At 43.2% G+C, this 144,179-nt stretch overlaps 1 long non-coding RNA gene across 1 annotated transcript; it reads left to right on the top strand.

Moving 5' to 3' along the window:
- The first annotated feature begins 74,902 nt into the window (after positions 1–74,902).
- LOC147709542 (uncharacterized) lies at positions 74,903–124,125 on the top strand. Its single transcript, XR_015296704.1, has 3 exons — positions 74,903–74,959; positions 85,118–85,177; positions 123,822–124,125. It is a non-coding gene; the product is annotated as an uncharacterized LOC147709542 (long non-coding RNA).
- Positions 124,126–144,179: the final 20,054 nt, after the last annotated feature.

Below are 144,179 nucleotides of genomic sequence, written 5' to 3'. Positions count from 1 at the left end.
TATGGTTTCTTAGCCATACAATGGTTTAAAAGGAATAAAACATATATACATTCATATATACATTAGGCTAAAATACTCAACTGGTGCTTCTAACTACGCCTGCCCCAGTGTACCTGACCTAAGTCTAATACTTGGGAGGGGAGTAAGTAAGTAGCTTTAAGTTAAGTTGGTTTTGCCAAGGTTTGCTTCAAGAATTCTCTCTCAAGGGTTTAGTCAACACCATACCTCTGGAATAGAATGATGGAGGTCTGGTATCTCCCTCAGGGCTCGATATCCCAGTCACCCGCAAGGGTAGACCAGAAACGCAGGAGCTGGATTTCTCGCAGGAGAAAGGCAGCGTCTCTTCTCAGTGCGTCGAGGAGGAGAAGGAGGGGGGACAGCGTCCGCGGGAAGCTTGCATCTGCTGGGCTCTTGCAGGGGGACGGCTGTTCAGCTCCTAGGTTCACCACACCATCGTTCGCTAGTTAGCAGCGATAGCAGTAGCGATAGCAGCTATGATATCTTCAGCATAACAGCAGCTTCAGGCGATGGGCAACAGGGGACTTGCTTAAGGCCACGTTGGTAGTATTTATACCTGAAAGGTGTCTTGTTTGACGTAAGTTTGCTGGACATAAGACGTCAAAAAAGATGTCACTAGGAAGTGATCGTCTATCAGTGCTCATTAGAGTTCTATTACTAATCAAAACACAGCAAGCGGGGATTTCCAGGTTTGCTGAGTTTTTATCTTGTTGAAGAACTCGGAGTGTTAATCTAGGAATCTCAGATAGTGACTTCTGCTCTGTCATTGCACTAATTGGTTGCAAAGGAAGTGGCAGAGAAAGCTATTCTGGAATGTGGCTCTGTTCGTGTGAGGCCAGAGACGAGTTTCTGAATATTGCACTTTGAACGGTTATGCCAATATAGGGAATACATGGATTTATAGCCGAATAGGGGCATAAGGTCACAGTATCGATCAGGGTCCTAGATTAGAACGCTACAGTTCCAGTAACCCCTCAGGTCAAAGGCCATATACAGCTGATTGCCTCATGGACATGTATTATATGTCTGTGAGAATCCTGTAGAAGTGTTTATTCATATTGATTATCTAGTGTAAGGGGCAAACACTTGGAAATCAGTTCCTTTAGGCTGCAGGCATGCCTCTGTGCAAGCCTTACAGTGCCATGCTGAGGCCCTGCCATGGGAACTGGCACCTGGGCACACGCAAGGATCAGCCCTGGGCGAGAGGCTGAAGGGCACAAGAGAAATAATATAGTTGCCACAGCCCTGACATCTATCCAACCAGCTTGAGACCATGAAGGTTCAGTGGAGGGATCAGAATTGAGAGGCCAGTGGTGTGAGAGGCATAGGCCTCTCTCGAGAACCCTTCCTGGATGACCATCGAGGGAAGACGGAAAGGTTAGTCTCCAAGGCAATAAGGAAAAGAAGGGGGATTGGATGGCTTGGACTGAAGAGATAACCTCAAAAGGTATACCTTCAGGTGTTTTATGAAGTTAAAATAGTCTTTAAAAAGCTACTTTCTCGTGGTATGAAATTCCGATTGGTTTTATGTAGCTTTAAATTGAAAACCTATTTTTTCAGCTCTATTCTTTAAATTGTTATGTTGTCTTAACATTTTTTCTTTTGAGTAAAAGTCTCTAGAAAATTGGTATATCGTGGATTGTACACTTGAGGAACAGGTAATCAAACTGAAGTTCTTCTTAAACTATATTTTTTAAACTTGGTTATTAATCAAACTCTTACATTAGGCCTAGTAAGTAATCCTCTTTGCACCTTCTCCTCTGGTTCTACATTTCCAATTACTTTATTAGTTAAAGTCTTTATGATCAACACTATCTTGCACCTGGATCATATCCTGCACTTTTCTCTGTCATCTAAGGTGGGATTAGGGGCGCAGTGGAGAGGATGGACCCATTCAAGTTAGAAGGTGGACCTCAATTCTCCTTCAGTCACTCCGATTTTATCCCTCTACAGAATCTTTCAAATGTTTTCTGATACCTTTCTCTAGTCTCCCTTTTCCGTAGGATCGATTTGCTTGCAGGGTAGAAGGTGGAAGTTATCTCTCCTTTTGTCGGTTCCATCTCATCTCGAGGACTGTCAGAAAAAAAGTGCTAAAATAGGGGAGAGCTGGCCTACATTCTCTTGACTCCACCCCAATTCCTGTTGGCACAGAGTGGGAAATTCCTTTTGGATCGGTCTTCCCAGCCGGTGATTGGCCTCAATGTGCCCTACCTATTGTTTGGGTCACCATCCTCTAAATAAAAGTGCCCCTCCTTTCCTCTTTGTAAGAAATTGGGGTATCCATTGATAAATAAACCTGTGCTTGGCACAAAGCAGTCTGGCTTAACTTAAAGGCAATATGCAAAGTATTTCTGAAAACACAACAAAAGAAAAATCCCAAACCAAATAAGAAAAATAGACAGTATTTTAATAATTAAAATGAAACCAAAATGACAAAAATCCATATCATAGACAGGGAGATATGACATTTTAAAGAGTGCAGTAAAAATAGCACAAAAAAGCATAAAGAGCCAATTTTTGAGCCTTTATCAAGGTAGACAGGGTCAAAGTCAAAATTAAGGAAGGCCAGAGAAGGTCATCTGCCAGATATAAGGACCAAAGTTCATCTCTTTGGAAAATGTACCTTTGCAGTTAGGAAGTTTTATGGAGAAAGTACTTGTGGGCTGGGTGTCTGCTTGGCAAGCTGCAAGCTGGATCCAAAGTACTGCTCTTCAACGGCGGCTTGGTGAAGCGAGGGTCCTTGGTGTTCTGACGGGAAGTTTGAGGCTCTTGATGTCAATGCCCAGAAAGGTAAGAGTGGGTGAAACACGCTACGTTCAGCTGAGATGGCCATTGACAATGATGGCATCGATCCTGGTGAAGACCTCCACGTTCAGATTTAGTAATTTTTCTGGAACTCAGGTCAGCATTCAGCGATGCAAACCAGCAATTTGAATCCCACTGGCGATTTGACTCAGTGGCTGCAGCGCTACAGTCGTCCTGTTCTAGCCTCTGGTTCGTTTGTGAAAAAGTTTTAAGTGTCCAGTTTTTGGACAGGATGAGTACTCTCTAGCGGTGCTCAGACAGAATATCGAGTTGGAAATGTCGACTTTCACAAATATCGAGTTGGAAATATCCTGATTCAGAAATATTAAAAGCAAGAATACCGCGGTCAAGATTATAGACAGCTTCATTGGTTGCCTGTAGCAAAACGGATAGAATTCAAGGCTCTGATGGTAGCTTTTAGGGCCATGAGAGGCATTTGTCCCAGCTACATTAGGAAACGTATTCACCCCTATCAACAAAAACGCTCTTTAAGATCGAACTCCCAGAATCCTCCGTGCGTACCTCAATTTGCAAAGTCCTGCATTGGAGGTAGAACCTTTACGGTGGTGATGACCAGATTATGGAACTCCCTTCCGGATAGTCTTAGCCTAATCCAATCAGAATTGGAGTTCAAGAAAGCACTAAAGACCTTGCTCTTTAGCCAGTGCTAGACCCCTCACATCCTATCTCTCTTGCTTGACTGCATCAGCACTGGGACACCTCTGTTTAAAGTAGCTGTTGTGCTTTATAAAATGCCCTATTTTAATCATATTAAGAATATCGAATTTAAGGTAAGAAATATCGTTTTTAAAAATATAGAAGTCATTAAAATTGTTCGCAAGAATAAACGGTACCATTACGATGGCGGGCGGACAAAGTCCGCCCTTCACCGTAACGGAATGCGGGACCGTCTGCCAGGGGTGCAGCGGTCCCGCACCTGCAATTAGGATGCCACAGCCACTGTGACGGTGGCATCCCCCATTCCCAGCATTGTGGCGGGCGGTGCTGACAGCACTCATATGCACCCCCCAACATCATGGGAGCCCGCTACGGGCCCCCAACAGCGAAGACCACAAGCCTTACCATGGTGGCAACGCCACCATGGGAAGGCTCTTCTCCGCCGGCATCGTAATATGAAGGGAGGTGTCTTGCACCGCCACCATATTATTCAGGTTTTCCGCCCGGTTGACGAGTCGACCGGCGGAAATGCGCCGGATGGTTTTTCTGTCCAACGCCAACCCCCCAGCCATCCTAATGTGGCGGGGGGATCGCCCCCGCCGGGCCGGCCCGGTGGGGGCAATGCGCTTGCCATCCTAGTGGGCCCCATAGTTGTTTAAAATATTGATTTTTAAATTAGTGCTATGTATTTTAGTTTATATTTAAATATATGTGATGTACGTTTTTCAGCATAAGTATTATGTTTTTAATATCTGTGTTACATTTTTAGTAGTTATGAATTTTATTTTAAATAAATGTTGCATTTTTAGTTCCGTAGCAGGTTGTGGTTTATAGGAGAAAAGGGTGGGAAGCTATTTAATTATAATAAATTAATGATTATTTTTCATTTATTTAATTTAGATTTTATAGTATTAATTGTACAAATAATTTATTTGCAATTAATTAATAATTGGCTGCTAATTAATATTAATGAATTAATTGTCATTAATTATGGTAATTGTAAAACAAAAATTAGGCGTGGGTTTATTGGTCCCATGCATGAGCTGACTTCAAGTGACCGGTTTGCCCTAGGAGTGGTGGATGTTTTCTTGAAGTGGTTGAGTGTAAAATTTTTTAAGGAAATCACTACAGAAATTACCATCAGGTTTTTGGGTAGTTTGTTTCAGGAAGAAGGTGTTCCATCCGTCCTCATCACTGACAGTGGCACACAATTGGTTTCCAGGGAGATACACAACATTTTGAGAGGTTGTGGGGTTTTACATACCCGTATCACCTATACAACCCACACAGGAATACCATTAATGAGAGGGTGAACAGGCTGGGTAAAGGAGTGATACAGATGGCGTGTGCTTTGATGGTGTGTAGGTTAGTAAATCATATGGTTTAGGCCACAGGTACTCATAGTACGGCCCGCGGGCCAACAGCGGCCCGGCAAGCCTTCCCTGGCGGCCCGCGGACCTTGCACATATCGTACCGGTGTTTTAATTTTTTTTTTTTAAAGAGTGTCTGCCAACACAAGTTGCAGCAGCGCGACTTGGAGACTGCTGCTCTGTGGGGGCTGGCAGGGCGATTCCTGCCATACAGAGTGGAGCTGCAGGGGCCTAAGAGGTGAACAACACAGCCTCATTAACATATTAATGGTCTTTTAAAGACCTGTTAATGCGCTCGGTGAGGCTGTGTGTGTGTGCTCCGAAGCTGTCTCCACCCGGGCGATGGAACTTCACCACAATCTAATTTGCAGCTCATCTTTTTTTGTTAATCTTATACGGTGTATCACAAAAAGTACATCCTCCCGCTTATGGAGAAATATAAATTCACACGATGTCGCATTGCCTTATACTTCCTTCAAATGTTGTCTGAATATTATGTGTGTTATTGCCTTGCGTCCTACCTTTGTTTGCCATTAATGAGCAGGAGATCTCTTAATGATATTATTCATCAGTTGTATAGATTGCCCCAAGACATCTAATGCTACCATGCGCCCGACAAACATTAAAACATATTACCTGCAGGAGCGTTGTGAACCCCCGCTTTTGCAGTTACACTGGGAGTGGGATTTTTGGGGGGTTTCTTCTGCCTGAAACTCAGCAGACAAATGCTCATAAATAACGCAAGCAGGAGTAAGGAAACAAGAAAGATGAGTAAATGCAAGAAGGAAGGAATATTGAAAGGTGGATGAATAAATGGATGAATGACTGGGTAGATGTATGGGTGAAAGGTTGAGTGAATTGATAGGTGGATGGATATGTGAAAGAATGGCAGATGGATGGATGAATGAGTGACTAGATAGGTAAATGGATAGGTGGACGGACAGGTGAAAGGAGGGGAGAGTAAAGGGTTGGATGGGTGAATGTATAGGTGAGTTAATGGATAAGTGAATGAACAGGTGGAAGGATGGCAGAGTAAAGGGGTGGATGAATAGATGGATGGACAGGTGAAAGATGAGAGAATGAAGGGATTAATATGTGGATGGACATGAGATGGGATGGCATAGCAAGGTGGCGGATGAGTTGGTGAAACAATGAGTGACTAGATGGCAGAGTGGAGGGATGGGTGGATAGAAAAGTAGATGGATGGATGGGTGGATGGAAGAGTGGATAGATGAATGAATGAAAGATGGATGGCAGAGTGGATGGATGGATAGATGGACAGACAGAAGGATGGATGAGTATGTAGATGGATTAGTGGCAGAGTGGATGAATGAATGGAATGGCTAAAGATGGAATGATGGATTATGAGAAACTGGGTTGTTGGTTAAATGTGGGTGGCCCTGTTCGAGTAGGCGGATAAAGTTATCATGGAGCATTACGAATTTTAAAATGCTTATCTTTACTCATATTTAACCATGTGAAGTTTAGGAGGGTGCCATGTGCTTTACTGCAGAGTCCCTTGCACTTGAGTCTACTGCATTCAAGACCGTATTAGCTTTGATTCAAGAATAGTTTCTGCCTAATACTAATACACTGGTAATAAATGTAAATTCTTCTTACTGCAGGCAAATTATGGAACAAATCAAGGAGTGCGGAATCCCTGAAATTGAGACAAAGTGAGGGAGGGAAAGGTAGACTGGGTGAGGGAGGGAAAGAGAGTGACAGTGAGGGAGTGAGGGAGGGAAGGAAAGGGAGTGACAGAGTGAGGGAGCGAGAGAGGGAAAGTGAGACAGAGTGAGGGACTGAGAGAGGGAAAGGGAGGGAGGGAAAGGGGGTGAGGGAGTGAAAGAGGAAAAGGGAGACAGAGTGAGGGAGTGAGAGAGGGAAAGGGAGACAGAGTGAGGGAGTGAGAAAGGGAAAGGGAGACAGAGTGAGGGAGTGAGAGAGGGAAAAGGAGACAGAGTGAGGGAGTGAGAGAGGGATAGGGAGGGAGGGAAAGGGGGTGAGGGAGTGGAAGAGGGAAAGGGAGACAGAGTGAGGGAGTGAGAGAGGGAAAGGGAGACAGAGTGAGAGAGGGAGAGGGAGGGAAAGGGAGTGACAGAGTGAGGGAGTGAGAGAGGGAAAGGGAGACAGAGTGAGGGAGTGAGAGAGGGAAAGGGAGACAGAGTGAGGGAGTGAGAGAGGGAGGGAAAGGAAGGGAGGGAAAGGGGGTGAGGGAGTGAGAGAGGGAAAGGGAGGGAGGGAAAGATAGTGACAGAGTGAGAGAGGGAAAGGGAGACAGAGTGAGGGAGTGAGAGAGGGAAAGGGAGACAGAGTGAGGGAGTGAGAGAGGGTAAGGGAGACAGAGGGAGGGAGACAGAGGGAGGGGGACAGAGTAAGGGAGAGTGAGAGAGGGAGGGAGTGGGAGGGAGGGAGAGAGAGAAAGAGAGCTAGAGAGAGAGGTGGGTATGCCGGTTCTGGTGGCTCAGTGGATGAAGGTGTCCACTGCAGGGACCAGTGATCAACCTCATGGTCAGTTTTTTTTGGTTGGTCTAGCCCCGCCCCCTCCCCCACTGGCCCCGCCCCCACTGTTGCGGCCCTCAGACACAAACCACACTATAAATTTGACCCCCGAGAGAAAGTTTGTGAGTACCCATGGTTTAGGCGTACCACACTCCTGGCCATCCTCCTGATCTTAAATGTCCCTTTAAACGTATGTGAGTTTGGCCTCCTGGATCTAATTTTGTTCCAGTTGTGCATGAAAGATTGGGTGGAAAAAGGTAGCGAGTGAAGAATCCTGCAAAGGGGGAAAGTTTCTTGTTCTCCAAAGTAGTCCATAACATATTTGTGTGGGGAATTTAGTGAAAGTCAAAGTAGGGACAGTTGGAAGAGGTCTTTTACATTTTTTAAAACCTTTCAAAGTTAAAAAAGTGTTCAGGTATGGTGTGGAACTGGACAATGGTCAGAAAATGAACTTTAGATGTGTAGTGTTGTTTCAGAAAAAGAGTGTGACAGGTGAAGAAATGCTGTCAAGAAATGATGGGTATGTGTTAGGGAATAAAATAGGTGAGTCAGATTTTACAACCAGCGATGAGGTCCGTCAAGTATAGGGGTGTGGGTCTGGGAACTCTACATCGGAGTGCTCCACCATGATTCAGGGAGGGGATATTTTCAGGCGCGGTAGAAGTGTCAGAAACGGCAGGGCACCAGCCTAACTTGAAGACTTTGAGCTGTAATTATTTATTTATTTATTTTGTGTTTTGTTTTTCTTTGCCGTTCGCATTTGCTTCAGAAGTCATTTTGTCATTTAGTAGAAAGGAGAAAGGTCTGTTGTAAATTAATTGATGTTTATTAGTTGTTCTCTATGTCTTTTATGTCTATTGTGTTTGGAACCCCCGTTCTTCTAGGTTCCTTGTAAGTGTTTAAACAGGAACGTTCATCGACAAGCTCCCTAATCAATAAAAGAGATTACCTTTCTTGATCCCAAAGGATCCTGTCTTCCTTTACAAGAATATCCTAAGTATTTTACCTTGTTATAACATACTCGTGATTTTTTTGCACTTAAATGTAAGTTGGATTTTGGCATTTAATTTAAGACCTTTGTTAGATGTACTAAATGCTCCTTCCACATGGGACGGAATCTAATAATATCATCTAGGTATGGCAATGAATACTCTTGATGGTTTTCATGTGCTAGATTCATCAGACATTGAAAAGTAGCAGTGGCTCCATGAAGTCCGAAGGAAAGTACCGTGGAAAAGGCAGTTTTTTCTCTATCTTCTTTTTTTTAGTAAGACAGGACAATAGCCTTTGGTAAGGTCTATAGTAGTTATATATTTGGCATCTCCTAGCCTCTCGTTAAGTATGTCAACCCTGGGAAGTGGATAAACATCCAACTTAGAGATGTTATTAATGGCACAAAAGTCTACACAGAAACATATACTCCCATTGGGTTTGGGAACTAAAACTGTGGGAGAAGACCAGTTACTCCGGAAAGTTTCTATAACACCCAATTTTAATATTTGTTCTATATCACTATGAATAGCGTTGCGCTTTGTAACAGGGATTCAGCAAGGTTTTAATTGTTCTACTTTCCCTTCTGGTGTCAGAATAGTGTGTCAGATTAGCCTTTATTGGTACTTCAGAAAATATAGCAGAGAAAGGATGGAATATTTATTTAAATTCCTCCCTTTGTTCTTTGGACAACTCTTCATTTATAGGTAGCTGATCTAGAGTAGAACTAGTGTTATTTTCAGGTTTGATGATGAATACAGGTTTTGGCAGAGACCATAATTATTTTTTTCAGAAGATTTATGAGAAAGGTTTGTTCTTTATGGGTTCCAATCTTTAATGTATATGAGACCTTTTCAAATCTTCAGTGATCTAAAAGGGGCCTTTTTATTCTGATGTCATTTCATGGGCTGAGTTAGGTAATACTACTAAAACCTAGTCGCCTTGGTCATATATCCTCCATTTCTTCCTCTTATCATAAATTTGTATTTGTTTCCTTTGGCTTTTCTCTAAGTTTGTATACGCCAATTCTCTGAGCTTTCCTATAAGAGCTTTCAACTGCTGGCTATGTTCTAAAATATTACCTGCTTTAGGTTTCATATCTTTTTCCCAATCCTCTCATGTAATCTCAAGGAGGGTGCGATTGTTGGGCAATATAGCAGCTCAAAAGAGGAGCATCCTAGGCTGCTCTGCACTTGACTCCTCAGTACAAAAAGTGCTAGGGGAAGCATTTGGTCCCAGTTTTTCCCTTCCCCTGATTGATGGGTGTAAGCAATGTGTGATACCGCTCCACTATACCATCTATTTGAGGGTGGTATACTGACGTTTTGATATGTCTAAAATCTAATTGTTTGCATCTCTGAGTCATTAATCGTGATACAAAGGGAGTACCTTGGTCTGTTAGAATTCTTTCATTTGGGAGCCCAACCCGAGACAAAAATTCTATCAATTATCTGGGCTACGTATAGGAAATGCCTCTGGATATCGGGTAGCGTAGTCTACTAACACAAGGGCATATTGATGCCCTTTTGCGGACCTGCTAATAGATGGGAACAAGCATAAAACATGAATTGATCTTGGAAATCTTTAGGAACTAGCAATTGAGATGGGTCTGTGGTCCCTGCTATTCTATATAGGAGTCAGTTTCTTATTTGAAAATGAGGGTAGGTATGGGTATCGTTCTGTCATGCCTTATCCCAAATAGATTAAACAAAGGTATAGTTTATCTGTGTAAAATGAAAGTTGCAATCTATCATCCAAGGTTTGGAAATTAGGAAGGCATTTTGTGGAGTCGGGGTTTCAACTTCTACCAGATCTTTTGAATGAGTTCAGTTATACTCTACTCACAATTTTCTTTGCTTGAAAGTAAATGCAGACAAATACATTCATTTCTATATTTTTTTAACTAGCTAAGATACTCTTGAACATATAAAATTCAATTATAAAAACAATTTCAGTTCAGTTCAAGAAGTCTTTATTCGATTAATTCATCATAAAAGACATAAATACAAAATACACAATAACATATATAAAATCAGTATTAAATCAACGACATCGAATTAACTTCATGCAGAAATATACAAAAGTTTAAAAAGTGTTACAGATACCGGTTACCACAGTAAATACAAGATAAAACAATCTCTGCTAATTTTGTTTAATAAACCTGTTTCTGATAACCCAGGCCCAGCCAAGGAACTTGGCAACCCCCACAACAATGAGCGGATCCAAATTAGTTTTTAACAATCTCAGGGCCTCAGCAGACGAGCGAGTGCCTAGTTGACTACAAACTGGTTTGAGCCACTTAGATCTGGGGGCAGAGTATAAGGGGCACACAAACAAAAAGTGAGATATACTTTCCCCAGAACCTTGACAGTTTGCACAAAGCCCCAGACTAGCTTTTCCCCACTTGTTGGTGAAGTCCCCAATAGGGAGTGTGCCACATCTAAATTGAAAGAAAAGTTTTCGGTCCAGAGGTTTGGTAATGATTTCCCAGAATTTTTCTAACCTGGGTAGATCTTTGTGTTCCAAAAATAATCCTGAAAGACTACTTGGGCTTGTTTTTGAGAAAGTATTGAGCAACACCCAGTCCCAATAACATTTTTTGAGCTCATTTTTAGATGGAAATGTGGCTGACTCAGGCGACAACCACAACTCAGTGAGGCCCATAGATAGAAGAGTAGCCTTGAGGTCTCTGAACCATCCGATTTTTAAGGCTCCCGGAAAGTTTTTTATCTCCAGACAGGCTTCAGCATAGTGGTGTAGATCTGGGGTTGTCCACAAGCGTCGCCAGAATGAGATCGGTCGTTATTTAGCACAATCGACCACCGAGTAACACCCCAGGTCGAATAGAAGGGGGATTAAAGGAGTCGATTGTGGCAGACCAATTGCCATCCTTAGGAACTTGTTTTGGGCATGTTTCAGGGAATCCAAGTTGCTTCCACCCCATAGCTCTGCGCCATATAGCACCGCTGATAAAACCTTTCCACCATAGATCTTCATCAGCGGTGACATAGGCTTCGTAAATGAGCTTTTATGTTCCTTGATCAAGGCTCCACCCAACTGTTGGTGTTTCAGGGTCAGGAGCTCGATCTGGTGGGACCAGTTTAGTGTGTCGCTAAATGAAACACCCAAATAGGTAAAATGCTTGGTCTGCTCTAAGGGGGAATTCCCCATTGTGACCCTAGCCTTAACCTGTTTGTGCCCTCTCATGACCATAAATTTGGTCTTGGCAACGTTCACCTCCAGCTCATGCTCACTACAGAAACTCTCAAACCTCGACAGTGCTAGCTGTAATCCCTGTCTGGTTCTCGAGATCAGGAGAGTGTCGTCAGCGAACATGAGCAGAGGGATTTTCATGCCAGCCAAACTAGGAGCATCTGTGGGACAGCCCTCAAAGTACTTGGTGACTCTATTTATGTATAGGGAGAACAGGGTTGGTGCCAAAACACATCCCTGTCTGACACCTTTCAACACAGGAAAGTTCTTAGTCACCTCACCAGGTTTGCCCCATCTTACAAAGGCATAGGTCTCAGCGTGAAGGTTAACTATGATACGAACCAAAGAGGGAGGCATACCCATTTCCAGAAGGCAGTTCCAGAGCCCAACCCTCGGAACAAGATCACACGCAGACCGAAGGTCTACGAAAGCCGCAAAGAGGTTACCTTTGCCCAGAGTGACCGTCTTCCAGTGTAATAACATAAACCGAAAAGCCTGATCCAGGGTACTTACATGGGGTCTAAACCCTGCTTGGAGAGGGGTAAGTATATTGTATTCCTCAATCCAAGCCTGGACCCTGGAAAGGACAAGTCGAGACACTATCTTTTGAACAGCATCAATAAGGCTGATCGGCCGGTAGTTAGAGGGAACCGACCGATCACCCTTCTTGAAGATGGGCAAAATCTCGGCACCCGCCCAAGAAACAGGCACCTTTGCTCCCCTGGCCAGCGTATTTGCCAAGTGCAGTAGATAGGGTACCCATAGGTCTTGATCCTGTTGAAAAATGTCCGCAGGAATACAATCCGGGCCGGGCGCTTTGCCCCTGGGGATGGTGTTCAGGACGTTTTCAACCTCTTTGGCTGAAAACACAAGGGTATCAAAGGACAGCGGCCAACCAATGGGTGCTTCCCCTTCCCTGAGGCACCTGAACTGATCCTCGAAATGGGACACCCATTTTTGTTGGTCGACAGAAGCAGGGCTAGGACGATCATCCAGGGACTTACCCCATTTAAGGAGGTGCCAAAAGTGCGTGAGATTCCTAGAGCCACAGGCCTCAACAAGGAGAGCCCAGCGCTCTTCATCCCAGGCGGCTTTAGCCCGCCTCTTAGCTATATTGTAGGCCTTCCTGGAAGATTTAATTAGGGCTGGGTTCCTAGATTTTAGAGCTTTGAACAGGTTTGAATGGGATGTGCCACACTCATCATCAAACCAGTTCGCGGGCTTCCTCGGCTTTCCTGTGCCCTTTTTTGCAACTATTTTAATAAATAAAGTCTTTAGGGATGTGAACAAACTGGCATGGATGTCGGTAATTTTGAGAGATATTTGGTTCGAATCGACACATTGCTCAAATAATCTTAGGGAGTCAGAAACCAGAGATCTTATTTTAGTACGTGCATTCACGTCCACAGCAACCTTTGGCCACCGAACCCTCCTCATATCATTTGTTATTACCAAGGCCTCTTGTACGGCATTGGAGGGGTGCACAGAGGGCCCGGCAAAACTGAAGTCCTTCAGTTCTGCTAGGAGAGGTTCGTGATCGCTTTCGGGCCGAGGTCTAATTAACATGTCCGAGACTAGGGGCCACATCGTTACATCGACTAAAATGTAGTCGATACGACTACTATGTCTTCCATTAAAGAATGTTGGGTTGCCCAATCTGTCCGATCTAGTACGACCGTTCAGGGCACGCAGTCCCCAATTCAGACATAGGCCTTTGATGAAAGTGGCACTTTGGGACCATTTAGTAATCAGAGATAGCTCTAGTTGTGGAATTCCCCATGTCATGTCCTCGGCCTCAGTCAACATCCCATCCTCCCCGCTTAGAGGTTCGAAACAAATATTAAAATCTCCCATAACCACCACATGACCCCCTTGCTGTGAGGAGCCAAGGAATTCATCTAAGAGTGTTAGAGTAGATGATACACGACCACCCGGTGTTCCTCTGGCATAAACATTAAGCAACAGAATAACCAACCCACTATTGAGCTTCAAGCTAACAATGAGGATATCAGGACAGTCGATATAAATTTCTTTAACAGAGACTCCTAATGATTGGCGCACACAGACAGTAAGACCCCCCATAGCCCTGCCTCTTTGTCCTCTAACTGCGGGTTTGTTAAAACTCAGAAAACCTGGGAGAAAAACCGGAAGAGTTGACCATGTCTCCTGAAAGGACCCGACGTCACCTTGTCTGATGAAATCAGCCCAGTCAGGTATACATATGCAGGAATCTATACCCGCCACATTCCAGCAACCCAGCGTGGTACCCTTAAGAGGGACTTGTACACCCGGGACAGTAACATCTACGAGAGAGGATTCACCGGAATGTAGGGAACTTACTACAGATGGGGAAACCTCGACAGGAACCCCTTCAATTGGCATTCTACATACCCCAACCTGTGTTGCCTGTACTGAAAGTGAGCCTGTAGCAGAAGCAACAATAGAGGGCAGAGTGTCATGAGGCGAAGGAGAAGTGACCCACTCGGTTGGGTGAACAGGGTTACCATCCTCACAACACACGACTGGAACTTTGTCACTTACAGCATTGCGTGGGAGGATACACGGGACCACTCCCACATATGAATTAGACTGGGCGTTGATACTTTTCTCACTTGTTTGTCAATCAATATACGACAGCCCTGAAAGAGGGTCGTATAAGTTTCTCAGTGGGATGTTCCACAGATCTTTAGGATGGGGGGGCCTGTTAAAATTAGAAAAGGTTGGAAATAAGCTGGGGGGCTGCAGTGCCTGTGTAAAAACTGGTGTAGGGGGGATCAAGGGGTACGGGGGATTATTAGAAAAAGGCATTCCCAAGGATGAAGGAGGACCAAATGGCTGGATATATGGCTTAGCCCAGCCCGGCGTTTGAGGAGGACAGTTGTAGGTGGATTGGATGTACGAGCGATAAAGTGCTTCGGGGTTGAAAAGGGGAACATGGAAGCTTGATGTGAAGTTGGACCATTTGGGGGGGATTTTGGATTTGATAGTACCACCAGGCTGACTTTTGAGTGGGTTAGTCAAGGTTTCGGGGTAGAAATAACCTAAATTCCTTGTGGAAATCCCACCCTCATTGTTCCCCACATACCAGTCAGTGAGGTGGGATACAACCCTATGGTCTCTAAAATTGATAATGACAATGTCCCCCTCAATGTCCTTAGGGCGCACCCCAACCCACTGACATCTTCTAACCGTGACGATATCCCCATTAAGGTTCGGAGGAAGGGGTCTGTTTGTTTTTAGCCAGAAGATGACTTTATTTTTTAAACTATCGTCATTTTCCCTGTCCCCTTCCTGTAATGGTGGCACACCTGTCATGACAATAACAAAATTTAAAGAATCGGGCGGCAAGTCTACATTTCTTTTTGAAGGTAAAAGTTTCTTCTGTTTACAGTTTACATCAGCAGATTTGCCCATCCCATTCTTTTTCGCTGGTACTGCCCCCTTGGCCAGTGGTTTGGTAGTTGCCACACCTGGGGTAGCTGCCACGGGGGGTTGTATTGCTGAGGATTTCGCAACCACTGACGGTGCTTTGTTTGATGTGGAAACAGATTTGGTGGTATTAGAAGTAAGTGTTTTGGTGGTAGTGGAGGAAGAATGACTAGTGGCTTTGGTTAATACACCTGCAGCATGAGAAGAGCTTGCAGGGTTACTGGGGGGGCCTTTGATCTTATCTAAGCCTGAGGTATGAGACGATTCAAAGGACGCCACAAGGCGATCCAATTTTTCGCCCATAACCCTTACACGTTCTAGCAGAGGGAGCATGTAAGATTTAATAAGTTTCCCCATGATGTCAAGAGTCGCTTCACTAAACCCTAGGGAAACTAACTCAGGTGTTACTAAGTCAGGGGCTGCATGCTCACCAGCGACAGTGGAGCGGGGCTCTACTGTAGGGGGTGGGCTCAACACACTATTTGTGATGGGTTTTGGTGGAGGTGGGATGTGGCGACTACGTCCTTTCCTTTTTACCCCCCCCCTTTCGCCTCTTCTTCCTTGGAGGGGAGTGAACCACCCCTAGAGCTGCGTTGGACGAACGTCCTGGCGTTGGGCCATTCGCCTCTGGAATGGTCTCTCCAGGGACTATACAACCCAGAGACAAGTTGGACAGCATAGGGGATGGATCTACTTCCCTGCTGTGTAACTCAGGGATATTTATTTCTATTATACTAGAGTGATTAATAGGGGGACAGACCAACTGACCTCCGCAAGTAGCACTACTACAAGGCGGGGAGATAGCAGGGAACCTAAATATGCTAGGGGTGAGATTGAGATCAGTCGTGTCAGCATCAATAACGCTCAAACCTTGGGCGGGGAGATCCTTGGTAATATTGAGGACTGGCAGTGGAATACTCTTTAACTGCTCAATTGAGCGTCTACGCTCAGCTCTCCTTTCGGCCAGAAGTAGGTCCATATCGACCTCCTTGGCAGATTTCTTGAAGAATTTATCAAGGGGACCCAAGACAGAGACACTAACACCTGGAGGAGCAGAATGGCTCATGTTAACAAAGGACAAAACAGAATATGGGGATTGGATTAACGGCTCAAAAACAGTGCTAACAGTCCCAAATGTCAAAGAACACAGTCACTGCTTACTGCGAGTAAGGTGAAAATATCCTGGCCCAGCCCGGCCTCCTGCGGCCCCGGACGGCCACAGACGGTCCCGCCCTTGTCCCGGGCTTAGCCCGGCGCCCGCCCGCGCGCGTCCCGCGATGCGCGTCTACGCGTGTAGTTGTATAGCCGATGGCCTTTGGGGGCGTGGCCAGCCGGGAAGAGTCACCAGGTGCGGCGTGTCAAGAGCCGCTTCGAATCCTGGGACTCGCAGTCCCGCTGCTGCGCCGGTAATGGAGTCTCCGCCCTTCCAGACCCCTGCAGCCTCCTTGGACAGATGAAGAACAACTCCTGGAAACTTCAGCCTCTTCTGAACGTCGAGCGGCACCCGCAAAGCGGGAGCCGCGAGTCGCAGTTTTGGCCACCCGGGGCGGGGGGCGCGGCCAGCCGGGAAGAGTCACCAGGTGCGGCGTGTCAAGAGCCGCTTCGAATCCTGGGACTCGCAGTCCCGCTGCTGCGCCGGTAATGGAGTCTCCGCCCTTCCAGACCCCTGCAGCCTCCTTGGACAGATGAAGAACAACTCCTGGAAACTTCAGCCTCTTCTGAACGTCGAGCGGCACCCGCAAAGCGGGAGCCGCGAGTCGCAGTTTTGGCCACCCGGGGCGGGGGGCGCGGCCAGCCGGGAAGAGTCACCAGGTGCGGCGTGTCAAGAGCCGCTTCGAATCCTGGGACTCGCAGTCCGGCTGCTGCGCCGGTAATGGAGTCTCTGCCCTTCCAGACCCCTGCAGCCTCCTTGGACAGATGAAGAACAACTCCTGGAAACTTCAGCCTCTTCTGAACGTCGAGCGGCACCCGCAAAGCGGGAGCCGCGAGTCGCAGTTTTGGCCACCCGGGGCGGGGGGCGCGGCCAGCCGGGAAGAGTCACCAGGTGCGGCGTGTCAAGAGCCGCTTCGAATCCTGGGACTCGCAGTCCCGCTGCTGCGCCGGTAATGGAGTCTCCGCCCTTCCAGACCCCTGCAGCCTCCTTGGACAGATGAAGAACAACTCCTGGAAACTTCAGCCTCTTCTGAACGTCGAGCGGCACCCAATTTCATCAGAGATAACAATTTTTATATAATAGTTATTTCAACGCTTATGATTAAATTAAGCATTCGAGGACAAGGCAATGCCATACACATAGTCTATCCCTGCGCCCTTAATCCAATAACTGTAAACATGTGCAACACTAACTCATTATTTCTAGTCACTTGAGTGCTTTCCTGTGTTTAACAATAGCCCATAAAAATGTTGCCAATACCAACCAGACAGGAGGGCTATCAAGCTGTTGCGGATGGATAATTGCTTGTTTATACTGTCTGAAATTCATAGAGCACAGAAATGAAATCAATAAAGATATTGTTTGTTGAGATAAAATGAACAAAAAAGAAGTAGATGGTGAGCTGATTGTTAGATAAGAATTAACATCACATCGTACTATGTGTGCCCTATATTACAGAGTTACAGTGGGTTTATTTTTGTGTGCCTCCCATCTGATGGCACCTGCGTTCTCTAGGAAGATGGGCTTAGGTTTAGTTTTAGGGAAGGTAGCACAAGCTAGCAGGGAGTCAAACAGTTCACTCAAGCCAATGCTTGCCAGTGTGGATCCCATATAACTTATCCATGGTATTGCTTTGGCATGATCCAGTTTGAGGCACTCCTTTAATACTGCCTGGTTTAGAGTCAGGCCCTCACTCTTCCAAACAGAAAGCCACAGTAACAGGGGGCTATTTTAATTGTGTCACTAATATAAGATAGTCCCAATTCATTATGAGATTAAAAGAATTAGAACAATTTTGAGGCAAGAAAAGTAGCCTGTCAGCCAAGGCATCTTATTTACCTTGTAGAGAATCTATTTTTGCTGTACCCCACACTGCCGCCCCATAAGTGGCTGCCGCATTGGCTCTTGAGGAATAAATATGTAACATTTCAGGAAACAGTTTAATCCCCACTTTCTTTGTGAAGGTAAAGATGGCTGCAATGTCTCTCGCTCCAGATTCAGGGCTCTATTACTCACCATATATTTCCAAGAAGAATTACCATTGATTAAGACCCCAAGATAGGGAAAGGAATCAACAATCTCTACTCTGTGCTGGGCAAGATAAAAAGCGGGACACTTTTTTGACGGCGAGCCTGCGATTAATTTTAACTGGTTTAAACGCAGGTCCAGGTAGGGCATGAACCTAGCAAAATTCTTAAATGAGGCTTTGCAGTGTGGTAGGAGTACGTGAAAAAAGCACTGCATCATTTGTATAGAGGAGAATGGGGAGTTAGGCCCCTTCGATATATGGAAAATCCTTTGTACAATTTCCCAGGGCATTCTCTAACTTATTAGTCTGCAAGAAGAACAAAAATGGGGCAAATGGGGCAATTACACATCCTTGCCTCACTCGACGCTTAAGGCCAAATGGCTTAGTGCATTCCCCAGCTCTGCCACACCTACCACTTGCTGTGACCCCTACATAAAGCTGCCTGATAAAATTGATAATCGCAATGTCAAATGCCATGGATATCATGATTTCCCATAGCTTACTATAAGCCAAGCATTTGAATGTGACTGATAGACCCATGAACGCTAACTACAATTGACCCTTTTTGCGATTGTATATTTTGCAACCAACATATTTAGAAATTGGTCAATGGTGCCTTTGCCTTTTTCTGAAGCCATATTGAACCTTAGAAAGACATTGTTTCTCCTCTAACCAGTCCTCCAATCTGGCTCTGCTGAGAGCAGCACTGAATGCTGCGGCTAGACTGGTACAGGAACCAAAAGAAATAAGTCACATCTCTCCAACCTTGAAAGCCCTGAATTGGTTGCCTTACGACACCTTAAAGTGGCCTGCATGACACACAAAGCAATTCACAACAATACACCCAGTTACTTGGCTCTAAAGCTGGAAAGGTCTGGAGGTTGCAGACAACTACGAAGTGCGAGCACTTTCCTTCTGAAAACTCAATCCTTCATAAGAAGAGTACTAGTTGTAGACCTTTCTCTGGGGTTGCACCAAAGAATTGGAACTCCTTACCTCCAGTAGTGCGTGGAATCACTTCCCTTACCACATTAAAAAAGACGTAAAAATACTACTAATGAAAACATTCATGTCCTAAGTTTTAATTCTAGGATGTCACCGAGTCCTCTTTATGATCCGAATACCATTGCCTATCTCAGGTGGAATGGACAAGACCATTTTATGTAAGACTAATATCACAGCCCTTATTGCTCTATAACTGTGTAGTGTAAATCTTAGCTGGCTGTGGGTCCCCCTAAGTTCATCTATACACTTTATATCCATTGTGAATCAATTGAGGTTATAATATTTATGTTCGCTATTCGCTAGCACAGTCACCTAATAATAATAATAATAATAATAATAAGGGAGCTTATAAAGCTGCTGGCCACGCACACCGACGTGTCCCCGCACTGTAGTGAGTGAAAAATTCCAGAGCCCCCCAATGTTCAATAACTATCTATTGTACTGTCTACTGTACAACGTCGTGCAGATTCACGGTGCTCTATGTTTGTTATTCATATATTTTATATTTCTTTTGTACGAATTGACACATTTGAAACTGTGTATACCACCTTAACCATTTATGTTCTTATACTGTAAAGCGCTCTGATACCCTCGTGGGTCACGTTTGCGCTGTATAAAACTTTATAAATAAATAAATAAAATAATTTAGGAATAGGTGACCCATTAGCTTGGTAATGATATCGGCCTATTATTTTTAGGATCTCTCCTATCTCCTTTTTGTAGATGGATATAATGGTTGAATGTGTCCAAGAATTGAGGGGACCCTCCTTTAAAAGGGCATTTAACACATTTATCAAACGTGGAACCCAAAGATCTGTTGGACTCAGGAAGAGATCAGCAGCTTTTAAGAAGCCCGAGAGATCTCATGCATTCAAACTTTAAAGGGGTGGAATTTGCCTTCACTGTTAAAGGACTGTTAGAGGTATTGTTCTCTAGAGAGTTCTGAAACATCTTTTCGGAGTGGTTACGCAGCCTAGCTCCTCAATATGGAAGGCAACAGGTGGCCCTGTATCTTCTTGGAGAAAGGGTGCATTAACCCATTTCTAGAAGCCTCTATAATCTTTGGCCTCTGAAGCACGCCACAAATCCAACCAAGCCTCCTCGCTTAGGGATTTTAGTCTATTCTTTCTAGTTGCCCGATAGCTAGCCCTTAAACTCAATATCAGATGTACATCTCTGGGGATCGAATGCACTGCTTTATGAAGATTTGATAAAGCTTTGATAAATAAAGAGTCAAACCAACACTGGGAGGGGGATGGTTTCGTTGGGAAGGACCTTTTCAGATGAAGTTGACCTCATCCAGTAGTGGAATAAAGTGCGTTTTAGCCCAACAAGGATCCAGCCTTTGGTCTAGACAAACCAGGATCTTAGGTTGTTTATGACCTCGAATCAAAGGGAAAACAGTCTCCTTGTCCACTTTAAGCCACTTCAGGATGTAACCATTGTTCCTTGATAGGTGAGGTGTAGTAATAATGTCTGGATGGATCTTCTGACTACCTTCCCATATTAATATGCAGGCCAGGACAGCATGATCACTCAGTCCCAACAACGTTGACTGGGTCTTATTCCCTCTCCCACTAAGGGTGGTTGTTACAATTATAAAATCTAGGGTGGACTCCGATTAGAAATCCCTACTGTTGCCTCCAATGCACCTGTTAAGGGGTTTAATTTGTTAACAATCCTAAGAATCCACATTACTTTGAGCCTATTTAAGCCATTTCCATTGGTGTCGTATTTAAAGTGGATCATGCTGTCGCCAACACAGTGTTACCACAGACTGGAATCAACCACTGATGACATGGCCCGTCAAAGGAGGTATTATAGAAATTGATTACAAATATATCAGAGTAGGTATTTCCCTCACATATCAAGACATGAAAGTAGAGAGAGGTATCTAAGTAGTTCACAATATTTTTCTTAATAGTATTAGCTTAGAGAAATAAAATGCCATCTCTAGCTTGACCTGAGGTAGGCAGTTGGGCTGGGGTTTGAGGTAGGCAGTTGGGCTGGGGTTTGATAAGAACGACAGCCGTCCAGGAAGACTGGGCCCACCTCCCACATCTCTTGGAGGCATAAAATATTGTATTTATTTACCCTCCTCAGCCACTCAGGATTATCTTTTTTGTTCTTGAGTCCTGCAAAATTCCAGGTAGCCAACATTAGCTGTCAGCTCTCTGCTCCCGCTTTCCCTCATTGAATCAGGTTCAGGCACGTCAATATCCATCCTTGGGGTAGAGTTTCTGGTTCGTCAATCACAATCCTCCAGGCTCTCCAACGGGGTATATCTATTACTAAGGGATCTCATCGCCAATCATCTGTACATTGCTTAGGGGGTGAGAAAGAATAGGAAGTCTAACTTTTCCTCCCCCTGTTGCTGTAGTAAAGAGGTGCTTATAGAAATGAGATAATGGTAAGGCAAGAATCTGAGAGGTTAGCGATGATGCAAATGGGAATTGTTTTAACATATGCCCCACTATAGCTGGACTGTCTAGGTTCACCAGAATGCAATCCCCCATTATGTTCTTGTAGTAGGGCCCCCCCACCAACCTCTCCTCACCATTAGGTTCTGCATGTGTAATTGGGGAAACCCTTTTGTAGTCTTAGCGTTGTTCCGTTGACTCCACCTGACTTTGTCTCAACTGAGATTTTTCTTGTTTTACCAAAAGTTGTAGTAATTACCTACTGGGCCACTGGATATGTTTTTTGTATCTCCATGTACGCATCTGATATTAACGAATTTCCCTTGTATAATTTGCAATGGGAGGACTAAGTCACCTTGTACTACTGACTACTTGCAACTGGAATCCAACAGAGTAGTTTTCCACTTTTTATTAATTTGTACACTTTAAAAAAAAACAAGGGCCAATCTCTGGGTAAAATAAATGGAGGTTGGCAAGTAATTGACTCCCATGGGTTTTTTTGTGATCTGTTTGTTTTTACAAAAGCGGGCTACATGCCCCAGTCGCCACACTCAAAGCATTGTTGAGCAGAAGGGATCTGCAGCTCTGGTTTTGATGGATATGCTGTTTTTGCTTTGTTAGTAGTTTTCTGAGGTTTCCTTTCATTATGAGCATTCATCTGTTGAGGAAGAGTCCTTGTATTCTTTTCAAAATGTCTTTGATGAAAGCGAGGTTGAACTCATGAAAAAGTGTTAGTCATTTCTGCCCATTAGCATAACCACTTTTGTATATGATGGGGTAAGGATTCTAAAACTGTTCTAAACCTATTTTATCCATAATGTCTTCCTTGGTATGTTCTTCTGGTTTTAATAATTTCTCAGCAGCTGTTTTCAATTTAAAGTATAGGGTTTTGGTGTCTCACCTGGTTTTCCCCTCTCTCATCTAAACCTCAAACGATAAACTTCTTCATCCAGTCCGGCTGTTTCCAGTATCACCTTTTTTACTTCCTCATGTGTGAATTCTCTGAGAGGATGTTCTGTTTGATAGGCAGCTTGAGTCTCACCTGTTAGTAAAGAAGCAAAATGAAAAGGCCATCGTTTTACAGGCCAAGCACTAGCCCTAGCAGTTCTTTCAAAATTTACCAGGAAGGCATCAAGATCTTCTCCTGGTAGTAGTTTTTGCAAAGTTATCATAGGAGTGGCGGTTATAGGAGCCCTATTGTTCACCAATCCAGACGATTCTTGCAGTTGTTCCAGTGCCAGTTTATTAAGATTTTCTGTTTGAGTCTTTTAGGCATCTCAAAATATTTCTCTATCAGCCTTAGCTGAAGACATGTGGCGTGCTAGGGCCCATTCTAATTTATGTTGTCCTTGTACTAAATGTTGTATTAGTGCATCCATTGTGTATCAATGGAGGTGGACTGTCAACTTTCTCCACCACTTGTCGCAGTTACTGAGAATATAAGGTCAAGAAACAACTTCTTTAAGAAAATAAACTCATGTGCTTTATTTAATTCTCTTGCTGAAATAGTGTTTTGATGTCGAAATTAATATCCTTTTTCTTCTTCCTTTCTTTAGGAACTTTGGTGTTCCAGTCCGCCGGGACTCTCGACAGAAAGGAGAGTTCAGTGTTGTATCACAATGGGATACTTGTGTCTTGGGCAAGTCCATTTGCTATGCCTTGGTCCCGGAAGGATTCTGGTGAACCACTGGTGGCATCATGTTTAACCGACACAGTAAACCACCTCTCCGCATCCTGTCTTTATGTCGCCTACATTGCACAGCTAACACGGTGATGCCCTGCTGGCAGCTCATCCATACAATGCACTCTCCCAATTAGTACGAGTGCGGCGGTAGATGCAAAATTGGCGACAAGGGTATCCTGACTCATGTGGTACTGGGGTGGTGGCCGTGCACACGATCCTTCATGCGCGGTGCTCGTGCTGCCTACAAACCAGGCCGTCTGCCAGAGGCACGTTGTGGAGGCTGCGGACTCTCCTGGTGACATCCAGTACTGCAGGCCTACGCTACAGACACCCAAGCTCAGGCATGGGAGCTGTTGGTGTCACCAGTACCACCAGTGGGCCCTACAAACTGTGAGTGGCTTTTCATAAGGCAGCAGGCAGTCCCATAGAACTCCTCCACATAATCCACACCCACTTCAGAGTTGGACAACATCAAGACCCTATCAGGGTGGGCATCATGGCCCACATCCCAGCAGTTGAACTATTTGTAGTGGAGAGAGCCCACTCTGCACAGGCCCCTAGATGGAAGGAGTGGGTGGAGCGAGTGATCGTATTTTTTGAGGCGACTAAGCTGGACAATGCCCAAAAGCGCTCCATGCTGCTACATTTAGGAGGGAAAGACGTTCACAAGATAGCGACAACAGTAGCTGAGGCAACACCAAAGACCCATCTCACACTCATTGCGGCCCTGAATGCCCATTTTGAACTGATGGCAAACCAGGACTATGAAGGTTTGTTGTTCAGACAGGCACAGCAAAAGCCTGATGAGTCCTTGGAGGTATTCCACGCACGTCTAAAAGAGCTGGCGGGAACATGTGATTTTCAAGATGAGACCGAGGAGATAAGGGGCCAGATCATACAGGGGTGTGCGTCAGCGAAACTAAAGTAAAGAATACTGAAAGAATCGGGAATGTCACTAGAAGACATACTCACCCTGGGGAGAACCAAAAAACTATCAAAAGCAAGGGCAGCACACATGGAGACCGCTCTTCAAACTCCAATCAAGACAGAGTCGGTCAAGGCAGTCGCCAGCATCTGCCACTGAATCGATGATGCGCACAAGAAGCCCCACTGCCAATGAATCGATGGCTCGCACAAGAAGCCCCAGGATCAAGTTGTTTGGGTACTGAGGAGGGCCATCACACCAACCATCTGAATGCCCAGCAAGAGGGAAGAGATGTACGGCCTGCAGAAAGTTTAACCACTTTATGAAAGTGTGCCAATCCAGTAAGAGGCGGGCAGGAAGGTCTCTAGTCAACATGATTCCTAAGTCTTAGGAACAAGTCAGTGACATGGACGATGATAACCAAGAGGAACACACGGTACACTCAGTCTTCACTGTGGGGTCTGCAGCTCACACCCAGATGCGCCTTCCCTAATGCCAAGTCCTAGTGGCTGGGCGCCCATCAACAGCAATAATCGACACAGGAGCCACCATAAACATTATGTCCTGGGAAGCGTACAGAGAGATGCCATCTCCTCCAGTGTTGATGCCGGCCAAGGTAAAGGTGTTTGCGTATGGCCAAACAACCCCGCTAGCCATAAAAGGAAAATTCAAACCCACAATACCATATGACAAGCAAGAGATGGATGCTCTGGTGTATTTGACCGAAGAAGGAGAATGGCATGTTGCTGGGTTGCAAATCAGCCAAAGATTTAGGGATCATCATCTTCGCTTTTGGCATCCATCATGAGGGCATGAGCCAGATACTGGAGGAATTCACGTAAGTATTCAATGGCATCGTGTGCCTGCGTGACACACAAATACACCTGCACATTTATCCGCTGGTACAACCGGTTGCTCTTCGGCACAGGAGGGTCGCTTTTCATCTACAACCACTCATTGAAAAGGAGCTGTGCAAGTTGGAAGAAGCTGGAATCATCGAGAAGGTCAAAGGTCCAACACCCTGGGTGTCTCTGATAGTGGTCACAAGGAAGCCAAAACAGCTGGGGGAAGTCGGGATATGTGTGGATATGAGAAATTGAAATTGAAATTAAAATATTTATAAAGCGCACATCCACCAAGCGGTTTCTTGGCGCTAGGGACGCAGACCATAGGACAGTGGGAAGGACGAACTACTAGTGTGGGAAGGCTTGGGCAAAAAGAAATGTTTTCAGAGCTTTCTGAAACTCTGGATAATTGGGGGAGGACCTGAGGAATGGGGGAAGAGTATTCCAGAAGGTAGGCGCGAGCGTGGAGAATTTAACGCCTCCTGACCTCTTCTTCTTGAAACAAGGGACAACCAAAAGAGATTGTGAAGAAGAACGCAACTCTCTGCTAGGACGGTAGGCCTTGATCTCAGAGGAAATAAAGCCAGGGGCTGTCCCCGCCCTGGCCTGGAAGGAGATACAACCCATCTTAAACAGGTCACGTTCCCGGATAGGCAACCAGTGCAGAGCTTTGAGCAGCGCGGTGACATGATGAGACTTGGACAGGTTATAAGCAAGTCGGGCTGCCTGATTCTGCACCAGTTGAAGTCTCCGAAGGTTGTATAGCGGGGACACCGGTATACAAGACGTTGCCGTAGTCTAAACGGGAGATCACCATTGCAGACAGAATGAGTTTGAGGGCACAAAAGGAGAAAAAACGTGACACCTTTCGAATAGTGCGGAGAGTGAGAAAACACGAGGAAACAACTGAACTAATCTGAGAGTGCAAGGTGAGGTGAGCATTAAGTTTAATCCCTAAGGTTTTGACCGAAAAGGAGGGGGTGGGAGGGGAACCCAGGGGAGAATTAAGAACACTGCCATCAAGAGGGAAAGACACCTGATACCCACCATAGATGAACTGATCGGGGAACTCAGCGGAGTCAGCTGGTTCTCTAAGCTCGATCTCTGAGCTGGGTATCATCAGTTAGTCCATGATGAACTCTCCCGATACATAACAACATTCTCCACACATGTCGGAAAGCAGCGCTATAAGTGTTTGAGCTTTGGAATCTCAAGCGCTGCTGAAGTGTTGAAGAACACTATCCAAGAGCTCTATGCAAGTCTTCCAGGGATCGTGAATGTGAGCAATGATATTCTGGTCCATGCTAAGTCCGTAGTCGAACACAACACCCGACTCAGACAGATATACCAGAGAATTCAAAAATCGGAAATTACCTTGCGCAAAGAGAAGTGTGAATTTTTTCAAAGGAAGCTACAATTATTTGGGTACGTCTTCTCCGCGGTAAGATTTGCTCCGGATCCAGACAACGTTTGAGATATCAAAGAGGGCCCAGTTCCCACCAACATAACGGAAATGTGCAGTTTCCTAGGGATAGTGAACTACTATTCATCAAAGTAGGAGGATGAAGGCAAAAGGCTTGAGGGAAAGCTTACCTAATGCTGGTAAACTAAACACTAAGCATGCAGGGCCCGATTCACAATGGTAAACTCACACTTTTGTGTAAGTTTACTACGTTTCAGCATTTACAAAGATAAACTGTGACCAAAAGTCGACCTTTACTACTTTACAGTATTCACAAAGGTAAACTTAGACCAAAAGTCCAGCTTTACTAGTAGTGATCTACCTTTGTGAAGATTGAAAAGTAGTAAAGTTAGACCTTTCGTCTAAGTTTACCTTTGTGAATACTGAAAAGTAGTAAAGTTAGACTTTTGGTCTAAGTTTAACTTTGTAAATAATGAAAAGTAGTAGACTTACACAACAATGTAAGTTAACTTTTGTAATTTGGTCCTGCAATGTTTAATATTACAGCAAGAGTGACCTGATTGCTTTAACATAAGGTCCCTAAAAAGGTAAGTGTCAACTTTGTCCAAGCCTTAAAATATCTCTGACTTTATGCTTTTTAAATACAAATATGTGTTGCCCATGGGTGTTTGGCATCTCATGTTATGTCTCATCTTTTAAACTGTATTTTTATTTACAAATATTCTTTGTACAGGACCCTTCTTCTGACCCCTGTTTGCTCCTTGATATCTCAGACAGATCAGACCATTCTGTCTCGATCTGCCCCAAAAAGACCTTAAGACTGAAATGTAGATGAGGTCTGAGCACCTCTGACTCACAGAAGTTGACATTCTTGTGTCTGTGTATTTCTTTCTCCCTTTCCATGTATTTCCTGTATTTATCTATTCCTCCTACTCTCACTCTCATTCTCACTCTCTTTCTCTTTCTCTTTCTCTCTTTCTCTTTCTCACCCCATCTCCATTGCCCTCCCTCTCTCTCTCATCCTTCCCTCCCTCACTCAGCCCCCTCTCTCTGCTTCTACCTCGTTCTTACATCGTCTTGCAGCTGTTTTCTGCAGAAAATCTTATCAGGGTGGAGACAGGGAATATATATTTTTTATTTTGCTGGGAGTCGAGGTGTCAGCTCTCTTTTGTTGGCAAACAGCCTGAGTTCCCGTGAAGTGCATTTATAAATAATGATACTGCATATTCTGGTAGCCTGCCTCTTCTTTGGAAACCCATGTGATATGTCATCAGGACACAGTTAAGTGAAGCCCTTCTATTTATGAAATGTAAGCCTCTCAGCGCTATGCATACAGCTTTGGAGAAAGTGACTGAGAACACTGGGCCAACAGCTCATATGCGGCCCTTCTTCTTACAAAGTGGGCACCAGCGCCCTTCAGAGCATGTTTGCTCCAATCCAGTCTGTGGCATTGATTGTTGCACTCGTGGAGTATCTGCGCCCCTGTGAGGATGAGTTAGACATGAAGCCAAAGTTCAGAGGTCATTAGTTTCTAAGCCTCGTCACCTTATGTCAGATAGTGTTTGTAAAGTGAAAGGTGAACCTTGAGCCGGGCCTTCTGCTGCTGAGGTCTCTAAGCGGCGCCTGCTGAGTTTTGCTCGGTGTCTGACCAAAGGCATGGGACAAAGACTGGCTAATCTACTCGAATAACATTCAAAACTGCAGAATATGGGATCAAATCATTTCAAGGCTCTTGTCCACAGTTTGAAAATATGATTTTAGAATCTTAAATTGTTACTACTTCAGGCAGGGAGAGGGCCTGATCAGAGTCCAGTCAATCGTTGGAATCTAAACCGCTCAGAGATTGGTAACGATTAGATGTTACCACCTCAAAACCTCTAGACACACTAGAGGCACTACCTCTACTCCCCACAGAATCATTGGTAGGCTGGACAAATAAATGTCTATAGAAGAACCCGAAGGGTCTGAGTGAAATTCCCTGGTCATTCGGTGGGCAAGAGGTACCTCTGATCAAAGAGGTGGTGGCAAGATGTGGGTTTTTAAAATTTACTATTACACAGTCACCACTGATATTTTTATGTGATTTCCCTATCCAATTAGTTCTTGTGGTGGTTAGAATCTCATCAGACAGAGCTACTGGGAAACCACACTCTCGGTTAAGCCAACCCACGGTTTTATTCTTCAAAGATTCATGTGTTTCCAGATTGCTATGAGGCCCCGTCTCCCTGACTGGTGGGACATTGGTTAAAACTGCCACATATGGAGCACAGTCTGGGGGTAAGTCGGGCTGCGAATAACCATATCGCTAAGTCTTCTCTTTAATTAGCCCTGGCTTATCCACTGGGACTATAGTAGTAGGAGTATCTAAACACACTGGAGGCACAGGGTTGGATACAGCTACAGTAACTGGGCATGATCCCTCTTTGGGTATCTTAGGTGACTCCGTTATAGATCCATTAACCCTTGTACCTGCTTCTAGGCTAACAATTGACCCTGTCTGTGAACTCAGAAGGCCTCCCAAACTCTTTACCCCCCCCTGAAATAGTGTCAAGTTTGTCCATTAAAGGTTTAATAATTTTGTCAAACTTAGCATCAATAATGCTAATCAAGAGCTCTAACTGTTCGGGAGCTAGTTTAACCTGAGGATTATTAATAACTGATACTGAGTCATTAACAGCACTGTTAGATAATGGCTTGGGTCCTATTTTGTTATGTCCCCCCCCCTGTTTTGGTAGGATTATCCTACTAAAACTCCTCCCGGATCTTAATACCCTCTGGGCTCTTGGAGCCGGTGAGCCTGATACTAATGTATCATGAGGAGCCTCGGGCGTGACCAAGTTAGGCTCTGATTCTATAGGAGTAGCCGTGGTTGGAAGTACAGGAAACTCCAAGTTGCAAATAACGTCTACTAGAGAGGTAGACAAAGATGTGGGTGACTTGGGTGGACTGGGTACTGGAACAGAGAGACTCCCCCGACCCAATGATAGTCGGCGTTCTTTATTAATTTTGTCTACCACTTTTACCAGGTAATTGTCAAGAGTAGCAAAGGCAGGACGGGTGTTGACATTATTACCTTTAGACATAATTGACTCTCCCAGAATGCTTATAACAAATTATAAAAATCCGAAAAGCCTTAATAAGGAACAAAATAATATTCCCTTATATTGTTAAAATACTGTTAAAAGAAACGCAGTCCTGGGAACAAACAAACAGGAATGCAAGTGAAAAAACATATACAGTCCCAATATAAAAATGAATAGGTGGTGGGCTCAATTACCAGGTCCAATACGGGCTACCTCAAAGGACCCAGAGCCTGTCTCAGAACCAAAGTCCGTGGCCCAGCCCTGCCTCGTCCTGCCACGGACGGCCACAGACGGTCCCGCCCTTGTCCCGGGCTTCTCCTGGGCGCTCCCGCGCGTGACTCGCGATGCGAGAGGCGTTCCGTCTACTTAAGTGGCTCCGGGCGCGCTGGTGGCGTGAGTGCTGCGCACCTCCCTGGGGCAGCTGGGAAAGGTAGTTCGACGTGTGGTTGCTGCGGCCATTCCCCTTACGGCGTGGCAAGTAGCGGACAGCCGTTTCCCTCACGGCTGGCGGTCCGGTAAAATGTTTGGCCCCCAGCAGCTCAAGGCGCTCCATCTACTTAAGCGCCTCCAGGCGCGCTGGTGGCGTGAGTGCTGCGCGCCTCCCTGGGGCAGCTGGGAAGGGTAGTTCGGCGTGTGGTTGCTGTGGCCGTTCCCCTCACGGCGTGGCTAGTAGCGGACAAGCCGTTTCCCTCACGGCTGGCGGTCCGGTAAAATGTTTGGTCTGCTGAGTTTTGCTCATTGGTCTGGCCGAACGCATGGAACAAAGACTGACTAATCTCCTCGAATAACATTAAAAACCACAGACTATGGGGTAAAATAACTTCGACACTCTTGTCCATAGGCTGTAAATCTGTTTTGTGAATTTTGAATGGTTAACTGTGCTTTGGTGGGGCTGGCCATGGTTTAGCATAGCTGCTTGAATGAAAAGTTCTAGTTCCGAACATTTCCAGTAGCCCCTCAGCTCAAAGTCCATATTGAGCTGATTCCCTCAAGGACATGTATTAAATGACCATGAGATTTCTGTAAAAGTGTTTATTTGTATTGATCAAACACAAGGAGAGAATGGACAGAGTGCTAAAACTTTTCAGAAAATCATCCCCAGTCATAGATCTGGGTTGATTCCATCATCGTTCTCTAGCTCACTTTGCCACTCCAGTTCTGACCCATCCAGATGCAAATTAGTCTTGACCCTATTCCTCACGGGAACAGTCTAAGTCGAACTACCAAGCCAGGTTTTCCCAGGACCAGAAACAAGCATCCAGGGACAGGTTTCGGGGTAAGACCCTTCATCAACCAGGCTAGCTTGAATTCAGTGGCAAAGTAACCAGGGACAAATGTCTGGGCCTACCCTGCCAACTTAGGGCGAACAGACACTCCCCATCACAGATGTGGGTGGAATCCATCATACTTCTTTAGCTCACTTCGGCACCCCATTTTAGACTCAGCCATATACCAATCAGTTTTGACCCTGTTCCTCCTGGGAACAGTTCAGCCCGAATTGCCAAACCAGGTCTCAGGCTCACTGTGGCTCCCAACAGATGCGCTCAATCCAGCTCTTCTGTCTCCTTCCCTACGGTTCCAAACTCTGCACCTTTTCTTTCCGAGACACACAATTCCGGAAGGAATTCCAGTCTCTTCCACATTGCGTGATGCCCTGTTTGTATTCTGACACCACACCGGTCCTGCAATAGAAGAGGGTGCAGTCGGCTCTGGGGACATCAAATATATCTTCTATATCCCCAGGTTTGTGACACATCCCCATTCACAGATTTTCAGGATTGAGGAAAAGGAGAAATCGAGATTGGAAGTCTGAGCCCACTATATCTTTTACAGTCCAATGCCGAACTTCAAACGTAAAAGGTTGCAGTAAAAGGAACCGTCTAATGCCTATAAGATTACTTCCTCTGTTTTGACTTAACCACATTAGCAGGGCATGATCAGTGTATAGTAGGAATGCTTTGCCTTCTAGATAATAACAGAGTTTGTCAACCATCCACTTAATAGCTAAACGTTCTTTCTCTATAGTGGGATATGCAGTCTCCCAGGATAATAGCTTTCGACTGATATAGAGAATGTGTTTCTCTACCCCATCAACATCAATCGGGGATTAGGTACCCTCATTTGAGGCGTCTGTCTGTAATACAAAGGTTTTCTCAAAATTAGAAGAAATTAGAACTGGTGTAATGGCCTTTTTGAGAGTCTGGAACACTTGTACAGCTTCTGCTAAAGGGTGTTGAAATGTCACGTCAGGAGTTCAGTTTTTTAAAAGATTGGTTAAAAAAGTAGCTATTATAGCGACCTTGGTATATACCTTCCGGAATATTCTGCTAACTCCAAGAAAGCTCTGATTTTCTTTTTATTTGTAGGAAAAGGTACTTCAGTAATAGCTTAAATCTTTTCATATTGGGGTTCTATGACTCCATTTTCTAAGAGGTAACTGTTCTCTATGTCTTTTATGTCTATTGTGTTTGGAACCCCCGTTCATCTAGGTTCCTTGTGAGTATTTGAACAGGACCCAGGTAAGCCATGGCAAAGTATTTGCCTCGATTTTATTGGTCCCATGCATGAGTTGACTTCAAGTGACCGGTTTGCCCTAGGAGTGGTGGATGTTTTCTTGAAGTAGTTGAGTGTAACATTTTTTAAGGAAATCACTACAGAAATTACCATCGGGTTTTTGGGTAGTTTGTTTCAGGAAGAAGGTGTTACATCTGTCCTCATCACTGACAGTGGCACACAATTAGTTTCCAGGGAGATACACAACATTTTGAGAGGTTGTGGGGTTTTACATACCCGTACCACCTATACAACCCACAGAGGAATACCATTAATGAGAGGGTGAACAGGCTGGGTAAAGGAGTGATACAGATGGCGTGTGCTAATGGTTTGATGGTGTGTAGGTTAGTAAATCATATGGTTTAGGCGTACCGCACTCCTGGCCATCCTCCTGATCTTAAATGTCCCTTTAAACGTATGTGAGTTTGGCCTCCTGGATCCAATTTTGTTCCAGTTGTGCATGAAAGATTGGGTGGAAAAAGGTGGCGAGTGAAGAATCCTGTAAAGGGGGAAAGTTTCTTGTTCTCCAAAGTAGTCCATAACATATTTGTGTGGGGAATTTAGTGAAAGTCAAAGTAGGGACAGTTGGAAGAGGTCTTTTACATTTTTTAGAACCTTTCAAAGTTAAAAAAGTGTTCAGGTATGGTGGGTAACTGGACAATGGTCAGAGATTGAACTTTAGACGTGTAGCGTTGTTTCAGAAAAAGAGTGCGACAGGTGAAGAAATGCTGTCAAGAAATGATGGGTATGTGTTAGGGAATAAAATAGGTGAGTCAGATTTTACAACCAGCGATGAGGTCCGTCAAGTATAGGGGTGTGGGTCTGGGAATTCTACATCGGAGTGCTCCACCATGATTCAGGGAGGGGATATTCTCAGGTGCGGTAGAAGTGTCAGAAACGGCAGGGCACCAGCCTAACTTGAAGACTTTGAGCTGTAATTATTTATTTATTTATTTATTTATTTTGTGTTTTGTTTTTCTTTGCCTTTCGCATTTGTTTCAGAAGTCATTTTGTCATTTAGTAGAAAGGAGAACGGTCTGTTGTAAATTAATTGATGTTTATTAGTTGTTCTCTATGTCTTTTATGTCTATTGTGTTTGCAACCCCCGTTCTACTAGGTTCCTTGTAAGTGTTTAAACAGGAACGTTCATCAACAAGCTCCCTAATCAATAAAAGAGATTACCTTTCTTGATCCCAAAGTATCCTGTCTTCCTTTACAAGAGTATCCTAAGTATTTTACCTTGTTATAACATACTCGTGATTTTTTTGCACTTAAATGTAAGTTGGATTTTGGCATTTAATTTAAGACCTTTGTTAGATGTACTAAATGCTCCTTCCACATGGGACGGAATCTAATAATATCATCTAGGTATGGCAATGAATACACTTGATGGTTTTCATGTGCTAGATTCATCAGACATTGAAAAGTAGCAGTGGCTCCATGAAGTCCGAAGGAAAGTACTGTGGAAAAGGCAGTTTTTTCTCTATCTTCTTTTTTTTAATAGGACAGGACAATAGCCTTTGGTAAGGTCTATAGTCGTTATATATATTTGGCATCTCCTAGCCTCTTGTTAAGTTTGTCAACCCTGGGAAGTGGATAAACATCCAACTTAGAGATGGTAATAATGGCACAAAAGTCTATACAGAAACATATACTCCCATTGGGTTTGGGAACTAAAACTGTGGGAGAAGACCAGTTACTCCGGGAAGTTTCTATAACACCCATTTTTAATATTTGTTCAATATCACTATGGATAGCGTTGCGCTTTGTAACAGGGATTCGGCAAGGTTTTAATTGTTCTACTTTCCCTTCTGGTGTCAGAATAGTGTGTCAGATAAGCCTTTATTGGTACTTCATAGAATATAGCAGAGAAAGGATGGAATATTTATTTAAATTCCTCCCTTTGTTCTTTGGACAACTCTTCATTTATAGGTAGCTGATCTAGAGTAGAACTATTGTTATTTTCAGGTTTGATGATGAATACAGGTTTTGGCAGAGACCATAACTATTTTTTTCAGAAGATTTATGAGAAAGGTTTGTTCTTTATGGGTTCCAATCTTTAATGTATATGAGACCTTTTCAAATCTTCAGTGATCTAAAAGGGGCCTTTTTATTCTGATTTCATTTTATGGGCTGAGTTAGGTAATACTACTAAAACCTAGTCGCCTTGGTCGTATATCCTCCATTTCTTCCTCTTATTATAAATTTGTATTTGTTTCCTTTGGCTTTTCTCTAAGTTTGTATACGCCAATTCTCTAAGCTTTCCTATAAGAGCTTTCAACTGTTGGCTATGTTCTAAAATATTACCTGCTTTAGGTTTCATATCTTTTTCCCAATCCTCTCATGTAATCTCTAGGAGGGTGTGATTGTTTTGTCAATATAACAGCTCAAAAGAGGAGCATCCTAGGCTACTCTGCACTTGACTCCTCAGTACAAAAAGTGCTAGGGAAAGCATTTGGTCCCCGTTTTTCCCTTCCCCTGATCGATGGGTGTAAGCAACGTGTGATACCGCTCCACTATACCATCTATTTGAGGGTGGTATACTGAGGTTTTGATATGTCTAAAATCTAATTGTTTGCATCTCTGAGTCATTAATCATGATACAAAGGGAGTACCTTGGTCTGTTAGAATTCTTTCATTTGGGAGCCCAACCCGAGAGAAAAATTCAATTATCTGGGCTACGTATAGGAAATGCCTCTGGATATCGGGTAGCGTAGTCTACTAACACAAGGGCATATTGATGCCCTTTTGCAGACCTGCTAATAGATGGGAACAAGCATAAAACATGATTTGATCTGGGAAATCTTTGGGAACTAGCAATTGAGATGGGTCTGTGGTCCCTGCTATTCTATATAGGAGTCAGTTTCTTATTTGAAAATGAGGGTAGGTATGGGTATCGTTCTGTCATGCCTTATCCCAAATAGATTAAACAAAGGTATAGTTTATCTGTGTAAAATGAAAGTTGGAATCTATCATCCAAGGTTTGGAAATTAGGAAGGCATTTTGTGGAGTCGGGGTTTCAACTTCTACCAGATCTTTTGAATGAGTTCAGTTATACTTTACTCACAATTTTCTTTGCTTGAAAGTAAATGCAGACAAATACATTCATTTCTTAATTTTTTTAACTAGCTAAGATACTCTTGAACATATAAAATTCAATTATAAAAACAATTTCATCAGAGATAACAATTTTCATAGAACAGTTATTCCAACGCTTATGATTAAATTAAACATTCGAGTACAAGGCAATGACATACACATAGTCTATCCCTGCGCCCTTAATCCAATAACAGTAAACATGTGCAACAATAACTCATTATTTCTAGTCACTTGAGTGCTTTCCTGTGTTTAACAAAAGCCCATAAAAATGTTGCCAATACCAACCAGACACATAAGTGGCTGCCACATTGGCTCTTGAGGAATAAATATGTAACATTTCAGGAAACAGTTTAATCCCCACTTTCTTTGTGAAGGTAAAGATGGCTGCAACGTCTCTCGCTCCAGATTCAGGGCTCTATTACTCACCATATATTTCCAAGAAGAATTCCCATTGATTAAGACCCCAAGATAGGGAAAGGAATCAACCATCTCTACTCTGTGCTGGGCAAGATAAAAAGCTGGACACTTTTTTGACGGCGAGCCTGCGATTAATTTTAACTGGTTTACACGCAGGTCCAGGTAGGGCATGAACCTAGCAAAATCTTAAATGAGGCCTTGCAGTGTGGTAGGAGTACGTGAAATGAGCACTGCATCATTTGTATAGAGTAGAATGGGGAGTTGGGCCCCTTCGATATAGGGAAAATCCTTTGTACAATTTCCCAGGGCATTCTCTAACTTATTAGTCTGCAAGAAGAACAAAAATGGGGCAAATGGGGCAATTACACATCCTTGCCTCACTCGACGCTTAAGGCCAAATGGCTTAGTGCATTCCCCAGCTCTGCCACACCTACCACTTGCTGTGACCCTACATAAAGCTGCCTGATAAAATTGATATTCGCAATGTCAAATGCCATGGATATCATGATTTCCCATAGCTTACTATAAGCCACGCATTTGAATGTGACTGATAGACCCATGAACGCTAACTACAATTGACCCTTTTTGCGATTGTATATTTTGCAACCAACATATTTAGAAATTGGTCAATGGTGCCTTTGCCTTTTTCTGAAGCCATATTGAACCTTAGAAATACATTGTTTCTCCTCTAGCCAGTCCTCCAATCTGGCTCTGCTGAGAGCAGCACTGAATGCTGCGTCTAGACTGGTACAGGAACCAAAAGAAATAAGTCACATCTCTCCAACCTTGAAAGCTCTGAATTGGTTGCCTTATGACACCTTAAAGTGGCCTGCATGACACACAAAGCAATTCACAACAATACACCCAGTTACTTGGGTCTGGAGGTTGCAGACAACTACGAAGTGCGAGCACTTTCCTTCTGAAAACTCAATCCTTCATAAGAAGAGTACTAGTTGTAGAGCTTTCTCTGGGGTTGCACCAAAGAATTGGAACTCCTTACCTCCAGTAGTGCGTGGAATCACTTCCCTTACCACATTAAAAAAGACGTAAAAATACTACTAATGAAAACATTCATGCCCTAAGTTTTAATTCTAGGATGTCACCGAGTCCTCTTTATGATCCGAATACCATTGCCTATCTCAGGTGGAATGGACAAGACCATTTTATGTACGACTAATATCACAGCCCTTATTGCTCTATAACTGTGTAGTGTAAATCTTAGCTGGCTGTGGGTCCCCCTTAGTTCATCTATGCACTTCATATCCATTGTCAATCAATTGAGGTTATAATATGTATGTTCGCTATTCGCTAGCACAGTCACCTAATAATAATAATAATAATAATAAGGGAGCTTATAAAGCTGCTGGCCACGCACACCGGCGTGTCCCCGCACTGTAGTGAGTGAAAAAATCCAGAGCCCCCCAATGTTCAATAACTATCTATTGTACTGTCTACTGTACAACGTCATGCAGATTCACGGTGCTCTATGTTTGTTATTCATATATTTTATATTTCTTTTGTACGAATTGACACATTTGAAACTGTGTATACCACCTTAACCATTTATGTTCTTATACTGTAAAGCGCTCTGATACCCTCGTGGGTCACGTTTGCGCTGTATAAAACTTTATAAATAAATAAATAAAATATTTTAGGAATAGGTGACCCATTAGCTTGGTAATGATATCGGCCTATTATTTTTAGGATCTCTCCTATCTCCTTTTTGTAGATGGATATAATGGTTGAATGTGTCCAAGAATTGAGGGGACCCTCCTTTAAAAGGGCATTTAACACATTTATCAAACGTGGAACCCAAAGATCTGTTGGACTCAGGAAGAGATCAGCAGCTTTTAAGAAGCCCGAGAGATCTCATGCATTCAAACTTTAAAGGGGTGGAATTTGCCTTCACTGTTAAAGGACTGTTAGAGGTATTGTTCTCTAGAGAGTTCTGAAACATCTTTTCGGAGTGGTTACGCAGCCTAGCTCCTCAATATGGAAGGCAACAGGTGGCCCTGTATCTTCTTGGAGAAAGGGTGCATTAACCCATTTCTAGAAGCCTCTATAATCTTTGGCCTCTGAAGCACGCCACAAATCCAACCAAGCCTCCTCGCTTAGGGATTTTAGTCTATTCTTTCTAGTTGCCCGATAGCTAGCCCTTAAACTCAGTATCAGATGTACATCTCTGGGGATCGAATGCACTGCTTTATGAAGATTTGATAAAGCTTTGATAAATAAAGAGTCAAACCAACACTGGGAGGGGGATGGTTTCGTTGGGAAGGACCTTTTCAGATGAAGTTGACCTCATCCAGTAGTGGAATAAAGTGCATTTTAGCCCAACAAGTATCCAGGCTTTGGTCTAGACAAACCAGGATCTCAGGTTGTTTATGACCTCGAATCAAAGGGAAAACAGTCTCCTTGTCCACTTTAAGCCACTTCAGGATGTAACCATTGTTCCTTGATAGGTGAGGTGTAGTAATAATGTCTGGGTGGATCTTCTGACTACCTTCCCATATTAATATGCAGGCCAGGACAGCATGATCACTCAGTCCCAACAACGTTGACTGGGTCTTATTCCCTCTCCCACTAAGGGTGGTTTTTACAATTATAAAATCTAGGGTGGACTCCGATTAGAAATCCCTACTGTTGCCTCCAATGCACCTATTAAGGGTTTAATTTGTTAACAATCCTAAGAATCCACATTACTTTGAGCCTATTTAAGCCATTTCCATTGGTGTCGTATTTAAAGTGGATCATGCTGTCGCCAACACAGTGTTGCCACAGACTGGAATCAACCACTGATGACATGGCCCATCAAAGGAGGTATTATAGAAATTGATTACAAATATATCAGAGTAGGTATTTCCTTCACATATCAAGACATGAAAGTAGGGAGAGGTATCTAAGTAGTTCACAATATTATTCTTAATAGTATTAGCTTAGAGAAATAAAATGCCATCTCTAGCTTGACCTGAGGTAGGCAGTTGGGCTGGGGTTTGATAAGAACGACAGCCGTCCAGGAAGACTGGGCCCACCTCCCACATCTCTTGGAGGCATAAAATATTGTATTTATTTACCCTCCTCAGCCACTCAGGATTATCTTTTTTGTTCTTGAGTCCTGCTAAATTCCAGGTAGCCAACATTAGCTGTCAGCCCTCTGCTCCCGCTTTCCCTCATTGAATCAGGTTCAGGCACGTCAATATCCATCCTTGGGGTAGAGTTTCTGGTTCGTCAATCACAAGCCTCCAGGCTCTCCAACGGGGTATATCTATTACTAAGGGATCTCATCGCCAATCATCTGTACATTGCTTAGGGGGTGAGAAAGAATAGGAAGTCTAACTTTTCCTCCCCCTGTTCCTGTAGTAAAGAGGTGCTTATAGAAATGAGATAATGGTAAGGCAAGAATCTGAGAGGTTTTAACATATGCCCCACTATAGCTGGACTGTCTAGGTTGACCAAAATGCAATCCCCCATTATGTTCTTGTAGTAGGCCCCCCCACCAACCTCTCCTCACCATTAGGTTCTGCCTGTGTAATTGGGGAAACCCTTTTGTAGTCTTAGCGAGCCAGTGTGACGCCTTCGTCATGAGTTGTTCCGTTGACTCCACCTGACTTTGTCTCAACTGAGATTTTTATTGTTTTACCAAAAGTTGTAGTAATTACCTACTGGGCCACTGGATATGTTTTTTGTATCTCCATGTACGCATCTGATATTAACGAATTTCCCTTGTATAATTTGCAATGGGAGGACTAAGTCACCTTGTACTACTGACTGCTTGCAACTGGAATCCAACAGAGTAGTTTTCCACTTTTTATTAATTTGTACACTTTAAAAAAAAACAAGGGCCAATCTCTGGGTAAAATAAATGGAGGTTGGCAAGTAATTGACTCCCATGGGTTTTTTTGTGAGCTTTTTGTTTTTACAAAAGCGGGCTACATGCCCCAGTCGCCACACTCAAAGCATTGTTGAGCAGAAGGGATCTGCAGCTCTGGTTTTGATGGATATGCTGTTTTTGCTTCGTTAGTAGTTTTCTGAGGTTTCCTTTCATTATGAGCATTCATCTGTTGAGGAAGAGTCCTTGTATTCTTTTCAAAATGTCTTTGATGAAAGCGAGGTTGAACTCATGAAAAAGTGTTAGTCATTTCTGCCCATTAATATAACCACTTTTGTATATGATGGGGTAAGGATTCTAAAACTGTTCTAAACCTATTTTATCCATAATGTCTTCCTTGGTATGTTCTTCTGGTTTTAATAATTTCTCAGCAGCTGTTTTCAATTTAAAGTATAGGGTTTTTGGTGTCTCACCTGGTTTTCCCCTCTCTCATCTAAACCTCAAACGATAAGCTTCTTCATCCAGTCCGGCTGTTTCCAGTATCACCTTTTTTACTTCCTCATATGTGAATTCTCTGAGAGGATGTTCTGTTTGATAGGCAGCTTGAGTCTCACCTGTTAGTAAAGAAGCAAAATGAAAAGGCCATCGTTTTACAGGCCAAGCACTAGCCCTAGCAGTTCTTTCAAAATTTACCAGGAAGGCATCAAGATCTTCTCCTGGTAGTAGTTTTTGCAAAGTTATCATAGGAGTGGCGGTTATAGGAGCCCTATTGTTCACCAATCCAGACGATTCTTGCAGTTGTTCCAGTGCCAGTTTATTAAGATTTTCTGTTTGAGTCTTTTAGGCATCTCAAAATATTTCTCTATCAGCCTTAGCTGAAGACATGTGGCATTCTAGGGCCCATTCTAATTTATGTTGTCCTTGTACTAAATGTTGTATTAGTGCATCCATTGTGTATCAATGGAGGTGGACTGTCAACTTTCTCCACCACTTGTCGCAGTTACTGAGAATATAAGGTCAAGAAACAACTTCTTTAAGAAAATAAACTCATGTGCTTTATTTATTTCTCTTGCTGAAATAGTGTTTTGATGTCGAAATTAATATCCTTTTTCTTCTTCCTTTCTTTAGCAACTTTGGTGTTCCAGTCCGCCGGGACTCTCGACAGAAAGGAGAGTTCAGTGTTGTATCACAATGGGATACTTGTGTATTGGGCAAGTCCATTTGCTATGCCTTGGTCCCGGAAGGATTCTGGTGAACCACTGGTGGCATCATGTTTAACCGACACAGTAAACCACCTCTCTGCATCCTGTCTTTATGTCGCCTACATTCACAGCTAACGCGGTGATGCCCTGCTGGCAGCTCATCCATACAATGCGCTCTCCCAATTAGTACGAGTGCGGCGGTAGATGCAAAATTGGCGACAAGGGTATTCTGACTCATGTGGTACTGGGGTGGTGGCCGTGCACACGATCCTTCGTGCGCGGTGCTCGTGCTGCCTACACACCAGGCCGTCTGCCAGAGGCACGTTGTGGAGGCTGCAGACTCTCCTGGTGACATCCAGTACTGCAGGCCTACGCTACAGACACCCAAGCTCAGGCATGGGAGCTGTTGGTGTCACCAGTACCACCAGTGGGCCCTACAAACTGTGAGTGGCTTTTCATAAGGCAGCAGGCAGTCCCATAGAACTCCTCCACATAATCCACACCCACTTCAGAGTTGGACAACATCAAGACCCTATCAGGGTGGGCATCATGGCCCACATCCCAGCAGTTGAACTATTTGTAGTGGAGAGAGCCCACTCTTCACAGCCCCTAGATGGAAGGAGTGGGTGGAGCGAATGATCGTATTTTTTGAGGCGACTAAGCTGGACAACGCCCAAAAGCGCTCCATGCTGCTACATTTAGGAGGGAAAGACGTTCACAAGATAGCGACAACAGTAGCTGAGGCAACACCAAAGACCCATCTCACACTCATTGCGGCCCTAAATGCCCATTTTGAACTGATGGCAAACCAGGACTACGAAGGTTTGTTGTTCAGACAGGCACAGCAAAAGCCTGATGAGTCCTTGGAGGTATTCCACGCACGTCTAAAAGAGCTGGCGGGAACATGTGATTTTCAAGATGAGACCGAGGAGATAAGGGGCCAGATCATACACGGGTGTGCGTCAGCGAAACTAAAGTAAAGAATACTGAAAGAATCGGGAATGTCACTAGAAGACATACTCACCCTGAGGAGAACCAAAAAACTATCAAAAGCCAGGGCAGCACACATGGAGACGGCTCTTCAAACTCCAATCAAGACAGAGCCGGTCAACGCAGTCGCCAGCATCTGCCACTGAATCAATGATGCGCACAAGAAGCCCCACTGCCAATGAATCGATGGCTCGCACAAGAAGCCCCAGGGTCAAGTTGTTTGGGTACTGAGGAGGGCCATTACACCAACCATCCGAATGCCCAGCAAGAGGGAAGAGATGTACGGCCTGCAGAAAGTTTAACCACTTTATGAAAGTGTGCCAATCCAGTAAGAGGCGAGCAGGAAGGTCTCTAGTCAACATGATACCTAAGTCTTAGGAACAAGTCAGTGACATGGACGATGATAACCAAGAGGAACACACGGTACACTCAGTCTTCACTGTGGGGTCTGCAGCTCACACCCAGATGCGCCTTCCCTAATGCCAAGTCCTAGTGGCTGGGCGCCCATCAACAGCAATAATCGACACAGGAGCCACCATAAACATTATGTCCTGGGAAGCGTACAGAGAGATGCCATCTCCTCCAGTGTTGATGCCGGCCAAGGTAAAGGTGTTTGCGTATGGCCAAACAACACCGCTAGCCATAAAAGGAAACTTCAAACCCACAATACCATATGACAAGCAAGAGATGGATGCTCTGGTGTATTTGACCGAAGAAGGAGAATGGCATGTTGCTGGGTTGCAAATCAGCCAAAGATTTAGGGATCATCATCTTCGCTTTTGGCATCCATCATGAGGGCCAGATACTGGAGGAATTCACGTAAGTATTCAATGGCATTGGGTGCCTGCGTGACACACAAATACACCTGCACATTTATCCGCTGGTACAACCGGTTGCTCTTCGGCACAGGAGGGTCGCTTTTCATCTACAACCACTCATTGAAAAGGAGCTGTGCAAGTTGGAAGAAGCTGGAATCATCGAGAAGGTCAAAGGTCCAACACCCTGGGAGTCTCTGATAGTGGTCACAAGGAAGCCAAAACAGCTGGGGGAAGTCGGGATATGTGTGGATATGAGAAATTGAAATTGAAATTAAAATATTTATAAAGCGCACCAATCCACCAAGCGGTTTCTTGGCGCTAGGGACTCAGACCATAGGACAGTGGGAAGGACGAACTACTAGTGTGGGAAGGCTTGGGCAAAAAGAAATGTTTTCAGAGCTTTCTGAAACTCTGGATAATTGGGGGAGGGCCTGAGGAATGGGGGAAGAGTATTCCAGAAGGTAGGCGCGAGCGTGGAGAATTTAACGCCTCCTGACCTCTTCTTCTTGAAACAAGGGACAACCAAAAGAGATTGTGAAGAAGAACGCAACTCTCTGCTAGGACGGTAGGCCTTGATCTCAGAGGAAATAAAGCCAGGGGCTGTCCCCGCCCTGGCCTGGAAGGTGATACAACCCATCTTAAACAGGTCACGTTCCCGGATAGGCAACCAGTGCAGAGTTTTGAGCAGCAGGGTGACATGATGAGACTTGGACAAGTTATAAGCAAGTTGGGCTGCCTGGTTCTGCACCAGTTGAAGTCTCCGAAGGTTGTATGCGGTGACACCGGTATACAAGACGTTGCAGACAGAATGAGTTTGAGGGCACAAAAGGAGAAAAAACGTGACACCTTTCGAATAGTGCGGAGAGTGAGAAAACACGAGGAAACAACTGAACTAATCTGAGAGTGCAAGGTGAGGTGAGCATTAAGTTTAATCCCTAAGGTTTTGACCGAAAAGGAGGGGTGGGAGGGGAACCCAGGGGAGAATCAAGAACACTGCCATCAAGAGGGAAAGACACCTGATACCCACCATAGATGACCTGATCGGGGAACTCAGTGGAGCCAGCTGGTTCTCTAAGCTCGATCTCTGAGCTGGGTATCATCAGTTAGTCCATGATGAACTCTCCCGATACATAACAACATTCCCCACACATTTCGGAAAGCAGCGCTATAAGTGTTTGAGCTGTGTTGAAGAACACTATCCAAGAGCTCTATGCAAATCTTCCAGGGGTCGTGAATGTGCACAATGATATTCTGGTCCATGCCAAGTCCGTAGTCGAACACAACACCCGACTCAGACAGATATACCAGAGAATACAAGAATCGGAAGTTACCTTGCGCAAAGAGAAGTGTGAATTTCTTCAAAGGAAGCTACAATTATTTGGGTTCGTCTTCTCCACAGTAGGAGTTGCTCCGGATCCAGACAAAGTTCGAGATATCAAAGAGGGCCCAGTTCCCACCAACATAACGGAAATGTGCAGTTTCCTGGGGATGGTGAACTACTATTCATCAAAGTAGGAGGATGAAGGCAAAAGGCTTGAGGGAAAGCTAACCTAATGCTGGTAAACTAAACACTAAACATGCAGGGCCCGATTCACAATGGTAAACTCACTCTTTTGTGTAAGTTTACTACGTTTCGGCATTTACAAAGATGAACTGTGACCAAAAGTCGACCTTTACTACTTTACAGTATCACAAAGGTAAACTTAGACCAAAAGTCCAGCTTTACTAGTAGTAATCTACCTTTGTGAAGATTGAAAAGTAGTAAAGTTATACCTTTCGTCTAAGTTTACCTTTGTGAATACTGAAAAGTAGTAAAGTTAGACTTTTGGTCTAAGTTTAACTTTGTAAATAATGAAAAGTAGTAGACTTACACAGCAATGTAAGTTAACTTTTGTAATTTGGTCCTGCAATGTTTAATATTACAGCAAGAGTGACCTGATTGCTTTAACATAAGGTCCCTAAAAAGGTAAGTGTCAACTTTGTCCAAGCCTTAAAATATCTCTGACTTTATGCTTTTTAAATACAAATATGTGTTGCCCATGGGTGTTTAGCATCTCATGTTATGTCTCATCTTTTAAACTGTATTTTTATTTACAAATATTCTTTGTACAGGACCCTTCTTCTGACCCCTGTTTGCTCCTTGATATCTCAGACAGATCAGACCATTCTGTCTCGATCTGCCCCAAAAAGACCTTAAGACTGAAATGTAGATGAGGTCTGAGCACCTCTGACTCACAGAGGTTGACATTATTGTGTCTGTGTATTTCTTTCTCCCTTTCCATGTATTTCCTGTATTTATCTATTCCTCCTACTCTCATTCTCACTCTCTTTCTCTTTCTCTCTTTCTCTTTCTCACCCCATCTCCATTGCCCTCCCTCTCTCTCTCATCCTTCCCTCCCTCACTCAGCCCCCTCTCTCTGCTTCTACCTAGTTCTTACATCATCTTGCAGCTGTTTTCTGCAGGAAATCTTATCAGGGTGGAGACAGGGAATATGTTTTTTTTTATTTTGCTGGGAGTCGAGGTGTCAGCTCTCTTTTGTTGGCAAACAGCCTGAGTTCCCGAGAAGTGCATTTATAAATAATGATACTGCATATTCTGGCAGCCTGCCTCTTCTTTGGAAACCCAGGTGATATGTCATCAGGACATAGTTAAGTGAAGCCCTTCTATATATGAAATGTAAGCCTCTCAGCGCTATGCATACAGCTTTGGAGAAAGTGACTGAGAACACTGGGCCAACAGCTCATATGCGGCCCTTCTTCTTACAAGGTGGGCTCCAGGCCCTTCAGAGCATCTTTGCTCCAATCCAGTCTGTGGCATTGATTGTTGAACTCGTGGAGTATCTGTGCCCCTGTGAGGATGAGTTAGACACGAAGCCAAAGTTCAGAGGTCATTAGTTTCTAGGCCTCAGCACCTTATGTCAGATAGTGTTTGTAAAGTGAAAGGTGAACCTTGAGCAGGGCCTCCTGCTGCTGAGGTCTCTAAGCGGCGCCTGCTGAGTGTTGCTCAGTGTCTGACCGAAGGCATGGGACAAAGACTGACTAATCTACTTGGATAACATTCAAAACTGCAGAATATGGGATCAAATCATTTCGAGGCTCTGATCCACAGTTTGAAAATCTGATTTTAGAATCTTGAATTGTTAACTTTGCTTGTTAATGACCCTCTGCAAGAAGTCCATTCACTCGACTACTGTAAGAATAGCTTCAGGGCGGTTGTTGGTCTGTCTATGGTGTGGCCAGGGCCGGCTTTAGGCATGTGCAAGCTGTGCACCTGCACAGGGCCACCAAACCCCAGGGGCCACCACACCAATATATATCCTTAATATATTAATCCTCTGAGGATGGATACATATTTGCGTGGTGGCCGCTGGCCGGGATTTGGTGGCATCCGGCTCTGTTCCACTTCCAAACACCCTGACCCCCTCCCCTCGTTACTGGCCTGCAGGCTCCGCCCCGCCAGGACCCCCTCTTCCGGGCCCCCTACCTATGCTCCTTGCCCAGGGCAACCATGAGCCTAGAGCCGGCCCTGGTGTGGCACAGCTGCTTAAATGAAAAGTTCCAGTAAACCCTCAGGTCAAAGGGCATATGGAGCTGATTGCCTCGTGGACATGTATTATAAGACTGTGAGAATCCTGTAGAAGTGTTTATTGGTATTGATCATCTAGTGTGAGGGGCAATCACTTGAAAATCAGTTCCTTCAGTCTGCACCCATGCCTCTGTGCACGCCTTACAGTGCCATGCTGAGGGCCTGCCATGGGGACTGGCACCTGGGCACACGCAAGGATCAGCCCTGGGCGAGAGGCTGAAGGGGACGAGAGAAATAACACAGCTGCCGCAGCCCAGACATCTATCCAGCCAGCTTGAGACCATGAAGGTTGAGTGGAGGGATCAGAATAGAGAGGCCAGAGGGGAGAGAGCTATAGGCCTCTATGGAGAACCCTTCCTGGATGACCATCGAGGGAAGAAGAAAAGGTCAATAAGGATAAGAAGGGGGATTGGATGGCTTGGACTGAAGAGATAACCTCAAAAGGTATTCCTTCAGGTGTTTTATGAAGTTAAAATAGTCTTTAAAAAGCTACTTTCTCGTGGTATAAAATTCCGTTTGGTTTTATATAGCTTTAAATTGAAAACCTATTTTTTCAGCTCTATTCTTTAAATTGTTATGTTGTCTTAACATTTTTTCTTTTGAGTAAAAGTCTCAAGAATATTGGTATATCGTAGATTGTACACTTGAGGAACAGGTAATCAAACTGAAGTTCTTCTTAAAATATATATTTTAAACTTGGTTATTAATTAAACTCTTACATTAGGCCTAGTAAGTAATCCTCTTTGCACCTTCTCCTCTGGTTCTACATTTCCAATTACTTTATTAGTTAAAGTGTTTATGATCAACACTATCTTGCACCTGGATCATATCCTGCACTTTTCTTTGTCATATGAGATGGGATTCGGGGTGCTGTGGAGAGGATGGACCCATGCAAGTTAGAAGGTGGAACTCAATTCTCCTTCAGTCACTCCGATTGTATCCCTCTACATAATTTTTCGAACGTTTTCTGATACCCTTCTCTAGTCTCACTTTTCCGTAGGATCGATTTGCTTGCAAGGTAGAAGGTGGAAGTTATCTCTCCTTTTGTCGGTTCCATCTCATCTCGAGGACTGGCAGAGAAAAAGTGCTAATATAGGGGAGAGCTGGCCTACATTCTCTTGACTCCACCCCAATTCCTGTTGGCACAGAGCCAGAAATTCCTTTTGGATCGGTCTTCCCAGCCGCTGATTGGCCTCAATGTGCCCTACCTATTGTTGGGTCACCACCCTCTAAATAAATGTTATGTTATATGTTATATGCTGTTTTATACCGCGCTCAATTACTACCGGAGTATCCTGACGCGAATAGATCGCTGGGGAACCCATCCTGGCTTCCCCTGTGAGATGGTCCCTACTGGGTATCTCCAAGGTGAAACCAAGCATCCTCGGCGTATGTGGGGGGCCGTTGTGGAGATGAGGCAAGCTAATGCCCAGAGTTGCCGAGTGTGGTACCTGGTTAGAGTAGGCACCGAGGTGAGAATTATCAAGTCCGCTGACCCTGGTCCACGACCCTGCCGCGTCGGGAATTGAACCCTGGTCCCGGGCCGTCCTCTGCTCCCGGGTCTGCCGCCTCTAACCAGTGAGCCACACCACTCCACAAATGTGCCCCTCCTTTCCCCTTTGAAATAAATTGGGTTATCCATTGCTTCTGAAAACACAACAAAAGAAAAATCCCAAGCCAAATAAGAAAAATAGACAGTATTTTAATAATTAAAATGAAACCAAAATGACAAAAATCCAAATCGTAGAAAGGGAGATAAGACATTTTAAAGAGTGCAGTGAAAATAGCACAAAAAAAGCATAACGAGCCAATTTTTGAGCCTTTATCAAGGTAGACAGGGTCAAAGTCAAAATTAAGGAAGGCCAGAGAAGGTCATCTGCCAGATAGCAGGACCAAAGTTCATCTCTTTGGAAAATGTACCTTTGCAGTTAGGAAGTTTTATGGAGAAAGTACTTGTGGTCTGGGTGTCTGCAGGGGCAAGCTGCAAGCTGGATCCAAAGTACTGCTCGTCAACGGCTGCTTGGTGAAGCGAGGGTCCTTGGTGTTCTGACGGGAAGTTTGAGGCTCTTGATGTCAATGCCCAGAAAGGTCAGAGTGGGTGAAACACGCTACGTTCAGCTGAGATGGGCATTGACAATGATGGCATCGATCCTGGTGAAGTCCTCCACGTTCAGATTTAGTAATTTTTCTGGAACTCAGGTCAGCATTCAGCGATGCAAACCAGCAATTTGAATCCCACTGGCGATTTGACTCAGTGGCTGCAGCGCTATAGTCGTCCTGTTCTAGCCTCTGGTTCATTTGTGAAAAAGTTTTAAGTGTCCAGTTTTGGACTCTCTAGCGGTGCTCAGACAGAATATTGAGTTGGAAATGTCGACTTTCACAAATATCGAGTTGGAAATATCCTGATTCAGAAATATTAAAAGCAAGAATACCGCGGTCAAGAATATAGACAGCTTCATTGGTTGCCTGTAGCAAAACGGATAGAATTCAAGGCTCTGATGGTAGCTTTTAGGGCCATGAGAGGCATTTGTCCCAGCTACATTAGGAAACGTATTCACCCCTATCAACAAAAACGCTCTTTAAGATCGAGCTCCCAGAATGCTCTGAGCGTACCTCAATTTGCAAAGTCCTGCATCGGAGGTAGAACCTTTACGGTGGTGATGACCAGATTATGGAACTCTCTTCCGGATAGACTTAGCCTAATCCAATCTGAATTTGAGTTCAAGAAAGCACTAAAGACCTGGCTCTTTAGCCAGTGCTAGACCCCTCACATCCTATCTCTCTTGCTTGACTGCATCAGCACTGGGAGACCTCTGTTTAAAGTAGCTGTTGTGCTTTATAAAATGCCCTATTTTAATCATATTAAGAATATCGAATTTAAGGTAAGAAATATCGTTTTTAAAAATATAGAAGTCATTAATATTGTTCGCAAAAATAAACGGTACCATTACGATGGCGGGCGGACTTTGTCCGCCCTCCACCGTAACGGAATGCGGGACCGTCTGCCAGGGGTGCAGCGGTCCCGCACCTGCAATTAGGATGCCACAGCCACTGTGACGGTGGCATCCCCCATTCCCAGCATTGTGGCGGGCGGTGCTGACAGCACTCATATGCACCCCCCAACATCATGGAAGCCCGCTACGGGCCCCCAACAGCGAAGACCACAAGCCTTACCATGGTGGCAACGCCACCATGGGAAGGCTCTTCTCCGCCCGCATCGTAATATGAAGGGCGGTGTCTTGCACCGCCACCATATTATTCAGGTTTTCCGCCAAGTTGACGAGTCGACCGGCGGAAATGCGGCGGATGGTCTTTCTGTCCACCGTGAACCCCCCAGCCATCCTAATGTGGTGGGGGGATCGCCCCCGCCGGGCCGGCCCGGTGGGGGCAATGCGCTTGCCATCCTAATGGGCCCCATAGTTGTGTAAAATATTGATTTTTAAATTAGTGTTATGTATTTTAGTTTATATTTTAAATATATGTGATGTACGCTTTTCTGCATAAGTATTATGTTTTTAATATCTGTGTTACATTTTTAGTAGTTATGAATTTTATTTTAATTAAATGTTGCATTTTTAGTTCCGTAGCAGGTTGTGGGTTATAGGGGAAAAGGGTGGGAAGCTATTTAATTATAATAAATTAATGATTATTTTTAATTTATTTAATTTAGATTTTATAGTATTAATTGTACAAGTAATTTATTTGCAATTAATTAATAATTGGCTGCTAATTAATATTCATGAATTAATTGTCATTAATTATGGTAATTGTAAAACAAAAATTAGGCGTGGGTTGCTGGGTCTATAGGGGCAAAGGGTGGGAAGTAATTTATTTTTGATTAATTTATAATTAGTTGTTAATTTATATTAATTAATTAATTAATTGGAAATTTATTTTGGAAACTGTGTAATTAATTTTAGGTATGGGCTATGGGGTTTTTAGGGGTAAAGGGTGGAAAGTAATTTATTTTTAATTAATTCGTTATTAGTTGTTAATTCATAATAATTAATTGATCGAAAATTAATTATGGAAATTGTGTAATTAATTTTTGATGTGGGTTGTGGGATTTATAGGGGTTAAGGGTAGGAAGTCATTTATTTTTAATTAATTAATAATTAGTATATATTAACCAATCAATGGATAATTAATTATGGTAAATGTGTGATTTTTTTGTATGTGTGGATTGTGGGGTTTATGGGTTAAAGTGTGGAGAGTAATTTATGTTTAATAAATTAATAATTAGTTGTTAATTACTTTTAATTAATTATTTGTAAATTAAATGTGGAATTTGTGTAATTAACTATAGGTGCAGGTTGTTGGGTTTATAGGGGTAAAGGGTGGGAAGTAATTTATGTTTAATTAATTGAAAATGAATTGATAATTAATATAAATTAATTAATGGATATTTAATTAGGGTGTTTGTTTATATTTTTTTGTGTGGGGGGTTTTCTGTTATAGGGGAATAGTGTGGGGAGTACATACATATTTTTGGGGGACAATCAAGTTTATTGATTTTTTTAAACCACAAATTCAAGGCATCAAGATCAAGCAAAATATCATACTGTACATACACATGTGGAGCGACAAGGATCGGCGAATCAATTAGCAGGTTAAAATCATACAGAGGGTTAACCCAGACGACATTGACACATAGCCACTCCTCAAGATAGCAGGTTGAACCATTTGCACCCATCTCTTTTGGAAAAGTTCGGGGACGCCCCAGACTTTGAAGCGGGGCTCCTCCTGAGTCCCACACCAGTCCACCCCCCATCTCCACCTCCGAACAGTGGGGGGATAGGCCTGGGACCACAGTGCTTCTATATCTCGCTTCACCACTGTCACCACTGTCCAGAGGAAACCAGTGTTGGCCCGAGAGCCGTCCAGGCCCTCGAACACGCCTAGAATCAGGCGCAACGGGTCGTGGGGAATGGTCCACCCTAGGGTCTGTGAGAGCTCTAATTCCACATCCGCCCAGAATGGCCACACCATATGATAGAAATCCGCGGGGTCCTGGTTGCAATGTGCATAGGTTGGGGAGGGTGCAGTTGGGTTTTGTATAGGCGCTCAGTGATGAGATAAGCCCCATGTAAATAGTAAAGTTGGACTAAGCGCAGCTTTGATGAGGTTGTCAGAGTCTTAGGGGCCATGAGGGCGTGCCCCCAATCTGCTCCTCCAAGGGGCCCAGCCAACGCTCCCAATGGGCTCGCATTGTGTCTAAGGTTGCAGGGTATTGTACACGAGGGAACGGTATATCAGGGAGACTCCACGCCTACCCAGATTTCCCATAATCACCTGGCCTCAAGGGGACTAAAATCACGAAGGGAGGAGGGAGAGGATAGGTACACCCCCAGGGCAGTACTGAGCTGCAGATATTTGTAAAACTTGGAGGGTGTAAAGAGTAGCGCTGCTGCAGGTCTGCAAAAGTTCTGATATGGTCCCCCACCCAAACATCCCCAATAATCGAAATCCCTATGTGGTCCCACCGATGGAAGTCCCGGAGGGATGAGGTCTCCTGCAGACATGTGACATACCACAGGGGGGTCTGCCTGGTAAATGTCCGATACCACCTCGTGTGGCGCAAGGCAGTGCGCCAAGCCAGCAGGACCGACCGAGTGACCGGGGGCAGGTCTCGCGGCATGGAGGTTCCATACAAGTAAGCCTGAAGCCGCAGAAAGTCCATCGCCTGGACCAGCCACCCTTGAACCAGTCGTGGACCACAATAAGATTTGTGGCAAGGTAATAGAGATGACAGTTGGTGACTCCCATTACTCAGTCATAAGGAGGTATTCGGCAATGTGCCAGGGACATCCGCGATCTCTCGCCCCCCCACAAAAAATGGGTAAAAAACACAGTTGAACTTGCGAAACCAGGTCGCCGGAAGTTGAAAGGAAATATTCTGTAGAATGTACAAGAACCGGGGGAGGACCATCATTTTGAAAAGGGCACTTCTGCCAAGGTGGTCAAGGGGAGGCGATTGCCACTTCCTAAGGTCCGTCCTGGCCCTGGTGAGTAGGGGTGTAATGTTCAAGGCCCACTAGCTCCTATATCTCACACTGCCACAAAGTCCTGTATCTCCAGGCTTGGCATCAACGGTGCAGCACATCTTTCAGGTTGGGTGGCAGGCAAAAATGATTTATCCTTGGGTAGCAGGCCTCAGACACTCGCCCGCACTTCAATGCATCATACCCAACTCACTGCACCTTCTCAGGACACGCAGCCTGCTGTGTGTTTCAGTCAGAACAATGTGATGATTAAGGTTGTCTTTCTAGAAATTACGTTCATCCGCCATATTAGAGTCATGCATGAAGTCAGTCAGTCATACATTGGCCGGAACACACGTTTAGTAGATACAAAAAAACAGTCTCATTCATCCCAGAACATCCCAGAGTATGGTGATCTTAGAATAAATTGAAGAAGCAGGCTTCCCGTGTGTGACTGTGCTTCTAGAAATCACGTCTAGTCGCCATGTTGGAGTCAGTCAAGCCGGCAGGCAAGTACGGGTTGGTAAGCACTAATTAATTATTATTAGAGTCTCACTTTTCCATATTCTTGGGCAGCCTTACTTTTGTGCTGATGTTGGTGAAATATGGTATCCGCCACTCAGTGATCACAGATTGGGATTAGTACTGTCGGACTCCCCGCAGGCATGTCGCATAGTGTGCTCGTTGAGGCAGAGGGGCCAGGAAAAGTCAGATGGTCATTAGCACGCGCCGAGTGAGCCTGTTCTAAAACACTACATTGTACTATATTCTACTGTATGCCACTCAACTGTACCACATTCCACTCTATAACACTATACTCTATGAAAGTACACTTTACAATACTCTCCTACACTCTAGTGTACCACACTTCACTTAGTGACACTCCATTCCATGACAATGAACTTTATGATTACATTTGTTAAAATAAAAATTAAAAAAAGCATTGAAATTCAAATAAATAGGGCAAGATGGCAGCTGGCTGACCGCCGGGAGAGAGCCGCTACTGTGCCTCGCTCCTAGCCCAACGGCAATTCCGCGCAATGAAATGGAGCACCACAAGTAATAACTGATAGCGAAGGAACAATAGTCCACCTGGTAAACCACAGGTCCTCAGCTTGGTTTGGTATGTTATGGTGGTTGGAGCGCGGGACTCTTTCATTTTTTAAGAGCTCCACTACCTTAGCAGCAGTTGTTCAAGGGATACTGCTTACTGCCGGCAGGATGGCTCCCAAGCTAATTAAAGCAAAAGATGCAGCAAAAAATCTTTGGACCGGTCGTGTGGGCCGAGGTGCGGCTGGCCAGTGGCATGGGGGTGCAATCGGAAGAGCAGACGAGCCTGAAGGCAAATCTGAAAATGGATGCGGGACAGATGGACGTCGGAGAGGGGCTGCTGCAGATCGCTGTGCGAAGCAACCACTCATCATGGAGACTTTCCTGCAGGGACAGTACAAGGATCAGAGATGGAGGTGCCTGCTGTGTCTACACCTCAGAGTGTTTTACCTGAAGAGCGAGCTGCCGGTGACGACCCGCCTGACTCCATTGCAGTATTGGTGATAACCACAGCTGCGCAGGGTTACTCTGAGGATCAGCCTGATGTGCCAGCCTGAAGACAGTAGGTGCGTCAGGCAGAAGGTGGAGCAGCCTGGCTTGTCGAAGGGGGAGCGGACTCAGGCAATGAATGAGCAGCCCGGGAAGCTGATGGAAGACAGCACACTCGCTAGCACAGGTAAAGACAAACTTCCTGTGGATAGTGCACTAGCAAGTGGGACTTTGTTGAAAAGTACTGACTTACCAGGTGAAATGTTGGGAGGGAATAAGAACAAAGCTCAGCACAGCATTATATCTCCCACTAAAGGGGGGACAATGACACAGGGATCGATGGCTGTCCCCTGGCTGAAAAACATAATGGGCTCACCATTTTATGGGGGAAAGTTTTTTCCCTCATAGATGATTCTGAGCTTTCAACATCCACTCCAGGGCTAACAGAGGAAGGCTCAGAAGCTGAGGTATCATCGACAAGTTAAAACCATGACAAGCTAGCCACCCAAAATGAAGAAAAAGTTCAAAAGGGACAAGTTAGCGAATGAGCAGCAACAATGAAACTACCCGAAGATTGAAATGGGATTATTCCGCTACAAGTCAGGTATATAATGAAGGAAGATCGGATCAGGATGAAACTGTGGTCAACCCCACAGCTACACCGTGTAACCCTCCCTCCATGGACTTAATCTATGCCACCCTCAAGCAAATGGAGGGGGAAGCTCGTCAGGAAAACCGCAGGGCACACCAGGCCACAAAGAAACTGCAGGGATCTATCCGGAAGGTGACAAAAATGTGAATAGAGATGAGGGAAAGGGTGACACACGTTGAGGAAAGAAGCATGTCCTTATATAACAAAATGGGAAAAATTCAGGAATACAAGGTACAACAGAAAAAGCAATCAACTGATGTTATGTGGAAGCTCGAAGATTTCGAGAATAGGCAACAACAGAATAACCTCCAAATCCTTGGAATAGCAGAAAATAGCGAAGGAAGTGATGTTAGAACTTTTATGGTGGACTTGCTGATGGGTGCCTTCCCTGAGCTCTTGAACTGGAACTGGGGTGCCGAGGTTCAAAAGGCGCACCGTTTCCATCTCTATGCGAAGAAGAACAGAACGTCAGGGCAACTGGATCGACCTATGGCAATTTTAGTTTTCTTCTGAAACTTTCTCCTATGCCAGGCTATCACGGATGGGGCAAAACCAGATGCTGAGCGATTATTCGGTGGGCACACGTTCTTCGCCCGGCCTTACTTCTGTCATAGCACAGTGGGGAGGGGCCGGAGAATCCACCAGCTGATTTCACCTTTTAGGCTAACAGTGCCAAGGCCTATCTCCTGAATCTTGTGCGTCTCAAAGTTGTGACTTCTGAAATGAAGGCTCAAGACTACCTGAAGGAGTTACAAGAGTTAAGGGAACCAGAGTCAACAGGGAAATAGAGTGTGTCAGCAGGTTCAGTGACATTTTAGAACCTTAGATAAGTCAATAATGCAAAAAGGAAGGGGTTGAAGAAATGGTGCTGAAACTCTAAAAAATGTTTTGGTAATTCCTCATTTGCTTCTCTGTTGCAGCTTCTTGTTTGTTCATTGTTCCTTTGTAGCAGTTACCCCTGGAATTTTATAAAACTTTCTATCATACACTGAAATAAGACATGGTAAGAACATTTGAACAGCCGTATGGAGGAGGCTTTATACCTGAGTCCTGGTGCTAGGCAGCAATAGTTGTTTTTTTAAAGAAAGGGATATCTTCGCAGGAACCTGGATCATATAGACTGATCACCCTCATGAAGAGTGACTCCAAGATCTTCTCGAAGGTTTTGGCCTCTAGATTAAGCTCAAATATTAGTAGAGTGATTCACCCACGACAGCATGGGTTTATACCTGGCAAAGGAACCACAGAGCATGTGCGCAGAGTGGTAACACTTTTCGATGCCGCAGCTGTCTCAGGAGACCTTATGACACCGATAGTTTTAGATGCTGAGAAAGCGATTGATAGGGTCTCCTGGGCTACCTGTGGGGTACTCCTGAGAGGTATGGAATAGGTGATTTATTAAAGCAATTAAGGGCTTATATAGGAATCCAGTGGCCCGAATTTGAATACATGGAGGATATACAGAGACTATTCGGATTACAAGGGTTACCAGGCCAGGGTGTCCCTGTTCCCCGTTACTTTTCGCTTGATATATAGACCCACTTTTCCGAAGAATTGAAGTGAGTGAAAAAATTAAGCCAATGATATTTCAGGGCTGGAAACCAAAATTCCTGCATATGCGGACGACCTAGCTGTAGTCACACCCGACCCCCAGGCCGCAGTTATTGCAACCATAGAGGAAGTTGCAGCTTTTGAGGAAATTTCAGGGTATATCCTTAACCAGGCAAATTATTGAGGCAAATATTGTTCCGATAATAAGCAAGGGGGGAAACGATTTTGAAAAGTGGCACAATCTTCACCTTTCAATAGTAGGCAGGTGTAACTTAAGAAAGATGTTATTTTTAGCCAAAGTACTACATCTGTTTAGGACAATTCCCCTCGAGTTTACGGGCCGCTGGGTTAAAGAAATTAACCATTTGTTTAACAGGTTTATCTAGTGAAAAGGCAAGACAAGAAGATTGTTAAAATTCATGACAAATTAGCAAGGGAGGAAGGAGGATGGGGGTTCCCAATTTAAGACTGTACTGTTGGGCGTTAGCTTTGCAATATATGTGGGTGCTGCTTTGTCGACAAAAGGAAGAGCAGGCGGGAGGCGTGGCTTGCGCGCCGCTTTGGAATGGCAGTCTGCGCTTGAGCTCCGAGATGAGTGAGGGCCGTCTGAGGTTCATCTCCGTTTCCAGGGTTCCCACAATAACAGAAACGGAGCCTCATATATCTGAAGGTGCTGTGTGCCTGTGGAAAGGCCTTCCTGCACCCTGGAGCTGCTGGTGCCTGATATTTTGACTCTTCAAGGTGGCGCTCGGTGTTTCTAGGAGCGGCTGCCATTGTGTCTCGCCTCACACGCAGCTCCGAGTCTCCTCACAAACGGAGGTACCATGGTGACTATTTTATCCGGAATGCGTGCAATCAGGTGGTGGTGACAAATGATAACTTTTGCAAGCTGATAACGGTTTTTTTACGTTCTCCATGCTGTGTGGCTTTCAATTAAACTTTTTTTTTTAATGCATTTTATATTACTTTGCCTTTCTTCAGAGCGCCTACAGTGCCTTTCAATAACATTACCTGCTCTTTGAGACCCTATTTGCTGTCTTCTTAGTTTATGAAGGCGTATTCTTCATATCGGCAGGACCCTGACATTACGGTGTTGAGATTTCGATTTTTGTGCATGTAAGCCCGCCGCTATTTATGGTTTTGCGATACCTGCTGATTTTGCGCTCTCACATTTTTGCTCATTCTTGTTTTTCTCTCCTTGCCTACTGACTACACCAATATCCTCGTGCCTTCTGCCTTTCCTCAGTTCTCTGCAGTGGTTGTTTCTCCTACCATTGTTTTTAAAGCTCTATGGCGGCCAATATGGGCTTGTCGCAGACTGCTAAAGATACAAAAGAGTTGAAAGCTTCTCTTAAGAGACTCCAGCAAGTATCTCCTACACCTGATTTATCTCAAAAGGATGCTAACTCCACTTTGGAGGCTATTTTGACGCATCTCAATGATGTCCATGACATTGCGCAGTCTACTAAAACTAATACGGATTTACTACAGGTGGAGGTATCAGCCATCAGAAATGATTTTAAGGCTCTATCCATTCGTGTTTCTGCCACGGAGACACGTATTAGTGGTGCAGAGGATAGCATGCACAAGCAATCTAGAACTCTTTCACAATTAGAGCGCTCAATGGCGGCATTGCGGAGGGATCTTACTGAGCAGGAGGACCGTAATCGCAGATCCAACCTACGCATTTTTGGCCTTCCTGAAGAAGCCGAGAAAGGTGCTCCGTCTCTGATTGACTTCTTATACCAATGGTTGCCTTCTACTCTGCAAATTTCTTTTCAAAGAGACTTTGAGCTGGAACGCGCACATCGTGTCCCCACTTTTTGTTCTAAATCTGCTACGCAACCAAGGGCTATCATTTTTAAGCCGCTGCGTCATCAGCACACGGAACAAATTTTGGCTCATATGCGGAAGATTAAAGTTGTTTCTTGGGCAGGCCACCGTATTTCAATTTCTCAAGACTTTGCCAGAGACACAGTGATAAGGAGGAAAGGCTTTCTCAATCTTCGGAAGCGTTTATCTGAGATGCATATCCCATTTTCCTTCTCGGGCCCTTCCAAATTTCGCATTACCTTTAAAGGTCGCTCCAGAATCTTCAACGAACCTGCTGATCTGGCCTCTTTTTTGGATAATCAGATGGAACTACAGATGGAGCTTCAAATGGAGGCTTCGCTTCTTCCTGGTGCTTCTGGCACCTGATGTGATTCTTCTGCCTTACTTGGTTTTCTCTTGTTTCCGGGTCTATTGAGCTTACCTTTTTAGACCTGCGTGCTCCATGGTTGTTGGTTCGTCTATGGCTTTCTTTCGTGACTGGTGTTGTCAGTCAAGTTTTTTGATGGCGTTTTTCCTTCATTTTAGTGTTGTCTCCTTTTCATTTATATGATGGTGTCAGTTGGCGCATTAAGTTTTTCTAATTGTCGTCTCTTTCTCATCAGTGTAGTTGTGCCTTTTCGTTTCTTATCGGTTCTCCTTCACCTTGCTGTTGTTTTTTCGATTTGGTAGTGTTTTTCCTTCTTCCTTATGGGTTGTTCCTCTTGTCTTCGTTTCCTCCATCCTTATGGTTATGTTAGACATATCTCATTTCTATTTCCTTGTTCCACTTTGTAGTAATCGTCTGTTTTGGTTTTTTCTCTTCCCCCATCCGTGGTTCTTTATTGGGTTTTTTTTCCGTTTTTTTTGCGTAGTCTAGTTTCTCACCTGATTTGTACTTGGTTCTTCCATTTTGTGTGGTCGTTCTATTTGAATGTTTTTCGTCTTATTGACTTCAACGTGTTTTGTACTGTTTCGTGTTCTGGTACAAGGCTGGGTCATAGGTTTATTACTATCTACTATCGATAGTGGTGTCTAGCTGTGCCCACCATGTTACAGTTACTGTATTTTGCATTTATTTATATGCTTAATTAGTTATTGTTTTACTGCTTAGGATGCTTTACCATTATTACTTGCTTTTCTATATTAGGACTAAGGTAGTGGTTTTCATTTCTACTATTTTTCTAGCTTATTTAAGTATCATATATGACTGTATTATCTTTTCATTGTTCCTGCCTGTTTACTTTAGCTAACTATAACGAAGTTTATATACCTTATGCATGGTAATTAATTGCTTACAAGTGCCTTTGCATACTTATTATATATATAGTTTTGATATATATTTACATTGCTATTTTCACTGTTTGTTCTGCCTCGCAACTATTTAATATCTTCCTCTTTCGGTGCTAGTTCATTGCAAGCTGTGTACTTTTTTTGTCCTTTATGATATGATATTTTATTTTTATTGCACTTTTTGGCCTCCTGTTATCCTACTTTCTATTACTATACATTCTACATGTTCCTGCATTTTCGTATCAAATTATTATAACAAGGTTTCCATATTTAAGGACAGTTAATGAATTGTTTATCTTGCTTTTTTCCATAATCTTCTTCATTATAGTATAGTTCCTTGTATTCATCTAGCATGGTGCTTCATTAATTGTTCTATTATCCACTTTTTAGTGCATTTCTCTCTTTTATCTCATCAATTTCTTTATACTGCACCCTGTAATCTTCTTGTGAAGACTGTTTTTCTTCTACTTTTTCTGTCCTGTTATTTATAATGATGGTTTCACCTTTGTTCTATCTACTCTTCGTTTACTTTACTGATGTTTTTGGTGTTTCTTTCTTGTTTTTCTGTTCTTCTTGTGTCCATACTCATTTCTGTTCTATCCTTCTTCCTTGGATTTATACTTGTTCGTTCTTTCTATGGTTCTCTTTCTAATAGTACCCCTTCTTATCTCTCTATTGTTTTCTTGTTCTTTTATTTTACTCCGCTTCTTGCCATTTCTCCTTTCTTTATTATTCCTTTTTTAGAATCATGCCTTTTATTTTGGTTCTTGAACTTCTCTTCAGCTTTTCTTGTCTTTATTTTCTGTCATTTTTTCCTTCGAGTCACTTTTCTCTTTTCTTGTTGCTTATCTCTTAAATAGCTACATTGCTTTTTCTGATATGTGTCATGTTCTTTCTATCTTTCTTTTTTCTTCCTATTCTCCTATTTTCCTACCTTTCTTTTCTTACATGTTCATATATTCCTGTTTTTTACACTTCAGATTCATATTGTTATTCTATACAGTTATAGTTTCTTCATTAACTATGTAGTTATTTTTTAGGATATACATATTGATCGTCATGCATTCATCTACTGTTCATAATTTACCTCATGCTTTTATTTTTCTTATCAGTTGTTCTAATAGTATTCATTACTCTAGTAATGTCTCTTGCCATTACACTGCTAACTAAATGTGATTGTACGAATTTCTTAGTTATATTATGACTATTTACATTATTACGCGGCTTTGCGGTGCTACTTTTGATTGTTACCAGTTCCTCTTTTACTGCTATCAGTTTGCTATATTTTTTGGGGCTATTGTTATCAATTTTTTTTCCTCCTAGTACGGGTTCCTTACTCGCCTTTCCACGTTCTCCCTAGTATGATGCTGGTCTTTTTTAGGCCTCCCCTCCTGCTTCTTCTCTCCCTCCTTTCTTTCCTCTTTTCTTTTCTTCTTTCTTTCTCTCTATATTGGATTTCCCACATGGACGCTCCCTCAGTGTTTCTTATGTTTCATGATTGGTTCCTTGTATTTGTGAGGTTGGTTCTTTTTCTGTCATCAATGTCGTCTTTTTTCTGTTATTATGTATTCCCATGCCAGGTTTAAATGTATTATACTGTTTGAATCATCCGGTGAAGAGGTCGAAAATCTTAGATTATTGTAAATCTTCGTCTTCTGATCTGGTTCTCTTTCAAGAGACCAAGGTCACTAACAGAGAAGCGTTGTTTTTGTAGAAGGAATGGATTTCGGATGTTTGCTGTTCTGATGCCCTTGGTAAACGAAATGGGGTTATTACACTAGTTTCAAAGAATTCTGGTTTATCGATACTTTCTTCTGATCATGATTCTGAGGGTCGTTGGCTGTTATCTAAGCTGTCAGATGGACAGCATGATCTGTATGTGATGAATATCTATGCTCCTAACGTTGATGATCCGTCCTTTTGGAAATCGGTGACCAAAAAATTAAATGACACCCCGCACTCTGGCAATCTTATTGTGGGTGGAGATTTTAATTTACCGATGGACCCTCTTTTAGACAGGAACTCTGCATTTCAGTTTCGCCCTCCTAAATCTCACAAACAAATGCTTAACATGTGTTCCATTACTCATCTTCAAGATATTTGGCGTCTTCATAATCCCACTGGTAGTGATTTTTCTTTCGTCTCTTCACCTCACTCTTCCTTCTCTCGTATTGACTATCTCCTGGTTCATTCTTCTCTTGTTTCATCTTCTTCTTCTCCGCTTATACATCCTATTTTGATTTCTGATCACGCTGCGGTTACTTTTACGCTGTCATCCTTTGCACCTAAATCACGCGCTCGTTCATGGAGATTGAATACCGAAGTTTTGCTTGATCCTTCTCAGGTTGATGAATTTTCTAAAGCTATAGATACTTTTTTCCATGAGAACGAAGGCTCTGTCTCTTCCCCAATTGTTCTATGGGACTCCTTTAAATGCACTTTCCGTGGTCAAGTTATTAAATGTATGTCCAAACGAAATTCTGATATTAAAAAGGAACTTACAGATTTGTCATCTGAAATTAAAACTCTGGAAGCTTCCTTTAGGCAATCTAAGGATTCATCTTGTTTACATCAAATAAAACTACTAAAATACAAATATAATACCATTGTTACTAAAAGAGCCCACATTGGTGTACAAGCACAAAAATCCAAGAAGTTGCTGTTAAAAAATCGAGCTGGGAAAATTTTGGCTGCTACATTAAAATTTCAGGATTTCTCTTTTAAATCCTCACAAATCTCTTCTATTACTGACCACACGGGTTCTAAAAAATTCCAAACAGGGGAAATACTTGAAGTTTTTCTTGACTTTTATAATAAATTGTATACTCCTTCTAATCAATCTTCTTTTGACCAATGTCAAGATTTTTTAAAATCGGTTCCGATTCAGTCGGTCTCTGATGATGATCGTTCTTTTTTAAACAAGCCTATTTCCCCCGAGGAAATCGTGTCTGCGATTAAAGCTATTCGTTCTGGCAAGGCTCCAGGCCCTGATGGTTATCCAATTTTGTTTTATAAAACTTTTCTCCCTACGCTTGTCCCCAAATTACAATCTGTCTTTGACTCTTTTGTTAAGGATGGGTCTGTTTCTGGTACGGCTGCTGAAGCTACTATAGTAGTGATCCCGAAAGAGGGGAAAGACCATTCGGATCCCAAAAACTTCCGACCTATTTCTCTCCTTAACATGGAAGCAAAGATTTTTGCTAAAATCCTGGCCAAAAGATTAGAATCCTTTATCCCTCATCTTGTTCATCCTTCTCAAACTGGCTTTGTGAAAGGTCGTCTTGCGCGAGACAATATACGCACTTTCTGTCATATTCTCGGTGCTGCTAAACGGTCTCAACTTCCTGCCGCGGCCTTGGCCCTTGATGCGGAAAAGGCCTTCGACAAGGTCTCTTGGCCATTTCTTTGTGCTGTTTTATGCGCGCATAACCTTGGCGACTCTTTCATTAATATGGTAATGTCCTTATATTCTCAACCTAAAGCTAACATTCGAGTTAATGGCGCTACGTCGTCGTTTTTCAATCTTCGTCAGGGCACAAGACAGGGGTGTCCTTTATCCCCACTTTTATTTTTATTATCTATTGATCCTCTTCTTCGTTTGATTGAGTTACACCCTGATATTAAAGGTTTTTCTTTCGGACCTCACTGTATTAAAACTGCTGCATACGCAGATGATGTTCTTATTTTTTCAGATGATATCGCTTTGGCAATCCCTGCTATTTCTAATACCATTTCCCTATTCTCATCGGTTTCAGGTTATACCCTAAATAAAGATAAGACGGAAATGTTCCCTTTGAATGCCTATTGTTTCCCTTCTCATATGGGCTCAGCGGGCTTTAAGTGGCAGTCTACACACCTGAAATACTTAGGGATTTATTTCTGTTCTACTCTTTATGCCACCGCTGCCTATAATGAATACCAGACTCTCCTTAAAGTGCGTCGTCTTTTGGATACATGGTCTCCGAATTATATTTCATGGTGGGGTCGTCTCCAGACTCTCAAAATGATGATCACGCTGATTATTAATTTTGTTTCGTCCATGCTTCCGGTTAAATTATCAGATTCCTTTTTTCGCGAAATCGATGTTCTGACTTCTAAATTTTTGTGGAATGACAAACGTGCTCGACTTGCTTACAAATTTTTGCGTCGTCCTTGTGATATGGGAGGTTGTAATTTTCCTGATTGGGAAAAATACCAAACTGCCTTTTTGGCCTCTCAAGGTGCTTTATGGTTCTCTCCTCCATCTCTTCATGTTCCCTCTTGGTTGCTCATAGAACAGGCATTAGCATCCCCTTTGCCTATTTTTTTTTTTTATTTAAAATTATTTATACAGTGCACGTACACCAGCGGTTTCATGGCGCTAAACTGACAAAGAACTGGACATAGGGACGGAAGCTAAGTGGGGACAGGAGAGAAAAGTGGAATATTAGTTAAAAAATTTAGCGAAAAGATGTGCCTTGAGCTGTTTCCGGAACAGTAGGTACGAGGTTGAGGCTCTGAGCTCCAAAGGTAGTGAGTTCCAGAAGATCGGAGCAAGGGTCGCAAATTTAGAGCCTCTCCATTTCTTTCTCCGGAACCGTGGGACCGTAAGAAGGGATTGGGTAGAAGACCGCAGTTCCCTAGCGGGAACATAGGGAATAATCTCAGATGAGATGAAAGCCGGAGCCGTGCCCAGTCGTGCTTGAAAGGTGATAGAGGCAAGCTTGAACTGGACACGGGCACAGACAGGAAGCCAGTGTAGGGACTTTAGGAGGGGAGTGGTATGGTGAGATTTAGGAAGTTTGAACACTAGGCGCGCCGCCTGGTTTTGGATCTGCTGCAACCGCCGAAGACTATATGCAGGAATGCCTGCATATAGGGCGTTGCCGTAATCTAGGCGGGACACGACCATGGCAAGGGTAATCCGTTTTAGTGCACCAAATGAGAAAAAACGGGACACCTTGCGTATTGTACGCAGTGCCAGAAAAGAAGAGGAAACCACAGAGCTGACCTGGGAGTGAAGGGTGAGTTGGGAGTTGAGCTTAATGCCGAGAGTTTTGACTGAGGTAGAGGGGGCAGGTGGGGGACCAAGGGAGGGGGGCCAGAAGATGGGGGACCAGGGGCTGGATGAACCACCCGTCAACACCAGCTCAGTTTTGTCTGGGTTGAGTTTAAGATGATTGTGGTTCATCCAGTCACGGATGTGAATCATGATGGTTTGAAAGTTAAGAGCAGAGTCGGGGGAGGAAGAAAGTTTAAAGACAAGCTGGAGGTCGTCCGCATAATTAAATACGGCGACCTCCATTTGTTGCAGAGAAAAAATAGGAGGGGAAATGTATAGGTTAAATAAAAGGGGGGAAAGAGAGGAGCCTTGGGGGACCCCGCACTGAACGTTGCGGAAGTCCGCAGTGAAGTCACCCAGGTGGACAGCCTGGGTGCGGTCCCTCAGGAAGGAGGATAACCAGGCCAACGCCGTGCCCCGGATCCCCGCCGCCCTGACACGGGAAAGCAAGATGGAATGGTCCACCGTGTCAAAAGCGGCTGAGAGATCGAGGAGGACCAAGGCCTGAGGTTGGCTGGTATCCATACCCTCCCTGTGGTTGTCCAGGACCGAAAGCACTACAGACTCCGTAGAGTGTGCGGGGCGAAACCCGGCCTGGCGGTGGGCAAGGACCCCGTTCTTCTCCACGAAAGAACTCAAGGCGGAGGTAACATGGCGCTCGAGAACTTTCGCCAGAAACGGCAGGCGGGAGATGGGGCAAAAATTGGCTGGGACTGTGGGCTCGGCGCCCGGTTTTTTCAATATAGGGACAATGACTGTGGATTTGAGTGAGTTAGGTACCACGCCCTGAGAAAGAGAGCTGTTAAGAGCGTGGAGGGGAGGGTCAGGACAGCTGAGGAAAATGTGACGGAGAATATGGGCCGGGCAGGGATCTAGTGGGGAGCCAGATTTGACGAGTGGGATTATAGCAGTCAGAGATTCTTTAGTAAGAGGTGGAAGGGCAGTGAGGTGTTCCTTTGGGGGAGGGCACTGAGGGTCCACAAAAGAGGGGGAAGGAAGGGGGATGTTAGCTTTTATAGTGGCGATTTTTTGAATAAAAAAGTTATTGAGGGAGTGACAAAGTTCCTGGGAAGGAGTGGGTTTGAGGGAGGTTCTATCCGAAAACGCCAAATTATGGACGATCGAAAAGATTTCTTTCGATTTGTTTTCGGCTGCGAGAATTTTGGAGGAAAAATAGATGGTTTTTGCCTCCAAGATGTTTTTTTTGTATAGAGTCAAGATGTTAATGAACTCTAGTCGCAAAGAGGGGCAATAGTTTTTCCTCCAGGCTCGCTCCGCTCGACGAACCGCCAGTTTAGTGGCTTTTAGTTCTTGATTAAACCACTGATTGGCATCCTTCTCTCGTTTGGTTGAGACTCGCTTCAGGGGGGCAATAGAGTCACAGCCTGCAGAGAGCCATTGACCAATGGCCGTGACCTGGGAGTGAGTAGGCCGGTTTTTCAGGGAGGGAAGGGAAGTGGTAAGTAGGGAAGCTAGACTATCCGGGTCCACTCGGCCCCATGCACGCACCCAGATGTTTTTCGGGAGTGAGGGCTTGACCTGGGGGTGGATAGGGAGAGAGAAGGAAATCAAGTGATGGTCAGACCAGGTGCAGGGCGAGACAGAGGGGGACTCTACTGGGCAGTTTAGAGACCAAATCTGGTCGAGAGTATGACCCTTGAGGTGAGTGGGAGAGTGAATATGAGAAATGAAATTAAGAGAGTGAAGGGTGTCTGAAAATTCTTTAGAAGATGGACATTCGGCTGGGTCAGAGGGCCAAAAATTAAAATCACCCAAGAGCAAAATGGAAGAATTATTGACTGTGGCAGTGGCTAAAACTTCCAGAAAGTCCGGGAGAAACAATAAAGCGGATTGAGGGGGACGATAGATGAGTATACAGGTAAGAGGGGGCGTGATGGAGGTAGTACGGATGGCTAGATACTCCGTAGTGGCAATATCCGGTAAGGAGAGGGTTTGAAAGGGAAGGTCGGTACGAGCAATGACCGCTACCCCGCCCCCGGCTCTGCCATATAAACGATCTGCGCGGATGGCGTAATAAGGCGTTGGAAGAGTAGCCAGTAGAACAGGGAGGGAGTCATCGCAGAACCATGTTTCCGTTAAGAAAAGCAAGTCAGGGGCATGGAGATCCAGTAGTACCGAAAGCTCGTGGGCGTGGGCTACTGCAGACCTAGTGTTTAAATAGAGAGCCGTAAGGGCTCTAGGGGTAGTCGGAATGACACTACCTCTGGGAGGAGGGGAGGGGGCAGGTTGGGGGAGAGGAGTGGCGGAAGGGGCGGGTGGAGATAGGCCAAGAGACATAATGCGTGAGCGAGTGGAGGCAGGTAATGGCCAAGGGCCCTAGAGGCAAAGTAGTTGGGAAGAGGAATAGCTGGTAAGGCGGGCAGAGTGGCATGCCCCTAGCCCCGGCTGGTCGCGGACGAGCGCAGACGAGCTTGCCTTAAGCGCACCTTCGACGCGCAATCGTCGCGCCAGCTGCGCTCATCCGCTGCGCTTCCTGCCAAGGCACATGATTTATGATGGGTGGAAGGGGCGTTGGAGGGGGTGTGACCAACAGAGGAGGGCGTGTCTCGCGGCGCACCTCGCCCTCGAGAATGGCGACCAGAAAGTAGGGAATCGTTTACAGCATAAGATCGCTGTTCACGAAGTGCGAGGAAGAGCAAGAAGCTTGGTGAGTTTTTAAAATGCAGAGTATCACAACAATTTTTTAAAAAAGCTTTTGCGCTCCCGGCTTCCGCCTCAGGAGTCGCTCGTCAATATCAGTGTCGCGCCTTAGAGCTGCACGCACTATTTATACCATTGGTGAGGGGGCATGGCCAACAGAGGTGGGCGTGTCTCGCGGCGCACCTCGCCCTCAAGAATGGCGACCAGGAAGTAGGGAATCGTTTACAGCATAAGATCGCTGTTCACGAAGTGCGAGGAAGAGCAAGAAGCTTGGTGAGTTTTTAAAATGCAGAGTATCACAACAATTTTTTAAAAAAGCTTTTGCGCTCCCGGCTTCCGCCTCAGGAGTCGCTCGTCAATATCAGTTGCCTCTTTTTGCACTGCATCTACTTTGCATATCCTGTTCTCCCGTGCTATCATTCTTGATACAATTGCTGCGGTCAGGAAAATAGACAAGAAGGTGGCAATTCCTTTACATAAAACTAGGTGGTCATCTATCTGGCGGAATTCCAAAATTAAGCTTAACATTACTCCCACCCTCATGTCCTATTAGGCAGATAAACGGATCTCTCTTGTTAAACATCTCTATGGTGTTTCTGACGAACCATTACCTTTTTCTACCTTGGCTCAGAAGTATTCTTTAACAAATCTTGATTTTTATACTTTTCTTAAAATTAAAGTGGCCATTGCTAAAGTTCGTCTTCATCCTACTTCTTCTACCATCTCACTTTTTCATATATGGATTAAATCTGGTCATGTTGCCTCCAAAATTTATAAATTTTTGTCCTCTGCTTCACTACCCGCACAGACGGTTGCTCAACAAAAATGGTTACACCATTTTGATCATGCCATTACGGATCATATTTCCTCTGATACTTGGCAATTAATTGGTAAACTCTCTCTTTGTAATAAAATCGCACCATCTTTAATGCAGTCTAAGTTTTTCTCTATCAATCTCCTCCATCGGACGCCTGTGCGTCTTCATTCGCTAAATCTTAAAGATGACAACTTATGCTGGAGCTGTGGTTTGTTGGCAGGCGATTTTCCTCATATGTTTTTTCATTGCTCCTTGCTTCAACCTTTTTGGAACCTCATCCAGAAGCATCTCTCTCTTATCTTTGGTATTGAGCTCCAACTTTCCTTCCCTTTAATTTTATTAGGCCCACTGACTGGCTGCTCCTACTCCTATCCCTTTAGATCCATTGGAATTACAGTTACTGGATCTTCTCCTGACTGTTGCGGTAAAAATCATTCTTATGGAGTGGAAATCTTTTTCGTCGGTTTCCTATCATACGTGGTGGGCTTGGGTCTCCTTTTTACGCAGTGCTCACACTTCGGTTGATCAAGCTCACCTCTCTCCATCTATTTCTAGTGGGGTTTGGAAAGCTTTGGATGATTATATGGAGTTGTCTTCAAAAGGTTTGGTTCCTCAGTTTCCTTTTGATCTGTCTGTCTAATTGTTGTCTGCTATTTTTCTAGGTTGGGTTAGTCCTGTGGGAATCCTTCTTCTTCTTCTTTTTCTTTTTCTTCTTTTTTCTTCTTCTCTTTTCTCTTTCCTGTCCTCTATTCCCTTTCTTCTTTTCTATTGCTCTCTCTCTTCTTTAATTTCTTCTTTTATTCTGATTCCTCCCCTGTGATACGTTTGTTTATTGCTTTGATAGTGGCCTTTACTAAATCGGATTCTATATCTATAACAGGCTAATTTTACTTTTATATACAGTTACTTGGTTTCCTTCCCCATTTTAGCCCCTATTTGTATATTTCTCTTGATTCACTTGTATCACTTGTATTGTATTTTGTTCCTACTATTCTTATCATTATTTTTATCAATAAAATGTTCTTGAAATCAAAAAAAAAAGGAAGAGCAGGCGAATACATATGGGATGGAAGATATTTATGAGCTACTCTTAGGCGAGGTTGCTAAGGGTTGCTTTTTGAATTACAGTGAGCCAAGCTACTGTAAGAAGGTCAGATTTTAGACTCTTCAGGCTACATTTAAGATTTGGGTTGCCATTAAAAGAAAAACTGGGCTTTGGAGGCTGAACTACTATACGCAGCTTTTTAAAAACCCAACAAGGCCAGAGATCTTTAGGGACAATGTTATGTCAAGATGAGAGGGCGTAGGTATTTGCATGATCGGAGATCTGCTAGATTATACGGAAATATGCTTATTTAGTGAAATTCAGGATAGATATGGGATACCCGCTATTTTTAAAAAATATTTACCAATCCAAAGCTACTTGTTCAAAAAAGGGAGGTATAAGCAGTTTCAACAACAATAGGGTTGTGTAAACTGTCCGGTGTGAAGAGGAGAGCACTATTAGTCAAATCTATTCGAAATTGCCTCTCTTTATCCAAGATGATCTTGAGAGGTACGGGTCTAAATGGGAGCAGGAATTAGGTATATCATACAATTTATGTTTAGACTCACTAGAACTCGGTAGGGCTGTGCTCCTTTCTGCTGCCCTTCAAGCTCAACAATATAAAACATTATTTTTACTATACTATACCCCACAAAAATTGCGCAATGTTGTGGGCAGGATAGGACCACCTGCCCACGCTGCAACAGCACCGACGCCAATATAGTGCACATGTTCGCCGCCTGCCCTCTGTTCCATGACTGGCTAGGTGAAAGTGAAAAGGTTCTGAGGGCATCCCTCAATATAAAATCAAACCTCTCTGCACAACTTATAATGATGAGAGTAACTAATGAGGAGGCTCCTTAAGATAACCGCTATTTCTTCTTTATAGCCATGGAAGTGGTTAGAATATGCATCACAACAGCCTAGCTGGATCCCTTGGCACTTGGGTTTCAGCAGTGGTTAGGGAGACTACTAGCCATTTATAACTTAGAAAAAGGAGTTCATGGAAAAAAGGGCGTGAGAGCAAGGATATTGGGGGAAAACATCTGGGCCCCCATCAAAAGAGGAAGAGAATGAATTTAAATTGTATTGTATCTCACTGACACTTCCTCAGAAGACAGATGTTCAACAAATGATGTCACCCATAAATGCATCCTATAATCAAAATACTCATCCTGTAACCTGTTTAATTTGCCACAATGTTTTTGTTTTTCTCAGGTTTCTTTTTTTATTTTTTTTGTCTGTTGTAACTTCTTTCTCTTCACAGCTGTGGCTTCCTTATTTTTGTTGTTTTACTTTCCATATGGTGAATTCGAAAATTGTAAATTGTCTGTATTGTACTCCTCATGTAATCTGTATATGTTCAAATTGAGGGTACTGAAATAAAAAAAATAAAAAAATAAATTCAAATAAATAAAACAAAGGTTAAACCTTTGTTATAGTTATGAAAACCTTTTTTATTCTTTTGACCAAACCAAAAATACACACACATCAGACATTCTTAAGTTATAGTTATACGTTAAATGTATAATTTATGCATCTCCTTTAAATTAATATAACTTTATTTATTCTTGAGCTACAAACAAAAGTACAGTACAGTTTAATTACTAAACGTATACCTTTAATTTATAATTTATGCAACACCTTAAAACCATTATAACTCACGCACCTCCATACACAGTGTATTCAACTCAGTAGCCACACTACATTAACTATAGCTCACAACCCTACCATGCACTGCGTTCTCACTAAAGATTTGATCTGCAATTTCATAACTGTTCTTCTAAATGCTATAATTTTACATTGTGTAAGTGAGATAATATAAAATGATATAAGCAGTGCATGGAAAAGGTGTGAGTTATAGTTATGGCAGAGGCTGTGTTGTGGAGTGCTTTGTAGGTAGTTTGAGGAGTTTGAAGTATATGGGCTTGTGTATCAGGAGCCAGTGGTTGTGTGATGTTGGCTCGGCATACGAAGTTGAGGTGTCATGATTTATTTCATCAGGAGCAGTACCATCAAGATGTGCACCTCCTTGCAGCTTCGACTCTAAATTGAAAAGTCACAGATGATCAAAGTGGTCAGATGAGGGGATGGGAATTAGGGAGGGTACTGCTGGGAGGAAGACCTGGAAGTGAATGAAGCACGTAGTTAGAGAATGTTTGTTCAGTATCACCTCTGGTTATGCATATTACAGTTCTCTTTAATATCAATCAAATAAGGTGATATAGTCATTACCTGAAAAGAAATGAAGAATGTTCTTTGTGACCTTTACAATGAGGAAGAGTGATGAAGTCACTTATTCCCCAATAATAGTGTCCAAGAGGTAGTCATTAAAGAAAAGTTCTAAAATAACCAAATAGATCCTTTGTATGGATTAATCACCTTTTTCTGTACTGTTTATTCATGCAACTCTGGAAAATGTTTTCTGCTATTAAAAATACCAACTTGTTTATCTCCTCTGGAAATTGTCTCTGGTATTAAGCACTTAAACGCCAACTGTATTGTTTGCCTTCTTGTCTACATATGGCAGGAATGCTCCATTCGGGTCTAGAGCGCATTCCCTTAGCAAAAGTATCACTCCTCTCCTCTCGTGGCAACCGGAGAGAGTGAGAGGAAAACCAACAAATGAACTGAGACAAGTTCTCAATAACAGCTCTCTCCTACCTGTTGCTTCAACGTGCAGCAGGGAACTTCAGCCTTCTGCACCATTCTATCTCTGAAACCAGCACACAAGGAACATCCGGAGCGCAACCTGTATCCTGTTTAAGGTTCGGCAATAATCCAGACCATGCGGTGGACGTGACCGGTTTTATGGCACCGATCTAGGCACTTGTGCAGGGCGATGCTCAGGGGTGCTAAAAACTAAAAAGGACAAGGACAATTTAACTTGTAAAATAACAAGCATCTATTTTTGTCTGCCAATGGAGTGCAAAGTAGAAACATATGGACCTACTATGTTTCCTCACACAGTGTAACATTCATCACAGTTTTGTTCAGTTTTGTTTCTACCCTTCATTCAATACATACAGCATCATGCCAGTTATCATTTCATACTGTTTACATTGCAAGGCATGATGAACCTATATTGCACCGCATGGTGAACCAGTACCCTTATTCAGGCAAGAACATATATACATCAGACAAGATTAGTGTTATGGGCAGAGGATTCCTGGCACGAGGACTAGACTGGCTGCTATGTTTTGGATTGTTCTGCAGTCTTCTTGTGACCTAGTTGGTTATCCCTGTCTACACAGTGTCCCCGTACCCAGTCTTCTGGTGATCAGGGCTTGGTTGACCATTTTCTTTGAAGTTTATCTTCAGCATCCTTATGCTGATGAAGCAGGACAACAAGACTCTTGTATAGACTTGAGAGCCATGTCCAATTTGTTGACTATGATGATTCTGAGGTTTCTTGCTTGTGAGCAAGGCTTGGGGCATCAGGTAGAGTCCCAAGGTGAGGCAACTTTCCCGAAGATCACCGCTTCAGTCTTTTCCTAATTCAGTTTGAGGCACTTAGATTTCATTCAGGTGGACACTTCATTCATACAAGTGGTGAATTTGGTCCTGGTGTTGGGTGTATTGTCCAAGAGGGACAGTATCAGTTATGTGTGGTTGTCATATGTGAAGATGTTTATGATGTGGTCCCTTATACCATCAGCCAGAAGAGTCATGTAGATGTAGAGGAGCTTTGGGCTGAGTGTGGAGCACTGTGGGATGCCACAGATTGGGTTCTTCTGGTGAGGAGGGAGGAGACCCATTTGAGGAAATGTCCCTAGTTTCCTGCTTCGTGGAATGTTCAGATCAGAATGGAATAGTATACAGTGCTGAAGGCTACTGATAGGTTTAAAAGGATGAGGGCTGAGGTTTCCGCCATCTCGAGGGTCATCCAGACATCTTCCATTGCTACTAAGATAGCAGTTTCTGTGCTGCGATTGGATGGGTAGGGAAACAAGGTTAACAGTTGGTAGTTTATGAGTTTGGTCGGGTCAACCGAGGGTTTCTTTAGGAGGTTGTTGATGGCTGGATGTTTCTATTGTTCCGCAAAGGTGGCTATACTAATGAAGGTGTTGCGGTTAGGGTTGAGGGCCCTACTGATGGGATCCCTTCTTTGAGTATATTGTCTTCATGGTTGTCGTGGTTTCCTCTGTGTTTATGGTGTCCCATGTGGTGTGTTGTCTTTGTTCATCACTGGGAGACTTCTAGTGGCTTTAAAAGTGTCTTTTTATACTTCCCCTCTGCTGGTTCTCTCTTTCTGTTTCAGATCATTGGAGAGTCACTTGAGGTCTTCAATGTACCAGCTGGCTTGTGTTTTAGTTTTTCCTCTGTGGCTTTGCTTCTTGGAGGCCAGAGTTTCAGTGCAGTTGGTGATCAACTTACTGAAAATTTAAATGTTCAGGAGGCTCATAGATTCTTCGTTGCTCTCGTGGAAGGTGGTCTCCCAATCCACCTCTGTAAGTCTGTTTCAGTGTCAATGTGCTGGGCCTGCTGTGGGAGTTTGTCTGTGCTGATGGAGTTGATTTTGAAACTGTTTATGTTGTTTTCTGTCCAGGTGACCGGTCTCGGTGTGTTGATTGTGATGATGATGAAGGATGTGAACAGAGGATCTAGGATCTGTCCGGTGGCGTAGTGGGCACAGTGACGCATTGGATTAGTTCCAGGTTTGAAAGGCTTACAAGAAGGGCGGAAGAGTTGGGGTCAGTATGGTTTTCTAGATGGGAATTTAGGTCCCCTAGGAGGATGAATATACTCGATTTACGGACTAGGGGGTGAAGAAGTCTGCAATGTTGCTAGCATAGTTGGCTTATGGACCCACAGGGGAGATAGACTAGGGGTCCACTCAGCGTGAAGTTTGCTCTGATTTATAATTCTTGAGGTGTTGTATGCAGTTTTCCCAGGCTTCGGAGAAGGGGGTTCAGTTGAAGATGTCTTTGTAGATGATGGAGATTCCTCATCCAGCCATGTTTAGGCCGTCTTGCCTAGTGATGTTGTATTCAGCAGGGATAACAATTGCAGGGTCCGACGTTGAAGCTGTGGTCATTCATGTTTTCTTGGGGAGGAGGAGGTTCGGAGCTTCGTTTGTCAGGTCCCAAATCTCAGTGGGCTGCTTACTGATCATCCAGGTGTTAAGCAACATGAATGGTGTTGATGTGTGAGAGGTGCAAGTATGTTTGCTGGTAGGTGTGAGTGTACGTGAAGGGTTGGGTGTGTGGGTATGTTCTTGGATGGAGTTACAAGAGCAGTGGTGCAGTTGAAAGCTATTTCTGTATTGTGTGATTAGGTGCACCAACACAGGGTGATGTGATGTCCGGAGTTGACGGTGCAAAGCAGAGTGTTGGGTTAGAGGTGAGTTGGGGTGGGCCATGGTTTTTGATGATCGCCCCAGCCCAGGAGCAGATGAGTGTAGATGGGCTCAACTTTGGCGCACCACCGACATGCCAGCAGCACGCACACTGTGTGACCATGCTACATCGGACAGTACATATGTCCTGTGAAGGGGTACAAGCACAGGAAGTGGTGGGTGGGGCTAAGGAGATGCACTATGGTACGGAAGGATAGAGGTGTAGGAAACAGATAAGGAGTGGGGGAGGAGAGACGGGTGCAGAGAGGACAGGAAATGGGCTCATGAAGACTGCGCACAGAGAAGATGGCGAGACATGTCACAAAGGTTCCCAAAGAGCGAGTGATCTTGCAAAAGTTGGAAAAGGAGCTAGAGAAATAGCACAAACTGCAAGAAAAGGCAAAAAGAGCAAAAGAAAAAGACACAATAAATGAGAGAAAAGGTTCAAAGAGCGAGAGAAGTGGCACAAAGTCACAGAGAGAAAGAGAGGGAGAGAGAGCAAGAGAGAGTCAAGGCTGGTGCCTCGCGCCGCTAGAGCCAGGGGCACAAGGGTCTTGGCCGGTCAGACGACCGGTCGCAGCTAAGTCCAGGGGACTGTGCCTATGTGATCTAGTGCTTTCGTTGACACTACTTTTGTGAATTAGGATCCTATCTTTTAATAAATGTCACGCTGCTCATTACTATGTTACATGCCACATTTTAGCTACTCTTGCTTCCCAGTTCATGCATGAATAGTGCTCTCGTGCTGCAATCCTAGGACCTCTCTTCCTCTGACTCCTTCTTTATATTTTGCCTTAGCTTTCATTTCCCTGTCTGCTATATTTCTACTGTGCCCACAGTAACAGCATTCAGACTCTTGGCTCAGAGTAACATTGTTTACGTATTTAATTCATCAGTAGCTGGCTGACAGGTCGAGATAAAAACATTTTATTTCACTGAGTCTTGCTAAATTAAATTCCTCTATGCAAGTGATTTCGCAATTAGGAACTTCTTCATGCTTTATCTGTCTTAACTGGCAATAGATGGTAAAATGCCAATGCAGATGTGGTATGGCTCTGTGTAGGACAGCGAGGAGTATATAAACGAGTGTGCTTCATGTGTTAAGGTTTAAAGAGGAATAGAAACCAAAGACTTCTGCAGAAGATTCGTCTTCACCGTCAATACAGGTAATGACTCAATCTGCTGATTAGTTTTTTGGAGTTTGGGTAGGCTTAAACAATAATCAACATTTACATACCTTAATAAGTTATCCTACAAGCACCAGTACATGTGTGGGGCTTTATGAAGCAGAAAACTCTAAAATAATAGGTACATTGGTGTCACTTATGGAAAGAGAGTAGCTCGAAGTGAGAAATGACAATGCTTATTTATTCAGAACAAGCCTAGTGCCCATGGACCTAGTGAACTGATTTGGTTTGGGTATTAAATCTGGAGGTAGTGACTATATTTACATTTAGGGTTATAAAATAGCAATACCATCTGGGTTTACATTATCTAAAATGCACCCTATCCATGTCTGGGCCAGAAGCACCCCCATTGTTCCACACCCACCGCAGAGAGCATCAGTGTGCCAAACAGCATAAACATGTGCTGCCCCAGCTGCAGGTGCAAACTCCACCTCTGTTGCATTAGGTGCAGCAGTCAGATGTGGGTCAGAGGCTTGAGACTGCCACTCTGTCTTTCAATGCATAGGGACTAGGAGCACATTGAGGATGAGGCGGGGACCCTCCTCAAGGCAGTGCAGCGCGTCACTGGACCCAGCGCAAGGGTGACTGGGAAGATCCCTGGGACCCCATGAGATCCTGCAAGGGGCATCCTCAATGGGATGCATTGACTGGGCACCAGTTCTTTGGTGGCACAAAACTCATGAGCCACCAGATGGCTATTGCACTTGTACCTGCATCTGTAAAACCATCAAGGGCAAAGGAGCCTCATTTTGAAGGGGTCATGCCCCCAGGCCAATACGGAGACTCCTGCTTGGGATCCATAACACAGAAGGTAGTGTCTGCAGTCTACTTTCTGTAATATGACCACTGGATTTCTCAGTTTGCCACACAATTACCATCGGACTTCTGCTGGGAGTAATGGAAAATGATTTCTTGCCTACAGGCGGGACCCCTTTCTGGTTTGTGAACGCACCTTGAAGGTGGAAGCCTTGCTTGGACTTCTTGACTAGCCTAGGGCTAGGTTTTTGCTCATCTGAATGGAGGAGAAGTGTCTTTCTTGTAACCTCTGTATACAAGGGTCCTAGAGTCAAAGCATTGCACCTATAAGCCAGGGCTCCCTCTGACGGTAGGTCTCCAGAGGTATGTTTAGTCTTCTGCATTTGTCACTGCAGATGGTTTACAGTGTGAATAATCTGCAGGAGGTAAAATTGCAGAAATGTGCATGTGCATGGTTATGTATGTTTTGTACTCCACATGTAAACACTATCCCCTACACCTCTGAAAATACAGGGGTGTTTTGCTCTTTGTCACACCCCATTCACCCTCTAGGGCCTGTTGTACGAAATCATGGTTGCAAATTGCACACCGACAAATGTGCATCCCTTCCATCACAGTTTTTTGTGCAGTAGACCCTCTAAGTGCAATGGTTATAACCAAGGCTGATTTACGTATATCTATGAGGTCTATCTATCTAGAGGGGCACAGTGGGCGAAAACAATGGACTGGAATGTGGCCCAAACAATCGTAAGTGGCTGAAATTAACTCAAGCCTTAGTTAGTCACATCATAAAATGTATGTTTACAGAACTTAACAAAAGCATCTGTTTTATTAATAATGACAGAATGCAATCTCTTGCGAATTACTGTGAATACAAACATGGAGGTCTGCCATGATTTTTAAAGTAGCCTGGCCCTTTAAATGGATAGGTGCTGCATTTAAAATAGAAACGTTTCAGGCATGGAAGGCATCAAGTGGACCATGCAAAAGTCCACTTAACGACTGTCTGCTCCACCCAAAGCCACCCACAATGCTTTCATGTGCATGGTTTGGCAGCCACCTTTGAATAGTTTTAACACCCAGTCAAACATGGGTCATGGTTTCAGTGATTGCACGGTATGTGGCATGCTGCAAGCACCAGCAAGGACCTGGTAGCTGTAGGGCATGGGCAAAGTGGGCTCTGCCCCTGGGGCCCAGCCTTTCAGGGGCCCCCTGACACAGCCAGCTCTGTTCTGCAGTGCAGTTCCCTGATGACCTTTGATACATCTTAAATAGATTGTTTTAAATTCCAGTTATCCTTTCATTGATTTTTAATGTGGGTGATGTGTGAGAGTATTACAGACATTTTGCAGAGAAATGTGTGTTTATGTTTCATGTGACATGAATAAACCAACGGCCTCTTTTATGAGGCCTTGCGTCACTTTTGCGCTTCCGATGCGTTACTTTTTGTGACGCATTGGAGGCGTAAAACATGCCTCCTGTTGCACACTATTTACAAAGTGACGCATCGAAGCAGATGCGTCACTTTGTAAACCCCTGCACTACATTATACCTGCATCAGGTATAATGTATGCAGGGGGTGCGTTCCCCCATAAAAAGCCTCGTAGAAGTGACGCAGTGAAATCTATGAGATTGAACTGCGTCACTTCTAGGACGCCATTGCGTCAAAATCTTGCACCTTCCTCACAGCAGTCGTAAGACTGACGCAAGCCCTTTCACCTGGGGCTTGCCCCATGTGAAAGGACGCATTGCTGGGGTTGCGTAACTTTGTGACACACTCCAGCAATGCGTCACTTTGCGCTTACAGATACGTCAGAAATACTAGCGTATCTGTAACTCCTTGCGACATGATGTGTCATACATTAAATATGACGCATCAGGTATGTCACAAGGAGTGCGCACTAAGAAGTGACGCATCGCTGCTTTCATGCAGCAGTGCGTAATTTCTCATAAATGAGGCCTCAAGTTTCTTTTAGATCAAACCAGGACCTCAAATGAGAAATGGGAAAGTTGCCACAGAGATTATTTGCAGTAATATTAGTGAGCTGCTGCTGTGCCACAATATTGAAAATACATATCACAATCCCTGAATATAGGTGTAAACTAATTTAGAATTTGGAGATTATGCCTGTGCACTGTCAGTGACCTGGCCAAAGAGGACAGGAAAGAGCGAAATTGGATCAAAAATTCAAAGCTGTTCTGAACAGGGGTCACCAGTATATGTGTGGTCCAGGGCCCCAAAGTCCTTAAAGTTTGTATTCCTGGAATCAGTGTTTTGAGAGCTGCCATTGCATAATATAATTATTTAAAACAAGCAAGAAGAGGGAACCTGTAAAAGTAATTCCAAAGGCAGGAAAACCGGAAATCAAAGTAACAACAATACAGAAATCATACCTAGTCTATTTAAAGGGCGGAATATCTTGCCATACCTGAAATATGCCACACATTCATAATGGAGCCAAAATATATACACATTTATAAAAAATAAGTGAAGAAAATAAACTATCAAATACATCAATTTAAACTTCGAAGTTAATCATAAGAAATATTTTTTCTTGTACAAATATTTTTTTAATCGTTTAATTCATATGATTCCTATACAGAAGAGATCTATCATAAGGTATCTTTACAATATAGCCCAGAAATACATAATCATATATTTACAATTTATAGCGCTCTGGAAGACAAAATATGTTTTAATCCCTGACCACTCTCCTCTTTGCCCACCACATTCATGCATACCTCATTCATTTATCATCCAGAAACAGTCAGAATAACATAATCTAAAAAAGAAGAGAAACCAAACAATACAAGGAACCAAGAGCAGAAAATCTTTACTCTGTTGTTAAAGAAAAATTAATTGGCTCACAAGACCATAAACTGGATATAATGGTTCTTGTGTCTTGCTTTCTGGCTCCGCACCAACGAGCGTTTCGGTTAGGACCCGCTATCCAGGTCGACCTTCGTCAGGGCAGTAACTTATCAGTTCCAGAACGTCAAAGAACAAGGGGTACAGCCAGAGCCACATCTAGAAAATACAAAAGTCTAGATGACGAATGTATATATACGGACTACACATTTCTTATGCTAAAACTAAATATATTGGTTAAATATTGAGGTTCAGGATAAAGGGTATTACATTACCATATACCACACCATAAAGTGAGCAACCATTCAAATAAAGAAACAAAAGGGAAAGAAAAAATGATAGGTTCACCAAAAAGAATCTAAAAGAAATAAATTGGTGAAATATGTTCTACAAGTGAACATAGCCTTACACCCAAAAATAGACCTATCTTGTGGCTCTTTTGGAGAGAGGTGACAGAATCCAGATAGGTCCCAAGGGGAGTCCTTTATTACTAACTGGTTTGGAAAAAGGAAGGTGAGGAAATGTATAAGGTGCCTCAACAGAGGGGAATTATTCATAAGAAAGCTTTCTCTATCCGCTACTCAATCTTAAGAGGTAGGTTGATATCCAATGGTTGATGGACCCAGACATGAAATGGTCGTAAATGGACATAAATCACAAGATGAATAGAACCTACTGGTATCAGAGAACTCCAAGTATCACTACCGAGTAGTACGCGCATTGCTTAGACGCATCTAAAAATACAACGCATGCATGAGATATATTCATGAGATATGCACCAAGGGGCAAAATGATGCACTGGACCTAGCACTAAAGAACAGATGTATATATCAAAGGGACAAAGTGTGCAATAAAACCACAAGAGGAATCTGTGAAAATTCTCAATAAGAAGATGCACAGCCATTGACATGATGTACAGTCATATATCTCAAGACTATCATTAGCATAATGGAGAATGTTCCCGCTATCTGAATATAGGTTTTTTTCAGTAAAAGATGTCTTGAATGCCCACCCAATGGAAAAAGGATGGCAGCAAATGGAGAATGAACACGGGTGTCTTTAAGAAAAACAAAACAGGCATGGCATCTCTAACACCGTTCCTTTCGAATGTGCTTCTATGTGGGAGTAAACAAAAATCCCTCACGGGGACTATATTCCTAAATTCTCCACAAAAGATCACCAAATATATATACACAACAATATATGTAATGACACATGTAAAATGAAGATAATGGGTCGAGCTATTAGTGTCCTATGTATAAAGGTCCCTTTATCTGGATCTTTTATTCAAAGCTCAAATTTAAGTCAAAAGCCCCGTATAGACCCCCAGACCTCCCTACTTACCGATTCTTAGTTGGCAAACATACGCACATCCTCACTCCTTCCACATGTTTCTCGCCCTCTCAGGATGGAAGGGAAAGAAATTAGCCCGTCATGTTTATAAAACGTGCATTCAATGATGACATTGACGATGATCACATGAATACAAATAAAAAGCGGTCACTCTTGAGATAGGGAAGCACCATATTAAAAGAAACAGAAGTCAAAATGTAAAATAACTGATGCAGGCACTCTCAAGATGGAGAATCACCATACTAGAATGATCAAATGTCAATATGTAAAATAACCGAAGAATAATATTTACCAAAACAAAAAATGGAAAAGACCCAAGTAACAGAGAATTCTAATAAGGCATCTTTGATTCTGGCAAAGTCATGACAATCAGCTTGCCTAAAAATCTCCCTGCAGAATATATGCATAGGGTTTCCAAAACCAGACTATAAGCAGAGAATCAACTATTTTCACCGAGGTAAAGAATTACTATAATGACAAGAATATATGAGCAGGTGATACAACTAAGAAACAAAGAACATGGCTTAAATGAGTGCCTCAAGTCAGGCTAAGCAACCCATGGATCCACAAAGAGGGTACAAAGATAAACATGAACTGAGCCTAGCAGTTAGCTGAATGGAATCTTTTCTTTTCTGTACAATAGTTCCCAGTGTAGGTCTAAAATCAGGTGAACATTAATAATGATATGCATATATGTATAGCCACTGTAAAACAGATTTTATGCTAGAAAAAACTTATCAATATGAATGATCAAAGTACTCCTTACTCTAAAACTGTGTATACCAAGAGTACATAAAGAAAATATGTTGTAGAAGAGCGGTGCGCACTACAGGAGACCAAGTAGAATGAAAACATATTTTTACTCTGTATACAGTTAGTTACTGAGAAGAATTAAAGAGCCATATAATACACATGCTGAACAGGGCTCAAAACACAAAGCAACGGGGCATCGTGCAATGGACAAAAATGCAACCAATATATTCTGGGTTACATTTGATAGCATTCTCCCAGGGTGTGATTTCATTAAGGCTCTCGTTCTGGGAATCAAACAGAAAAATCAAAAACACTTCTCTCTTCTTATGAAGAACAGTGTCATCCCTTCTTCTATGTGGTACAATTTCCTCAATGAACGTCCATCGCATTTCTTTCTCAGAGTGATTAATTTCTGACCAATGTTGAACAAGGGGTGCAGAAACCCTTTAATTGTGTATATTAGATTTGTGCTCTCCTTTTCTCGTTCTGCACTCTCGTCCATTTTCTCCAACGTATCCAGGTCCGCATGGGCATAGGATGAGATATACACTATTTGAGATCCTACAATTGGTCCAGCCTCTCAGTCTAAAAGTTTTTCTCCAATGGTTACAGAGGCCAATACTATAGCATTCTCACAGGTGTGGCATTTGTGATTTCCCTTGACTGGATTAATTAATGTTTGAGCTTGTAAAGCGCACTGCTACCCGTAGGTTTCGTGGTGCTGTATAACGCTGGGGAACCCATCCTGGCTTTCCCTGTGGGATGGTCCCTGCTTGGAGTCCCCAAGGGGGAGCCAAGCTTCCCTGGCGTTGATGGGGCCGTTGTGGAGATTAGGCAAGCTAATGCCCAGAGTTGCCGAGTGGGACCCCTGATTAGAGTAGGCACCGAAGCGAGAATTATCGAGTCCGCTGACCCAAGTCCACGACCCTGCCACGTCGGGAATTGAACCCTCGTCCCGGCCGAATTCTGCTCCCGGGTCTTCCGCCTCTAACCAGTGAGCCACACCTACTGGGTCTCAGTAATCGACCTTTGAAAAAAAGCGTTCTCTCTCTCCCAATTTGGCATTGACCAAAAAGTTAGGCAGGTTTTTATTTTTCTTTAATGCATAAGTTGGTCAGGCAAATTTGACCTCTTCATTGTTAATGTTCAAGAGGTGCCACTGAGAGTTAACTTCTTATCTGATCAAGATTAGAGTGCCATGTGACACAGACTAACTTCTCTTCTATTTGTTCATTTTTGGTCTCAAAAATGCTGTCTGTTGAAATATCTAGCTCTTTTGAAAGAATCTTGAAAAAGGTTTTTGGGATACCCTCCATCTAAAAGTTTAGATTTAAAAACTTCGACATGCCTCAAAAATTGCTCAATATTAGTGCAATTTTAGTGCAATTTCTCTGTGGTGGTAACACTTGACTAAAGGGAATTCACTGTTTTTGACAGCGAGGATGGAACCTACTGAAGTGAAGAAGAATATTCCTAGCTGTAGGTTTAGTATATAAGGAAACTTGAAGTTGTTGATTACAGTTTTCTATCCATATTCCAGGAATTCCACCTTCTCTGTCCTAGTTTTCACAGCAAATTTCAGATGAATATCACATAGGTTGATCCATTTACAAAATTAGTTTAGATCATCCTCGTTGCCGCACCACGTGAAAAAGATGTCATCAATAAAACTGGACCAGTGGGTATGTTTTCATAAAATGGGGCAATTTTGTTATAGATATACTTAGTCGCAAAGCTATCCATGTATAGATTTGCTATGCTAGGCGCACATGCAATCAAATTAAACACGTTTTCATTAAGAACTATCTCCAAACATGGCTGGATGAAGTCATGGTTTAAAATTGTTGTTGTCCTCGTGCAGTCTCGCAAATAACCTTAAGGGCCTGGGTTTGAGACACATTCATGTGTAGCGCCTCTATGTCCATAGTTACCAGAAATTCCTTTTGGGCATTAAAGGGCAAGCCTTGTATCTTAGAAATAAGATGACTTGTATCTTTGACATAGGATATTTACCAAAGGTTTAAGTGACACATCAATGTATTTAGACAAGGGTTCTGGGGCTGCTCCTAAGGTGGATACAATGGGACTCAAAGGTAGGTTAATAGTGTTTTTATGTGTTTTAGGACCCCATAGATGCCCGGTATGGGAGTATTGGTTGGTGTAAGGAATTCTGCTTCATTTGTACAAATAACACCTTCCAGAACGGCCCTTTTCACAATGGCATGCTTTTTTTTTCTTTTAGCCTCATTTCAGGATCTCCTCTGATCTTTCTATAGTGTTCAGGTATCTTAAAGACCTCTTTAATTTTGGTTTTATATTCCTGTGTGTTGAAGATAACAATACCCCTACCTTGGTCACATGGTGTGATATTAATATTACAGTTGTCCTTCAATAAATGAAGGGCTCGATCTTCCTGTTGCGAAATATTGGGCGGGGGTGGGAACATATCTATTTACTTGCAACATTTTAGAAATAACTGCCTTTTCAAAGATTTCCACTTCCGGTTCTATCTGATCTAAACTTGGAATAAAGCTAGAAGTTGGTTTCAGACCGGACTGGTTCTCTTCAGTCATGGATTCATGGGTCATTACTTTTTTTTGAGTAATCCGTCAAAAGAAGGCAACAAATCTTTTATCAATTCAAATCTATCAATGGAGGTAAATTGGATTAGGCTGATCTACTTTGTCAAAAGATCCTCTGCCACAGAATCAATTTTTTTTACAGATAGATCATTTAAGACAGGTATGGTGTTTAGTTTCTCCAACATTGTTGGCTCCTGGTTTGTAGATATTTCTGAGACAGATCTGGGTCCTGGAGGTGCCCCTTGGGTTGGTTAGAAATTTGGGGCAATAGTTCCTCCTTCTGTACCCTAAAAAAAAGATTGTTGGGGTGGACCTAGTTTACTGATTCCTTCTATTGCCATACAAATCAAACTGATTCGAGGAGCCTTCTCCCTCTGAGTCAGTTGTATCCTAAAAAGTAAAATCTTTTTACTTGTCTACATCTGTTGCTCTGATTAAATAGGGTGTTCTCTGGGACCACGCATAATGGAAAATGAATGTGTATATATACACATACATTTTTACAAAGTGACGCATTGACCTACCAGTCCGTTGCACTGTTCTTCGGAATGCCTTCACTCACACATGAGGAAACCAACAGCAGAAGTGGGCTCAACCACAGACACCTGCTGTGTTATATGGTGGGCAGAAGAAGCATATGATTGACCATGCAACTTAACAATGGATGAAAATGTTTGCCTGAAAATTCTCTGTACATAAGTATGTTAAGGTGAATATATTTTTATTAAAATGAAAAGTTTGTGGCTCACATCAGATCCAATGACTTGTTTCCTTCCTGACGTATGCATACACTCTGTAGCACACCTCATTTTAAACATAGACAAGCATTACAAAAGCCTATGGGTCTGGAATTCTTTTGGCTTTGTAATTTATTTTGTTTTTGTACAAACTTATTGTTGTGGGGAGCTGCTGGCCACTCACCACTATTACAAATTTTGGGATAAAAGTAAAAATAATTTTGGGTCTCCAAAAGTATACATTGTCATGAGAGTCCCTGGCACTGGAGGGAACTTCTTTGATGGTGGGTGTGCTCCGTGGTAAAGAGCAGAGTAAGTGTCCCTCACAATGACGTTAGACAGTAGCTATAATTTCTGTAAAATCAAAAGGTCTTGGCTAGCTTCAAACCAATAAATAAAGGAGACCATATCACCTTTGTTGTTTCTTCTCTAAAATGGCTCCCCCTTGATGCACGCAGAATGTATAATTGAATGAGTATTACTTAGCGAGACCTGAAGTTAAAACCTCAACTACTCAGACCAGAAATTAAGTATTATAGCGGGTCCTCGAATTGTGAGAAGCCATAAGTCTGTCTTATGGGAAGCGCATAACTCAGCATGAATTGCACCCCACACAAGCCTTCTAAAAACACCCTTCATGGACTACTTGCTGCCAGAGCATTGAGATGCATAGTGAACATACAAGCACCTTTAGTTTCTTTACAAACATATGGAGGACTCCTACCCCACCAGCAATAGTGATTTACAGATGAAACTCTGCCACATTCTGTTTATAAGAAAATGTAAATTGTTTTTGTTTCTTATAACTCTGTATTATATTGAAACACGTTGCTCCTCAAAGTCTGCAAACCCTGCTGACTCCAGCGGGGCCTAAACGTTGAAAACAAATAGAGGGGAAAGCATGTTTCAGTTATCTGAGGTTGTCATGTTAAATGGTGGGATATTTAATGAGTTTCTTGTCACCTGGCCTCGCCCAGTCCTCTGTTTCAGTAGTCTCTTCCATGGTCATGGTGGCCCTCTGCTTCCTCTCCAGTTTCAATGAAATCAAAATGGCTAAACATTTCTTTTTCTATTTGCGGAATGAAAGCTGCTCCTACAACTGCGTTTGTCTGCACACTGCTGCTTGGGGTAGATTTAGCGGTGACAGGTAATATAAATATCCATTATTAGAAACTATTGAGTATATATGCAACGTACAAAGCTGCATTTTCATTGTTTTCTTCATATTATATTTCCCTTGTCACAAGCCCATTGTCTAAGTCCTTGAGCACTGGCATCTCTGTTGGACTTTCCCTCCACAGTGCTCTCTGGGAAACACCTGTTTTCTCTCCTAGACACTGGAAGGCTAGATTTATGTTGCTCTTCTGAAAATAAGATTTTTCTGCAGCATTTTCTGAAAGTATTGTACTACGGAATTTCGAGGCTAGGAATATCGAGATACATTAATATCGTGTACAGAATATAGAGGGACAAAATAAGTTAAGTGGTTGTCACAAGCCCATTGTCTAAGTCCTTGAGGACTGGCATCTCTGTTTCCTCATGTTCAAGTGCTTAGTAAGTGTTATTCCGAGGGATATTTCAGAATCGGTAATGTGGGGAGTGCTGTTGAAGGCCGTAAGACGTTTCAGCCAGTGGTCGATCTTGGGGGTGTGATTAGGCAGAGTGATGACAAGGAATTCTGTTTTGAAGGTGTTGAGGTGGTTGTCAGTTAGCCAGTTTTGAGTATCCATAAGGGTAGAGTTTAGTGAGGTGAAGTCTTCAGGGGAGGTGATTTTCAGAAAAAGTTGAGTGTCATCCGCATACATATAGAAGAGAATGTTCGCGGAGTTCAGAGTGTTTGCCAAAGGTTCTAGGAATATATTCAAGAGTATCAGTGATAGTGAAAATGCTTGTGGAACACCCATAGAAACTGAGGAGGTTTGGGATAGGGATTGATTTAACTTTACTTTTTGTGACCTATTATGGAGTAAAGAAGTAAACCAATGCAGTACCTTGACCTGAAAAGCCCATCTCGAGATCAAGGATGGATAAGAGATTGTAGTGGTTAACAGTGTCAAAAGCTGAAGAAAGTTCAAGGAGAATCAGGAGGCATGCTTGATTTTGGTCCAGCATTTTCAAGATGCCATTCATAATGTGAGTGAGAGCAGATTCCATGCTGTGACCTCTTCTGATGTTGGTCCAGAAGTTGGAAATAATCCATGTGTGCACAAAGTTTCATCTGTAAGCATTTTTCCAGCAGTTTAGCCAGCCTGGAGATGGTGGAGATAGGCCGGAAATTATTGAGATCAGATCTGCCTGCATTAGGTTTTTTTAAAATGGGGGAGACCTGCTCTACTTTTAGGCAATCAGGGATGGTGCCTTGCAAAAGTGAGGTATTGACAACCTAAGTCCATGGGGGAGGATGGTATCCTTGATATCTTTGAAGATGGGTGGTGGCAGCGGGTCAATGAAATGATTAGATGGGTTGGTCACCCGCAGAGTGTTAATTATGTCTCTTTTGCTGAGGGGAGTAAAGGAGATCCAAGAGGCGTTGATCTTGGTGTAAATATTAGAAGGAATGGTCCACTCATGGTGAGCTGGAGGAGCAGCCCTCCTGGATGTTGGGACAATAACCCTTTTTTCTTCCAGGTCGATATAGATGCTTATTTTTTCCTCTGTGAAGAAGGCTGTCAAATCGTCGCATGATAGAAGGCCGTCGCCATGGTCAGAACTGTTGGGTGTCTTGCACAATTGTTGCTTAACAATTTAAAACAGTTTCTTGGGGTGATTTCTTGGTTTGATTGAGTTGGGTTTAGACCAATTCAGCCTTTGCAGCTCTGATCTTTTTGTTATAAGTGTTACTGTCAGATCGAATTTGAATTAGTTGTCCAGTGGAGGATTCTGATTCTCCAGGATCTTTCAGCTACCCTTAGGTTATGGCGTTCAGCGTTTAGGTTGTCCTTAAACTAAGGTTTGGAGATTTTGAAGGAGGCACTTTTTTGTTGTAGAGGGGTTACTTCGGGGACACCTCCTTGTTAATTAGGAAGAAGATGCAGTAATGGTCACACCAATCACAAGGGATATGGCATCTATTGAGATGGTTTTTCCTTTGGAGATGATGTGATTCAGAGTTTCACCTTTGTTATGGGTTGGACTCTCGCAATATTGCAATATTGTGCCAGCTTGTGCTTCAATGGGAAGGATTTTAGACGGTTTACAGCTTTATTGTTTGGGTTAGACCAGTGAAGGTTGGAATCTTCTAGGAAGATTTGGGAAACTAGGGTGTTATAATTAGAAGAGATGATTTCCGTTAATTGTTCAATGAAGAAAAGGTTGTCTCCAGTGGGGTGGTAGAATGTGTGTAATTTGCATACTGGGGGCTGATTGCTAGAGATGTTGATGTATATGTACTCTCAGGAGTTTAGAGTGGAGGAATCAGAATGTGAGACTGATACTGTATTTCAGTGTATTCAGGCTAATCCTTCACCCTGTTTTATAAATCTGTCCTATCGAATGATGTCATAGCTAGGTAGGACTAAAGGTCAAGGATAGGGGGTGGGTGAGCCATTTAGCCAGGTTTCCATGAGGATGATGATATCCAGCTCATTGTTTTGAATGAGGTCAAAGATATCGGCTGCGTGTTTACTCGCTGATCTGCCGTTGAGTAGTACGCATTTCAATTGGAGAGGTGCATGGATGGTCGGAGTCTGGATAATGTTCACTTGCTTGATGTTGTCATTAATTATAACTCTAAAGTTGTGGGAGGGTTCCCTGTTCGAGTTGGCAGGAAGGGCGTGGATTAAACCCAGAGGGGCCTTGCATGATGCCAGAGGGGATTTGACGAGGTTTAATGGGATGGCATAAGAGAGGAGAATAACATCAATATCACTGTTCGATAGCTTGGTCTTCATTCTTCTGAGGTGGAAGGGGTGCATTGGGGAGTGGTAAAGTTTTTGAGGTTAGGTGAGAGGGACTCATGTCTGAGACAGGGGTTGCGCCGGTGAGTCTCAAGGGCAGGCACCCTAGTGTGCATAGCATTCTGAGCAGGGGGAGGTGATCAAAAGAGAGAGCTTTCAGTTCATGAAATTCATCCATATGTAGGCGCAGGTGTAGAGAGATCACTTCTAAGAATGCAGCCAAGTCTGAATGTTGGATAAAGTTTAGTGGTTGTGTGGATAGTTCCGCCAGAGGGAGATCTAGTGGGTCAAAAGTGGCAATGGAAGGGTCAGGGGGAGCCAGTGATTCAGTGATGTCTTGTGTTGTGCCAGTTCTCATGGAGAGAGGATAGGGAAGTGGTGGGGTGAGCAACATATAAAGGATGGGAGGTTGGTGAAGGGGGGGGGATGGAATGGATTGGATAGAAACCATGGAGGGCAAGAGCCTGGAGCTCGGTTGAGATGGTGGCGTGTTTGGCAGTATCATGCAAAGGCGATCACCAGGAGAGAAAAAGGGCAGTAGAGAGTGGTGAGGGGATAACCTGCCACTGGGTTCGTGGTGTGACCGCCTAATGATCAGGGAAGTATATGTCAGTGTAGAGCTATTAGCCAGCTGAGTCTATGGTCGAGTAGAGCATGAGGGGTCTGCCAAAACTAACTCAGGGGATTGAGAAGATCCGATATCACATAGGAGGTGAGGAGAGTTATGAAGAGTTGAGGGCCTCCCAGGTGCAGTGGTGGGTGTGAGAGTGACATTGTGTGTTGTAGGATGTGATAAGCCAGTAAGATTTGACCGCGAGAGTATTTCAGTAAATGCAGGCTAATCCACAACCCTGTTTTATAGATCTGTCCAATCAAATTATGTCATGGCTAGGTGGGACTTGAAGGTCAAGGATATGGTCGGACGAGCCATTTAGCCAGGTTTCCGGGAGGATAATGATATTTAGCTCATTGGTTTGAATGAGGTCAAAGATATCGGCTGCATGTTTACTCGCTGATCTGCAGTTGAGTAGTACGCATTTCAAGTGGAGAGCTGCATGGGCGGTTGGAGTCTGCATGATGTTCACTTGCTTGAAGTTGTCATTGTTTATTACTCTTAGGATGTTGGAGGGTTTCCTGTTCGGGTTGGCATGGATTGCTTGGATTGGGCCCAGAGGGGCCTTGCATGATGCCATCAATATCACTGTTTGATAGCTTGGTCTTCATTCTTCTGGGGTGGGATAGGCCACTGGGGAGGGGTAACGTTTTTTGAGGTAAGGTTAGAGGAACTCATGTCTGATACATGGGTTGTGCCTATGAGGCTCAAGGGTAGGTTCCCTACTGCTCATAGCATTCTGAGCAGGGGAAGGTGATGGATAGAGAGGGCTTTCAGTTCATGAAATTCATCCGTTAGTAGGCGCAGGTGGATAGAGATCTCTACAAGGTGTGCAGCCAGGTCTGAGTGTTGGATATAGGATAGTGGTTGTGTGGATAGTTCCGCCAGAGATGTGATACCTCGAGGGACATCTGGTGGGTCAAAAGCGGCAATGGAGAGGTCGGGGGAGCCAGTATTTCAATGGTGTCTTGTGTAGTACCAGTACCATGGAGAGAGGCTAGGGCAGTGATGGGGTGAGCTGCATATAAAGGATAGGAGGTGGGTAAAGGGGGATGGGATGGAATGGATTGATTAGAAACAGTGGAGGGCAAGAGCCTAGAGCCTGTTTGAGATGGTGGCATGTTTGGCAGTATTGTGCAAAGGAGATCACCAGGAGAGAGAAAGGGCAGTGGAGAGTGAGGGGCTAACCTGCCACTGGGATCATGGTGGTGTGACCCATTAGTGATAAAGGAAGAATATGTTGATGTAGAGCCATTAGCCACCTGAGTCTATGGTCGAGTGGAGCGTGAGGGGTCTGGCAAATCTTACTCAGGGGATTGAGAGGATCCGATATCACATAGGTGGTGAGGAGATATATGAGTGGTTGAGGACCTCCCAGTTGCAGTTGTGGGTATGAGAGTGATATTGTGTGTTGTAGGATGTATTAAGCTGGAAAGATTGGACTTGGAGATCGCTGCTTTTTGAGAATAGGGAAAATATTATCCATCTTAGCTACGTTGTAATTGGATGCTTTAATTAGGATAATAACGTTGTTGTAGAGGGTGATGGTGGCATGCACATTGAAAAGGGCGAGGCTGAGGCTGAAAGATTGGGCCCATGGGAGTTTTCCTGGTACCCGATATACGAAGCGGAAGACAGACCTCCAACAAGCTCATTTTCTGGAGTAGAAGATGAGGTCAGTAGATAGTTTACCCTTATTGACACAAAAGTAAACATCTGAGAGTAATGTCCTGGGGCAGGTTTAGAGTAACCAGTGTTTGTGTTTTTTGGCCGCATTTTCGGAGAAGTTAGGTGGGTAAATACCAGTGAAGCAGTTAGGGCCTCTGGGAACAAGACTTATTGCCAAGGTGTGACGCTGTGAGGATTGGAGCAAAATTACGGGATCCTAGTTTTTTTGTTGTTGTTTTTTGATAAATAAAAGACCAACTGGTAATGGACCTAGGTGCCAAAGTGAACTGCTATGTAAGGGTCAGAGAGAGACAATCAGGCCAGTAAGAACAGAGGCCGAGCCCCATTATATATATGTTATAGATCATTAGGATGAACCAGAACATAGAACCTGCAAGTTTTCCTCTTAGATGTATTAGATTGCAAATAGGATAGAGACAGAACCCCTTTATAGTATGGGATGAGTCAGATGATAAGACCTACAGGTTTTCCTCAATGGAGTATTAGAATGAACATAGAGTAGTCCCACTTTCCTTTTAATGCCAGTGAAAGATGAACCAGGTGCTCTTTTAATTTCTATGACCACCTATGCGGATCCTCATGAGCCTGTTCCCTATGGGCTGGTAACTGTGGCCATCTTGATGAGTTTTTTCAAAGCAAATGGAAAGGAAAGAAGGTAAAATCAACCCCAGGCCAAGACTGGCTTCCAGCTACCATGATCGAGCTGACTGGAGCCAACCCCTTCCGCCATTGTCACTGGGCCCTGGTATTTAGTGTGCACAGTGACCAAGCATATGTAATGTTGGCTGCGGGGCTCTGGTGAGCACTAAGGGGAGAGAGATATGGGAAGTCTGGATAGGACCCCCAGCAGCTGGGCTAAGCAAAAGCCGAGGACTGTGCTGGCAGACGCCAACGGGGCCTGGCGTTGATCACGCACCTTTTTCTGTTGTGAAAGCAGCAGGTTCCCAACACTGCGGGTCAGATCGTGAGATCCCCTTGCTTAGTTGCGCAAGGCAATGACCCCAGAACCAGCGCCCCTGCAATTCTGAGCCTTTCCACAGCTGCTTCCAAGGGGGGTGGCACAAGAGAAACTGGCCCACCCTCCACCTGGGTGTAACTAGTCCCGCTAGATCGCTCCCAGAAGAGCAGCGGTCATGTTATTCACAGTGACCCTAATCTCACCTGCAACGAGCACGCCAATAAAACTGAGGTTCCGGTTATAGGAAGAATCGGGCGGAATGCTATAACTGCTGCTAAGCTACATCCCGTGGAGCTGGATTCCTTCATCGAATCCAGGCAGGCTGGTGAAGGCTCAAGTGCAATGGAGACTACTCTACCTATGTGGCTGAAATACACCTCTGATGATCGCTGGCATAAGGGCCATGAGAGATTTTGCCATTTGTCTGCCTGCTCTATTTACAGTAGGCAGACAAATGCCCAGTTTTTCCTTTCATATATTGCCATCAAAAACGTGGCGGTCAGAGAAAATAAAAACATTTTGTTGACCCCCACACCATGGGAAATGGGACAATTACTTTTTTTTTCATAAACAAAATCACACTTTCATGGCAGTGTCATATTTTCATTGACTGAAAATCACCTCTAAATTATTTAGAAAACATGTTGTGTAGCCTTAAGAGTGACTTATGCCCCAGGGCATAAACCTTTGTCTCACGGTGGCCAAGACCAGGGTCCAGTGAGTCGCTCAGATGAGAAAGTGTATTTGTTTGAGTTCTTGTAACATTACAAAGAATGTGTGAATAACCAACGTGACTCAGGTAGATGCTGCTGTATGAGCAGGATCTGGACAATCCAGCCAATGTATTAGTTATAGCTTAGCCAAACAAATTTAGAAATTACATAAGAAACAAAACACATCTGTTCAAAACCAACCCAGAGCAGAGATCTTCCTTACACTACAGACAAAGCATGTATCCAAACAATTCCAACAGTTATCTGCATCTTGAATCCACTGCAGGGTTGTGTCATAAATGTAGCATGAAAGCCTTGGTGTAACTTGGTGTTCCTTTGTGTAGGAATAGCTCAGGTTTTCTACAACCTTTCCTTAGTCTGCCACAACCTGTAGTAATTACAATTCTGAACCTGGAGAAGTCCAAATATAAGAGAGGTAATACTTCTTGCCCATTGAAACTGTCAGACTGCGGGTGGACCTACTTATTACACCCCTGTGAAACAGGAGGGAAGGGCATAAGTGTGGGCTTCAAATTTATTTGAACTCCATTAGGAATCAATACTTAAGAAATTATCAAAGTAGACGGTTCATCCCAAGATATACTCAACAGGCTATAGAACAATAACCGCGTAAAAGAGGCTCCTGAGAATTGAAAATTTGAATATAATAACCTAGATATCCTAACAAACACAACAGGATTTACAATTTCCAGGGACAAGAGGACACTAAAAATTAGTCATCTAAATATAACATCCTACATATACTAAACAAACAGAACAGGCTTTGCAACAACACACAGGGATCGGAGGCCACTCAGACTCAGCAATTTAACTAAAATTATCTGGAAATACCAGACAAACACAGCAGGGTTTTCAACAACTCTTGGAGAGCATAGGCCACCTAGACTCTGTAATTTAAACATAGTAACCTAGATATCCTAGACCAAAACAGCAGGCTTAACAGAAACATCCAAGAATCAGATGTCACTAAGAATCAGAGATCAACTATAAGCAGTTGAAATTCCAACACCGTCTTCAGCTCCAGGCACACTACACAAGCATTAAATCACAGAGGGACCAGAGGTCACTCAGAATCAGCAATAGACCTGGACTTGACATTGCTTAACTGTATTTAATGCACTGTAAATTTAGGTAAAGAATCAAGCACATATATACAAATTTAAAGTGAATGCCAAAAGCTAAAATACATGTTTTCGAACTGCTTCGATGTAGCAGTAGCTTAGAGCAACAATCTCTGAAAAAAGCGTGTTTGTTAAACATAGTAAAAAACATTATAAAAACACAAAATTCACACATAGGTCCATTAGCAGCCATTTTAAAATGTTTTGTCTTTATGAGAAAATCTGATTTCAAGATGGATGCTGCTATGGCACAACACATGCTCACACATTGGCAGTCATTTTGAAATGTTTTGTCTTTACCAGAAAAGCTGATTTCAAGATGGATGCTGCTATGGCACAACACATGCTCACACATTGGCAGTCATTTTGAAATGGAGTTCTGAAAGAAAAGCATTCCAACTGTGTGAATGTGTTGTGAATTCACAAGGCATGCATTCATGTTGTAATGCACCAGAACACATTTTGACTGATCTGTGAATTAGGTTATAAAACAGTAAATACAGGAGTGGAAAAAGCAGTGTGTAATGAGTTACTCATGTGTAAATTCACTTGAACTGTTACTTGTACATTCCTGTAGATATATGCTTATTTTGAATAATTATCAGTACTGTACGCGCATAACTCTATGTTTTATATGTATTTGTCATCCTATATTTGCCCTGTAAAGCGCTCTGATATCCGCAAGGGTCTTGTTTGCGCTATAAAAAAAGTCTAAATAAATAAATAAATACATTTTCCTGGTAATATGAAATCTCTTTATTTAGGTTCAGGGTTCACACGGGCCAGCATCTCTCTGACTGTCAACCCTCGAACCCCCATAACTGGAATCCCTGAGTTACGCTAAGAACCCTTGAGCTTCGTATTCCACAAAGAAACATACCATAAAATGAGGACACAACATCCCCCCCCCTTTACAACAAAGAAAATAAAAAAATAAACATGGACAGAGAAAAAAAATGAAAATAAAGAGAAAAAAAAACAAAAAACAACTTACATAATGATCATGATAACAAGTATATGGGATACACTTCATAACGTTCCATATATTATACATCATAATCAAGTAAATAACCTGGTTGATTTCAAACACAACCAGATCTGGTAGTGATAATCTCAAAACCTCAGCAAATTCTTCATCATAAGAAACTGCAGCAGATCATTCTTATGGAGGAGATGCACCAACATTATTTACTGGAACCCCAAGAAGATTCTCCTGTGTAGAAAAATCATTCTAGAAACATCTCTACTGGAAAAAAATTATTACTTTTAGGGATGTTTAACCTTTTCATAAGAATGCTCTTTTGAAAATCTTCTAAAGGAACTAAGGGGCTAATTACAATGGTCGAGCGGTGGCGAGCCACCTGCCATTGTAACCTGCCGAATTACAATGGTGGTAGGTAACGTGGAGGACGGAAAGTCCATCTGCTGCTTTTCAGCCGGTCGGCAATTGTTTTGATTGCCAGCTGGGGAGAGCTAGGGCTCATTTACGGTGGCGATGCCTAGCAGGCACCGCCATCCATATTAAGATGCTTGGATTTAAAGGTCTTTCCATGTTAGCGATGCTGCCATGGAAAAGCTGGTGGAGATTTGCTTTGGGGGCCCCTGGGGGGTAAGAAGGAGGGGGGCTTCACTTGGGGGTACCAATGGTACCCCCCCTACATTATCATGCACAAGGTGGCAGGCACCGCGCAGTGCCTGCCACGTTGCTCATGGCAATGCACAACATGGCATTTTACCATTTCGTAAAAATTTTAAAATGCCTGATGCAACTGCCGCGGTGCCGGTCACATTATAATTGGTGTGGCGGACCGCTGCATGGCAGGCAGCCGGTCAAGTTACTGCTAGGCCATCCTAATCACCACCTAGGTTCTTTATTGACCACCAGCGATTGTATTCTAACAAAACGGAGGTACGAGCCACTTTAGACACCTTAAATGGTCCATTAAAATGAAAATCCACCTTTGACCTTTTAGGCCTCATGTTACGTGACATCACCCAGTTCCCTACATTCATTTTGATATTATTCAAACAATGTGTTTGATCGTGGCTTTTTCTCATTGTGTTCTGTGAACTTTCTACTTTACATCTCAACTCTTCATCCATTAACCTTTCTTGCATCACTCTTGTAGGTACTTTATCATCAAACTGTGTGTGTAGTAAACCTGTAAGAGCCTCCCTACCTCTCAGCAATGAAAAAGGAGATCTTCCACTGACAGTGTGAGGTGTGTTGTGATAGGTCCACATTTTATATCTTAAAAACTTCTACATGTCTACATTAGAAGTGATAGCCTTGTGAATCCCTTCTTTAAGTATTCTATATACTCTCTGAACAGCTCCATTGACATTAGGGCTGTAAATGTTTGATCCTTCTGTCTTTAAGAAATGTTTCCATTTTTTTAGATACTAATTGCACCCAGTTATCTGTGATTAACTCTAGTGGATTGCCTTCTGATGCAAAAACGTCCTCAAGAAAATCAATAGCTACTTGGGTATTAACTTCTCCAACAAATTTGTGACAAAGTCACTTTTAAAAGTAATCTTCTAAAACAATTATATATTTTGTTTCCTCCGGTAGTTTAGAAATAGGTTCTGAAAAATCTAAGGCTAACTTAAGCCTAGGGTACTCATGAAAAGGAGTCAGTATCAAAGGAGACTCCGTAGTCCTCCAATGCTTATTGGATTGAAAACAACTCTCACATTCATCCACAAATTCCTGCACTTGCTTATCCATGTAACAACAAGGTAAGGAGTGTGGCTGGGTTAGAATCTGCGCATAACCATCAGAACAATTAGCGATTTAGAAAATCTGTAGAATGTTCAAAGGAAAAAGGGGAAACGGCCACCCACGTCCCCAAGTATTTTGGGCTGCAAAGTTCCAAAACCAAATCAATGATCAGTCCTAATCCTGAGCAAGTAATAAAATATTCGAAAGTTTGAAACATATGATAGTCCAGTTTTCCTTCTTTATTTTCAAACGGTCATCACATATGTCTTGGTTACCAAATCCAGATGATTTACAATTGTTAACACTGTAGTTTGTTACAATCACAACTTGTTAGTAGTCAAAGCTGTAGCCAACACGTGTTTCGTCTTAGGGTCATCACCCTTCAACTTCCTCAGGGCTACAACAGAAAATATACATATACCCAGTAACTATTTTGTTACAATTATATATATATATATATATTTTTAAATTTTTTATTTAATGTGCAGGAAGAAAAAAATAAAGCGAAAGACAGCAAAAGTTCATAGGCGAGTACATAAAAAAGAGAAAAAAAAGTACATATTAAAAACCAGTAACTTATAACTGCAAGAGACAAAGTAATTATAAGATTAAACACAGTAAAAAAAAGAAGTTCCCTTTGTAAAATTAAACCGAGAAGGCTTAAGAATCATACAAAATTATAACAATGTAAAGTTTTTAATCTAGAAAAGTGCCCCAAATTCTATTAAGCTTAATCAATGAGCGTGTTCCCCTGAGATTTGCTAATGCTAGCTCCATAGCGTATAATTCTGTTACTACACTCCACCACTTCCAAACCGTCGGTGGTTCTGGGTCTATCCAAGCCCTAGCCAGAGTAAGTTTAGCGCATCAAAGAAGTATGGTAATTAGAGATGAATGTCAGGATAAAGAGGTGTTAAGGTCCAGTAGGACCGAAGCAGCCGTAATGATGGGATACGAAATATTTTTTAATCTCAATACGCTCAATATATCGCCCCAAAAGTTCTTACGTTTGGGGCAGGAGTACAAAATATGAGCCAAATTAGCTGCTTCCAGCGAGCACTTAGGGCATTTGGTGCGGCTGCTAAAAGAGGGGTTGGATGACCATTTGGTGATTCTTTCCCGTGTATAATATAACATGCATGTCGTTCTGTATTGTTGTAGCCGAAGGCTAGATGATCGTACGAGATTATTTATATTGGTAAGGGAATGCTCTATCTGGTTAGGAGTGATATTTAGGTTTAACTGGGTACTCCATTTTGCCGCCAGTTTATCACTATCGTTAGTTCTGAAGAGACTGAGTATTTTATAGGATTCGCTAATAGCTGATTTATTCTTCTTTGAATATAGACATGTCCAGATATTGCAATCAAAAATATTTAGTATCTTTTTATTATTGATCAAATAGTCATGAATCTGCATGTATTTAAACCTTGAGGTTTCCGGTAGGTCATATAGCTGCTTAAGTGTATTAAATTCTAAAAACCCCTGTGAGCCGTATAGATCCTCCAAAGTCTTAATCCCAAAAGATGACCAGCTGTTAGTGGTAGGGTCTGTAAAGATAGATGGAAGACCTGGGTTACCCCACAGAGGAAGTTTTGGATGACAGAAATTTGTTTTGCAGAATTTTAGTATATTATTCCAGATCCTAACGATATCTCTGGCAGTCTTGAATTTTACCCTTTTGTAGTAGTTCGGGTCATTGATTCTGAACAGAAAAAGCAGGGAATCTTGTTTCAGCATAAAAGAGTGAAAAAAAAGAGTTCTGTCTCCATGTAGTAGTGAACGTATGCGGGTAAAGAATGAGGACCAAAAATATAGTTTAAAATCTGGGACATTCAGTCCTCCTTTGTTTAAATTGTTTTTCCTTATTTTAATGGCCTTCTAGCCCTTTTATAACCCCATAGAAAGCTGCTCAGGAGCCCATCTAGATTTTGGAAAAATTTATTATTTAGTGCCAGCGGAATGGAGCGAAATAAGTATACAAATTTTGGTAAGACTTTCATTTTAATAAGATTGATTCTACTAATCATATTTAAAGGCAGTTTGTTCCATTTTCTCAGAATAAGGGTGGTTTTTTTAGTCAAGTCATTATAGTTTATATTATTGATGTTTTGTAGTCTGGCTGTTAGTTTAACCCCTAGGTATGTGGCCTCTGTGCAGATCTCAGGTATAGGGTCAGTTGGGGAATAATTCGACAAGACTTGCGTCTTCTGAGTGATAAGCTTGTAGCCTGACACCTTCCCGAATTTCTCAGCCTCGGAGTAAATTCCTTTTAGTGCTTTGGCAATGTCCGTAGTATATACGGCAATGTCGTCAGCGTAAGCTGTCATTTTCAACTCTTGTGAACTGAAGCTAAATGGAATAATCAAATTTTGAAAGTGGAGGGCAAGTAAGAAAGGTTCGAGTGAAAGGGCAAATAAAAGAGGAGAGAGAGGACAACCTTGCCGAGTCCCACGCATAATAGGAAATTCTGATGATGTCAAGCCCCCATAGCTGAAGCAAGCAGTGGGTTTATCGTAAAGTGCCTTTATACCCTTCAAAAAGTTTCCCCCGAGTCCCATTTTAGAAAGTGCACACCAGAGATAAGTCCATCCCACTCGGTCAAAAGCCTTTTTGGCGTCTAATAGTATCATGCCGAGTGGGATGGACTTAACCTCCGCGATGTCAAACGCAGTGATACCCATGTTAACGTGCGCAGTTGTATCTCGCCCAGAAATAAAACTGTGTTGTTGTAGGTTGACGATTTTGGGCATAAATGGGGCTAATCTGTTTGCCATGATTTTAGCAAATATTTTTGCATCAGTATTTATCAGAGAGATGGGTCGGTATGACCCTCTCTCTTCCTTAGGTTTCCCTTTCTTTAAAAAAAAGATTATTTTTGTCCTGTTCCAGGATTTAGGAGCCACCCCGTTCGGTCCGATCGATTGTATTAATTCCAATAATAACTGTTCTAATTCTAGGCCACAGATTTTATATAGTTCTAGAGGTATTGTGTCCTCTCCTGCCGCTTTCCCTGTTGGTAGCGAGTTGATTGCCTGTTGTAGTTCATTCAGTGATATGGCATTAGAGAGTACACCCAAGCCTAAAAGGTTCCCTGTGCTCATTGGATATTCTTCAACATATTTCTCGATTAATTCTGTATCGGCGGGATTTTCTGGGGTGTATAAGTTTTGGTAGTATTCAGCGAATTGATTAAGTATGTCTTGTGGCTGATTATATATTTTGTTCCCTTGTCCTCGGATTTTAGAGATTAAAGTATCTGCTCTGTCTTCTGCTACTTTATAGGATAGGATTTTACCAATTTTGTCTCCACCCTCATATTGAGCTATTTTAAATGTGTGGATCCTAGCACTGTTTTTCCTGATAAAGTTAGTTTTGATGTTCATTTTCAATGTATTAAGTTTTAGGTTGATTTCCATAACTGCTGCGGGATTATGCTGTAGTGCTTTGACAAGTAAATCTTCCAGTTTGGTTATACTATCTAGTAATGTGAGCTTATGTTGCTTCTGTTCTGTGTTTTGCCTAAAAACATAGGCTTGAGTGAACCCTCTAATACTTGCCTTGCAAGAGTCCCATACCATGCAGCACCCAGTTGAGTTTCTATTAATGGTTATAAATTCGTTGAGATGAGTTTTGAGTTGCGTCACAAAGTTAGAGTCTGAAAGTAAGTGTCTTGGAAAAGAAAAGGGCCTGGGTGGTGTCCGCATGCTTCGTGTATCAAATGTTATTATAAGTGCATTGTGATCAGATGTTATCCGGGGAGTAAGAATCATAGAGCCGGCCTGTAATAATTTATTGCTAATTAAAGCCAGATCTATTCTAGTGCACGTCTTGTGGGGTGCAGAATAGTATGTAAAGCCAGGCACTGATGGGTGCAAGTATCTCCAAGCATCTTTGATATTATGTGTCCGACATATATCTATTATGGACGATCTAGTTTTGTGCATCCTTTGATGAGCATTCGGCTTAGTGGTGTCGATTTTGTAGTCCATAATGCAATTAAAATCCCCCATTATAATGATTTCCCCCTCCCAGCCCAAAAGTTTCACATTTAGTTGATCAAAGTGTTTTGGATCATCTACATTTGGGCCGTAGACTGCGCATAGAACATACTTAGTATTAGCGTAATTAACTTGTGCTATGGCCCATCTGCCATCCTTGTCATGGGCAGTTTGAAGTACATCTGCCCTGAGTCGTTTGTCCTTAAGAATGGCAACTCCTCTTGTAGAGTTCTCAAAAGTGGAACAAACCAAAACCTCATACCCCAATTGATTTAAAATTTTCCTATCTTTCCATATGATATGGGTTTCTGATAATAAGCAAAAATGGGGTTTATGCAATTTCAATTCCTCTGATACTAAGGATCTTTTGTTTTTACTATTAAGTCCTGCCACGTTCCAAGCTAGACATTTAATTAAATGTATTTGACTGTTAGTTGATATACTGCGCCCCTTTTAAGTCTCTAAGAGTAAACAATAATACCACAAAAAAACAATAGGTTGCGAACTTTATCAAATAGTTTCCCCTTGTCTTCCTGCACACAAATTTTACAAATTTTACTGAAGTGCCCCCCCTAACTCCCCTTGCCCCTATCTTGCGGAGAAACAGTCCCTCCCCCTCCCCCCCCCTGGCTCTCACCCCAGCCGGGGAAGAACCAACCCCCAGTGAATGCTGCCGATAGTGAGGCAGCACGTGTGGTGACACACCCTGTGTCGCTCTCACCCCCCTCTCCACCCCCTCCCCCCTCCTAAAGCAGATTTCATTATATGTACTAACAAAAAGTGTCATAAGTCTTTTTCTTTTCTTTCTCATTTTCAAATTTCCCCCCCCTCTCTAGCTTCGTGAATTTGTAGAATTGTGCCCCCCAAACTCCCATTAGTTAACTTTTTCGTCAGTCTTCATACTGATGTTCTGAGATCAGTCTCCATTCCTCAGGGCTACAACAGAAAATATACATATACCCAGTAACTATTGTGTTACAATTATAATTGGACGCCCACGGGCAGCAATCGCGCTCTACAAATACCGTTACAATTACAATTACAATTACAATGTAAGAAAGTAAAGTACCAAGAAAAACCTTTGGTATAAAGACCAATCAGTAATAAACCGCTTCCCAAAAATGTAGAAAGATGTGGTAGGAGGATAAAACAACTGAAGGTAATTTCAAGTGAAATAGTCACTGAAATGCAAGAGATCAAATGTGTAGATATGAGAAGTCAGGTGTCCATGATAAAGAAGAAATTCGACAGAAACCATCACCCTCATTATAGAAAAGGTCTTTCTTGGTACTTTACTTTCTTACCTTATTATAAAGAAGAAGAACATATGTTTCAAACTCTTGAACATGTTATTACTTGCTCAAGATTAAGCCTTATTATTTGCTTGTCCACGTAAAGCTACCAAAATGGTAAATGTAGATCCTAAATGTCTGGAATGAGCTACACCAATGATCTTGCATTTAATGCTACTTGGAGGAACATACATGCCTGTTCTTAACAAAATGCCAGATTCAACTGTAAGTTGGAATGCTATCTGTCCATAGCAGTGTAATTCCCCTAGCACATGCTTAAGTGCTGGACACTCTTTGTTAACAAATCAATCACCTTCAAAAGACAAGCATCTTCTGCAACACCCTTGTTCCACTCCTCCTCAGTAACAGTTCCTTGACAAACCTCTGCTACATCAAGTCTGGCAACAAAACATTCTGAACTCAAAGTAATGGATTCCTCCATCTCACTTGCAAAGGGCAACCGTGATAAACAATCCGCCCTAGCATTATTACCTCTCGGAATGTACCTGATGTCAACATAAGCCTAGAAGAAGCTGCAGACCATCCCTTGTCATTCCAGAGGTATCTCAATACTTTATGGTCACTAAACAAAATAAACTTGGTACCCAAAAGATATGTTTTATACTTATCAACAGCCTGCGAACGTGCTAAAACTTCCTTCTCTATTGTGCTGTATCTTTCTCCGCATCCGATAAAATTCTAGATGCAAACACTATATATAGTATGTTCTTCTGCACCAACTCTTTGACAAAAGACAGTACCAAGTCCCACTGCACTAGCATCAGCAGATACGGTACAAGTTGCACCACTTTCAAAAGTCTTTAACGCTGGTACATTAGCAAGTGTTCATTTAATTACCTCAAAGACATGACTTTGTTCTTCCTCCCACACAAAAGTTTCATCAAAGGTTCCATAAAAATAGTGTAACAACTCACAAGCCTCACATAGTAATCACTCAACCCAATAAATGACTTGAACTCATCCTTATTTTGCAGGCATGGTCTTTCTGTCAAAGCTTTGATAAGATTGTCTTTGGCCTTAACACCCCCGCTATTATACAATGCCCCACATAATCCAGATATTTTGTTAAAAATCTACATTTTCTTTTGAAACTGTCATACCATTTTTACAAAGGATGGATTAAACTTTCTTTAAAATACAATTGTTTTATTCAATGGTTTTAGCATGAATTAGAATATCGTCCTGGAAGGCTTGCACCCCTCGTAAATCTTTAAATAGACAAAACATCCGTTTCTGCAAAACACTATCAGAGGATGCTAAACCAAATGGTAAACGTAGATATTTAAATGTCTCAAATTGTGTAATGAATGTGGTAAGCATTTGTGAGTCTGTCTTCAATCTGACCTGATGGGACACAGACTTTAAATCAATATTAGTAAAAACGTCGTTCCACACAATGTCACTAAAACCTCATGGATTTTAGGTAATGGGTGACAATCCACGATAATGTTCATATTTAATGCACACAAATCCACACATAAACACATACTGCTATTTTTCCTTTTCACTATGACCACAGCACTTTCTCAGCTTGCTGCTGGAAATAGTGATTGTCTCTGCTTCCACTGCGTCCAACTTTGTCGTGTTGGGAGATCTAAACCTACATCTTAATGACCCCCATGACAAAGTTGCGACTGAACTCCAGCTCGATCTCAAATCTTACGATCTGGGACTTATTAACAAAGATGCCACACATAACAAAGGACACCTTTTGGACCCCATCTTTTCCAACATTTCGTCGTTGGAGTCCAGGTCCCCAGTACCCCTCCCCTGGTCCGGTCATTTTCTGGTCCCTTTCTCCTGGCAAGTCGGGAATGATACTCTTCGAACCCCGGCTTCTCGCACTTTGAAAAGAGCTTGGTCCAAGCTCCCCCTCGAGAACTGGACGTATAGACTGGAACAGACTGCTCATTACATGACCCTGACCCTGTGGTAGCCGACAAAAATTTCAGGAGCTGGTTGGACAGCTCACTTGACATAGTCCTGCCTAGGAAAAGAGTCGATAAGAAGAGTAGAGTTGTCAAATCTCCTTGGTACACCCCTGAACTTAGAGTCAAAAGGAAAGAATGCAAAAAAATAGAGCGTGCCTGGAGAAAAGATCATAAAAAAGAAACCTATCGCTTAGCGATTAGGGCCTATAAAGTCTCTCTCAAGAATGCCAAGACTGCATTTTTAGATGAAAGAATTAGAACTTTCTCCAACTCCTCTAGAGAGACATTCCAGATAGTAAAGGAGCTATTGAAGGTTCCCGACCCTCTCCCAGTTCCGGATATCTCAGGGGCCAAATGCAATCAGCTTGCAGACTTTTTTGCTTCCAAAATTCAAAATATTTTAAAAACTTTGCCACAATCTGACGGCTTATTAGATCCCTGTAGCAAGCCCTATGCATCTTGCCCTCAGCTGGACTCCTTTGCTCCACTTTCCGGGGAGGAATTTCAAAAAGTCCTGGCAACTATGAGAAGTGGTTCTCCCAGTGACCCTGCACCTATGTACATTCTCAAACGTATCACTTCCACCATTTCCCCCCTGGCCACTTACTTAATTAATGCCTCTCTGTGTCAAGGTATTGTCCCTCCGAGTTGGAAGGGGGCTATTGTAAAAGCTCTACTAAAAAAGCCTCAGTTGGATCCCACAGAGTTGGCCAACTTCAGGCCTATTTCATTATTGCCGGGACTCAGCAAGATTGCAGAGAAAACGGTCAACCAACAACTTTCCTCCTTTCTGGAATCCAATGAGTTACTACGTAGCTCTCAAACAGGCTTTCGTCCTGGCCAGGGAACAGACACGGCCCTTACATCAGTCATTGAGGAGGCGAGGTGCATCTTGGACTCAGGAGGATCAGCAATAGTGATCCTCCTGGATCTAAGTGCAGCTTTCGACACAGTCAACCACTGTGTCTTAATTCAGCGCCTGTTCGATATTGGAATCTCAATTACTGCCCTGGCTTGGTTAACACCCTTCCTAAATAATCAGACCTTTCAGGTATGGGAAGGTAATGCACGGTCCAACTTAATCCCTCTCCAGTGTGGGGTACAGCAGGGCTCCTCGTTGAGCCCTACTTTGTTCAACGTGTACATGCCCCCACTGGGAGACGTGGTTGCTCCATTCGGGATTAAAATAGTCAGCTATGCGGACGACACCCAACTAGTCGTCTCGCTTACTCAACTGGACCAGTGCTCCGGAAACCTTCATTCCTGTCTGTCCGAAATTTACGCCTGGATGAGCAAGTCCTCGCTTAAACTAAATGGCTCCAAAACCGAGCTTATGCTTTTAGGGCCTAGGCTTTCATCCCTACCCAATTCCATTAGGCCTGCCTGTATGGGGGCTCTCCCCCTCCAAAGAAACGAAATTAAGAGCTTAGGGGTTTGGCTTGAACAGGACCTCTCATTCAGAATTCAAGCCAAAAAAAGGCTGGCATCTGCTTTGGCCTACTTTGTTCAGCCAGGAAGGTCCTTCCACTTCTTCCTTTTCACTCAAGGAAGCTTCTAATTCAAGGACTGATCCTGTCTAGGCTGGATTATAGTAACGCCCTTTACTTGGGCGCCCCAGAAGCTACAATCAACAAACTTCAACAGATTCAAAATTCTGCAGCTAGGCTGCTCACAGGTACATCGGCAAGGTCCTCTGCGAGACCGGCCCTTAGATCTCTCCATAGGCAGCCAATCCGGGAGAGGATAAAGTTTAAATCTCTGTGTATTGCCCATAAATCTCTGCAGGATAAGGGTCCTCCTATTTTGAAAAGCTTAGTGCCCCCCTATAAGGCTAACAGGACTCTCCGCTCGGATTGTGAATGTTTAGCCAAAATTCCCAGAGTGAAGAGGTCGCGAACTGGAGGCCGTCAATTCTCCGTTAATGCAGCGACTCTGTGGAACTCATTACCATTGAAGATGCGAGCTGAACCCTGCTATCTGCAGTTTCAGAAGCTTCTCAAAACCTTCCTATTCCCACAGGTCCCCTAACTTAGTTTTTCCCCCCCAGTATCTTTGGTTCCATAGCGCTGGGATGCCTCCGGGTAACCATGCGCTTTATAAATCTGCTTCCATTCCATTCCATTCCACAGCACTCACAGATGAATTCACAGGTTCAATAATACATAACTGATCCAAATCTTTCTTTAACTCCTCCCTAACCGTCAAAGGTACTTCAAGTACTTTGTGCACCATGGTGTAGCATTCTATTTTAAAAATGATTTCATGCTCAAATCCTATCACTTCTCCAAACTTGTCTTCAAAACCTGTGGGTATTTTTTTTAAATAGCATCCACATCAATTGCGTCACTCACATCATGGTCTACTTTATCAATCAACACAATAGGAACTTTTGTACCTGGTCTTAAAATTATAGATAACTTTCCTTGATCAATCCATCCGAGAATATCTTTACCTTTTACCGCCACATACACTTTGGCACTAATAACCCTGTCCTGAAAACACAAACATTCTTCAAAAAAACCTAACGTTTCTATCTCAGTGTCACCATACGCAATTGTGCTAATATCGGGCACATCTATCCTTCCATAAAGCATGGAAAGTCATTTCTGACAACATAGTTACTGGTGAACCAGAGTCCAACATAATATTCACACAAACCTCCCCTATCCTCACATCACAGTATGGTCCATTCTTGCTAGCAATATCTCCTGCATCCAAATTAATACCCAGAGTCAAAATAGTGGTAGTAGAAATACCTGCAAAATCATTACGCTCAAACTCACTTAAATCCTGTTGCTCCTTCTCTGTAACATAATCTACATTCGTGCTACCGCACATACTTTTGCAAAATATCCCACCTTATTGCACTTACTACACCTATTTCCCTGAGCAGGACATTTTACATTGTTACTTAAATGGTAACTCGACCCACACCTCCCCCGAGCCAAAAACCCTCCAGTTTCGGGGGTAACTAATTTTTTAACTAAACCAAAATTCACGCTGTCAGACTTGTCAGGTAGACCTGCATTTTCTAAAATGTTGACTGATTTTAAGGAATGTTCTATGCCTTTAGCAATTTTTATCGTTTGTTCCAAATAAGGGTTTGTGCCGCATAATAAATGCTCCTGTACTTTTTTACGTAACAATTCAATATCATCCGGTCCCTAAAATATGGATTCACAGCACTCTCAAATTTGCTTGTACTTGCTAGAATCCTGAGAGCGGCAACATATCGGTCTATAGTTTCAACAGAGGCTTGTTTGTGGGAATAAAAACTAAAGTGTTCCAAAATAATACTGGGTTCTGAAAGTATTGCACTACGGAATATTGAGGCTAGGAATATCAAGATACATTAATATCCTGTATGGAATATTGAGGGACAAAATAAGGTAAGTGGTTATGGAGGAGGTATAGATTAACTATTCCTAACTCCATATCTATAGACCTTAAAGATACCACCAGCACAGTGCACCACTGCTGCCCGCAAATGAACCTTTCTTGATGACTCGTGCCAACGAAAAGGGCATAGCAGGTGACACCAAAGACTGGCTTCGGGATGGTGTCCAAGCAGCCTTGCAAAGGAGGTAATGCTACGGAGTCAGCTGTGAGATAGAAAAAAGAAAAAGAACTTTCACTCAAATTAAAAACACCTGTAGGAATCGTGCAACAGGAAACCACAAGTCCCAGCAAACCTCAAAATGGAAAACACGACCGCTATCTACATCACAGGTCCCACAAGACACTCTGTCTTTAAAGGAAGTAATTCCCAAACTGAACACCATTAGAGGAAATGGACTCAAAAAGAACATCGGACTTGCGAGTAGAGATGGCATGTCGACCCACTGAGGGAGCCCAGGAACAATGAAGAGGGCGGGACTTTTTAAACAAAACTGAAGGTTTGTGGAACCCTGTTACATGCAATACATCAGGCTCAATCCTTTGAAAAAAGTCAATGCTGACTGAAACGCGTCAGGAATGCCTGTAACAAAATGAAATAAATAATTTTCCTCACTGCTGAGGTTGCGGCTTGTTTCCCTTTTTCGAGGAGAAGGGTATTGTTTTCATAATTACGGCGTGGTTCAGCCATGAGGATCGCACCACCAGCACAGTGCACCACTGCTGCCCGCAAATGAACCTTTCTTGATGACTCGTGCCAACGAAAAGGGCTTAGCAGGTGACACCAAAGACTGGCTTCGGGATGGTGTCCAAGCAGCCTTGCAAAGGAGGTAATGCTACGGAGTCAGCTGTGAGATAGAAAAAAGAAAAAGAACTTTCACTCAAATTAAAAACACCTGTAAAAATCGTGCAACAGGAAACCAAAAGTCCCAGCAAACCTCAAAATGGAAAACACGACCGCTATCTACATCACAGGTCCCACAAGACACTGAACACCATTAGAGGAAATGGACTCAAAAAGAACATCGGACTTGCGAGTAGAGATGGCATGTCGACCCACTGAGGGAGCCCAGGAACAATGAAGAGGGCGGAACTTTTTAAACAAAACTGATGGTTTGTGGAAGCCTGTGACACTCAATACATCAGGCTCAATCCTTTGAAAAAGGTCAATGCTCACTGAAACGCGTCAGGAATGCCTGTAACAAAATGAAATAAATAATTTTCCTCACTGCTGAGGTTGCGGCTCGTTTCCCTTTTTCGAGGAAAAGGGTATTGTTTTCATATATATATATATATATATATATATATATATATATATGTATATATATATATATTCACTGAAAAAAACATAGGTTATAGACTAAGCATGAGCGGATTTTGCGGATTGGCAATCCGCGAATTTTGCGGATTTGCGGATTCGCAATCCGCAAAATCCGCGAATTCCCGCGAATTTGCGGATTTTTTTTTTTTTTGTGTTCGCCCGTGTTTCTGCCAGTTCGCGAGGGTTTTTACAATTTCGCAATTTGCGAACTTACCTGTCGGGTCGCAAGTTTTGCGAACTTGTTGTTTCTACGTGTCCAGCCTGTTTGGGACACTCTTCTTCATCACTGCCACTCTCTGTCACCACTGCCACTCTCTGACTACTCATGCCACCCTCTGGCCCACCCATGCCACCCTCTGTTTCATCACTACACCCTCTGGTTGTCCAGTGTACATTATTTTCGGCAAAGCAAAGCACACCTTCCCTGCCTCAAGTGACCTGAATTAATTTGGGGCTGATTAATGTGTCACAGAATATTTTTTTAGCTGGCACCTGCTTCCTTAGTGCGCCCTGATTAGTGATCTTTTGCACTTGCTAAGTGCTTTCATTGTTGCAAAATTAGTTACAACACCTGCCCTGCCCCAACTGACAATAATGAATTAGGGGCTGATTAATGGATTTTAACTTCCAGCCTGGCTCCTGCTTGTCTCCCTTAGCTGTAATTCAGGACCTTTGTGGCATATGTGTAACTATTCTGAGGTTCAGAGCAGGGTCACATAATAGTTTCAACTGGCAACTGAACTCTGGAGGGGCCCCTCAGGAAGCCCTACAGGAAATGGCTACTAATGATGTGCCTGAACTTTTGAACCTGGTAAGTAGTTACTTTCAGTTTTGCCAAGATCGTATTTCTGCAATTTCGCACTTATTCGCGGGGCGCGAACTCACGCTAACAGTGCGAGCAGTGCGAGCAAAATCCGCTGCTCGCGGATTTGCGGATTTTGCGGGAAATTCGCAAATCTCGCGGATTGCGGATTTCCCGAAAATCCGCAAAATCCGCGAGCGGAACGGATTTTCCGCCCACGCCTATTATAGACCATATATAGTTAGGAATTAGCATTTGCAAAACCATATTTTACTCACACAAAACCATTGAAATTCGCATATATAGTTAGATGCACTAACTATATATCGCGCACCCGCAATCTACTGCTGATCATGTCACATATTACATCATTCATGACATGGTCAGTGACATCACTGATGACATCACTGATGACATCACTGATGACATCTCAAATGACATCACTGATGACATCACTGATGACAACATCCAGTGACTGCATGTTTATGAAAAGTCAAAATATGTCTTACATATTGAAGAATGAGTGGATGTATAAGTCTCTGGATGAAGGATTTAGTAGGTGCATGACACCTACTGAGAGAATGATTAAATATGCCTCACTGAGTGCATGGGTTAGTGACTAAACTGTCTTAATTTGTGCATCATTATGTCTGTTGTTGTGTAAACTGCTGCTTATGTTGATCATTTGCTTTATGATTATGTATATTGGTTAATGATAGGTTGCCCAAGTATTTGTTTGAGAGAGTGAGTGTGTGTGTGGGTGGCTGTGAGGTGTGTGACTCTGTGCATAGATGTGTGAGCGGTGGATTCACTAGATGTATGGGTTTAAAAGTGCATGTGGAAACATCTGTATGGGCAGTTGACTGTGTGCATGAGTGTATTGGTGAGTGAATGGATATCTCAGTGCTACATGTCCAAGTAAGTAGATATGTAAAACACAGCACATGTGAGAGTTGACATATATAAATAACTGTGCATAAGAGCCAGTGAATGTGTGAGTGGCTGTATGGATCATTGTAAACTTGTATCAGGGATTGTATAAGAGAGTAAATATGTGTTAGTATATGTTTGAATAAGTAAGGTGTGTATAACTGTTTAGATGAGGAAATGGAGGTGTGATTGATTCTTTGCATGACTGACTAGGTGTGTGAGTAACTCCATGGATGAGTGACAGTCTGTGACTGTCTGGCTACACTGAGTGTATCTAAGGTTTTATTAGAGTCTGAAGAGGTTCATCGTATTATCACATGAATGATGTCATCAGTGATGTGATCAGTGATGTCATTTGAGATGTCATCAGTGATGTGATCAGTGATGTCATTTGAGATGTCATCAGTGATGTCATCAGTGATGTCACTGACCATGTCATGAATGATGTAATATGTGACATGATCAGCAGTAGATTGCGGGTGCGCGATATATAGTTAGTGCATCTAACTATATATGCGAATTTCAATGGTTTTGTGTGAGTAAAATATGGTTTTGCAAATGCTAATTCCTAACTATATATGGTCTATAACCTATGGTTTTTTCAGTGAATTTCATTGGTTTTTTAAAAGCTAATATCTGTAGCTGTAAAATGTATTTTTCTTTAAATCCAAAAATATATTTTATATGTTTATAATGAATTTTTTTTTTTTTTTTTTTTCGCTCCCGGTTCGCGAACCGTGAAGCTTTCCGTTAGCTCAATTTGATGCCGCGACCCGGTCCGCTAACCGGTAAACGTTCCGTTTGCGTAACTGCCGCGTTAGAAATCAACATCGTGACGCGTCGCGGAAGCGCGACATATCACGTTGCCGCATAATGCGTCTTATGACGCGCCGCGTTAGCGCACCCGGAAGTGCTCCGGACCGCGAACGAGGCGCGAAACGCAGCTTTCCGGAAGCGAACCGGAGCGCGGCGCGTGGCGCGCAGCGCGTAACGTAAGCGGAACAGGTCATGTGACTTGTTCATAAAACTTTTCATTGGTTCATTTCACTTTTGGTTTCCTAATGATGTAAGACTAGGTCATGTGACCTAAAAATAAGACTTTTCATTGGTTTAGAACTATTTTCTTTCCCAAATGATGAAAGCCCCCGCCTTTTTTCTCACTCTGACTTTCAACTTTGAGAAAGGATGACCTATTTTGGAAAATGGCTTTACTAGTTGCTTCAGCTGCTGGATCCCCACCACCGACACCACCACCACCTCCTCAAAAGAGAGGACCACCTCCACAGTTCCTGGCAAACCCAGAGGAGGAAGAGGATGAAGAAGAAGAAGAACAGGCACCACAATTTTTAAAAGAGTTGCCCCGGGTATCTAAAAAAAAAACTAGTTTTATTTAGCAGTTTTTTTCAATTCCAGCAGGAAAGAAAAAAGTTAATGCACGCTATGCAACGTGCCTAATTTGTAACGATGAATTATCTAGAGGCACTGAAAAGAAATATAGTTATGGGAACCACACTATGCATCGTCACATGCAGAGGTGGCATCCTCTGAATTATAGCCGGGCAGAGATGCGTGACCTGCAAGATAACCCTCCAACTTCTGTGGCCAGGACATCAGCAGAAATATCTCTGTCGGTTGCAGAAGAACGAGATACAGTGCCAAACATTCAGAAAAATTTTGTACATATGAAAATTGTTTGCTTATATTGTGGCGCCTTATTTTCATGTGCGAATATGAGTGTTAAATTAGTTAATTTAGCATTTGAGAAACACCAATGCCCTAAACGCCACAAGAAATAATTTTTTTTTTTGCTCTTGTTGAGACCTTTTCAATACCTGTTTTTTGTTCTTTCCCTTTCAAAAAAAACAAAAAAAACATAAAATTGTTCAAAAAATACAAAAAAAACAAATAATGTTCAAAAAAGAAAAAAAAAAATATAAAACAACAAAAACATTTAAAAAAAAGTTCTTTTCAGAACTACCTCCCCTTTATAAAAAAATTGCTAGAAAGTGTAACACTCTGGCAAGCTGTTTTTTTTTAGTTCGCTTTCCGGTTCGCTCGCCGGTACGCGAACCGGGAGCTAACCCCAAAGTTTTTTTAAAAAAAATAAAGGAGTAAGTACATTGGAAGTAAACAGAGAGTAATGTTAAAAGAAAGACAGCTATAGGGACTAAACCAGAGATGCTGTTTAATAGATTTATTTACCGAAGAAAAGATGGAAGAGGATATAATTGTGGAAAACAAAATCGATAAGGAAGTGAAAGAATCAAGCATTGAAAATGCAATAGGTCACACAATAGAAGAGTTTGTCCTTTTGGTTTTGCAAATGGATGAGTGGCGTTGCGTGGATGAGTGGCATTGCGTGAATGATTGGCATTGCGTGGATGATTGGCGTTGCGTGGATGAGTAGCGTTGCGTGGATTAGTGGCGTTGCGTGGATGAGTGGCGTGTGTGAGTGGCGTTGCGTGTGTGAGTGGGTAGGTCTGGAAATGCTTTTAAAGGACACCTTTGAGCAATTAATGGCACTTTTACCTCAAACTGCCTTGGTATATTCAAATATATGCCAAAGACAGAAATGGAGGTGGTCGAACCAATTTTGTCCACAAATTGAGAAGTCGAGGAAGCATGTAAACAAATCTGTTTCAGCTTACATGAGAGACCATGGAATGGGCTCCATGTACAACAATAACTTGCGATACTGCATGCAAGATATCTACAGAGGAGATGGAGTTCACTTCTCAGATGAGGGCAACAGAATTTTCATTTTGAATTTAAGACTGTGCATTGGTACCTACTTATAAGTACCTAAATGTACCATAAACCCAAAAGCTCTTCTCAGAGCTACCCTACATCTGATCACTCACAATTATTATTTTACTCTAACTTTTTTCACTAATTTTCAACAAAGCGCTACCCGGTGCGCGAACCAGAAGCTAACCGCGCGAAATTTGTAAAAAAAATGTTTTTTTACCCGCACATATGGGCCTCCTCAGCCACCCTCAGAAAACCTAGGGGGTCAAGATACGTCTACCGTGCCCCCTTCTACCCATTCTGAACATTATTTGCCCTCCATCTTGTATCTTAATTCGACTGAAACACAAAATGGTGGACTCCCGTAACGCTGCTGGTTTGCGAACCGGGACGCTCCCCGGGAAGCGCTCCATTAAAAAAGGTGGGAAAGTAATTTACAGAAAAACGACTGGAAACACTTTCACCAAATATAGATTAGCTCATACTACATACCAATCCATACCATTTTCATAAATTTGTTTGGAATTACATTTAGCCATTTAGCCTGTAGACCTCTCTAAATACCCTGAGGTAAATTACTTCACAAAACACATCTGAAGTGTTGGAATTGACAACCAATGAAAATGTTACTTTCATTTTCAATTTTTTTTACCTGACATTTGATTGGTTATGTACCTGAATATATATAAAGAAAGAGAGGGAAACACAGCCATTTTCACTACTACTTCCTGAACTACATTTCAAGAACATTTTCACCTCTCTGTAAAGTAAATTGATAATTTGTAAGGGGCACTTTAAATTAATTTGTAAAAACGTTTTTTGATAATTATTTACTGTCCCCCTGCTATAGTTATAGCTACAGATAGGCTCCTCTGTTATATTTATTGATTGACTTACACTTCTCTGCTATAATTAAGAATTTACTTACTTTAACTTCACTGTTAAAAAAACAGAACTACCTGTCTGAACTTAAACCCAACAGTGCCCTAACTCTTCTAATATAATTATTTTTTTATGCAATTTACAGCAAAAAAATGGAACGGGAGCACGAAAATATCAATGTTTCCTTCGACATTACATCTGAAGAGATTTTAAATGAAGAATTTTTAGATGAAGATTTTATGTATCAGTCTTTTGATGAACAATTTATTGAATGCTTACAAGACATAGAAACATGCATGTTTGAAGAGATTCCAGATGAAGTAATGCTGGAAGTTTTATTGAACTATGAAAATTCTGACCAATAACTTTTTATTTAATAATTAAAAATTGTTTGAGACATTATTCATTGTTATATCTAATTCATGAAGTACAACCAAAATAAATAAATTTAAAAAAAACAACAAAACAAACAACCAATAAACATACAATAAGTTAAAAGTCAATCATTCTTTTTTCCTCATAGTACGCTCCCCGGACCGCTTTCCGGTGCGCGAACCGGGAGCTTCCCACGCAAAAAAATAAAAAAATAATTTATTTTTTTTGCCCCGCGGGGCCCTTTTAAAACCTCCTCTTCAAACCTAGGGGGTCAGGGAGGATCTACTATACCCCCTTATGGCCATTTCCCCCTTCGTTTTGGGCTCCTCTTGTCTCTCGATCCTACCGAGAGACAAGATGGCGGCCGCTCCGGACTGTTTAGAATGTTGACAGACACCGGAGAGCCAATCAGCTTCGCTTCGCAAAGTTCCGTTACGCAAAAAGTACGCGAACCGGAGCACTACCCGGAGCGCTGTCACAGATATATATATTTTTTTGAACGTTAATTTCTCAAAATCCACTGGAGCACATATATTGAGACCTAGCAAAGGCACATCGGGCTAACAGTCCCTACAATTTTGCCAAGTTTCAAACAAATCCATTCAGCCGTTCGAGCTAAAAGTGAGGCCAACCGCCCTATGGAAATTAACATGGGAAAAACGCGTTTTGGGACCCCCCTTTTTTCTCGGCCCCCCCTTGACGAACACCCCCCAAATTTTCAGGGGCTGCTCAGAAACAAATTGTGCCATTTTCCTGAAAATTCCAGCCAATTCCGTCCACAAACACCAAAGGTATTAGACATAGAATTTTCAAAAATCCCATAGGGAAAAAATCCTAACTATATATACCTACTGGCGACCGCCAGTAGGTAATATATATATATATATATATATATATATATATGTATATATATATATATATATATATATATATATATATATCAATATGGTACATATATGTGGAGTTACCTATAGAAAATTTATACTTTCTTACCTTTCAAGATATTGTCCTTCAGTATTGTGTATGCAACACTTGGTGCCATCGAGATTCCTAAGTCGATATTTTGGGGGAAACACCATTTACATCATGGATTTTACTCCGTGATGCAAACACAGCCCGGTTGTTACAACTACCACATTGTCACAACACACTACCATCACAACGCAAGTTGTTACAAGAACTTGCGCTAGATGGTGCTCTGGATAAGGAATTAGTATGATTTACGATTCCAAAACTTTCCGTAGAGTTGCACACACTTCAGCTGGAATAGTAAATCATACTATTTCAGAATCCAGCGCGCCATCTAGCACAAGTCCTTGTAATGACTTGTGTTGTAATGGTAGTGCGTTGTGACACCGTGTTGTGTTTGCATCGCAGAGTAAAATCCACGATGTAAAGAGACATATTCATATTTTGGGTGCCCACCTTCTGAAGGGCACTGTTAAAACATGGCCTCACAACTAGAAAACGTTATCAGACACAGAGTTAGTAAACAAGACATGATTTGATTCAAGGACGCATGAGATGGATCTCAGAGAGTGAAGTAAAAAAGATAAAGGGCCTGATCTAGGGTTCAGCAGAGAGGGTACTCTGTTGCAACGGCAATGGAGTACCCTCGCCACTAAATTAAACTCTTTTAGAGTCGGGCAGAACTTAAATATCTCAGAAATTCGGTTTTATTTGATTTGAAAGTTTTATATAGCGCGAACATGACCAAGGCGGGTATCAGAGCGCTTTACAATTAGGATAGGTATTACATGAATATGCATTAAACAACAAGATATGAGTGTGTCACAAATAAGGTAGGGCGGATATAGGCCATGATGAGAAATATTTGATAATGTTCGATACATAAATGAGCTTGGCAGGCGAATGCTGGGATTCAATCTAGTAGTCAAACAGGGGGCATTCAATAAGCAGTGGGGCAAGGGGCGTGTTATGGTAAAAACCTAGACATTAGGATTTTTTAACTTCCTTTTTGAAGGTAGCAGTGGAGGAAATTCATCAGACTTCAGGTGGAAGAGAGTTCCACATCTTTGGGGCACCACCAAAGAAGGCTTTGGGACTCGTTCTCCTTTTGCAGAAGATCTGTGGTTTTAGGAGCAATGAACTTCCACTTCTTGACTTTCTGCAACCTCCAGATAGTTTTATTTTTTGAGTCAGATAAGTGGGAGTCTTGAGATGTAGGGCTTTGTGGATCATGCAGGCTACCATAGCCTGCATGGAGCATGGGCTACCATAGTCTAGCCTAGGCAGTACCAGAGCTTGAACCGCCATCTTGAAGTCCTCCTGTAGAAGGAATGTTTTTAGGTTCCTTAGTGTGTTCATCTGGTGTGTAGCACCCTTGCTTAAATTGCTAATGTAATTCTGCATGTTCAAGTGCTTAGTAAGTGTGATTCCAAAGGATATTGCAGCATCGGTAATGTGGGGAGTGCAGTTGAAGGCCTGAGACGTTTCAGCCAGTGGTCGATCTTGTGGGTGTGATTAGGCGGAGTGATGACAAGGAATTCTGTTTTGAAGGTGTCATCCATCCGCCCCAGGAGGTGCAAAAAAATCCCTGCAGGGCACCCGCAGCACGGGACGCGCGCGGGAGTGGCCGTGCGCTACCCGGGGCGGGCACGTCCCGCGCCTGTCAGTGACAGGAAGAGGCAGGTCAGGGCCACCCCCACTGGCTTCCTTACTAGACATCATTCAAGTAAAGACTATCCTTCTGGAAGTTATTGCTGGACTGGTCACCTAAACAGCAAGTAGTCATTCTTTTCTCGGGGACTTGAAACTAACCTACATTTTGCAGTTATCATCATAGAGTGTGTGGTTATCTTTTGATTTAAGTATTGATGGGCATGGAGTTATCTACCCCCGGGGATTTATAGTTGAGGTGACCCAAATTGCTGAGACTAGTGATTGTGTTTACTGAACTGTATCACAAATTTGAACTGTATTTGCTTAGCAACTAGGTCAAGGGGTGATTCCTATAAATAATTAAAGCCCCAAAATGGGGAAATCTACTTGTATTCCGAAGAAAAATGCAGTTCGGGGTCAAACCGTTATTGCAACGCCACCGCCGGTGACATCATTTGACAAAATGTTGCAAAGGGCTCAAGGTGTTGTCACCTCTGAAATTCAACAGACTGAAACGCGGTTCTCAATCACCCCGGACCTTTGTATGCACAATTTAGATCTACCTAGCAAAACTAATTTGTCTGGTACTCTGATATCCCCTGAAGTTGAGATAATGTCACCCCCAAAGCATGTGGACCCCGATTTGGATTTAACATTACCGCCAAATAAGGATATGGTCACACGCAATAGGGGAAGCATAAACAGTAAGCTGGGAGGGCGACTACAAATAAAAAGGCAAGAACAGGGTGTGATTCAAGAGAGAAAGTTCCCACTGGCCGGGATCTCATAATTGAACCTCCTATTATCCGACTACTGCAACTAAGTACCCAGCTTGGGCACAGTCACTAATAGTTGACCTCCTGTCCCAACTTGGCGATCTGATTAGGCAAGAGGTTGCAACATTAATTGAGCAATTGAAATTATTGACATACATGCTAACAACGAGGCAGATGCAATCCACCACTCTTGATAAAATGAATGGACCAAAGCGGGAGGACCAACCAACAGTCTTAATGCAAGGCCCTAGCAACATTCCACAGCCCCGGGCTACACAGCTCGAGCATGACAGGTTTATAAATATCTCACAGAGACCAGCTCTTGCTGTGATAGAGAGGAGTCATCCATCGGCCTGCCCCCCCCCCCCCCACCCCAAACCTGCAAGCACAATGGAGGATCAGGATGTAAGGAATAAAGAGATAGGGGATAAGAGTGATGCTGTTTTGGCAACTATAAACCTCCCCCCACAATCATTACCTTATGTAGTTGTTCTAACTGGGGTCCCTCCCTTAAATGCTTCACAGAGGGAGTCACAGCTGGAACTTAGGAACAAGAGCTTGTTTTGGCTAGCATCACACAGGCACTTTCCCTATGAGAGGGCAGGGGAAATTTTGATGGTACGGGGAGTGGATTGGGTGGGACCCAACAAAAAAGAATTGCTGGCGATTGTGTGATTGTTAATTTAAAAAAACCCCAGATGGTAAGCTCCCTATTCAACAATAGAAGTGCTTCTGCTGAGACCCATACAGGAGTGAGAATGCGCTCTCTTGATCATTTTTATTACAACTGTGCCAATCAGGAGAGGCCAAGGACTCTCTTAGGCCATACTAACCAGAGGGTGGAGGGACAACATCTGACCCATAGGCATTTTATCAACAGGCCGCTGTTTTATGACCTGCCAGTAAACAATCGCTATGGTCCCTTGGAAGATGTTGATTGACCATCAACTATAGAAGTTATGGGTTATCGCAAGAGCATTAAGGAAAACCAGGAAGGGAATGTGTCAAAAAGTTTGGGGAACCATCAGGGGTCATCTTCGGTTGTCTTGAAACCAGAATCAGGGTCATGTGACTGGTTGACTCCTAGGGCTGGGGCTGTGGCATGTCAATCTTCCTCCCTCCCAATGGAGATTTTACTAACTACCTTCACTAATCTTCCTATTGACACCATAAAGTATCTTAATTCCCAAACGATATCTGAAATCGCCCCTAGACCATTGGATGGAACATCTAGTCCTGGTGGAGACCTCAAGATCTTATCCTGGAATCTGGCTGGAATCAAGGGCAAGCTCTCTTCTCCTGATTGAGTTTGTTCATTGACCAGTTTGATGTGTGCCTGTTCGAGGAGACATGGGCAAGAGAGGACTTTGCAAGGGTAGGCTTTGTTACTTTTAACATACCAGCTATCACAAGGGGGAGGGGAAGGCAATCGGGAGGATTATCCATTTGGGTAGCCTCTCATGTGGGCTGTTATCTGACTACCCTGAACAGCTACTCCCAAGATATCCAATTGGTAATGCTTACTTTTCCATCTAAACTGAGACTCGAAATTAATATTATCTATTCCCGGCCTGTAACCCTGGCCCAGGAATCAAAAACTCTTGAGGAGTTAAACCTCTTCATCCAGAAGCTGCTGCCTAATTCAGGACTGATAGTGGGGGGAGATCTAAATTGCCACTTCGAACCCCTTTCAGGCTCGCATGATGTTATCACCAATGAGGAGGACCTACAGTGGGCTATACCTGATCCTCAAACTTGCCATGTTAAATCTTGGTCTCCCCTAGTTTTACAAATCATTGCCATCTTTTTGACCCACTGCCTGTGGGCCTGTGATGGCCGCACTCCCTCGGATAGGCCGAGTAAGCCCACATTCAATAGAAACGACCAGGCCTCCCAAATAGACTATATTATTGTCAAGTGTAGTTCCTGGCATAGGGTCATGGACTTTGAGGTCATCTCACATGTTGACAGTGACCACAAAGCTTTGATATTATCCTATAGGGTTCCAGATTCAGGTATATTGCCTGCTAGTAAGACCCCCATTGACGGCAGGTTAATTCTCACCAACAACAGGAGAAGAATAAAGTGGGGGACAATGAAACAGTCACCAGAGAAGTTAAAAACACTGTATGAATTGGTCATTCCAATACTGCAGGAACTTGGCACCTCTATGATTGATGGGATTAATTCAGCCCATACACACTTGGTTGCAACACTCCATAACCAGCTCATAGATAATTTAGCTAACATTTTAAATCCGAATAGTCGCCCCAAAAAAACAGAATTTCACCACAATGTGGAATAATGATGAGTGTCGCAAGGCCAAGACAGAGTTGCTAGCGGCTATCAAAGTGGAAAATAAGTCCCTAACAAACATCAGGCGGGCTCAGTACAAATAAGTTGTCTCTAGTGCAAAACTGCCCTGGGAAGAAAACAAATGGTTGAATATTAAAACCGCCCTACTGACTCGGAACATGGAAACATTCTGGGCAAAAGTAAGAGCGGGTACCATGGGCGAACCTAATTTACCAGCTGAAGTGTGGACTGAGCATTTCACAGCTCTGTTTGCAATCGATCCAGAACAGGATCATCAAATAGAACCCAGGGGCATACTGTGTTTACAAACTGTTTGTGCAGAAGATCAACCAGTACTAGTTACTAGACAGGCAAATGAGGTTTATGAAGGGATAACATTACGCGAGGTTATTGTAGCGATAGAAAAATTACCAGCCGGAAAAGCACCTGGCTTAGACAAACTTCCCGGGGATTTGTTCCGGGAAGAACCGTCTATTTGGGGCCCTTATTTGTTGGTGCTATTCAATGCCATCATGAATGGCATGCCCATTCCTAACACCTGGGCCGGGGCTGAATTTGTCCCAATATTTAAAAAGGGCTCCCCATTACACTCCGCAAACTAGAGACCGATCAGTTTGATCGACGTCACGCAAAAACTGTTTGCTCGGGTAATATTAGAATGGACCCAGGGCTGGCTGGAAGAAAATGACATCATTAGCCCCTATCAAGCAGGATTCAGGAAGAACACCTCCACAGTGGAGCAAGTATTTAGATTCCAACTAATTACTTGGAAGATGGTATCAATGGAGGGTGGCGCCTCTATTTGAAATTCGTGGACCTGAAAACTGCTTTTGACCTCGTGCCCAGACCCAAACTTTGGGGGGTCTTAAGAGATATGGGGATCCCTTCCTTTCTACTTGATCTGCTAATCAAGCTGCATGACGCCACCTATGCCCAAGTTAGATGTGGAAGGGGAGGAGAACTAACCATCAGGCTCCCAGTTGGCAGAGGCGTCAGACAGGGCTGTGTGCTCGCACCAACCCTGTTTTGCCTCTTTTTCAACACACTTATCCCACTACTGGCTGAGGTCGCAAACAATGATGTCCCAAATTTAGCAAACATTAAGGTGGCAGCATTGATGTTTGCTGACAATACCCTCCTATTATCCAAGACACCGATGGGTATCCAGAGGTTATTGGATAGCTTTTCTTTATTCTGCAACTCTAGAGGTTTGGCGATTAACACCACTAAAACTAAATTCATGATTGTTAATCCCCCTAAGGCAACACGGCCCAATCCACAACTGAATGGGATGGTTTTGGAAAGGGTGTCGGTCTTTGAGTATCTGGGCATCAGTCTTAAAGAAGATATGCAGTGGGCGGCCCAAATAGCCAAAGCTAAGCTTAAGTTATCCCAGATTGCTAGGAGCATAGCCAAATTGGCAAGAGAATCACCATCTAAACCCATTGGCCCCGCGATTGAAATGTTCAGGGTGCAAGCTCGGAGAGCCACACTGTATGGGGCGAAACTCTGGGGACACTGTTTGTTCACTCCGCTAACTGTAGTGGAGAACAGTTTCCTAAGACAAATTATGAGTCTTCCAGCGGGTGTCCCGCTAATCACCTTGCGACTAGAACATGGCATTTCGCCAATCGAAGACGAGGTCGCTTTAAGACCTCTAACCTTTTGGCGAAGACTCTGGGCGACTCCCGAACTAGTATCATACCAGGCAGAAACAAATGAGCTTCTATCCTACCCGGGTTTGCTGAAAAAGGTCCCTTGGTTTGCACATGTGAAGCACGAGTGTGAAAAGCTCGGCAAACCAACCTTGTAGAGTACTCCAGGGGCTACTAGCCCCTCGGTTCCTCGAGCTTTACTACCAAGGACCTATCACACCGAAAAGCTCCAGACCATGTACTCAAACCCTAAACTGGGCACCCTCACATCTCAGTTCCTTACAGTGAAGGATAACTATGAACTTGAAACCTTTATGGATGATATCCTTCCACAGGTGGCAAGGAAACTATATGTCCAGTTTAGACATAGCTCTTTACCTGTACGTGCTTTTACCAATAAATGGGCTGGGCAGAATGAGGAGGGGTGTCCAGCATGCAACACACAAGAGGAAACAGAACTGCATGTTTTATTTTTTTGCCCAGGTTACCAAAAAGCGAGGCGCTATTGGCTAGTACAACTTTGCCGGAATCTGGGGTTCAAGCATTGCAGGGAGGCATTTCGAGTCCTAAAATATGACACATCCAAACCCATTGTATATGCTGTTTCACGCTATTTAAACACAATGTGGCGAAGGAGATGGGGCTTCATCAAAGAGGAAAAATTATTGTAAATCGCATATCAGCACCAACATTAATATAATGTGACTAGCATGAGATTAGTTTTCTGAGATACAGATTTTTTAATTGCTTCTGTATATACAAGTATTTATGATGAATGTGATTTTATTGTAAATAGCCTAAGTTATTTATTGAAATATTTCTGTTATTTCTTGACTGTCTGCCGAGTGCACCAACATTAACTGAAATAACTGTTTCCCACTTATGCCCACTTTCATCTCCTCCCCATCGCCCACCCAACTTACCCGGTAAAACCCAGTACTGTGAGTTATAATTAGTAATTGTATCCTTGTATAGAGTGTTGTACAGAATTGTATGAGTTGCTCATGTATGTTTGTTATTTTGTTGATTTGTGTATACTTTTATGGTCCCAATGACCGAAATAAAGGTTTTCAAAATGAATAAAGACATCACAGATTTCTGAGGCACAGATCTGGCTGAGCAAAGTACCTCACAGTAGAATAGAAGAGTGCACAGGTCCCTCGTTTACAATGGGGGTTTGGACATGCTAAGGAAGCTGGATACATTATGTTGCACAAAAAGCCCAAAATACAGTGATATCTCTGACCTTTCAATGAAGACGGACTGTGCTGTCCCACCTGAAGAAGGGATAGATAGCTCAATGGTGAAAGTAGGACTCTATCACTGAGGGACAGAAGTGAATCTGTTAGGACCCGGCCTTAAAATGCCCAGGAGAGGGTATGACATCCATGTTGAGTAGTTGTGCTAATGAAGCAGTCAAACAGCATGCCCAATTTGAATAGAGCTCTGTGTGCTTTTATTTGAGACCATTTAGAGGTGATGCAGGTAAAAGTGACGTGTGGTATGCAAAGTTATTGAATTGGGAGAAACAAGTAAAAGTTTTTTGTGAATGGTCATGGTACCTTCTGGATATCAGCATAGTTATGACTGTGCTAACTCTAGGATGGCATGAAACCTCTAGCAGCTGATCAGCATATCTATCATGTGAAAATGAAGACCGCGGTCACTTATGGAGCGTGCGTTTGGGGCTCGGCATATACTGAAACACTTCAAATCATTGAGGACACGTTTTTTAAATCCCTGGTTTCTCTTCCGCAGTCAACATCTAATCATGTACTCCATTTGGAGTTGAGTTTGCCTCACATTAAAGGCTCAATTAGACTCGCCCCTCTGCTCTTGTGGTTTTCCATCTGGCGTAGGAACACTGTTCCCCTAACTTAGAGTATAATAAAAGATTGCCTTAGATTGGAAAACTACAAGGGAATTCGATGGTTACATTATGTCGAGCAAGAATTGACTGTCCTGGGGTTGAAAGATCTGTTTATGGATCCAATTGCCTGCAGGCTAATGTCAAAGTGAAGATTGGTGGATACCTTAATGTGGAAGGCTCGATACATTTGCAGGGAAAACAACTACAGGAAGCAGTCAACTCTGGCTTACCAACCGCTTTTATCTCTCGTATAAGTTGGATATCCCTACTTAGAGGAGGTCTCAATACCGCAACATAAATTCATAATTTTGCAGTTTCGGTTCAACTTGATACCACTAATGTTAGGGTTTCCATCAAAATCATTTAACCATTCAAATTTGGCCAATTGCCCCTGCGACACAATCTCTCCCCAAAAAGAACCTCTTTTTTGTTTTTCTGTGGTTACTATCATAAGGAAAGGAAAAATACATTGTACCTATTTTAAAGAGCTACAAGTTAAACAATGCAGGGTTGCACAATTTTTCTTTAAAAAATTTCCTGAACATCTAGTGGGCTACTCGCTAGCTCTATTTCTTTGGGCCTGTATAAAAAAAAGAAAGTATCTGGGAACATAACTTTCTCTGAAAAATTTAAATTGTTTATTGTATTTGACTTCATACCAGATCGGGTAGACTTTGTACACACAAACTGAAATTCTAAAAGAATGTTGTACCCTCTTTTTTATAACTTTTTATAGACGTTGAATTGAACTGATTACTGTAGGCCACCTATGAGAATGTTTTTTTAATTTACTGCTGCAATGTACTTTTATGATATTATTTAACAATGATCAAGTACAGTTCATTTGAATTGGACTAAGCTAATTCAAAAATAAAAATGTACCTTTAATGTGTCTATCAGAATGCTTGGATACAATCACCGCCTAGACCTGAATGTTGATTGTTTACTACATTTATGATGGCATTGTATCTTTAACGTAGGCACACTATTTTTCAAAAGCCACTACTGTTCTAAGTTATAAATAGTAAATACGTTATGGCATATATATGTTTTAGGAATGGAGATTGTATTGAAGCAACCACAGCTGGGTCTCACCACATGTTCTGTCTTCTTTCAGGTGAGAATGTGGCCCTGGGTGGTCGAGCCACCCAGTCAAGTATTATTAGCGGAGAATGGAGTCACATAGGTTACATGGCCTATGCAATCAACGCAATAGATGGAAATCAGGACCCCGAATTTTCACATGGATCCTGCACCCATACAAACTATGAACACAATCCCTGGTGGAGGGTGGATTTACTAAAACCACATACAATTTCTGCCATTTCCATCACCAACCAACTTTATGTCCCTGAAAAGTTGAATGGAGCAGAAATTCTCATAGGAAATTCTCTATGAATCCATGGAAATAACAATGCAAGGTACAGTGAAATCTTTGTTCACTTTCAGCTGCCATTCAGAGATGGCAGGCGCTTGTTTCTCCGGATCAGTTATATTATTTATTTTATTACAAGGCTTACCAATTCCAGTCCTGCATATGATCAGAGTAATAGATCCGCCATCTTGAAATGAAGAGTGCAAGCATTCAATTTCCTAAATGCATAATTTAAATGAATATTATGGAAAATAAGTTAGATTAAGTGCAATCCTCTGACTCGATTTCCACTCTGATAACGTATGTAAGACATATTTCAGGGCATGTGTACAGGTTTATTAGTTATACCTTACTTTTAAAGCACTAAATTTAATACTTGCTTTGTCACAATAAATGTTACTTATTTGGAAAGAGGAATGATTCCTCACTTTACTTTCAGTTTGTTAGATTTATTTCTTACCAACAGTTCCTTATTTTCTCCATTTCCTTATGATCTGAGAAATGTTTTAGTCTTCCTTTATTTTTACTTTACTTAATTTATTTCAGTACACAATTATTTACCTCTGCTTGCTTCTTTTTTGCTCTCCACTTTCTTGTGGTGCTCTAGTCAGCTATCAATCTAATTTCTAAACAAAACCCCACCTCCTCGCCTCACAATCATTAGCTGATTGTTGCAGCATGTTTTTAGGTCTTGCATAGGCAACGCATGCGCTGCGGATGTACGTTGTTACAACGCATGCTTTTACTACGCATGCCTTTACAACGCAGGTTTTTCAACGCAAGTCGTAACAACGACTTGCGTTGGGGGGTGCTGGATAGTGAATAATTTAATTTACTATTCCAACTCCAGTCCCCGTGGATAGTAGGGAAGGTGTTGGAGAGTAAATTAAACTATTACCTATCCTAGAGCGCCCCCCAGCGCAATTCGTTGTAATGACTTGCATTGAAAAACCTGCGTTGTAAAGGCACTACGTGGTAAAAGTTGCGTCGTAAAGGATGTTTCCCTGCGCTGCCTCTACAAGGCATCAAGTAATTAGTTTGTTAGGGTGTAGCTCCGTCTATTGCCTGTCATTTCTGTTGCTGCTTGCCATTATTTGAACTTAGTCATTGCTCTTGTTAGATGGTTTTTAATTGGCTATTGATGAGATATTTACTTCCGGTTAAGACCGGAAGCAGCAGCGCCTAACTACTGTGTTCGTCCGCGCTCTTTGGTGTGCACTATTTTCTTTTAGGCGGCTGGCCACGCGCGCTTTCACTTTTTGATGCTGGCAGGATACTTGCGTCTTCTCGCAGAGCACCATGCTAGACGCTCGCAGCTGCGGTTTCCCACTTGTTAATCTCAGCAACTGCATGCCGTCTACAAACGCCATGGAAATGCTGCCGCTCTAGCTACTTTCGCTTCTATGGCATGGCTGACAGCATTAGGCGGGCCTGAGGTGCTAGCGTCACTTGGAAGATGGCGACTGCATGCCGTCTACAAACCCCATGGAAATGCTGCCGCTCTAGCCACGTTCGCCTCTATGGCATGGCTGACAGCAGTGGGCGGCCTGAGGTGCTAGCGTCACTTGGAAGATGGCGACGTCCTTTGTTGTGGTGCAGGCAGGAGCAGTGCGATGTTCGCTGAAGGATGCGTGGGGCGCCAACCGTCGGGTAATTGGCAGTAATATGTTTGCATGACCAGTAGCGACCATAGCCAAGGCTTTCTGAAAGTCGGCCCATGAGCAGGAGCAGCTCAAAGGGATTGACCTCGTCTGTCTACTGCAAGGCACCCAGAATGTGCACATTCCAGCCCCTGCCACCCTTCCTAATGCTGCTGCTCTACGCTGCTATGTCTCCATTGAGGCGATTTCAGGCGTGAGACAGGCAAAATAATACATTGTGGCGTAAAAAATCCGGAGCATCTCGCCTGCACTGGGTCTATTAACGTGTATGCGTTTGTCAACATCCTAAGATCCCCTGCGCAGGAATGCCGGGGCATTGGGCAAGGTTCAGAGGACTCACTGCCAGTACCCCCACAGCTCCTGTCTGTCTTCTCTCCCTCCCTCACTTGACTGCCTGTCTCCTCGTTCCTCTCACTTTTTTCTCTCCTGTGTGCCAGGTGTATATAACCCAGCACTAGTATTTACATGTCACACCCCGTTTATGTAGATGGAGAAGAGGGTTGGTGCAAGGACGCATCTCTGCCTCACCCCCTTCTCCACCGGGAACTTTTCCGTGGTCCGACCTGCTACGTCATACCTAACCTGGGCTTAATTCTCGGTATGAAATTCAACCACAAGTGCTTAAAAGTCCGGTGGTAGGCCCAGTTTCAAAAGGGTTGACCAGAGCTTAGGGCGAGGAACCAGATCGAACGCTGACTTCAAATCAACAAAGGCAGCATAAATCACCCCTTTCCCCAGTGTAACTGCTCACTAATATATTAAAACAAATTTTAAGACCAGGTCCACAGTGCTGATTGATAGGCGAAACCCTGCTTGGAGATTGGAGATAATATTTAGTTCCTCCAACCATTCCTGAATTCTACCTAGGACCACCCTGGCAATAACTTTCTGAATACAATCAATCAGGCTTATGGGCCTGTAATTGCCGGGGTGCGAACAATCTCCTTTTTTAAAGACCGGTAGGATAACCGCACCTGCCCATGAACTCAGGAGAGGAGCACCTTGGGCGATAGCATTAAGAAGCAATTGAATGTACAGTGCCCAGGAGTCAACAGCATGTAAAAATACGTCAGCAGGGATACAATCAAGCCCTGGGGCTCTACCTCTTGGGACCTGAAGGAGAGCAGTTTCTACTTCCTTTTTGGTAAAAAAATGCTGTAGGGACATAAGAGGGCATCACAGAAGGCCCTGAATCTAGTTGACTGGCTGCAAACTGGCCCTTATAGTGGTCTATCCATAAGTCGGGGTCATATTATTGGATGGTATATTACTGTGATCCCTATTACCCCACTTGACTATATGCCAGAAGGCAGTCATGTCCCTTCCCTTACAGGAATCTAGGAAATCCTTTCAATGATCTTCGTCCCAGACCCTCTTGGCTTGAAATTGTACAACCTTATAGGCCACCCTTTTCTCACGTATCAAAACACCATCCTTGCTTTTTATGGCTGAAGCTAGTTGTGCATAGGCAGTGGGGCAGGCAGAGTTATACCAGATGGCAGCCTTCTGGACCATGGGGGCATGTCTTGGTTTAGAATTAACACTAAAAAATGTTTTTCTAAGATTACTAAAAAAGGTTTTGTGGACCTTAGTAGCCGTAAATAAGAGAGAACCCCGCAATTTGTCATCCTGTAGGGTAACTATGGCTTCCGCTAGCATAATATCCATCTGTTCCAATTGATCAGCCGTGCTAGACACAGTTAACCATTTAAGCCTGCGTGTGTCGTTTGTCAAAAATACTTCAGGAGGATCTGCCTCAGGTTCGGGTAATAATTTTGTATTAGAGATTCTCACCTCCATGTAAAGGAGTAAAGGATTATGATCACTCTCCAAACGTGGAATGAGCTCCATATCTTAAAAAAAAAACAGAGCTCCATAGATAAAAGAAAATAATCAATACGACTAGTGCGCGTGCCTGAGACAAATGTGGGTAACCCATTTTTATCTGATAGGGAGCGACCGTTGGCTGTTCTCAACCCGTGTTCGAGGCACAATACTTTGAGTTGTAGAGCGGCCCGACCATCTCTTAATGGGCTCCAGATCAAGCGGAGGAATTGACCACTTGTCATCCTCCTCTACATTTAAAAACATATCGTTGAAGTCCAGGGGTTCAAAAGTACATTTAAAATCGCCAGCCATTAGTATCTGTATTCCTCCATCGTAATTGCTTAAGAATTCATCAAGAAACGCTACCGTTTGGATGGCCTTGACTCCTTGTAAGCCTCTGGAATAAACTTTTATTTATCTGTTTTCAAAACCAACACCTAAATAAAAAGTTTGTCATTTACTATACCAGTAGCTCCAAGTCTCGCAAATGCAAGACCTATTGCATTGCAAATGCTTGTTGATGATGGTCGCTGAATGCGCACACAGAGAACGCTTGACGTGGGCATGTCAGTTGCAAGTGTGTTTGTGCTGTCCTTGCCTGGATGGAGCCAAAGGCACAGAGAGCTGCCATTGTAGGCATCATGGAAAGCGATGCTCTCTATTTAGATAGGACCTGGACTGCTTCCTGCAGCTCCCTTCAGGGTGTATGTTGAACACATTTACCCCTTATGACTGCTGTGCTCTTACACCTGATGTGAATGAGGGAACCGACTCATATTTCTGAAAGTTAGATTTCTGGCCAAACATACTTTTGGACACTGATCACTTCTGTGTGATTTCCCTGTGCTTGGTGTAAGATGGCCTTGATATTCTTGAGTCATCCATCTGGAGTGTCTGGCCCTCAAGCTGTCACATTGCCACCACAGCTCCCACTGTTTGCCTGTGGATTTCTTTTCTCTCCCACAAACCCTGTTGTTGGGCTCAGGGCAACATTCTGGGCAGAGGGTTCAGAGTCTTGGGTGGTAGCTCACAGGGAAGGCATCCATGGATATGAAATAATGTCCCCCATTCTATTGCTTCCTGGCCTTGTTGCAGCTTCTAGCAGTCATCGGAGGAGCACCTGCACGTGTTCCATGGACATAAAAGCATGTGTGCACTTCCACTGAATCCCTCACAGGTTGCAGCTCTCCAGACCTGCCACAGAGGAGAAGCACATATTACAAACCAGCAAGAATGTATCCTCTTCCCAGGGTGCCAGTGATATAATCACCCTTCACCAGTTCGATCAGCACAAAAAGCTATACAATGTACGTCCTCCGCTACCCATCCTCCTGACCTTTTCAAGTCGTTTTGGAAGCTTCAGTTTCTCCCCTTCAGCTGGTTTGCTGTTGGGACTTTCATTGGAGCTTTCAGGACCTCCAGGACTTTGCACATCTTGGTGAGACACAGGGAGCAGAGCATCATAGTCACATATGGAACACTTGCAACGAAGGTTAGCCTCACGCTTAAGTTACTTACTGGTAATTTGAATTATCTTTTGCCCCTCCTCTATTGAATTCATGGCAAATGAGATTTATTTAGCAAGCAAACACAACATGGAGAACTGGCAAGAGAAGTAGTCTTATATTGAAAACAGAAAGTCCACTCTCCCCTATTCCTTCATAAGGGCTAGAACCCTGTCCCCTGCCTCCAAATATCATATATGATTTGTACTTTTGAAAGCCTATAATGTTTAAAGAATGTAGATGAATCAGACCATGTAGCTGCCTGGAAATCGAAGAACCTGGCAACGTAGCTACGGTAGAAGACATATTGCAGGTGGATATCCCTTGAATTGCCAGTGCACAGACCTGACCATCAACTAGCCCTTTGCTATAAGGGACTTGATCCTCCTACTCAAAGTTGCAGGTTTTTCCCCTTTTTCCTGGACAAAAATTCACAAACAAGAATTCCAACTTCCAGAATGTCTGAACCGTTTGTAAAAAGATAAGGAGAGCCCTTCTAACATCTCGAGGTGATTTTGTTAGAATTATAACCTTCTGAGTGGAAGGAGAGGTAAAGAATCCCATCAAACCACCTCCTTTTTTGGTAAAAGTGGTAATCGATTTTCAGAACAAAGAAAGGCACTGGAACTAACACAACCTGTCCTGAAAAACTCTGCAGAAAGAAACTTGACAAAGCTTCTAATTCCTCCAACCTTCTGGCCGACGTAATGGTTGCAAAAAAAGACCGTTTTGAGAGTCAGATACTGCAGGTTTGCCTATTCCAGACTCTCAAACCTTCAAAACCAAAGGCAGGAAAATAATCCTTGAATGGTCTAGAAGAGGCAGTTGACAAACCTTTCAAGAGTCTAGCAACTAAGCCCTCCTCATCTGCCAAATTCTTCCATGGTCCCCAGAATTCCTGGATCACTGCCCAGCCAACCCCAACCCCAACCATAATCCTTCCTGCAAAAATTCCATGATCAAACTCGCAGATGTGGGATCTAACCCGCAAATGTGCCCCGGGGTCTTTTTTATGATCTGCAAGTTGACCACTTAGTGGAATCCTATAACATAACCACAAGCCTGGCCTATTATGCGGGACTGTGTAACCGTGCCTAAATGCGGATGGACCATAGGTTTGGCTTCCGCAGTAACTGCTCTGTTACCACCGTAGCCACACTTCACCGATGACCCATATTTTTACTGTCTGTCACCGCCATACAAACCTTGGCAGTAAGGTGCAGTAAATAAAAACATGCCCCACTTGCCATGGGAGATGACTTCCATGACAAGGGAGCATCATCTTTTTATATTCAAAAAGAAAATTTTGTTTCTGGACTTTCTTTTCAAAATTAAAATAGCAGTTTGGTGCAAGCCAAGGTATTGACAGGAACCAACGTGAGGGCAGTTCCTGCAAATGTTTTATAAATTACTACTCGTTGGATGCCATTCATAAATTTAGTAGGCATCTTATCCATCAGGTCGCACTGGCAGGGAAACCAGCATGGACATAAATCATAAATCATGGGTCGCCAGGAGCAGCAACTGCTACACCCAGGTCACCTGTTGATACTCCCTGGTACTTTGCTTGCGACCCTTGACTACGGGACACAGGAGTTTGATGTCAATTGCACACATATAGCACCAGGGGGGCAACTAGACCCGATCTTCGGGGGGGGCGGGGGGGGGGTAGTACTAAACATTGGTAGTGGGGTACAATTTTGTACACTGGGAACCAGACCCTTTTGGAAGGTCAATCGGTCCGGGTTTAATGTGCTAATGCAAATAAAAGACATATGTGCATGCCTGTTCTTTCATGCTTTAGCACATTAAAGCCAGATCTTTTATCATCACCAATGCATTCCTCTGAGACACAGAGCACTGCTGGATCCCAGAGAGTGTGCATCAGACCTACGAGAATCAGGTTTCTGCAGGATGGTTTGTACCAAGCGAGTCCTTTGCATGTCTGAAGAAGTAGAGTAGCAAGGATACCATAGACCCTGGTACAAGAAGGAGAAATGGCCGCTTGAATGCTGGTGTGGTAGTAAATACAGCAATAATCAGGGCTCTGGGCTCCAATGCCACTGCACCTGCTGCGCACATTTTAGCTACATTTTAGCTACAGTGGCACTTATCCTACTGGATTTAAGCGCCGCATTTGATACGGTATCTCACACTGTATTAATAAAAACTCTCAGCTCCCTGGGCATCTCTCAACTGGCTTGCCTCATTTTTGACTAAGCGCACGTTCCAAGTTTTCTACCACACAGCTTAGTCCAATATGCATGTTTTTGCTCACGGGGTGCCACAGGGCTCCATACTTAGTCCCTTACTTCTCAATCTACATGTGAGTCCCTTAGCCGAAGTGGTAGAAAATTCTGGGCTGACGCTATATTCTTATGCCGACGATTCCCAACTTATTTTTGCTCTCTTCTAAGAATACAAATGATTCCTCTCCCCTCAAAATGGGTCTAATAAAAATAGCATCATGGATGCAGGAGAACTTTCTTAAACTAAACGGAGAAAAAACAGAAGTACTCATATTTGGTAAAAACAAAAATTTGGGGGGTCTCCAACACTGGTCATGTGAAATGGGTACTCTTTCCTCACCTTCTCCCCAAGCGCGTAGCTTGGCCATCATTATTGATGAATCTCTTCACATGCACCTGCATGCAGTAAAAACCACTGCCACTTGTTTTGCCATCCTCAAATGGCTAAAAGAAGACTGTTGGATGCTGCCAGAGTCCACTCAGAAAACCGTGGCCAATGCCTTGATTACCTCAAGGCTTGACTATGGTAATGTGCTTTATCTGGGCTCAAATAAAGCCACAACACGTAGATTACAGATGGTACAAAACTGTGCAGCTAGGCTGTTATGCAAGGTCCCAAGAGCTACCGCACCTCCCAATACCTTTGAAACCTGCACTGGCTCAGGGTTGAAAACCGAGTCAAATTCAAAGCGCTCAGTGTTATGCACAAAATCAAAGTAGGTAGTGCACGGAAATACCTTCAGTCCCTTGTCTGCCCTTATTCTCCCTCTCGTACTCTCCGTTCCTTCAAGCAAGAGAAGTTTGTTGTTCCCAAAATCAAGCTTTCCCGGATGGGCAGAAGATATTCCTCCTATTTAGGTCCCTCTCTGTGGAATTCACTGCCATTTTCACTTCGCAACGAGACTGATTATATCAAATTTCGCAAAGCCTTAAAAACATGGCTATTCAACACCTAGACATTTACAATGTCCTCGGCCTCTCTGCGAATCTGTTAATTGTGCCGGGAAACCCTTTTTGGGTAGCTGCTGCGCATTATAAGTGCAAATAAATAAATAAATAAAATAAAAAGTACATAAATAAATACGTCCCTAGTGTGATGCACATAAAAGAAAAGTGTCTCGTCTGATTAAAAGTAGCATGAAGTGCATAATGATAAATGCTTACAAGAAACAAGAGGAATCTCCCAACAAACATTGAAAAGTCGACTTGAGGTGTGAAAAATAAACCAGGATAAAGAAAATTGTGTGGAGCTTCTATCTGGCTGTCACACAATGATCAGGGGTAACCTACAGCTCAAAAGGAAGAAGTATTCACAGAGAGCAATGGTTACCAGTTCACAATGTATAAGCATGCATCTGAAGGTATTTCTATAGCATGGACCTAGCCGGAGAGAAACAGAGTGTTGCACATTATGAGAGGTGATGGGAAATGATGCAAGATTGTATTCTTCAAGTGCTAACTTAAATACTTTTGTTACATACACTTACAGTAGTATCTCACACATTACATTTTAGGCACACTTTCATTAAGTGATTTCCCACAATTGCACATTTTTCCGTCAATGCCGAGCTGGATTCAAACTAGGGTCCTCAGATCGACTGCTTAGCAACAAGACAACGCCTCCCTCCTTAGTATATAGATTAGCACTTTCTAAAAAAAAGCTTCAAAGATAAGATTTCACCACTCCTTGTGAACACTCGTGTTGCGTTGATGTCTTAAAATAGCCATTAGGCCATATTCTTCATACTGCCTAGTGAGTCGAGTGCACATTTGTTTGGTATTTATGTTTTATACATGGATAGCACCCGAATGAGTTGTCTCTTGTTTATGGCTGAGCTTTAACTGTCTGCACCTACACAATGGTTACAGATAATTACATACAGAGGATATTTAAAAGGTAACTGTGTAATCTGGTCCAATATTATCGTTGAAGGGGTCAAGTGATATTGATAGAGCGCGCAGGTCACCCGGGTCACTGAGTTTACCAATTTTCCACACACTGAGCCCAGGCGTGCCTACAAGTGACAATATTTCTGCGTGAACCGGGTGAAGTCCTTAGCACGCTACTATGAGTAATTCGGGGGGTGACTTCCCACCACTGCTGATCATGTACCTGACTTACCACAGGCACATTACTCCTGACGGATCAGGAGCTAGCAGGGAATAGGGGACAGGATTCCTACAGAAAAAACACTTTATAAACCAAATACATTTATCCACACTATATACTGTAAAATGACCACAGACACCTGATGAGTTTAAAAGTTTATCCAGAGATTTCAGAATGAATATGCCAAGATGATAAGCCAAATACACAGTAATACATCAAGTGTTATCATTAAAGCCACAATGTAACTATGGATTAGGGCAAACACCATTAGAACAATTGGGAACACTGCGGAGTAATGAGCTATTCACCGCAAACTTTAAACTAGGGCAAGGGACATGAACAGGACATAAAATGAGTACTTAAACTAGGCTAGTTATTCTATTCTTACTGAATTTCACTGCAATCATGAATAAGGGAAGGGGAAAAATGGAACATACTAGTATAATATGACAATTTAATAATGTCCTACAGGTAGGGAGAAAAATGGAACAGTTCTAATAAACAATTGCATATAAGTTGCTTTAAACGGCAATAGGGCAATATCACAGGCAAGAGTGCTTTATTAAAAAAAAAAGAAAGAGAGATAGAAAGACGTAAACCCACAGATTAATAATTACCTAATTAGGAATGAGGACTAACCCTGGCCACGGGTCAGTTTGGAAAGACGGGGACAAGGACCCTCAAGTATTGGCATACCAGAATGCGAGCAGGTACAGCTCACGGACAGTCAGGACAGGATACCCCTCAGGTTTGGGTCAGGGCTGGGCTCACCAAGGTACGACCAACACCCACAGCTTCGGATGCAACGCCTGCGTTACCCCTCTCTGCAAGTAATCCGCCAGTAACCCCGATTGGGTTTTCGAATTTCCCCAGCAAAGTGCTTCGCCAGCACTTAGGACTATTTCCACCCCTAGGAGTTTGTGGAAAGTATGGACAGAGTGCTCCGCAGCACTCTAGATTGAGCACCTATAGAGTTCGTAGGGTCAGTGACAGGTCTGCTACTCGGACAAGTCGGACGATTTCTCTATGCAATACCAGGCCAATTATATGGTTTGGGGACCCTTAGACCACCCACTAATGTTGCAAGTGACAGTTTCCCACATTCTGATTGGTCAGGAGAGGTGATTTGGTCATTGTCACCTCCTAGAATTCAGTGTTCCCATCATTACTATTAAATTTTGCACACCCGCCCCTTGGGTTCACGTTCCCAGGCATAGGAATACAGAAGACAATACAAGTGCATAGCATATAGCAACAGTGTTGCTTCGGTCAAGGTAGAATTCAGTCTCCTGGAGAGGGTTCCCAGGCGCATCGGGCTTCAGGAGCCAGCTGGCTTGTTTTAGCTTCTGCGCAGTGAGGTTTCTCCCAGGTCACATGACAGGTTTCAGAGGAGCCTCAGCATGGCGTCGCTCATGTTTTTCCCCAGCTCCCAGAGACGCGATACATGAAAAGTAAGCGAGAACAAATTAGAATCTTACATAAAAATGATCACACTGTATACCGTGATAGATTTTAACACACCCCTTACTTTATAATATCTATAGTATTAAAGTTTAGTGCGAAAAGACAGATAGGCGAAAGCAGCGGTAGCAAGCAGAGAGCGTGGTGAGAGACAAGCGGCCATATTTGCATCAGTGCGCATGAGCAATACAATCCCTCCAAAATGCGAGTGCGTCACATCACATGGGTATGACCGACGCATGCGCAGACTGGATTTCTGCGAAGCAGCCATTTCCATAGTGCTAGCATTGTTAGGATGAAAAGACACACAGGCAAGCCTCTCGGGGACTCCCGTGTGTTGGGGAAAATGCTAAATAAACGACGGACAGTTGGATTAATATGATTATAAGATAGGCGAGGTTCATGAATAAGAGCAAGTCTCTTTACGTGCGAATCCTTGCTCCATCAATCCCCTCTTTGATGATATTTACTATCATTACTACATTAAGGAAACAGATGCCAACTTTCATTCTTCCATATCATTCATTTCGATCTCAACAAACTTATTGTTGATTTTTCTTTCGGCTTCTCTATGAGAGTGGTGATTCTTTGCCTTTTTGTAGATTTGATTCCTCAATTCCTCTAATTCTAACTCATCAATATTTCTCTTCACTCCTCTCTTATTCACAGTGTACTTCTTTTTACAATTTTGACATTTACAGCAGATGAATATGATCAGTGCAACCACACCTATTCCAATTATTGGCATCAGTATTTTCCACAGAAGATTTCTACCTAGGTTAGAAAACCAACTACCTATAGAGGAGAGACCTCCAGTCAGTCTCGTCCAGGCACTGTCAACCTCCAATGGTTTGAGTTTGTTTTCCAAATTCGTTATGTTCTTCACATATCTTTTAAGTTCGATACTTTTGTCAGGTATATAGGTGCAACAATGTTGCGCCTTCAGCGTTCTACAGACTCCGCCCTCTTTTGCCAATAAGGTGTCAAGAGCAAGGCGATTCTGCAAAACCATTGATCTGATCGCAACCATTTCAGTATTTACCAGCAGGAATCCAGCAGCAGTGTCAGTGGATAACCGATCCACTACTGTAGATAATTTGCAGATTCTGTGAGTGTTTAGAACTACCCCCATTCCAGGTATCAGTGCACTAAAAATATCACCTATGATTTCTCCTACACTCTCACGTTTACTACGCACTATGCCATTAGTGTCTTCATCATTGCTTCCAGCAGCATTATTCACATGGTATATTTTCGGGAAAACAATGCCAAAGTAGCAGCTTCCATACCAGTGATCCGGCAATTTAAAATAAGCCTTGTTCCCACATATATAATATATTCCGGGAAACACAGGTTCTGACCCATTTTTGAAACCCCAACCTCCAATTACCTTATAATTATGTTCACACTCGCTGGAACCAATGAATACATTGTTATAATATTCTGTCCTTTCTCTATGGAGACAAAGTTTTCCTTTCCGTTCAAAATCCAGCAACAAAGCAGGATTAGCTTTGCCTTGTGAGGTGTTATCCATATGTTCTGCCCACCTAGGGACTCTATCTTTCTCGTCATTTGCCTTTTTCTGAAACTTTTCCCTCCTTCTGTCTGCCATTTTTATGAATATCTTTTCATGGTCTTGCAAGGAACAGGTCAGATTAGCTTGTCTTGCTTCATTTAAGTCTATGTCACCTATAGTCAGAAAATATTCTCCCATATAACTGGTTACCTCGCTCCTAACATGTACAAGGTTCACGTGTCCCCTAATAGGAAGTTCAGAAAAGATTACGTCAGCATTTGAATAGTAGTACTGTAAAGTGCTTCTATAAAATAAGGTAGCTAATATACTGCAGGAAATTCCATAGGTTAGGGGTAAATGGTGATATGTCACACCTTCAGCTCCAGAAGTGGGTAGCTTCATGCAGAAATAACAATCTTCTATTTCCATAGCCTCTACATAATGCACTAAAAGGTTAGCGAAAACATTTAAATGCGTCCTGTTTTTCATCTTGTGAAAATGTAGTCCACCCTCATCTGATGCTTCTAATTTTGGTTGTGTGTGTCTCAGACTAACTGGGTTGTCACGTCGTTCTAAGCTTCGTGGTGTTTCTGCAGTCTGTACAACGTCTGCGTCTAATACTTCAGGTTCAGTAGGGGACAAGTTAGGATCTTTACTTATCATAAAAGGTATAAAGACTGTTAGTCCTATCCACATCACTATTAACATAGCTACACTACATAAGCATATTTTACAGCAAGTTTTACAACACCCAAATCTGGACCTTCCAGCTACGGTTGAATCAGACATTTTAGCTTACAGGTGGCTTTTGCAACCCCTCTTTGTTTCTTTACACCAAAGGCTCACTCGGGTTTTTCTCAAGGAGGGTCTTCGTCTGAACTCCGATCAGTGATGGACTCTTCGTCACTTTTACCACTGTGGTGGGGCTCATCAATTTCTTCCAATACCAAGTATGTCCATTCAGGGTTCCGATACAGCCTGTTCTGTTTCTTTACCCTGTCGCTCTTTCTCAGCGACTTGCCTCGGGCTGCTTTTCTTTCACTTTCAGCCCTCTTTCGGTCTTTTAGTTTCTCTTCGACTGTCTTTATTCGAAGTCTTAGTCTTTTGATGTATCGGGGTGCACCTTTGTCTCTGTGACTTCCAGTGGTCGAGGAAACTTGGCCTTCCTCGTGTACTCTTTTTATTTCACTTCGTTGTGGCACTTCTGTATCATCAGAGTCTATTTCCCTTCCTGTCTGACTAGTTCCAGGTCTTTCATCTATTTCTTCTGCCTGGTCCCTAAGCTGGCCCTGTTCAGGTTGGAGTTGTATTTGCCCAGTAGGGGGCATCTCACAGGGAAAGCCAGGAAGGGTTCCACAGCGGTATACAGCGCCAGGATGCCAGAAAGGTGATAGTGCGCTTTACAAGTATACATAGACTTACATATACACATTTACCAGGTATGCACGGGGCGGGCATCTGACTCTTAGCTCTGTTCCCAAGGTGGAGCGCTAACTCTTCTTTAACAATAGCTCTCATCTGTGCCTCTAGTTCCACAATCAAATACCTCACCCATGAAGGGCAGTCAGGGTTTTTGTGAGAGTTTGAGGGAGGTTCTACCAGTCTTCCCAGTCTGACTGATTCACCCGCACTTAGCCTAATTTCTGGGCTTGGCTTTTTATTTGATCCTGTCCCATTGCCTGTTTTTCACCTCGTGGCTTTGGGTAATGTAGTGTTTGTTCTACCTTTGCAGGTTTTCGGATTTACTGGGGAGGGATGTGTGGGTGATGACAAAGTCTCACTTGGTCCAGGTAGGGATTTTAAGGAGCTAAGGATAGAGCCAGGACTAGATTGTACAGAGATAGTTGGCCCTAGGGATTGAGGAAAGATATCTGGGGTTAAGGATAGTTGCCTCTCAGTGAGCTCGATTTCAGTCGAGACTACGCCAATAGCTCTCTGAAGTATCCTATCAATTGAGGTTTGGGGGAGTAGGTTTGGTAATAACACCAAAGGGTTTTTTTGGGTACACAACCACGCTTCCCCATATCCAAAGCAAGAGGAGAAACAATCATTCAAATAATACAAAAAAGAAACCGGATAAACACAGACCTAAGGGTCGGGTTGACAAATAACCTATCAACTGGATTTCAGAGTTGGTCAGAAGCCAAACGAAACCTTGACCCTAGGGACAAAAGTGCAATGTGCTAATGGGTTTGGCAGCAAAAGGGTATGTAAGCACAGACCATAAAGTACAAAGTGCTGAGGCTAGCAAGATCTGGCCCAAAGGACAAAAGTGTGACGTGCTTAATGGGCATTTAAGCAGATTGCTGTCATCAAAGTGCAGAAAATATCCTGGTTTTAGGTATATAACAAGTCCAATAGGGTCCACTCAGCCCACACTGGAATAGAAGGTGGTTATTAATATAATACCCAATCAACTTGGCCGCAAAGCCCGCCAGTTCCAATTGTCTACACGAGGGGAAGTGTCAACTGCAAAAGGCAAGGGCAGTTAAAGAAGAGTCTCACAATACCTTTCTGCCGTCTCTAGTGGAGGACGAAGACCTGGGCCCTTAGACGTAGGGGGTTGGCCCTGCCCTGCCTCTTCCTGGCAATAACAGGCAAGGACGGGGTCGACCTTGGCCCGGGGTTTGTCCGGGGTTCCCCCGGGCGCTGCCCCGTGCTGCGGGAGTGCAGCAGCGCTTTTCATGGTGCAGCAGGCGCACCAATGATGCTCCTTCCTTGCGCCAGCCAGGGATTGCTGGGAAATGTAGGCCGTTGCCTTTATGGCGGTCCAGGTTAGTGCTGAGCCGTTCCCCTCATGGCGTTGAGATGACCAGCCAAGCCGTTCCTCTCACGGCTGGTGAAAAGTTTCAGAAAGCGCGTCCTGATGGGGCATTAAAGCACTTTATTGTGAGTCATACCCTACTCTGGAACCAAAGGTTAGTGGTTAATCCAGTGGTTAAATGTGTGTTATGGTCATATGCGATTGCACCACTGTAACATGCTAAGACCTTTATTTCTGAAATTGTTTTTGCGATCTTCCTCTGAGCTTTTGCAATTAATGTTTAAACCCCCACACCTCCAATGAAATGTTCTGCGGTCTAATTTTTAGCTTTTTAATACGTTTCTTAATCATTTGTTGATCTTTTAGCACAAACTTTCAGGCTGTTAATGTCTCTTATGACTTCAACATTTTTTGGCTTCCCTAAAGATATTGATGTTTTATGTCTACCACCATAATTAAAATTGTTCTGTGTATTTTGTATTATTTTGTGGATACCAGTTAGGTGTCATGATTAACAGCGGCTATGCAGATTCAGATGAATGGTTGGTGAGAGGTTGGGGGAGATTAGATAATGTTAGGTTGCAAGGATAGTGTTTTAAAGCAGTAGAAATATATCTACTTGTTGATGGGAAAGGTTGCTTCATAAATCTACTTGTCCTGTAAAAACGTTTACTTGTCTCTTTGGTGCCATGTAGTGCGGCCAATCAATCAATCAATCACTGCATTTCTAAAGCGCGCTACATACCCGTGAGGGTCTCAAGGCGCTGGGGGTGGGGGCGCTACTGATCGAAGAGCCAGGTCTTGAGAAGTCTTGTGAAGGCCAGCAGGTCCTGAGTCTGTCGTAGGCTGGTAGGGAGAGCGTTCCAGGTCTTGGCGGCGAGGTAGGAGAAGGATCTACCGCCAGGGTGGCTTTCTGGATACGAGGAACTGTGGCGAGGGCGAGGTTGGCTGAGCGGAGGCTTCGGGTGGGGGTGTGGAAGCTGAGTCGGTTGTTGAGGTATGTAGGTCCGGTGTTGTGTAGTGCTTTGTGTGCGTGGATGAGGAGTTTGAAGGTGAACGTCTTGTTAACGGGAAGCCAGTGCAGGCCTCTCAGGCGGGGTGTGATTTGGCTGCGTTGGGGGACGTTGAGGATCAGTCGTGCTGAGGCGTTCTGGATTCGTTGTAGTCGTCTCAGGAGCTTGGTTGTTGTTCCTAAGTAGAGGGCGTTCCAGTAGTCGAGTCTGCTGGTGATGAGGGCCTGGGTGACGGTTTTTCTCGTGCCAGGAGGGATCCGTTTGAAGATCCTGCGGAGCATTCGGAGGGTGTTGAAGCAGGACGCAGAGATGGCGTTAACTTGCCTGGCTGAGGGAGGATCCCTGTCAGACCCCGCAGATGATCTCGGTGGTTTTTGAGCGGAAGGTTGGGAGGCGGACGCTCTAGGTTCTGCTGGAGAGGAAGGTCGTGGTCCAGGCCAGGTTCTTCTCTTGAATTCCGGCGTCACAGAGGCGTGCTGATAAGGTGCGGTGGCAGACCGTGTCGAAGGCTGCTGATAGGTCCAGGAGGATGAGGGCGACTGTTTCTCCTTTGTCTATCAGGATCCTGATGTCATCAGTGGCGGCGATGAGGGAGGTCTCGGTGCTGTGGTTGCTGTGAAAACCGAATCGGAAAGGGTGCAGGATGTTGTTGTCTTCGAGGTAGCAGGTTAGCTGTTTGTTGACAATCTTCTCTGTCACTTTTGCCGGGAACGGGGAGCAGGGAGATGGGCCCAAATTTCTTGAGGTCCTTGGGGTCCGCCTTGGGCTTCTTCAGAAGGGCGTTGATCTCGGCGTGCTTCCAGCTTTCCGGGAAGGTTGCTGCCTCGAAGGAACTGTTGATTGTTTTCCGGAGGTGGGGCGCGATGGTTGTGCTAGCTTTGTTGACGATGTGGTGAGGGCAGGGGTCAGATGGGGATCCGGAGTGGATGGAGTTCATGGTTTTGATGGTGTCTTCGTCACTGATGTAGGTCCAGGCAGTCAGGCGGCTGGTGCAGGTGGTGGTCAACGGGGTGGTGGGCTCGGTGGTGGGTGCGGGGGTGTCGGAGTTGAAGCTGTTGTGGATGTCGGTGATCTTGCAGTGAAAGAAGGTGGCCAGGGAGTCGCACAGGTCTTAAGATGGTGGGATGTCGTTGGTGTTGGAGATGGGGTTGGAGAGCGCTTTCACGATGATGAAGAGCTCTTTGGTGTTGTGTGCGTTGTTGTCTAAGCTGTCCTTGAAGGCGGTCCTCTTGGCGGTCCTGATGAGTTGGTGGTGTCTGTGGTTGGCGCTCTTGTGGGCTATGTAGCTGTCTGGTGTTCAGTTGTGGAGCCATTTCTTCTCCAGCTTCCGACAGTTGCGTTTGGAGATCCGGAGGTCTACAGTGAACCAGGTGGCTTTCTTGTTGGTATGGTTGGTTGTGGAGGTCTTGAGAGGCGCGAGGGAGTTGGCGGAGTCGTTGATCCACTGCTTGAGGTTGGTCGCGGCGGTGTCCGGGTCGGTGGGTGGTCTCAGGGCGAGGGTAGTGGTCAGTTGGTCGTCGGTGACCTTGCCCCAGCAGCGGCGTGGCATCTGTTGGGTGCGATGGTGTGTGGTGGGTTTCCTGAAGGTGAAGTGGACACATCTGTGGTCGGTCCATTGGGGTTCGGTGGTGTGGTTGAAGGAGACGTGGGGGCTTGCGGAGAAGATGGGGTCCAGCGTGTGTCTAGCGGCGTGGGTGGGTGTCGTCACGAGTTGTTTGAGTCTGGGGTTGGCGAGGTTGTCATTCAGGGCGGTGGTGTTGGCGTCATTGTTGTTCTCGAGGTGGAAGTTCAGGCCACAAATTATGATAGCAATCTCATTCCATAGGAGTTATGATAATGGCCTCTTATATTATACCAGTGCTAATACCATAGTAGGGCTTACATGCTAACAATTTCCTAATTTTCCCACGTTTTTGCAGATCTACATACTGGGGTTGGAGGTAACAGTTAGCAGTTCCAGGATTGGAATGCCCTTTTGAGTCTGTGCAAAGCTACTAACTTTCGTTTTTTAAAGGTTTTTCACCAGTTCTTCACTAGTCTTTTCCCATTCAGAGAAAGGTTGAAAATGTGCTCTTGATGAGGGTCAGGAGCAACACTTCTTTCAGGGTTGGGAAAAAGTGGGTGGAGAGAAAGAGAACTTGTCAACGCTCATCAGATTTTCGCATGAGCAAACATACACATGGATAAAGCTTATGCTAAAATATAGTTCACAAATATTTTATACAAGTACGATTTTCTGGTCTACGTATATAAATTCTTGTGAATTCATGAAATACGTAAATCTGCACTAATGTAAAGACATACCATGGCTGCACTTTTGTGACTTTCTTTAAGATTTGGGCCCCTAATAAGGTCTCGCGTCAACTGAGATCTTTTGTTTTCATTAAAATTCTACCCCTCTCACTCTCTAGCCATCTATCGACTGGCTTCATTATAAATTATCACAATCTGCTCTTTCAGAAGGGGCATATCAGCACAGAAAGTATTTTTGTTCAGTGTCAGGAACTTCTATGGGATTGGTATGCATCCTGTCCAAATAGGGACCCCTCCTTCTAGTCAGGGTAAGGGAGCTACACACCCAAGATAACCCCTGCTCAACCCCTTTGCAGCTTTGCACAAGTAGTCATGCCTATCTCAGAAGCAATGTGTAAAAGATTTGTTCATCGCACACAAAGTAACACAGTGAAAACACCACAAATGGACACCACACCACTTTAGACAAATAAATCGTTATTTAAACCAAACAAGACCAAAATGACAAAAACCCAACATACAGAACTCAAAGTTGCTTTTTGGAGCCTGTCCGAGACTGGTCGGGCCTAGGGCCAGAAATGGTGGCCAAATTTACATACACCAGCATCCACCTTACCCCATCCAAAACCAGGTTGACACAATCAAAGCACATGTACTCTACCCATTTACTATAAAGCAACCCTAGACAAAGTTCAATATCTCAGCACCCACTACAAAACCCCAGAAACCACACCAATACACCCTTCTATCCCAGCTACACATTTGCACCATCACTTACAAACAATTCACAAATCTATCTTATACAACTGACCAATCCACTCAACAGTAACAGAACCCAGTTCCACACCAGACTTAACTATATCCCATTCAGACACACACTCCCTGCTCTAATTACTCCTAACAGACCCATTTTTGTCACTAACAAACCTTTACTCAGCCTTCCATCTTTTCAGCCACCAACAACCTACTCTTCTTTCTCCTGCATTAACACAACCACACAACACTTACACTCCACTGCACCAAACATATTACCTCTTTCAGTAATCAAATCTAACACACAACTCTAGTTCACCCCCTCTTACACACAAGATAGATTATTCACAAACACATCATCACCACCTTTATCTGATAACTTCCACTCACCAACAATACTTTACATACAAATCCTTCTAAGAGAACAAATACATCAACACTTTCTTTCAGCATTCCTAAAAACGTAACACACAATAGCACAACAAAATCTATCACACACATCACCTCTGTAGGAAGGTAGGATCCTTCTGCATGGTTACGCCCACTTTCTGCCTAGTGCTATCCTGCTAACCAGGACACCAGTCTTTGTATTCTCTCCTCTAAATTGGTTATGGTAAGTACTTATTAGGTACCTCCCAGATTGGATACTTGTGAACACTTGTAAGTCCCAAGTGCATGGTACTGAGGTACCCAGGGCATCGGTGCACCAGGGGTCACCCATGGGCTGAAGCATGTATTATGCTACCCTTGGGAGACCAGTCAAAATGTAACTACAGGCATGCCATTCCAGCCTTTGTAAGCTGGTGTTAGCACCCCTTACGGAATATATAGGTTTCCCTATATCTAAGGTCACTGCACTTAAATTCTATAAGTTATGGTGCTCGGTTCTAAGTGTGAGGGTGCACCTGCATGAGCAGGACACCCCTACAACCTTCAGAGTATATTCTCCCGTGTTGTAAGTGCATCAGCCATTATGATATATAGAGTG

The sequence above is a fragment of the Lissotriton vulgaris genome, chromosome 6, assembly GCF_964263255.1.
Source record: "Lissotriton vulgaris chromosome 6, aLisVul1.2, whole genome shotgun sequence".
NCBI classification, from domain to species: Eukaryota; Metazoa; Chordata; class Amphibia; order Caudata; family Salamandridae; genus Lissotriton; species Lissotriton vulgaris.
Note: the sequence above shows the minus strand (reverse complement) of the source record. Positions and strands in the feature narration are given on the sequence as shown.